General features: G+C 41.0%; 4 protein-coding genes, 1 long non-coding RNA gene and 1 other non-coding gene across 12 annotated transcripts; 2 read left to right on the top strand and 4 right to left on the bottom strand.

The window, feature by feature from the left end:
- Positions 1-2,900: 2,900 nt before the first annotated feature.
- Positions 2,901-28,310, bottom strand: LOC117820275 (ribosomal RNA processing protein 1 homolog B-like). Its single transcript, XM_034693998.1, is given in 19 exon segments — positions 2,901-3,375; positions 4,705-4,771; positions 8,978-9,148; positions 9,236-10,506; positions 10,977-11,111; positions 11,203-11,222; positions 12,229-12,326; positions 12,960-13,096; positions 15,301-15,503; positions 15,825-15,889; positions 18,315-18,444; positions 18,870-18,881; positions 18,883-18,929; positions 20,813-20,898; positions 21,004-21,061; positions 22,935-23,017; positions 23,477-23,543; positions 23,545-23,720; positions 28,172-28,310. Coding segments are annotated over 19 exon segments (3,252 nt in total). The 3' UTR covers positions 2,901-3,088.
- On the bottom strand, positions 12,775-12,904 carry LOC117820837. Its single transcript, XR_004632857.1, has one exon. It is a non-coding gene; the product is annotated as a small nucleolar RNA SNORA35 (small nucleolar RNA).
- Positions 25,126-92,012, top strand: LOC117820751. Its single transcript, XM_034694664.1, is given in 41 exon segments — positions 25,126-25,368; positions 28,178-28,440; positions 34,661-34,742; positions 35,318-35,441; positions 35,602-35,680; positions 36,066-36,201; positions 36,281-36,357; positions 36,509-36,675; positions 36,845-36,897; positions 37,025-37,099; positions 39,265-39,387; positions 41,017-41,107; positions 42,024-42,086; positions 42,261-42,346; positions 43,325-43,373; positions 46,196-46,269; positions 46,367-46,445; positions 47,556-47,653; positions 47,796-47,860; positions 51,451-51,557; positions 55,127-55,344; positions 66,183-66,253; positions 66,563-66,640; positions 68,942-68,985; positions 74,145-74,199; positions 79,085-79,155; positions 82,726-82,810; positions 84,035-84,081; positions 84,084-84,094; positions 85,980-86,028; positions 86,031-86,053; positions 87,097-87,183; positions 87,274-87,378; positions 88,599-88,681; positions 89,751-89,907; positions 90,244-90,357; positions 90,453-90,557; positions 90,676-90,804; positions 91,334-91,429; positions 91,523-91,583; positions 91,656-92,012. Coding segments are annotated over 39 exon segments (3,360 nt in total). The 5' UTR covers positions 25,126-25,368; positions 28,178-28,384; the 3' UTR covers positions 91,571-91,583; positions 91,656-92,012.
- Positions 67,748-77,737, bottom strand: LOC117820754. Its single transcript, XR_004632833.1, has 3 exons — positions 77,331-77,737; positions 71,213-71,305; positions 67,748-68,443 (listed from the first exon to the last, which is right to left on the bottom strand). It is a non-coding gene; the product is annotated as an uncharacterized LOC117820754 (long non-coding RNA).
- Positions 92,013-93,333: 1,321 nt separating the features above from the next.
- wdr4 (WD repeat domain 4) lies at positions 93,334-106,072 on the bottom strand. Its single transcript, XM_034694673.1, has 12 exons — positions 105,906-106,072; positions 105,581-105,812; positions 100,317-100,385; positions 99,982-100,128; positions 99,725-99,881; positions 99,512-99,624; positions 99,082-99,142; positions 98,495-98,599; positions 97,816-97,880; positions 96,125-96,311; positions 94,161-94,230; positions 93,334-93,917 (listed from the first exon to the last, which is right to left on the bottom strand). The coding sequence occupies exons 2-12, from the start codon at positions 105,742-105,744 to the stop codon at positions 93,745-93,747; spliced, it is 1,311 nt and encodes a 436-aa protein (XP_034550564.1). The 5' UTR covers positions 105,745-105,812; positions 105,906-106,072; the 3' UTR covers positions 93,334-93,744.
- Positions 106,073-106,129: 57 nt separating this feature from the next.
- Positions 106,130-115,963, top strand: si:ch211-140m22.7 (uncharacterized protein LOC570370 homolog). 7 transcript variants are annotated; one of them, XM_034694667.1, is made up of 8 exons: positions 106,130-106,265; positions 106,485-106,551; positions 109,609-109,711; positions 110,600-111,315; positions 111,346-111,721; positions 113,055-113,118; positions 115,180-115,304; positions 115,661-115,963. In XM_034694667.1, exons 2-8 carry the CDS (start codon positions 106,507-106,509, stop codon positions 115,690-115,692), a joined length of 1,461 nt encoding a protein of 486 aa, XP_034550558.1. In that variant the 5' UTR covers positions 106,130-106,265; positions 106,485-106,506; the 3' UTR covers positions 115,693-115,963. The 7 variants fall into 7 exon arrangements, with proteins under 7 accessions (XP_034550558.1, XP_034550560.1, XP_034550559.1 ...); XM_034694669.1 differs by having other exon boundaries at positions 111,376-111,721; XM_034694668.1 differs by having other exon boundaries at positions 110,600-111,285.
- The last annotated feature ends 5,363 nt before the right edge of the window (positions 115,964-121,326 follow it).

Genomic DNA, 121,326 nt, shown 5'->3' on the forward strand with positions numbered 1-121,326 from the left:
TACAGACTGTTTTTCCTGCAGACACCAGGCTCCAACTTTGCAGGTTCTACATTTTATGCAAATGAAAATAGAACTTTTGCTTTTATAGAAGGTGACAGTATAACCAAAATAAAAAGTCCTAGGTTTCTCAGCTTGGTGCATGAATTCCTCTGGTGGTATATTGTACTTGAAAGCTTCTCAGAGACTCTGCAAAAACCTATTAGGATCGGTTCCCTCCTCTTTCTTTTTGCTGACTTTTTTATTATAGGACTCTCTGAGCAGCTGAGAATGAAGAGAGCTGCATCTATTTGAAAGAATAATAAAGAGAAGAAGGTGATGGTCAGAGGAAGACGTTCAGAAAAGGAAAGAGACTCAACGGAAGAGATGACACTTCAGGTTTGAGGGTCTCATTCAGACAGAGACTGAAAATATTACAACAAAGGAGGCGAAAAATGATCCGTGCTGGGTTTAAAGTATGATTGGAGAGCATTGACTTGAGTATGCCGCTTTTGATCTGGTGTTTTAAGTATCATGTGTTTGTGTTCTTCAAATATGAGACAAAACAAACAAGGTCATTGGTACTTCAATCCTGCATGTGTTGCATTTTTCATTTCTGAAACCTGAAACATTCTCTATCCAAGGTTTTTGTGTAAAAACACACATCGACTGTACTATGCTTTATTCATGAGTCACACCACCAGCAGAGACTTTATTTCCTGTGAGATCCCAGTCTGAAGTGTTGATAATGATCTGCAGGGTTTCATTTTGCACCTTTCATTTGGATTTCCAGTTTCCTCTCCTCCCTTCCTCTACTCTTATTGTCCGTCCACAAACAGACCAACAGATATTCTGTGCTGAACAAGAGAACAAGAGCTTGGTATAAGAAGTGTCCTGGTGTATGCAGGAAAAACAGTCTGTATGGAGAGCAAAAGCAGGAGGAACATAATCCAGCGTTATGACAGCTCCCATGGTTGTTAATGTAAGGAGGATTTCTTTCTCTCTGTACAGATATCTGCATGAGGAGCAGCTAACAATCTGTTCTAGATCAAACATTTACACTGAGACACAAATCTGCTCGATGCTGTCTCACTAAAGACTATCAGCATTTCAATTTCCTGACTTCCTGGAACGCATCAGAACTGATCAATCCCACCTCCATTCAACAAACTAACATTGTAAAAGTAGTTTTTTTCTCCTCTTGAGGACAGACCTGGAAATGCTTGACGCTTGACTTTTGACTAATCTGCATCATGATGTTATTTCAGCAAACTTCAGACACATTAATTACAAGAACATCACAAGAACATCAGTTACTGTTTCAGGTTCATACCGCTGAAGGAAGCCAGAATGAAGCCTCTGTGGAACTGTTTACAGGGAAACTGAGACTGAACACAAACAGATGGACGGGCGCTCCTCTGGAAGGACTAAATAGCCTGGAAATAATGTTTATTTTGCAGAAATATCTTCACCAGATGCTATCTGTGCTCCGAGATGCTGACACTAACATGAAGAGGGCTTCAACAAGTTAAGCTGTAGGGTCCTTGAAGACTTGTGTTGGTGTGCAGAGCATCTCGTGTCCATGGTTACTTCTTGTTCACACTTGTTACGCACCTCAGATTGGAGACAGCTCATCACAGCTCTCAGAAGAAGTGTGACACTCAGTGCGTCAGTCCTTGAAGCAGATGCAGTCGGTCACGATACTATCAGTGCTTCAGATGGTGTTAACAGCGATCCTCAGCACGTTTGAGTTTGAGGTTTGAAAGAGGAAGGGAAACCTGAACAGTGGATAGTGTCTGCTTTCAAGGAGCTCAGAAAGGAGGAATAAAATCTGATATTTAAGAATTTAAACTTCAAATATTAAACTCTCCCTCTGCTTTAAAGGAGATTTGAACATATCGACACATTCACTGATTCAGAATAACACACATCCTCTTCTTCACTCTTAACCTTCTCTTGTAGTGTCACCGAAAGATGCTGGTGTTCTGCTAATATATGCTACCGATCAAGATGCAGTATTCCAGCGATTCCATATGTTGAGGTCCCTTCAGTGGGTTAGTTTTGAGAAGGTCTCTAGAGTGTAATCCAATAAAGAGACCAGCTTGATGCAAATTTAAAAGAGTGGTGTTTTTTTTCTTGTGCGACATCACAACAGCTCACTATAAGTACAACCAGGGCTTTTAGAGCTCCCCTGGTGGCAGGCTGCAGTATAGGTGATAAAGCCTGCCTCATAAATATGGTTCTCTATGCAGTCAGCTTGTGTACTCAGGTGCTGCTCAGTTGCAGAAACATACATATAGAAAATAATAAAACAACCAGTGCACATGGAAATGACTTTACAGACTTCTGACTTTCATGAGTGAACTACGCATTTCACCTGTAGCTTCGTAAGGTTCGCCTAGCATCCATGACGTTAGTGCGAGATGGAACTAAGAGAGATAAATAGTTTGAGCTCTAGCAGCACCTTCCTTGCCTTCATTAGTGGTGCTCTGAGAAGTGAATTCATTTTATTGCCTACTAAGTTTTTTCGTGAACGAATGATCTGCATAAAACACGTCTCTTTGCGCTTGCAAGTTCAGTGTGACAATCCTGATATTTATGCACTTTTATTTAGCGTGTTTGCAGTTCTTGATTTTAAATGTGATTTATAAATTAATTCTGATTTTAACGATTAAAAGTGCTATACAAATAAGAAGAGCTGTCCAATGTTTTGTTTTTTCTATCACAAATAATTACATTTTTTAATCCTGTTTAAAATTCCATCATTTTGGATTTCAAATCAGAAATTAATGTGTTCATTTTGACAGCCTGAAAATATATTTTTTTCCATTATTGTGCCAAAGAGTTTACTTTTTCCTTTTAAAATAATAAAAAAATAATCGAAACCTTGTTTTCTCTCAAAAAGACAGAAGTATGAAACGTGATAAAATTGGAAAACTGAAATGAGTAACTTTATTAAAACATGGAGTCACTCTGAACGGAAACACTTACATCAGATAAACACAAAAATACCTCTTTATAAATCAGTCCAAACAGGATGTGTGTAAATCAGTCCTCTAAAGAGTTCATACAGACAGTAAATTTTGAGTCTACGGACTGTCGGGGTCCAGCTCTAGAAGAAGTCTGCAGCAGAGGGGCGGCGTCTTGGTGTGCTCTTCGGAGCATCCGTGGTGTTGGGGGTCTTCTTGATGCCAGCAGGGGTTTTCTTGATGCTTGTGGGGGTCTTCTTTGTTTTGGCAGGGGTCTTCTTGATTTTAGTGGGGGTCTTCTTCACCTTGGAAGAGAGAGGGGTGGGGGGAGACTTTAGGACCCCGCACTTGGGTTTCTGCTCGGGGTCAAAGGGCACCCGTGACGAGCCGTCTGGACTCAACAGCAGGCTGCGGTCCGTCTTTCTGAACTCTGCAACGAGACAGAAAGTAAACATGAGAGTCACTAAATGTTCAATCCTGTTGTGGCTGGAAGTCCTCATTTATCAGGATCACTCATTACACCAGAACATGGGTGTAGTTTCAGCAAGTTTTGCATCAAACTTTATTTAACCAAGGGGTCGTTCTGGTGCAAACAGCAGGGGTGAGGATGAATCATACACACACATCCTCATTTCTTAGAGTGTGTTGAAAGCAGCAGCGCTCCCAGGCTGCATCGCTTATTTACATGTTTAAGCATCATTACGAACTGAAGTCGACATGTGAGTTTTAAACTTGTTACGCCCACTACACCTGATCTTTGTTGGAGAGACGGGGCAGAGGACCGAACCAGGTGAGGTAAAAGTAGAATGGGATGTTGTTTTGGTCTCTAGGAAGAATAAAACCCTGCTGTCCGTTGTTTTGTAACATCTTCCTCCCCAAACGAACGCCTAGAGGCTGATTTATACTTCTGCGTCTAATCGACGGTGTAGCCTATGCCAGAGGTCCGCGTAGCTCCCGTATCTACGCAGAGGCCTACGCATGTAGCTGCACCTCCTCCAAAAAGTAACTACATGAAGAATCGGCACAGGGCCTACGCCAGTCGATTGGTCCCATCAGCGGCATCGTATTTCCTGCATTTACAGCACTTCCGGGATCCCCGCTCATTGGCCGTGTATTTCATCTCCTCCTCTCTATTATGCCCTGTAATCATGTCTGTATGATAAACAGCTAAATGTATCAGCTGTAGATTAACATAACACGCTCTGAATTGCTGTGGAAAAGTAAACTGAGATCGTAGCGGGGCTGGAAGCAGGCGACCGGCTATCAGAGAGACCACACTGCCCTCAAGCGTTTCAGCGGAGAATTGCTGCGCGACACATCAACGCACAAGTATGTAGTGCTCATGTCCGCTCCTACTGCGTAGGGGTGACGCAGAAGTATAAATCAGCCTTAACCCTGTCTGTGCTCTGCAGATTTACATCCTGCACAGTGCTCCTCTCTCTCTCCTGGTGCACTGACTGACTGTGAGTTCCTCAGGACACCTGGATTCTCTCTCTGCAAACACATCTTCTCCCCACTGTTCCTGCAGATGCAAACAAAGAGTGCTCCCTCTCACGTGTTCCTCTTGTCATACTGAACGCTCTGCAGATTACTTTTCAAGGTCCTGAAAAAGACTTCAGTGGAAATAACGGACAATAGAGACAAGAGACTGAGGGATGGAGCTGCAGAGAGACTTTAAGAGGATGTCTTCGTTATCCTGAAGGGCTCACAATAAATGAAACACAAATACATGATCACATTATGAACATCCTTTTCTTACCGGCTGTCTTATTGTTCTTCAGACCGAAGGTCACCTTCTTTGACTCGGATTTGGGAGTTTGAGTCTTCTGTAAGAAAGAAAAAGAGGTCAGACAGAGAACGACAGAAATGCACAATGGAGATGTTTTCCTGGAGACGAAGTGAGAAAGAATCAAACGTTCCCCTTTCAGCCTGATGTGAAGCAGAAGCAGGGGAATTCTTTGCTGCTCTGTGGTGGACATTTATTTGTATGCAGATGATAAAATGATGCATCCTCACACGCTAAAGGGTTAAAACTAGTGATGCATGCATGGAGCAGACTTCCAAACTAGCTCAGACTTCACTGTTTCCTCCTGTAAGTCTCGAGTATTTGGCGAGCCTGATTCCACTTAAGTGTTTTTGCTCTTTGCTTTTTACATTTGTACGTTGTTTCTTGTTCTTTTGCGAGTGCACTGAGGCTCTTCTGTAAATAAAACGTGCTACAGTAAAGACTTGAACCTGCTTTTGCTCTGTTATCTCTCAATTTGTAGACTTTCATTCAGTCTCTGAAGTTAAAAAAAACACACATCAGCTACAAACATTTTCAAGTCTTGACCGAAGAGCATCCAATATATTTAAAATGTCTTTTGGTTATGGAGACCAGACATAAACATCATCTCACTCTGACGTAACACCGTGAAAAACCTTTAAAATGTAGACAAACAGAAACAGACGAGGCTGTGAAAGCAGGGAGCTCTCAGATCCAATGAAGGCTTCTCCTCGGAAGCCACTCGCTCTCAGTCCGACACACTAACTCATCTAATGTTCAAATCTGTCTGTTCCTCTGCCACGCTGATCAAATCCAACATGTCTGCCTAAATTCAGCTGTGATCAGGTTTAAACTTTTAACACTCGGCCACATGGGGGACACTAACGTCTGCCACCTCAGAGTTCAAATGTAATCATCAGTGCCGGATTGAACGCTGATATTTATTTGATGTTTGTGATTGAACTGAGTTTTCATCCTCTTCCCTAGAACAAAGACTAACAAAAGACCAGAGCGTATAACGACCACACTTTGCCAACAGGCTGGAGAATCTTATCACCTCATCCATCACAGGTAGCTCTGCCCCTAAAGCACACCTTTATTCGTCTTCTCTGTGACTCTAAATGGGACCATCATTTACTGAATGAGCATCATGCTGCCTTGAAGAAGACTTGAAACAAGAGATTGAGATCATAAACTTGTGAGGAAGACGTTTACTGAGGGAATAAATCAGCTGAGAAGTAGATTCATTCTCTACAATCAGTCTTTTGGAGTCGCCCCCTGCTGGCTACCAAAAGGAGTCCAGGTTGAAGGCAGTTCCACATTGTCTGCTTTCACCGTTTTTTATAAATTCTGGGACCAAAGCCCCAAAAAACATTAAAGTTTATTTAAATCTAGACATAATATGTCAGAAGGGGCTGCAAGCTGAGCTGCCATGAGCTTGTTGGAATGATACAGGGAGGTTTTGGGTAAGCGTTAATGGATCCACTTGTTTTTACAAGGAGGTGAATTACTTATAAAGATCTCCTCTTCTTTAGAAAACACAAATCTGTGCATTGAATGTGTAGAAAGAGTTAATATAATAGCTTTGTGTTGAGGATTAGCATTTCTTAAGCGCTCTTTGACAAACAGAATGTAAGGAGGGGCTGTGAGCTGAGCTGCCACAAATTGTACATCTCCTACTCTTAAAAACAGAAAAATCTGCTGATTAAATCCAGTAAAAATATTTAATAAAGTTCTTTGACTTCAAAAATCAACTTGTTCTAAGTGCTTTTTGGCACACAGAGGATATCAGAGCAAATGTATCCCTTGTTCTCAGTAACAGGTTAGAGATTGAGTTTAATCAAGCCTGATTATCATCATGGGTATTTTCCTCTTCAATAGAAACGAATCTGCTGATTCCAGCGCTCAGCTTTGGTACAGGGTATATCAGGGGCTCTGAGCTGAGCTGCCAGAAATTTGACATCTCCTACTTAAATAAAAACAAATCAAATCTGCTGATTAAAACCGGAACCTCAGAGAATAAGGATGGTTTATGTCAAAATTCAGTGTTTCTTCAGTGATCTTTGACACATAGGAGGACATCAGGGGGGCTGTGAGCTGAGCCACAAGTTATATGTCCCCTACAGAAAAATTAGCTGATTTAACCTAGAAAAAATACTAAACAAAGCTCTATATAACTCTAAAATCAGCACTTTTCCAGCGCCTTTTGGCAGACATCGGATGTGAAGAGGGGCTGTGAGCTGAGCTGCAACAAATTCTACATCTCCTACTCTTAAAAAAAAAACTAATCTGCTGATTAAATCCAGCAGAATTACTAAATCAAGCTCTTTGTCTGCCAAATAGCACAGGTTTTTAAAGTTAGAGGATGTCAGGAGGGGCTGTGAGCTGAGCTGCCACACAATATTAGATATTCTTATATTCTCATAGTCTGATGTCGTATTTTTCTTCACACTTGTTTTTTTTTTATCTTGCACATTGACTCATCCTTTAAGGTCTGAAAACTCTCAGTCCGTGATTAAATAAATTCAACTGTCCATTAAGAGTCAGAAATATTATCAAAGCACTTTCACGAGAGGATTGAACAATGTGGCAACACACAGCCGGCAATAAAACTCTGTAGGAACTACTTCAGAGAACTATTTTTCATTCAGCCTCTGCCAATCACTCGTTTCAAAGAGTTTCTGGTTGTTGTAAATTTATCTGCTGAAAATACTCTTCAGGCGTTTTCAAAATAACTGAAAGCTGAGGGGAGTCAAACCACTCAGAAAACACAACCTGGATCCTTTAATATTTAAGAACTACAGAGCAGCTCTAATCTCCTCTTTATTTACACCTGAGTGAGGAAGATGCACGGATTAAACCGGATTACTCTGATGCAAATGAGTACAAGAAGCTTCAGATAACATCACTGAGATAAAAAGAAAGTGTTTAATGAGAAGAGTAGCTGGACTGGACCAGGGATGAGGATTAGTTTGGTTTCAAGGGCGCTCATGTTTGGATGTTTTTATCTGACAAACCAGGTGAAGATGTTTGGTTTGCCCGCTTTCAGAAAGACGTGTATCCTCCTCTTTTGTTGCATCTTTCTTTTACTTGTCCCAGTTTTCTGTTGCAGGTGGTCTAGCTTTTATTGTTGTAACCTAGCAACAACCTCAGGTGTTAGATCCTTGAGTGTCTACTTGAGACCAGCTGCAAAAGCCAAATAATCTTCTTCTACTCCCAAAGTCAAAACGCCCATTCTGACTGCAGGAACAAAGACGTTTACAGCCTGGTTCAAAGACTAAAGGTGCATTTTGACCAAGAGTTTCGGGGTCTTTTAGCCCCCAGAACTACTTTTCCCGGAACTAAAAGTTGATACTGTTATCAATAAGCCTTCAGTGTTCAGACACGAGCAGTCAGGGGTGATTGTAGCTCGGGGCCGGTCACCGCATGACCACGGTCGGTCTATGACGGGTCTCGATGAGAAACACTGTGTCGTGCCTTTGTATCCAGCGGGAGAGCCTCCCACTCGGCGGCCCCTGGCTCAGGAACTTGTCGGAGACTTGTCGGAACAATTTGTGTGATAACCTGCCCCAAGCTACAAACACCCCTGACTGAACAATAGGCTAATTAACGTGTACGGCTAACGTGGTGTCACACTGTCCTCTTGGGGGCGAGATCACATCACACATGACAACAGACCAGCATGTCACAGACGCGAGACCATCAGGGAGAGCAGTTTGTTTTTTTTACATTTGACTATTTTATTTCTCTCCATTTAATCGATCTGTTGAGTCAGATTGCTGTTAATTGTGAAATATATATGATACGATTTCAAGCATTTCCAAGCACTAAGACACAAAATACAGGCATTTTTCAAACCTTGAAAACACAACATTAAAATACAAACGTTTTCAAGGATTTCAAGCACCCGTACAAACCCTGCATCTTATTCCACCATGAGCAGAGCTCTTTGCAGCATTTAGCAAGTTACAGTGGCAAGGACAAACTTCCTTTAACAGGCAGAAACCTCCAGCAGAACCAGACTCATGTTAGACACACATCTTCTGAGACCGTGTTGGAGAGAGGGATAGAGGGAGATGAAGAGAGGGAGAGATGATAGTGGTGAGATGGATAGTAGTAGTTGTAGAGATAACTACACTCTGGTAGTCTGAGTGGCAAAGAGAGATGAGTATTGATATTATTCTGTTTTATAAGTTAAAACTCCTCACAGGACCTCTAACGAATTTCGTGTTCATCCGAGCCCCCCCATATGAGTCCTGAGTCTTACCTTCTTCTTCTTGCTGGACAGCGGGGTGACGGCACCTGCCTTGGTTTTGCAGAAGAGCGGCGTTGGAACGGCAGCGTTGCTCTGAAACGTGATGAAATCAGACTCTGAGGAAATCTTCTTCATCCTCTGAGACTTCTTTGAAGTCAGCGGCGTCGACTGCTCCTCTGCGTCCTGAAATGAAGAATTGATTCACACATCGATAAGTGTTTTCAGATCGTTTAATCTCACCATAACCGTTTAACCTTTGTAAACACTCACACTGCCTCTGTTCTCCTCCTGCAGCCCAAGGCCATTGATCGATGCAGCCGCCTCCAGCTCGTCCGCCTCAAACTCGAACACAACAGGGATCTTCCTCTTTTTCTTCTTGGCTGCTTTCCCGGAGGAGGCGGATTCTGTCAGTGGGAGCTCCTCATCTCCGCTGTCAGCCACCTGAGATGGATCTTTGATGTCGTCTACAGGAGCTGCCGGCTGCTTTGCTGTCTTCTTTTTCTTCGTCAGTGTCTCACACGGTGGTTTCTCAGCATTCGCCACCTGAGCCGTTTCCGCTCCTTGCTCTTCCTCCACAGCCTCCGAGTCCTTCTGAACATTTTTCCGTTTCTTCTTCAGCGGGGTCACGCAGCTTTCATGTGCAGCCTCAGCTGCTGCTTCCTCCAGCTTGCTCCTCTTCTTTGTCTTCTTTTTCGCGGTTTCATCTTGTGAAAGGATTTCAGCGGGCTCTTCCTCTTTCTCAGCTATAACCTCGACCTTTTCTTCCTCCTCATCAGCAACCTTCTTCTTCTTCCCCCTCCTCTTTGCTGGGGTCGAGAGATCAATTGTTTCATTTCCTGCTGAATTTGAAGGTGCTGCTGAGAGAACAACTTCAGCGCTCGCTCCATTAACCTGTGATTCAGCGTCGGCCTCTTTGACGTCCTCCTCCGGCTTCAGATCGGTCTCTTTCTCCGTCTTTGAATCAGTCTCTGGAGTTTCTTTCTCGTCTCCGGCCTCGTCGCTCTGTGACTTCAGACCCTTCTTGTTCTTCTTGTTCTTGTTCTTGTTCTTCTTCTTCTTCTCCGACACTGCAGCGACGGCTTCAGAGGGAATCTCTTCCTCTGTGCTCTGAACTTGCTGCTCCTCTGCCTCCTTGGAGTTCTCGCTCTTTGTGGATTTCTCAGATTGGTCCTCGAGGTCCGGCTGGCTGGTTTCCTCTGAGACGAACACTGAAGGCTGTTTCTTCACCTCAGAGAGAAGAAGAGTTTCTGACTGACCGTCTGTCGTCTGTGTGACTTGAACAGAAGAGACAGAGCTCTGTGCATCCGACTCTTCTTCTTTCCCTCCTTCTTTGCTTGCCCTCACTCTAGTCTCTCCTTCCTCAGTCGTCTTGGCCTCATCGCCTGCACTCCCTTCCTGCAAAGCCTGCTTCTTCTTCTTCTTCTTCCTCTTCCTCTTCTTCTTTTTGTTGTCACCATTTGCCGTCACTTCGGCTGCTTCAGCGTCAACTTGTCCTGCGTCTTTGTTTTGCTGCTCCGCTTTGGGAGCCTCCTTTTTCTTCCCTAGAGTACAGATGAGATCACCGTTACACATCGAACACGTAAAGTCATGAAATAAAAGTTTTGCAGGGAGAAATCTGACAAAAACAGGAAGCACTTATTGTTGCTTTGACTTTTATGTGGTCTGTTTTTGATTTACAGGGTCGTATGAATTGTAAACGCTGACCTATCGCCCTCAAAAGTCAACCTGAGTTGATGTGTGACATGCGTTTGTTGTTAAATGACGATAAATTCACCTTAATGCTTCTAAAAATGCTCACTACTTTAACTTTTCTAAGTGCAGAATAAACTCGACGTAAGTTGAGTCAAAATATAAAACAAAGGAAGAAAATCTGGACGACATGAAATCAAAAGTTAAACAACTCTAAATCTTCTTCTATAAATTATTAAATGATCTAAAGTATTTATGAACACATTCAGTGTTTTTCCGACAACCTTGACTTTCTGTTTCAGCTCTCAAAACCAGGCGCTACCTTTCTTTTTCTTAGCAGCCGGAGCTTCATCCTCTCCCTCCACCTTCCGCCTCTTCATCCTCTTCCTGCTGCCGAAATCGTCGTCGTCCTCGTCCGTGGAAACCTCCTCCGGATACTCGTCCTGAGGGAACACGCCTGACAGAGAGCACAGAAGAGGGGTCAGAGGTCACGCAGATTGAGCCTGTTTTTGTAAATATGACAGGGAGTGAGGAAGAAGAGGTCGTACCTTCGCTGAGATCACGCAGCCTGAAGTTTAAGAAGAAGAGAGACACGTTAGAATCATGAGATGTCTTTTTGCTGACTCCTCACTCTGCTGCTCATTTCAATTTATTTTATTTGCATTAAAGATGCATTTCGACCAAGAGTTCTGGGTCTTTTAGCCCCCATAACTACTTTCCCCGTAACTAAAAGGTTCCTGTGCCCCCATTGTTGACTGCATTTCGGCTGGGGGCTGAAGTCCCGGGTAGATTATGCAAATCAGGCCAGTAACAAAAAGTAAATGCACTACACCACCAGACCAGTAGAGGGCAGTAAAACAAAGACGAATGCCAATCATCACAGATGACACCATAGAAGCAGACAGACAGGCAGCTATCATTATGAGCAACACAACAGTTAGCCTGTTAGCATGAAGAGACTCAGCTGGCGCTGTTTTAGATGGTGCTATATTTCATCACAGATGGATTCACTGAATCAACACGTGAGAGGAGATAAGTGCGAGTAGCAAAGATGTTTCAACACGGCTTTAAAATCCTTTTCAACTCAAAAAGCCGTGGCAGAGATCGGCCGGTGTTTTGGTTTAAATAGCGACCCTGTTAACTGCAGACTTTCAGCCGGATGCATCCCTCATAAACGTCTTTAGACGATCATTAAATATCTGATGAGGATATTTTAAAATCTTAATAATAATTAAACTAGTTTGCATTCCCAGGAACTCCCTCTGTGTTTCAACAGCTGTGTAAACTCCACAAACACTGACACTAAAGTTCATTTGGTAGAAAATTTCATTCTGACATCAACTATAATATTGAAAAAGGTCTCTTATTATAAATATTATAATTAATGCAACAATCAGAACAAGCTACAATAAACTCTGAAACGCTCATGATAAATTTAACACATTTTAGTTTTTCCTAACGAGCCCTGATAAAACACAGAGGCAGAACCTCAGAGAGTGCTGCTCGTTGTCAATACAGCTGGTTCTCTATCATTACCACACACAGACACAGACACACACTAAGCTTGTACTCACACTTTGATGATCTTGTAGAGTCTCTGTCTGTTTGGGCTTGGCGTGCTGCTCCGGCTGGCTAATTGAAACAGTTTGTCTGCCAGAGCCGTGTAGTCGAACTGCAAACACACACACACACACACACACACACACACACACACACACACACACACACACACACACACACACACACACACACACCACACACACACACACACACACACACACCACACACACACACACACACACACACACACACACACACACACACACACACACACACCTCATTAGAAACAAAACTCATTAACATGTCCTGAAACAACAGACTTGCAGATTGATCCATGCGAGCCTCAGAGCGAACACCAGGATCACATTCAGCTCATTTTACGCCCGTTAGTCTGAAAGCTGTGTTTATTCCACTCAGTGATCATAAAGTGAACTTCCTGTTAATACAAACGGTAAATTTGGTTTCATCTTGCAACACGACGCTCTATTTTTTTTTTTTCTTCTTTTACTGCCAGAGGAGATGCTGACAGTCAGAGCGATACAACAGCTTTAGAGTTTAATTAATGTTCTCAGCCTTCGAAAGGGGGGAGCCAGTGGTCTAGCTCAACCCTTCTGCAAACTGAGGTCAATCTGGCACTGGAATGAGATTGGAAAACCACATAACAGGAAGTCCAGTCACTTGGCAGTGCAAACGACGCTCTTTTCTAAAAAAGTCTAACGCCTGAAACAGAGTCAGCTGCCCTCACCTGCAGCACGGGTCCCATGTCTTCATCACCTGGCTCATCTGTATCCGATTCTTCTAGGTGAAGCAGCTCATCCTCCTCCTCCTCCTCCTCCTCCTCCTCGTCCTCATCTTCGTCCTCTATACCATTTGATTTCTTGCCTGAAGGCGGAGAAACAGCATTAGAATATTCCTGCCTCTGCGTTTTGAATGTTTCCCTTGATATTTTAATTTAGCGCGTTTCAACTCAATCAGACGTTTTTAAATTATTCTTCTGCAGTGAAAGCTGGAGAATGAGCTACTTCTATAAAAATAAAGACTCAGCTCAGAAGAGAAAAAGGACATGAACTTAAAGCTTTTGACACAATCTTTATCTGGAACAAGCTTCAAAAGGTGCTTTTTGACCGCAGGAACTTTCCCCAGGAACTAGGGACCTCTTGAGGAACTTTGCATGTTTCCACACACAGTTTAGTTCCTGGGTCGTTAATCTTCCCCTGAAAATTCCCTGCTAAGAGGTAGTACTTTCCAAAGCTCCAGAAACGTTTGGGGGCGGGGCCTGCAGTGATGAAAGTTTCTGATTGGTCGAAGACCAGCAGTGTTTTTATCTCATAACATCACACACATCTGTGATTGACTTGGTTTAATAACTCCTGAACATTGGTCTTCTCTGAGCCTGATAGTGTGAATGTGTCTGTCAGCTGCCGGTGTTACAGTCTGAAGAGTTACCCTGTAAACTAGAGACCTTCAGCTGAATGTGTCAGTGTTTGTTGAGTTTACAACATAGACTGTAAAAAATATGGACGTAGTATCCGTGACGTCACCCATCTGTTCCTGAGAGCTGTTTTGAAGCAAATCGACGGCAGCAGCCATATTGGTAATGTGGAACTCAACTAGGCAGAGTGTGACGTAGTGTGAGTCTCTTAGCCAATGGCTGTGTGTTCCCGACCGGGAGTCACGTCAGTCATGTCCTTATTTGGGCAAAACTCATAATCTTAATATCTTCTTAACCGTCATGTTAGAAAAAAATTCACCTCCCGTACAGTGTGTGCCATTAGAGAGATTAGCGTTGTAGGGCCAAGCCGTTTTTTGAACCAGGCTGTAAACATGTTTATTAATGCTGCAAAGATCGTCTTTTTCCCATTCATATCTATGTAGTTTCCGGTGTTTCTGCAGCCAGCCTCAAGCGGATTTTCGATGTATTGCAGTTTATATCACTTCCGCATTGGCTTCATCGTTTGAGACCGGAGTTTGCCGCTTGGTTTACAACAGCTGTTGAAACACAGAAAGAGTCCTCGGGAATGCACCCTAGTTTAGTTTTTATTCAAATGTCCAAATATCCTCATCAGATATTTAATGATCATCTAAAGATGTTTGTGATGGACGCATCTGGCTGAGAGTCTCCAGTTAACAGGGTCGCTCTTTAAACTGGAACACCTGCTTTTAAAATCTGTCTTCTTGATTTAAGTAAAGTGTTTCAGATGTTTTGAATCCTCTTTGTCTCGAGAGCTCGTCTCCTTCCAAGAGTTGATTCAGTGAATCCATCTGTAATAAAGCACGATCGGAAACAGCACAAGAGGAATCTCCTTCATGCTAACAGGCTAACTATAGTGTCGCTCATGTTGATGCAGGCCTTTCTGTCTCCTTTTATGGCGTCATCTTTATTGAATGCTCATCCTTTATCTTACTGCGCTCCACTGGTCTGATTTGTATCATCTTCATGGGACGTCAGAAACGTAGACAACAATGGGCCACAGGAACCATCCTTGAAGAGTACTACCAGGAACTACAAGTCACAAGTGTGTGGGATGTTATAAGAGATAAAAACACTGAGGGTACTCTACCAATCAGAAAGGTTTCACCATTCAAGGCCCCGCCCCTTTAAGTTCCTGGACCACTATGGAAAGTACTACCACCTGAGCACCTTTCAGGGGGAGATTAACTACCAAGGAACTAAATTTAGACCCTTGATCCTGCTGTTAAACAGCACATAGTTCCTGCTTACTAGGGAAAGTTCCTTCAGTCGAAAAGCACCAAAGAGGGCCACAGGAACCATCTAGTTCCTTGATGAAGTTCCCAGAACTAAAGGTTCCTTGTACTTCTGGTTGAAACGCACCTTTATAGACCTGTGTGATTTATATAATCAATTTTACTTTAATGACACGTTTCAATCCAATCAGAAATTTGTGCACGTTAGTTTTCTTACTCTCGACTTCTGGAACATCGTATTTCTGAACCTCAGAACAGAAAAAGAGCATTAATTTAGAGCTTGATGAAGAGAATCTTCATCTGTAACTACTTCTAGTTTATAAATAGGTACCAATCAACAACAAACTACTCTACAGTTAATAGTTTCTCTGGAGACATACCATTAATCTGCTTCTTCTTGCTGACAGGCTTCCCTTTGGTAATTTCTTCCTCTTCCTCCTCTTCCTCGTCAGATGCCTGTCCTGAGTCTGAGTCTGAGTCATGAGCCGCCTTCACCTCTTTCATCAAATCGTCAATGGCGAACGGAGCCTGATCTATGATGGTGCTGAAGATGCTGTTACAGATCGCGGCGAAGAGACTCCGGCTGGAAAAACAAACAAAGAGGAGTAATGGATGACTCGACGAGCAGACGGGCGAGTACAACAGCTGTTGATGCATCACTGACGGGTTTAATATTCTGCTACCTTTCCACTTTCTGTTGGAAAGGTGCACTGACACTTTGAAATGTAAATCTGTTCAAACAACCCACAGGTTTAAAAAAAACAAAGGAATGTTTTCAGCAAACAAAATAATCCACCGACTACAGCAAAACCACTTCAAAGATGACGTGCAGCACAAACATATATCTCTCATATAAGGGACATCTTTAACAGCAGACAGAGGAGCTGATGAGATGCAAACTTACTCCTTTGTTTTTGCAGATGTCTTGCAGAATGGCCCGATAAGAATCAAATTCTGATCTGCAGTGAGCTGTGAAGAGAAAGAACATCACGATGAGGAAAGAGTGCTTTCTCTTGAAGGACAGAAACCTGGGATGAGATTTGAAATAGGAACTGAAACATTGATGAGCAAATAGAGATCGAAAGGGTATTTCTGTAATCTTGGAACCCGTCAGCTGTTGTCTGATGACAATATAAGCCTCTGGGAACAGTTGATGAGTTTTCAGTAATCACACTCTCGGAGATAAACGACTCCCAGCCCAGACTTCCATTTCTGTGACTGTGTGTTCAGACCATCAAAATTCCCCTCTCCAGACATGTCTGCAAAATAATAATCTATTTACGTTGAGTCTCAGTTACACTAAACAGTATAGGCTTCACTCTGGCTTCCTTCAGCGGTATGAACCTGAAACAGAAACTGATGTTCTTGTGATGTTCTTGTAATTAACTGGTCTTAAGTTTACTGAAATAACAACATCATGATGCAGATTAGTCAAAAGTCAAGCTTTGTCAGGTCTGTCCTCAAGAGGAGAAGAGAACTACTTTTGCAATGTTTGTTTGTTGAATGAGGTCCATTTGTTCTCAGAATTCTGACATCAAAGACAGAATTCTGGAATTCTGTCTTTGATGAGCAACACCTGCTGTTGCTCTCCATACAGACTGTTTCTCCTGCTGACACCTGATTGGTGGGCACTACTCAGACTACAGACAGAGACCGGAACCCTTCTCAAACTAAAGTCCAGACCCTGAGATCCAGATTCAACATGTTTCTGAATCAGAATCTGTACTTACAGGTTAGTTGTAGCTGAAAGTAAAAAGCGTTGTCAGGTCTGTCCTCAAGAGGAGAAGAAAACTACTTTTAAAATGTTTGTTTGTTGAATGGAGGTGGGATCCATCATTTATGATGCTCTGTTCAGGAAGTCAGGAAATCTAAACGCTGATTGTCTTTAGTGACACAGCATCAAGCAGATTTGTGTCTCAGTGTAAATGTTTGATCTAGAACAGATTGTTAGCTGCTCTTTATGCAGTTATCTGTATTGGTTAACCTGATTGGTCAACAATACTACGACTGGATACATTCCTCCTCTTCCTTTGCTGAGCGTCATACAGTTTTGTCTGCCTGTTTCCATTTCTGGTTGTCATAGGGGAGAGCTTCACGTCTGACTGCTCTCCGTTTCCTCAGTGACTCCTTCTTTTCTGTTCATTGCCTCATTAAACTCCTCTATCAGTCTGCATGATTCCATTTGTGAGTCTCACATTTTAATTTCTTTCTTCTCTCTTCTGTATCATAAATCCACCCGAGACACACACTCAGGGAAAGAATAAGATGTGCATCCTTGGTCTTTATAGTTATGAAATCCCAGCACAGCACTGAGCATCTCTCCTGCCAGGCTGCTGACAGCTCAAAGCGGTTTCACCGACTTACTGACAGTCATAGACGGAGTAGACAGACCGGAGTCATGCCGCCCTCTGGTTCTATCCTCCATCTCCACTTCAATCATAGTCAGTTGTATGTTTTTGACAGGGCTGTCATGATACTTCCTTTTTTTTTTTTTTTTTTCCCCCTTTTTCCCTTTTTTTTTTCCCGGTCATGATACTTCCAACCACAACAGTTGAACTCAAGGACACCAAAGATTAATTTCTAAGATTAAATATTTGCCCTCGAATATCATTCACAGTCCAAAAGAAGTGTGGTGGTGGCTGTAGCTTTCCTTTTGGACTGTGCTATCTTTCCTCCTGCAACTCACACAAGCGTTACCTGTACCTCATAATGACTGAAAAGACTTTACTAAACACACAGCTGTGACAGAGGACAGAGCAGACACACACTTTGTCTCCAAACAAAAACAAGTAGATAAGCACATAAAACCTTTCCATACATGAGAGAAAACCATAAAGTTTGTTTTTCCAGGATGTACCTACTCAGTCTGAAAGTAAAGGAAGTATAAAACCCTGAATTATTAATCTGCCAGCGAGCAACTCTAGAGTTGAAAGTCAGGGATTACATTGAACGGATTTATTTAATTTACTCTGTCAGGAACCAGGGATAGAGGAGAAACTCAATTTCAGACTCTGCCAGCTGAAGATCGAGTTCTGCTGCAAGCTTTACAAGCTACATGAGCTGCATCACAACCACCTACATGACATCTGCTTTGTACTCGCTCTGTTCTTATTTAGCAACGAAATGTTCTGTATATGCAAAAACTCACTATGCAGACATATGGACGAACAGTTGGTGTCACATTTCCCTGTAAAAATCCCCCCGCCCTTGTTCCTTGAAGCTCCTTTGTGGAGGACCAAAACACAGCCAAGGTGCAGATACAGGAGAAAACACACTCTCCTTTATCCCGTCGGCAGAGACGGCTCAACGAGGAAACTCTACAACCTCACTATCCCTTTTTCTTAAAATGCATAATATCAAAAACAAGATGAAAACAATTTTTGTGTTTGTGTACCTCTGCTGAGCCCACTGCTGCCAACTCTGTCAGGTACAGGTCCAGGATGTGAACTGCAGCCCGTTGGTGCGCTCCGCTGCCGCTCTGCAGGATCTGAGTCTTCAGCAGCTCTAGGAACCTGGACACCACGCTGAGAAAGAGAGTGAGAGCACACGGTTATTCACTGCGTAAACACATCAAATATATGTCAACAGGTAGATCTGTGCAAGAAGAACACAACTCGATAAAAAAACTGCATCCAAACGTTTTTTTAAAGGCTGAAGAAGACTTCACGGGAGGAAATTTGAGAAAATACAATTTATTATTTTATTTTATTTATAATTTTGTTCAAATCTGGTTATTTAAGATGAATAAACATGGGTGAACTATGATCTGAATGAGAGATGAAACACATCAGCTCCTTATAAGGTAAATCAGAACCTTTAGAGCTCCCCCTGTTGACTGGCAGCAGTGTAGGTCATAAAGAACACCTCCATGTTCAAAGATGAGACATGGGTCAAACTTATCTATCCGTTCTTACCACAGGATCCAGATTAAATAAGTTTGATTTCTTACCTGCTTTCCCAATTTTCTTCTTCAGCATCTCAAAGTTTGCCTGAACATGAAGCGAACCAGCTGTAATAGAGAGAACATCATTATTTGTGTTTCTCAGAACACAGACGCTCGTTTTCTAAAACCTCATCCACACAATAACAGAGGTGTGCTTTCTTGCGTTCTTCCTGATATTCTTGCTGCGAGTTCACCAAATCCTGCAGCTTGTTTACCAGACAGAGTTTGGACGAGCTGTCAGTTGGATTCAGGTCGGAGATTTGATTGCAGACATTGAAATGAGTCAGAATCCAGACTGGCTAGTCTCCTGCAGGTATGAACACCAGAGCCATGTCCCTGTGTGCCTGAACAAAGCTGCAGGGACGATTTTATCTTGTTTTCTGAGTGTCCCGAGAAGAAGTCTCAGCTGCAAACAAGAGTGACTGACAAGAACAAACATGCCGTGTTTACGCCAGATTGGTCGTGACTACGGCTGTCATGATGACAGAATTTAAACTTGGGATAAGGCTCGTTTAAAAAAATGATGTTGACAGCACAGACACAAATAAAGAAGTCCTGGGAACAACAAAATTTCATCATTTTCAGTTATGTGGAGCCCTCAGCTGTCGCTCTACAGGTCACGAGTACAAGACAACATACAGCTAGATGACTTCTGGTCTCTCTCTGTGTGCAGCAGGCTCTAAAGAGTTGTGACAAAGCGTCAGTGTGTGCAGAACTGTGAATAAGAACAGTCTATTGTGTTGCAGTTCCTGGTGTGATAGAGGGCATAGCAGAGACACACACGCAGCACAGCTTCATCTGCATGCAAACTAAATCCAGCACAATCCGCAGGATGGGGCGGAGGTACAGTGGTGTTTATTTGATTTGCAACGATGCAGTCAAATCACAAAGCAGTACAGTTTACGATGTTGGTGTACGATACAATCTCTAAAAAATTTAAGGGCATAAAACGGATATTTGTGAAGCTTTTATGGCGCATTTTTTAACCTCTTACGCCAAGCTAACTCTATTTCCTGCTTGATTGCAAACCTGCTTTTATTGGGATTAAATAAAAACAGCTAAAAGAACAATCTCCATTAGAGAAATGTTGGATGCATTAGCTTTAAGTTGCCGTAATGTTGTCTGTTGCGTCTCTTCTTTATGAGGAGCACGACTTGTTACAACTACGCAAGGAGTAGAGAGATTATCTGCAAGTCTATCAAAAGCACACAGCAAATTAAAATATAAAACGTTAAATATATGGAGGTCAAATCTTCATTATTGGGCCTCTCTTCATGCCAGCATGTCTAAGTGTCATTATGACGTCCAACAAGGGAAGTCATGAGCAGGTGGCGCCCTCTGCTGTTTAAAAAAGGGTATGAATATTCATTTTCATCTCAGCAGTTTGAATCTCTTTCGTGCATCAGTTTTCGACTGTCCTGTGAGGTACGTTGGCACCACTATATAATGTTTCATGATTTCCTTTCAATAAAGCAAGAACGTAATGACTTAGGTACATGATATCTAGAAATTGAGCTTTTGATGACACCTCAATTGATTCATGTTTGATTTCTGACCTTTAAATCTGATCCAAAACTAATCTTATAAACAAGATCAGTCAAAAAGCTGCAGTTCTATTTATTTACTTCAAGGACAGGCCGATTAAAGCAGTGAGATATTTGATGTCAGTTATTTCCCTAGGCTGTTAATCAGGCATTTGATCATTGAAGGCAATAGTAATCAAGAATAAATACGTTTCATCCTTCAGTTTAAGCTTCAAAGGATCAGAGAGTGTTATTTGAGGCAATCATTAGAATCATTAGCTAAAAAAAAATATACAAAAAATGGGCTCCTTGGTCTCTCATAAAACTATTTTTTTTACCTTTTAAAAGGAAAGCCCTCAGTTTTTCCAGCGTGAAACTCCGGCTGCTCTAAAGATCAAACTCATTGAGCATCCTCCTCTCACTTACCTGGAAAAACTTGTCCATCCGCAGCCGGTCGATACCTGTCCACTCTCGTTTGAAGGTCTGCAGGAAACTCTCCAGGTATAAAAACTCTGCAGGAAACAGCATATCATCATCTCATCGTGAGCTGTGACCTGGTTTTACCTTTCCCTCACTAAAACAACCAGAGATGATGAAAGCACCGGAGGCTAACTTACGTCCATCGATGTGGTGGAAGCTATGGATCAGGCTGGAGATTTGGTTGGACAGCTCCCCCTGAAACACCATAAATAATAAAAGATAACATCAGAGAGGAGAGGCTGGCTGAGTACAAACACCGTCATATTTTAACCATCACAGAGAGAGACACACGCTTTTAATCATTTCAGTCAAACAAACACGATAATCTGAAGCTGACAGCAAATATATCACAGGACCTCACCTTTGATTTTTGACTGATACTGATATTTAATGTCATTAAATCCTTAAGGTCATTAATGTTCACTAATGTTAATGATTTTTTCTGCAATATATATTTGTTATGGCAGAATCACTGTGTCTTGATATCACTTCTAAACAGCACACCTTTACTTGCCTAAAAATGTGGGTCTAGGCCTAACTGTTAATATGTTATTGGTCTATTATTGGTAGATTTACTGATGACTGACTTACTTGATAAGATATAAGATAAAAACATCTACTTAGAGTTAAAATATGAAAATAATAATAATAATAATAATAATAATAGTAATAATAATAATAATAATACTTATCATTTTTTATTATTATTGCCATTATTATTATAATCATAGTAACAATAACAATACAAATTATAATGGCAATAATGAGTAATAATAATAATAATAATCATAATTTAAAAAATAGAATTACTATTATCATAATAATAGATGAGGTAATAATAGTGCTAATCATAATATGAATCATAATGACATTAATATTATTTAATACATTATTAATAATAACAATAAGTACATTATTAATAATAATAATAATAATAATAATAATAATAATATGTACATTATTATTATAAATAATAATAATATAAAAGAAATGTGAGGAAGACAATGACTAAATCTTTTAGAAAAAACTGCAGGGAGTAACAACAAAAAGAAGTGGACAGATATATAAAGGAAGATTAAAACGGCTATGACCTCCAACAAATACAAGGAAATAAAACAATATTGGAAGAATAAAAACAAAAAAAGATTAAAGATTGAAACAATCAAAAGATTAGAAATATAAATATAAAAATACAAAATAATAAAATCCTATCAATGATTCCGTCTAAAAAAAACAAAAAACATTTGAATGAAAACAGACTGAGGTGACATCTGAAATCTTCTGTAAAAGCAATCCGATATCCTCGTGGAGGATGTTTCAAAATATTTATAAAAAGGTAGAAATAAAATATGGCAAATAAACTATGTACAATTCTCTCTTATGTATGGATAAGTTACTGCACAGAGAAATTTGCACCAGGTTGCAATAAACATACAGAGTATGTACCGTAATGATGTAGTGAAGTGAACTTTGCATCAGTAAATATAATAGTTACAACGTCATTATTGAAATGTGTGGTATTAAGGGTATCTGCACAGCTACTGATAAAAAATAATATAAATATGCTGAGATTATGAATCATCAAGCATTGGTGTTAAAATGATTTAAATATAAAATTACAATATCTGTGTTAAATACTTGATTCTCATTGGTCAAAACCCTGTAACAACAGTTATTACTGTTGAATAGCAAGAGGGATCCCAGGAGCTATCAGATCACTCACGCTGTATTAAACCAATCCACAGAAAGGAGACTGGCACATCATTACATTTAGGGTTTCACCTCTGCCTGTTGACACTGTGGCAAAACAGTTTCCGGCATTAAGCAGCCAGAAACAGAAGAGTTACAGGAGGAGGAGTTACACATGTGCTTCTGTTATTTCATCTGCACGTTCTGATCTCGCAGTCAAACTAATGTTCAGAAATGTAGTGTTTTAGGAGTAGGACTTAAAACTTGCTTGCAACTTTGCACAACACTGTCGCCCCTGTTGCTGTGAAAATTCTGAATGAAAGCAAAAGTAGGATGACAAAGAAGAAGGAGGAGGAAGAGGAAGAGAAGAGGGTCATACCTGTAGCTGTGGTTTGTCCTGCATCCACAGGCAGTAGAAGAGACCCTTCCACAGCTTGAGCACATCATCACCTGAGAATCCACCTGCACACAATGTGAAGGCAAATGTCAAAGTTCAAGCTACACAGTATTTATTCATCCTTTTTTATACATTTTGAAGGTTAAACAGCTATTAATGTGTCATAACATGTGACTTAATCTGCAGTCACTCGCCTGGTGGGTATTTTATTCATATTAGTATACTACTATGATGCGTCAGGTACAATGTAAAGGTTATTGCTGCTATATCACAGGGGACTGCTGATCATAATAATTCCACCAAGCTAACTTCATCCACGTGTGTGTATCAGCGACCAGGTTTTTAAATTACATCGTTATTAAATCATCAGACTGGGATCAGACACATTAAAAGAGACTCTGTGTTTAAAAACAACCTGTTAATTTGACTAATAATCCCCTGTAACCTCTATTTTAGAGCTGAGTTACAGATTAGTTATCATTTAGGCTGCTGTTAGCATCTCTGACATCTCCATGCTAGCTCACCTTCTTCCCTCTGCGACCTGACGTTGATGTACTTCCTCAGCTTCTTTATCGCCTTGGTTCGGATGGGGTTTCTCGTTAGAGGCTAATCTCTGGGCAAACTGGACCTCCGCTCTTGTAACGACGCCATGTTCACACCAGTTCACACCATTCACTTGGGACCGTGGAGACGCCTCACCTCGCTGTTTGCTCCACTTGATCCCACGTTTCCCCCCGAGCGACGCAGACTGATGACGTACACAGAGTCAGCGTGCTGTGATTCTGCGCATGTCCGCGGGATGGCAGCGTCCGCCTGCTGCCACTGCGTGCGAAATATTAGCCTACTGTTATTTAAATAAAAGTCATAATCCTACAAAAAAATAGCCATAAATCCTCAAACAAAACATTTTAATCTCGTTTAAAACTACAAATATCCTCACACGTTATTTTTGAAATTATGGCATAAATGGGTCTTATTGATAAGCTTTCGTCTCACCCTAATTTATTTATTTTTCATTTAAAAGGACCATGCATATTAATTAACACTTAAGTAAATATGCTAGAATTAGCCAAAAGGCTAGTTTACATCCGTAGTCCCTTGCCAGATGTTAAAAAGGCTCCCTAAAAAGGTCAAGATTAGACAAAAACAGAAAAGTAAAATAAAGTAAAACAAAATCAAAATAAGAAGGGAGAGGAGAAACCAAAACACAAAAAAGAAGAAAAGAAAAAAAAAGAAAAGTACAAATAGCACCGTACGATTAAAATGACTAAAAGCTACATCAGGACATGATATGACAGTCATTGAGAATGTGGCCATGGGCATAAAATACATGGAGCAAAACAATCATGAAGCATCTGTAACTTATTATTTTGAGATACAGATGTATAATTTTCAATCACAGGGGATTTTCTGAGCATCTAATTTATTATTTTTACACAAAAATATCATTAAACACTGATCTTAGCATTGAGACTGGCCAAAAAAGGTTGGTAATTATGAGATAATTAGGGAATACTTTAAAGAAACTTAACAAGTAAATTGTTTACTCCATGGGCAGTTAGTGTTTTTTACTTTTAAAATTAATTTCTTGTATTTATCTTAATTTTTCTTTTTTCTCTAATTTTACTTATTTTATTTATCTTACTGTATTGATTTTATGTTATTTTTAAGTATTTTTGTATGATCACCATCTTACGGAAGAGGATTGGGGCCACTGAAAAATAATTGTTTAAATAAATATAAATCCAATATTTAAGAAACAGGGATATTATTGAATGACCTAACTAATTAATAATTTTGAGATATTATAATTTTTATTAGTTGGAATAGTACTTTTATGGTGGCCCTAAAGGTCAACTGCACAAACACTTCTTGACCACAAAAAAAAAAACATTTTACTAAACGCAAAAACATTTCACTAAATTTGAAATATTCTACATAATGTAAAAACATGTAATTAAATGCAAAAACATTTCTCAAAACACAAAAATGTTTTCCTCTTGTGAACCTTTTTATGTTGCATGACAGTAAATATTCTTGAGTTTCGTTTTTGGGATTTTTCTGAAGCCTTTTTTTTTCTTTTCATTAAAAATTATTTAGCATTTCTAATTTGTCTGTTTCCCGGACCCCCGAGAGGGACCGGCTGTGTTCTCTGGTCTCAGATCAAACATCAGGGAGGGAGCCAGGTGTGACGTCAGAGCAGGCGGAGCAGAGCGTGCTCTGCGCGCGGGCCGCCCAGCTGTGTGAGTGTGTGTGTAGACGTGTGTATATGTGTGTGTGGCATTGAGGTGACAGTCGCTCGACTTCACACTAAACAAGGAAGTGGAGGATATGGGTCCACACTGACGGCGGATAGAAACCCGTGGAGTCCTCGTTCTGATCAGTCTCTGGTCCTGATCAGTCTCTGGTCCTGAAGGTAAGAAGAGTCTTTGTGAGGAACCTGAGCACGAGACCGAGCGACGGGTAACGTCTGATCCAGCCGCGCGCCGTTTGGGTCTAGCTAGCTGTTGTTAACCGCGGCTCTGTGTCCAGCCTCTTTAAATCACAGTTTATCTTCTTTAATGTGGTTATTACTCGACATGTGATACATAGAAGGATATTAATGTGATTATCACCGAGCAGTAGCCTCTGATAGCACCAAAGTTTGAGATGCTGCTCTCAGCCTCAGCAAACAGTGAAGCCCTGCTGGATGTAAAGACGCGTTTAAGGTCTGTAGGAACATTTAGCTCTGTTTCTCTTTAATATACAGGATCAGGGTTATCTTTGTAATTACAGCTTTGACCCAGTAGATCTGCCTAACATGGTACAAGAACCACAGGTTTGGTGAGGTATCAGCTACACCTCCATAGATCTCTGGTTTAGGGTTACCACGGTATTAAAGGAAGAACCAGGAAGCTCCTGTGACACCTGAGATCTGCCGTATAGACTTATGTAACAGCAGCTGGTCCTGCCGTAAATATGAAACTGTAACCACTGATGGGTATAGATCTCCAGGCTGTTACTTCATCACTCTCCCTGATTTCCTTCAAGGTGGACAGAGGAGTTTCATGCAGGTCCTGGCCCATCAAGTCCCCCTGCACAGCATGTGGTCTCTGCAGACAGGGATACTGTGCTGGTTTTATGTGCAAAACTCAGTCCAGGTGTGTTTCAGTGGCTTCAGGCAAATTGGGGTAAAGGGGAACAGTGTGGAGGTGAAAGATGACCAATAACTGTTAACTACCCGCTCCTGATGGCTGATACAGAAAGGGCTACTAGTCATGTCTGGAAATATTTTCTGGCAGTGTGTGCAAGTGCAGCTTTAAAAAAAAGACAATCAAGATGCATGGGGTTGAACCATAGACTGTATAAAATATGGACGTAGTATCCGTGATGTTCTGAAGTGCTGTTTTCAGGCCAATCGTCTGTGGCAGCCATATTGCAGCTGTCAAGCGATTGTGATGTAAAGAGGCAGGCTTTGAGCCTCCTAGTCAACAGCTACAATGTTCCTGCCTGTCAATCAAGTCAGATGTGCCTCTCATTAGAAAACTTGTAATATCTTCTAAATTGACGTGTTATGAAAGATTTCACCCCCCGTACAGTGTGAGCCGATCGAGAAATGAGCTATCCAGACTGCACTCGTTTTTTGAACCAGGCTGTAAACATGTTTATATCTGCTGTAAAGATCGTCTTTTTTGAATTGGTGTGTATGTGGTTTCCGGTATTTCTGGAGCCAGCCTCAAGCGGATCCTCGATGAACTGCAGTTTTTAGCACTTCCGCATTGGACTCATATTTTTAGACCGGAGGTTGCTGCTTGGGTTGAACATAAAGAATACAAACATATAGTCTGAAACTTTTGGAAAATGCAACTGGTGGTATAAACCAAGTGGCAACCTTCAGTCTCCAAATATGAAGCCTATGTGGAAGTGCTAAAAACTGCAGTTCCTCAAGTGTCCACTTGAGGCAGGAAACCACATGCACACCCATTGAAAGAAGACGATCTTTACAGCAGAAATAAACATGTTTATAGCTCATTTCTTTATCGGCACACACTGATAGTTCAGAAGATATTAAGATTGTGAGTTTTGCCCAAATAAGGGCGTGGCTGACTTGATTGACAGGCAGGAACACTGTAGCTGTTAGCGTGGAGGCTAAAGGCCCACCTCTTTACCTCACACTAGCTCGACAGAAGTGAGGTTGATATCAGAATTTCCAATATGCACCTGCCGACAACCGGCTTCAAAGCAGCGCTTCAGGAACAGACAGGAGACATCCCGGAGACTACGCCCATTTATTATACAGTCTCTGGCATTGACAGGACCCTATTTTCAGGGAGCATGCATCCCAGTATTTTTTTTCGTCTTTTTCCACTTCGCTTACTTGCTGCACATGTTTTGCAAACTACTATCCTGTTATCCTCTTCTGAAACAGGGAAAAACATCTACACCGTCTGCGCTCTACTGTGGCTGTATGTGTGGGCTTGTTAGGACATAATGAAAGCAATGTTTATCTGTAGTTTAATTTTTTTGTATTTAAAAAAATCCCATTATCGCCCCCTAATTGATCAGATTGATGTTTATCATGCAGCCCTTTAAAATATTTCCACAAAATTAGGAACACAGGATTTACAAATGAATGTTTGAGATCATATAAGACAGAACTTATAAATAAGGACAAAGATCAAACTCTGCCTTGTTTGATGGTCAGATAAGAAGCTGCTCATCTTCACTAAAGGGTGTAATAAAAGTTCACATGACATGGATTAAAACAGGATAGGCACAAGCATCCTGGTTTAAATTACTGCTCTAGAAAAATAAAACACAAGTGCAGGTTTGGTCTGTGTTTATCAAAGCAGCTTGTCTACATGTGAAAACATTGCAAATATGCAACCAGGACACCCAGTGAACCGGACTAACTGGAATACCTGTCGGCTACATCAGACTAGTTTATGCTAAGAAGGGAAAACCAGCAAATCCAGAAAGCTGGGCACTGAAACAAAGGATTTTAAAATCGTTGATGAAAACCAAACCCTGTTACCAGATCAGCTTTATTAATAGATTCATCCTTTGTTTTGATTCCATACAGGTGACTAACTCTTCGTCCTCAGCTCCGAGATAACTTCTGTTCAGACTGTTAAAGTTTAAACCGTGACTCCGAGCAGCAGAAAGGAAAAGTAAAAATGAGCAGCAGAAGTGACCTCCCTAACACCTTCTTTGTTTTCACTGTTTCCCCCTCGTCATACTTTCAGACTCCTGGTTTTTCCATCTGGCTCCAGTGCTCTCTGCGTCGGCCATGTTTCCTCCAGCGTCCTGCCTCCCAGCAGCTTCCTGTGAGACAGAGATGAGCCGGGGCTGCACCACCACCACCACATCCACCACCATCCCATCAGCCTGCTCAGCGTGAGCTCACATCAGTTTCCCGTCTCTGTGACCATCAGTACTGAAGCGTCTAAATCATGGCGGCTATTCCTCCTGGGATCCGCCTGCTGGTGTCCTTCGACAGGGACCAGTGGTGAGTCTCTCTCTGAACATTTCTGCGTGTGTCATCTGTCCTCTGGTTTTACCTCCTTTTGCATCCTGAGTGTTTTATTTATATGAATTGAAAGACTCTAAATATGTTTGATGTAAATGTTTCTTTCACTCTGGCTCACTTGTATGATTTCACTGCCTGGTTTCTGATTTACATAAAGCCACTTTCCCGTCGTAAGCACCCCGGACTTTCAGGGCCAGAAGCTTTGTTTAAAGGGACCGAAAAGTTTCTTCAGCTCATTGTTGTCTGAGTTCCAGTCGGGCGTAGAGACTTGTGAGGATTAGGGAAGTAAGTCTGCCAACTTGTGTAAATCAACCCCAGATTAACCAGGTCGACAGAGGTTATGGCATTGCTCACCTTTGCACAAATACAGCACCACATCTGCCATGTGCTTTTTTATCAATTATTCATGTCCCTGATTACATCTTTTGATGCTATCTTTTGGGAGACAAGGTGACACTTCAGACCTTCAAAGAACTACGGCATCCTGTTGTCCCCAAATTGAAATGTCGTGACACAATTAGCGCTGCAAAGCCCACTTTTAGAGTCCCAGTTCTTGGAAGGTACTCCTCTTACCCCTTTTCGACCAACGCGAACATGGTTCTAGTTTAATTTAATTTGAGTTTATTTGATTAGGACAATGCACATTGATCAACATTTCAAAAGTGTGCCTCAATGTAAATATGCCGGAATTAGCACAATAGCTACATTTCATCTGTAGTCCTAAGGCAGGTACTTACACAAAACATAAAACAACAAGTTTTAAAAGTACGGGATGTCACACAAGACAATTAACAGGACGCAACACGAACTGACTTAAAAATAGATTTTACATACAAAACGTCTGTCTCCGTTTATCAGAACACATGGTTGCTGACTTGCGAGAGAAAAACATTCACAGCATTTTTTTTGTGTTAAGAAGTAAAGAAGAGTTTTGAAGACAGTGAGATACTGGTATCATAGCTTCAGATAATTTGGCGGCAGCATCATGCTTTGTGTTTGCACGTGAATCATCCGGGTATAACTGCATGTTAACATTTGTACAGGCATTTGGTAGTTCATTTATGGAAGGGCTTAATAGGACTGGTCCCAACACAGAGCCTTGTGGTACTCGTAAAGGACAGCTAAGGTACAATGATTGTGCATCTTCAATCACGACAGCTGGTTTCCGGGCTGGTGCTGGTTCAACTTGTGAACCTTTATTGATCATCTTTACGAGATCAAATTGTGTTATTGGGATAATAAGTAATATTGTATCATGCATCCTTTGTTGCAACTGATGCATGAGACACTTCCTCTTTCCATTTAAGCAGCCACAGTGGTGAGAGACATTTCCAGAAATCAATTAGGAATCACTTCAAACCCACTTCCTGATGTGGCCTGGATCTAATGGGCAGGATTCTCTTAGTCTCTTAGCGCTGCAAAGTCCTGCTAATGTAGATCAAAAGTGTAGTTTCATGGGTAATAGACCACTTTAGTTCATATTTCCCAAGTAAAGGTGAAGTGAAGGCACAGTTTAACATGCATGTGGTGCAGAAGTGAGTGATTTACGATGTGATTGAGCTGCTGCATGATAACACTCACTGTTGGTTTGGATGTTCAGAATATAGAATACCGATTGGCTCAGTTTTTGAAGTGTAAGATTTCCTCTCTTATGACATGTGTTTACTGAGGATGGTCCAAAGAGTCTTTCCAGGGCGTCCATGCACGGTTATTAAAGTTTAGCCAGCATCCTCGTTCCTTAAGGTTCCAGATTTGAAGTCAGGAGGTTAATATGTTACTGAAGTGAACTGGACGAGAATGTTAATAACTGAGGCAGCAAGGTGACCCTGTAACCGGTCTGGCATACTCACATGAAGGATTTACTGTTGAGTGCTGCTAAACACCTTTCTACTACGAGGATTGGTTTGCATGAGCCAGGAGTTTTCCTCAAACTTGTGTTGCCTCTTGCAAATGTTGATTCTTGTGTTATGCAAAATTAAATAAAGATTACATAGTGTCACAAATACCTGCTCCGGTGAAGTAAATTGCTCAGCCAGAGGTAACATTCCAGCTGTAAGGAGTGTGTTCAGAGCATGACAGAGCGCTCCTGTAAGTCCGCTCCCTGGAGCATATACAGTCTCCACTATAGCAATAAGCACCTGGAGCAGAGTGCTGAGCTTACAGGCTGAATGCTGCCTCTATGTGTGCAGGATGCTTCTGTGGATTAGTCTGCAGGCTTGGGCAACCATCCGTGCAGTGACACAAGTCCGGCCCGGGCTTGTGATCAGATCTTATTTCAGGTCTTGGAGTTTCTACAATCACGATGGTCCCCATGTTTCATTCAGAGCTTCTGTTCTTCCACTGTTGGTGTGAGTGTGTTTGGAAGTTAAAAGAACTTACACCCAAACCTTTCCTGAAGTTGTAGCTTTAGTTTTCTCACACAAAATCCTCGACTGATGTTTCACAATCACAAGTCGCCATCCAACTTACATTCAGTGGTGGTCTGATCAACGCTCAGCTGTTCTGCTGTAGTTGTCCGTCCCTGTGCTCTTGCAAGGAAGCATCATACATAGTTTCTAACCATCTTGCACAATCTCTCCTCAAAAGTTCCATCTGACGGAAAACGTACAAAAATCCTGATGTGATGAACGCAGGGTACGTGATGAACCCAGCATACGTGATGAACACAGGGTACGTAATGAACCCAGCGTACGTGATGAACCCAGGGTACGTAATGAACCCAGGGTACGTAATGAACCCAGGGTACGTAATGAACCCAGCGTACGTGCTGAACGCAGCGTACGCGATGAACCCAGCGTACGCGCTGAACCCAGCGTACGCGCTGAACGCAGCGTACGTGATGAACGCAGCGTACGAGCTGAACGCAGCGTACGTGCTGAACGCAGCGTACGTGCTGAACGCAGCGTACGTGCTGAACGCAGCGTACGTGCTGAACGCAGCGTACGTGATGAACCCAGCGTACGTGCAGAACCCAGCGTACGCGCTGAATGCAGCGAACGCGCTGAATGCAGCGAACGCGCTGAACGCAGCGAACGCGCTGAACGCAGCGTACGTGCTGAACCCAGCGTACGCGCTGAACCCAGCGTGCGTGATGAACGCAGCGTACTTGATGAACGCAGCGTACTTGATGAACGCAGCGTACTTGATGAACGCAGCGTACATGCTGAACGCTTCGTACATGCTGAACGCTTCGTACATGCTGAACGCAGCGTACTTGATGAACGCAGCGTACGCGATGAACCCAGCGTACGCGATGAACCCAGCGTACGCGATGAACCCAGCGTACGCGATGAACCCAGCGTACGCGCCGAACGCAGCGTACGCGCCGAACGCAGCGTACGCAACGAACGCAGCGTACGCAACGAACGCAGCGTACGCGCCGAACGCAGCGTACGCGCCGAACGCAGCGTACGCGCCGAACGCAGCGTACGCGCCGAACGCAGCGTTCGTGCTGAACGCAAAAACAAAGTTTAAATCATTACAATGAAAAACATAAATAGGGCTGGTGTGCCGTTGGCCTAGCAGTTTAAGCAAGGCCAACAGCCTCAGAGGCGGTGGTATTTGTTTGACACCTGGCCATGTGCTGCATGTCTTCCCCTTCTTCTCTGCTTCCTACATATCCTGTCTCTCTTCAGCTGTCCCATCATTATATGAAAGAATAAAGGGAAAATGCCAGCTTGCTGCCGTTAAACTGCAACTTAAACTTACCAACAACCCTGATCAGTGAACTCTGCCAAAAGGACAATATCTGACAACACGGAGAGTTAACCGATACTTAGCTGTGATATAGCTACAACAAACATGTCCATGAAGCTTGATCAGTCCTGCTGCTGCTGGTGTCTGGCTTCTGTTTACCCAAGGCTTGTTTCCATTTATTGGAAGGACACGTTTGTAAATGTGGCAGGAATGCAGGAGCAGGAGACGGGAAGTGTTGCGGCACGTTGCTGCTTATTAACCTGGTTTTATTACCTTCGGGAAATGAAGAGCTCTGTTCTCTGTCTCTGTGAAGCAACATATTTGTTTTGCAAAATGTGATGCAACTATTAATAACATTAAAATACATTAATGCTGCTGGATTTCTGTCATCCCATCTGTGCATTATCTGTCAGCGATTGGTTAAGAGACTGTCTCAGTTTTTTATCCAACTCATGCAAATTAAACAGAAAAATAATAGAATAGTAGACAAATAAATCATTGTTTAATAGGTTTTTAAAAAGCATTAGCATTTCTATCTGTAAAACGGACAATGAATTGGAAGGTAAGAAAGGCAAAATGTTTTGATATAGACAGCTGGCTTAAAGATTATTTGGAACTGATATCTATGGAGCAAGCAGCATCAGCACTTGTAGATCAAGGCAGTGGCCACAGAGGCTCTTTGAATTTTATTTTATCAGTGATGGATAAAAGGCCTTGATGGCTCCTATTGATACTTGACTTGAGTTTTAAACCCCATGAATTTTTGAATGAACATGAATGTATACATTTTATTTATTTATTTTTTCAATTTTCTATCTCTTTAACTATACACTGAACAATATTTACGCTCCACCCCTTGCTCCCATGTTTGTCCTGTTGTAGGTTATCACGTTTATTTGTTTGTATGTTTGTTTGTTTGTTTAGACCTTGTCCAGTCAGAGTTGTGTTGCTTTATTATAATTTTGTGTAATTAAAAAAAAGAAAAAAAAAGCATTAAAGGACGATAACGTTTTAAGAAGACAATGTCACATCAGAGAAAATGGAAAAAGATTGATAAAAACAATAAATAATAATGCAAATCAAATCTAATAAATTAGTTCAATAAAATAAAAATAAATTAATAAATAAAACAGAATTAATAAGTGATATAGTATAGAGATAAATAACATCAAATTAATAAGTTAAATATAATTTAAATCAATAAAATAGAATTAATAAGTGATATAGTATAGAGATAAATAACATCAAATTAATAAGTTAAATATAATTTAAATCAATAAAATAGAATTAATAAGTGATATAGTATAGAGATAAATAACATCAAATTAATTAGTTTAATGGAATAAAATACAACATATACAAACAGAATACAATTAATTTGTTAAACAGAATTAAAATACATTAACTGAAATAAAATAAATTAGTTAAATAGAATTAAAACTCTGGATCATCTGAGATCAAACTGATGTAATGATTTCAACACTGGTGAGGATTCATTAGAGCCACGTCTTGCCACAGCTGTCTGGGGACCAGCAGACACACACTGACACGCTCTGGAACAGGCTCCCAGCGTGCCGTCCAGCTGTTGCATAAGAATTTGTACAGTTGCTTCACATCTGACTCCAGTGTCCTCAGCAGAGCCTTAAAAGCCACTTTAACGCTTGAGCTACACGACGGATTTCTGCGTCAGACTGTTTGCTCTCCAGCTGGCTAATGATCTCCGTGCAGCTACACATTAGCACTGAACACACATATTAACACACAGGCAGCAGGTTGATGTCACTGCCTGACCCGTCATTTTCCGAAATCAGAGCACTCTTGGTAAATCTAAAAAACCACAGCTCAGAGATTAAGTGAGCAAACATGAGGAGGAGATAAAGCAGCGTGTGTGAGTGTGGATATCCGTGATCAGAGCGGCTGAAGGGTGTGATAAAAATATAATTAGCTTCATCACTTCTCTTTGAGAAGATGTCTGCAGGCACCTCTAAGCTTATAAAGCCAGCGTGACCGATCTGTAACGAGCTGCTTCTTCCTGTCTGCCTGGTCAGAGAAGGTTTCTGCGTGTTTCATTAAAGCACAGCCGCACCTTTAATATTTAATCTTTCATCTTTGCTTAAACATTTCTCATTATTTTCTCGTTTCATGTTGAGACATGCAGCCAAACGTGGGAGGTTGAATCAGCTGTCGAGTGCGTCACACCCGCGGTAGCTGGTGATAGCACATGCCGTATATATTTGCTTGTTACATAATGACACAGGAGAGTACACAAAGTAAACACAAGCACATTTAAGTATCTGTCAATGTTCCAATCATGCGCCTAAACATCATCGGCTGCTTTATTTGCCGCCTCTGAGATGTGGAGTGAAATCAGAAAGCTTTTAAAACGTCTCCTTAAACATTAAAGAGATAAAGAAGCAAGTAGAAGATTACAATATAAGCTTACTGTATGTACTGAATGTTGACTCAGCTCTCAGTGCTGCCCTCTTGTGTCCCCTCTCTGCAGGTACAGAGCCCTCACCTTCATCCTCACCTTCCTGCTCTACACCAGCTTCCACCTCTCCAGGAAACCAATCAGCATAGTCAAGGTAACATCAAAACAAACGTCATCCTCAGACTCTTTCCAAACAGAGCAGGTCTAGACCGTACTCTATGTTTTATTATTAACAAAGACCCAACATCAAGACAGGATAAGATCCAGTCCCATCTTACAGACAGGATTCAATCTGATCTCATCTTAATCCACCATGAGCAGAGTACTTTGCAGCATTTAGCAAGTTACAGTGGCAAGGACAAACTTCTTTTAACAGGCAGAAACCTCCAGCAGGACCAGACTCATGTTAGACACACATCTGCTGAGACTGTGTTGGAGAGAGGGATAGAGGGAGATGAAGAGAGAGAGAGATGATAGTGGTGAGACGGATAGTAGTAGTTGTAGCAGCTGGAGTCTGGCACGTCCACAGCAGCAGAGATCCAGAGGAACCTACGAGACAAGGGAGCTCAGGGACTCCAGAAAGATCTATGGTTAGTAACTTTAATGGGACAGGGAGAGTTAAAGTAGGTGACAGGCAGAGAGAGGAGAGAGAGGGAGAGACAGGATGCACATGATGCACATGATGTTTCCTGTCCAACTGAATGTTGCATTTGTCTCTTTCATTCACAGAGCGAGCTTCATAAAAACTGCTCATCTGTCAGTGAGCTGGCTACCGCTGCCGCCAGCAGCAGCAGCCAACAGCCTCCTCTGCCGTCCCTCCGAACAGACGTGGACTGCAGCTGGAAGCCTTTCGGTGAGTTTGCACACTAGTTTTGACTTTCTTGGAGTTTTGAAAGGCGACAGAGATCTGAAACACTGCTGTCTGTGCTTTAAAAACATCAGACTATTAAAATGTAAACTCTAGGTCCCACAGCTGAGGACCACTTTACCTGAACTATATTTCTTCTTCTTAGATAAAAGAAACTACAAACAGCTGCTAGGAGCCATGGACTACTCCTTCCTCTGTGCCTACGCAGTGGGAATGTACCTCAGGTAAGATCAGCCAAGAGGAGGAGGGCAGTTTTATTTATTATATACATTTATTTACAATTAATTACAACTATTTATAGCATGTGTAACATTTATATGCATCTTTTATTTTTTCTTATATATATATATATATATTTATATATATATATTATTAATATTAATATTACTATTATTATTATTATTAATAATAATATTACTATTATTATTATTATTAATATTATTATTATGTATATTTATATATGGTTTTTTTTTCACTTTATTGAATATCTTCTCCATAAAGTCTTACCTTATTTTATTCCAGAGGTGAAAATGAGGCTGAAACAAAGTTTGCATGAAGAAGCTTTAATGTTGAGAGTAATGTGATTAATATGACGTCATCTCTCTGCAGTGGCATCATCGGGGAGCGCTTGCCCATCCGTCTGTACCTGACCTTCGGCATGGTGAGCAGCGGCCTGTTCACCTGCCTGTTTGGACTTGGTTACATCTACAACATCCACAGCATGAGCTTCTATGTTTCTGTCCAGGTGAGACACGATACACAGCATTTTCACAGGTTTTAGTTTTAAATGTATCCGTCTAAAACTTCACTTCACTTCATTTCAGATAGCGAACGGTTTGGTTCAGACCACTGGCTGGCCCAGTGTGGTGACCTGCATCAGCAACTGGTTTGGAAAAGGAAGGTAAGATCTGTTCAGTTAGTTGACAAAAACAGCGGCTTCATCTCACTGCAGCATCTCAGTTCAAGGAGATGTGATACATGACTCTGATGCAAGAAAATGCAGAGTTCAGCACGTGTGTGAGAAATGCTGATATCCGCTCTCCCTCTCTCAGGCGTGGACTCATCATGGGACTGTGGAACTCTCACACCTCCATAGGAAACATCCTGGGCTCACTGATCGCTGGATACTGGGTGTCCAGCAACTGGGGCATGTCCTTCATCGTACCGGGAATCATCATCGCTCTCATGGGCATCGTGTGCTTCCTCTTCCTCATTGAGCGTGAGTCATATTTTGATTTATTTATCTTCTTCTTTGTGTGTTCATTTCTGCGTTTGAACATGTTTGAATTAGCCTCTTTAGTTTGCAAACACACACAGCTCTCTGAGAAGGTCTGCACAGCTGTAAATGGAGCTTAAACTAACCATAGAGCATCTTTTTCTCTCTGCAGATCCAAATGACCTGAAGAGCATGTATGCTCAAAATGTATCACCAACCACAAGTGTAAGTATTTCCACTTTCATTCATAAAGGATGCATGTTTGGACAACAAAAAAACTCCTGACTTGTCTGACGTAACTATACCTGATTTAAACTCAAGAGTGTGTGAATGATGTTTTCTTTTCAAGCAGGCTCCAACAAAGAGTTGGAACGGTGTGAACGGACACACTGAGGTGTATCTGCAGTACAAGGACGGCAAAACACAGGTGTGTGTCACTCTGGTTCTGCATGTTGAAGTATCGTTACAGTCTCCTTTTCAGCCTAACAGAGCTTTAAAACATTGGAAAACTTAGGAGATAAGAAAGGATGAGAACGACAAAAGTGCGATGACTCGACGAGCAAAACTGCAGCCACACCAGTCAGCCTTCTCTGAGGATTGTATCTATAATATCATTGTATCAGGAGATTTGGATCTTGTTTCATCCCTGATATTTCTACGTCATTAAAATGTGAACTCTGCAAGTCCAAGCCTGCCCATAAGGAGCTGCTGTTTTCCATCAGTGATGCTGCCCCCTGCTGGCAATTTGAAGAACTGCATGATCAGAGTTTTCTACTCGCAACAAAATAGGACTAACTTTTGTTAGCAGCTTTAAAAACAAATGTTTACAAAGTGCTTTGACAAACAAGGCATGGCAGGATTCAGGAGGATGACAGAATAAACATTTAGTAGACAGAGAGAAGTGTAGAAAGTTATAAAAATGCAAAAAACAAGTATAAATGCAAATATAACTAGAAAAATCAAGCATTAGCATTAAAGGATGATAACAAGGTTTTAAGAAGAAGACGACGTCACATCAGAGAAAACAGAAAAAGGTAGATAAAAGAACAAGAAAAAGGAAACAAAAAAAAAAATAAGCATGTAAATAAAATGAAGTTTTTAGTTTTATAGAATAAAAATATATAAAATATAACTAATAAGTTAAATAGAATAAAATAAACGTCAAATTAATTAGTTAAATAAAATTAAAATAAATAGAAATAAACAAAATCAAATTAATTAGTTAAATAGAATAAAATATATATATAAAATATAACTAATAAGTTAAATAGAATACAAATAAATAACATCAAATTAATTGGTTCAATAGAATTAAAAAGAATAAATAAATTCAATATAATTAATCAATTACATAGAATTTAAAAAGATAGCATCAAATTAATTATTTAAATAGAATTACAATAAATAAATACATACAAATAAATTGCCTCGGATTAATTAGTTAAATAGCATAAAATAAATAAATACAAATAGAATTAAATCAATTTGTTGAATGGAATAAAATAAAATAAATTGGTTAAATAGATTTAAAATGAATAAAGGAAAATAAATAAGGTCAGATTAATAAAGTAATTGAATTAAAATGAATTAAAAGCCGTTCAAAATAATTTCCTTTAAATCTTCTCTGCATTTTATGATGAGGATACATCTCAAGTTTGTATGTGTACTACACGTTTGTTTTGTTATAAGAGAAAAAAGTGTACAATTACCAAACAATGCATGTGTTTGGTTTGAGTATATTATATTCAACGGTCTGAGAGTATCAGATGATGGATTTCCTTCTTAACACTGAAGTAAGTTTCCCCTGAATGTGTCGTTGTGATCCTTCAGGACTGCTACTATCACACGGATAATATTCAGAACAGGAAGGTCAGTTGTTTTGGGTTTCCAGGTTTTTTAACGGTTGCTTCAGGTGCAGTTGATTTGTCAGATATTTGGGAAGCTGGATGATTATTTTAAAGGTACTTTCAGGCTGAATACAAATGTCCCCCTCCTAGACTTTGGCACATTATTATCAGTCCTGGTGGATGAAGAGATGTACTTTTTTGGTATTGCAAAACCCAAAAGTAGATAATTAAGTTCCAGGAAGAGGGACATTTAATTCAGCCTCTGGGTTTCTTTTTTGACGATAACCATTACTTTTTGTTCTTCTGGAGTGAGAGTTGGGTCGGGTTTCCATGCTGCACAGTGAACAGTTTCATCTTTGTCTCTACAGAAAACCCTTCCCTTTAATCGCACCAAAAACCTAACACATCATTAGGTATTTGACGCAGTTGTGCTGGTGTTAAATCCTCTTCTCCAAGAATCAAGAATTACAGAATCATTTAATTCCTCGTTAAATCACAGTTTGGCTAATTTATCTCTGTCCCTCTCTTTTATTTATTGTCAGAGGTCACCATTCAGTTTTCTTAATCAGGTAATGAAATCTTTAGAAATCATTTAGAGGGCTCGGCGTCTGGCTTTCATTCAGCAATCATTTGGCAGACTGGACAGAAGAAAGATCTCCCTTCAGACCCTGACTCTCTCTCTCTCTCTCTCTCTCTCTCTCTCTCTCTCTCTCTCTCTCTCTCTCTCTCTCTCTCTGTCCTGCAGAGCTATGACACAGAGCTGCTGTTACCCAGAGACAGCGTGTGTGTCCCTGTGCAGCCGGTTGTGGTGGTGAAGCGGGAATCGGAGCCGACTGCAATCAGCTTCATGGGAGCCCTTCGGATACCAGTCAGTTATTCTAACACACACACACACACACACACACACACACACACACACACACACACACACACACACACACACACACACATTTATCTGCTGTCTTTGTTTGAGTAGTTTGCGAAATAAACTGCATAATTCCTCATAACATTCCCCAAAGGAGTTGCAGATCATCCGTTCGTTGAGTCTCAGTTTCACTGTAAAAGTAGAGGTCACAAAGGAGTTTATCATGTTCATGTTTCTGCTCCATACACTGCAAATCTTTTGCAACTTATCAAAATAAAAGCTTGTTTTCTTTCCAATCACAACCCCAGTCCAAAGCTGAAACTTGCAGGGCCTCTAGCCGTTCTGTGATTTAGATTAAATGTGCAGACAACACAGAGAAACCTTTTCTTCAATCCTGCAAGAACTGATTCTTTGCAAGCATAGAAAACCTCCAAAAACAAAAAAATATACATTTTTTATTTTATTCATCCTTTATTTTGATTGCAAACATACCAACTTTTAAACTAAGTTAGCACACAGTTGCTTTGTCACTCTTCTTTTTATTATTTTTTTATCCATCCATCTTCCTCCGCTAATCCTAGTCTGGGTCGCAGGGGCAGCGGTCTCAGTAGGGAAGCCCAAACACTCCTCTACCCAGCCACTTCCACCAGCTCTTCTGGGAGGATACCGAGGCGTTCCCAGAAGAGCTGAGAGATATAATCTCGCCAGTGTGTCCTGGGCCTTCCCCGTGGCCTCCTCCCAGTCGGACATGCCCGAAACACCTCCCCAGGGAGACGTCCGGGAGGCATCCTGACCAGATGCCTGAACCACCTTATCTGGCTCCTCTCGATGCAGAGGAGCAGCGGTTCTACTTTGAGCCCTCTCCCGGATTTCTGAGCTCCTGACCCTATCTCTAAGGCTGAGCCCAGCCACCCTGCAGAGAAAGATCCTTTCGGCCGCTTATCTTCACAATCTTGTTCTTTCGGTCACTACCCTCAGCTCGTGACCATAGGTGAGGATTGGAATATAGATTGACCGGTAAATACAGCGTTCGCATCACTGCAGACGCTGCCCCAAGCCGTCTTTTAATCTCACGCTCCCTCTTCCCCTCACTCGTGAACAAAACCCTGAGATACTTAAACTCCCTCACTTGGGGCAACGACTCCCCTCTGACCATTTTTTATTATTATTTATTGTATTGCACATATTAAAGAACCAGAAAAACAAGACTGCTCAATTACAAGGGTGAAGATATAACAGGTAAATAACTAAATACTAACTTTGGTGACAATAAAGTTGCAGGAGGAGCCAAAAAAACAGTAATAAAAAAAAAAAATTTGAGAGACAAAAAAAACCTTTACATTTTTTTTTGAAAACCATGAGAGATATTAAAAAAATGTATTAAAAAAAACCCTAACAGATATAATAGAATTAATTAATAGGACATTTTTTTTAAAAACTTAAAAAATTACATTAAAAAAACCCTAATAGAGATTTAAAAAGAAATAAAACCCTTATAAACCCTTAACCTTAGGAGAGAGCGCATTAACAACTCTCATCCAAGAGTGAGTGAGCAGAAGAAGCATCTAACAAAAGAGTATTCTCTCCATCAGGACATTCTCGTGTTAATGTGTGTGCTGTTTGTCTCTGCAGGGAGTGATCGAGTTCTCTTTGAGTCTGCTGTTTGCTAAGCTGGTCAGCTACACCTTCCTCTTCTGGCTGCCACTCTACATCACCAAAGCAGGTAAAGAACTGACACAACTACAGACATTTATGTTTTCATTCAGTTCATTCATATCAGTTTCTAGGTGCCCCATGTATGAAGGTAAAATCCTCATGATATCAGAAACAGGCTCGACTCCACCCTCTGCGTTTTGATGGATGCCCCACTCTCTCAGTCCCACATTTTCTGTCCCGTCAATGAGGACAAAGATCAAAGAAATCTATGATGCTTCCTGCAAAGAGTTAAGTTCTGTCGTATCACCACTTACCTGACGTCTCTACCTCGTTCCCATCCATGTGCAGAGTGGAGAAAGTCTCTGTTTATCCTCAGTGCTTTTACGCCTCTGCTGATGGACACGTTACACCCACTCTGCCAACATCATAGCTGCGTGTGTGTTAATGATTGTCACTACATGCATGATCTTGTGCACAGAATCCGGTACAAGCTTCACCCTGGTCTTCAAAGTTAGGTTCAATAAAAATGCAGTTTTTACATTCATTCTTGTGTTTATTCGTACGTAAGACTCTTTCAGATATAATCCCCTTCACCTTTATTGAATAAGTTTGTTTTTCTTAAGTCTTTAGAGCTTAACAGACCTTTGTTTTACCGGGCTTTTGTTACATTATCTGCCATAAATCCTTGTCTGTCAGCTCCCTCTGTGTGACTGTCACATTGTTCTGTGTTACAGTGTGTAGGCACAGCAGCCCACTCCGGTTTATTACCACCACTCATGTGTAGGACAAAAAGCCTTGACAGAAAGAGAATTGAAATGATGGATAATTGTGTGTGTGTGTGTGTGTGTGTGTGTGTGTGTGTGTGTGTGTGTGTGTGTGTGTGTGTGTGTGTGTGTGTGTGTGTGTGTGTGTGTGTGTGTGTGTGTGTGTGTGTGTGTGTGTGTGTGTGTGTGTGTGTGTGTGTGTGTGTGTGTGTGTGTCAGCTCACCTAGATGCAAAGAAAGCTGGAGATCTCTCCACCCTGTTCGATGTGGGAGGCATCGTGGGTAGGTGCTTTTAGCGTTTTCCTCTTACCTTGATATGCACTCTGCATTAACCTTGTTTTGCTGAGTTATTATTAGTACAAGAGATTGTATTGTTCTCCTGACTCATTGTGTCTCTACGTTGTGTGTGTGTGTGTGTGTGTGTGTGTGTGTGTGTGTGTGTGTGTGTGTGTGCAGGAGGGATCCTAGCTGGAGTGATCTCTGATAAACTTGGGAAGAGAGCGACCACATGTGCAGTCATGTTGCTTCTGGCAGCTCCCACGGTGAGTTAGATCCTCTACATCAGTAACATGGAGTTTCCTCCACCTGAGCGAGGTCTACAATGGAGCGTCTTATAACAACTAGGGATGGGTACCTTTCACATTTGAACCGATACGGTACCGATACCCGGTACCTGGGAATCGGTACCGGTACTCAACGGTACCAATTTTCGGTACTTTTGTGTGTTTATGTGGTAATAAATGTTAATTAAAAAAAAAAAAAAACTCAAATTTGTCTAATTTAACATATTTATTTAATTTAACATGAAATGAACAGAAACAGGATTATATAGGTGGATAGATATATTAGCTGACACATACTCGTGGCGTCTAATTGCTCTTTCTGGAGTTTATCAATGAACACACGTGAATGCCTGCAGACGGGGAAAAGTCAGTTCTCCGTCTCTTTATAATAACAGGACACACAACTTACATGTTGGGTATTCACGCACACAGGAACGGTCATAAACAGGGCAGGTAGTCGGGGCGAGAGAGTCCGTCTCAACCATAGACTGTATAAAATAAACTTAATCCTTGCAGCTCTGCCTCACGGTGAGTGTGCGCGCCCGTCAGCTGTAGGCTCCGTTTGGTGTGCTCCCGCGCAGATGCAGAGAGCAGAGACGTCCACCCGGTCAGTCTCTGACTTTATTACAGGGCAAACGTATGGAAACTCGCCTCCTCTTCCACTCCCTCACAGTCACAGGGATGCGTTCAGGTACCGAAACATGGTACCGTTTGATTTTACATGAGTCGGTACTCGATAGTACCGACGGAATTCGGTCAGTACCTATTAAAGTACCGAATTCGGTACCCATCCCTAATAATAACATCAACTTTGAGCTGCATTAACCAGATTTATGTTGCCTTTAGCCCCCCCCTGCTGCTGGATAGTTGAAGTACAGTATGTTTTCAGCTCGCTACCTTTGTTCAGAGAGGTGAGAGTACTGAATGTGTGTGTCTTGTTTTGTCTTTGTCCTGCAGCTGTACGGTTTCTCCATGATCAGCAAATTCGGTTTGGGACCAACCATCGGTAAGAGTTTGTTGTGTTTTAAGAAACTTTTCTTGTTAATAGAGAGGAGTCACTTTACTTTCATAACTACAAACTAAGGATAACAATTTTAAGCATTTTCTTTCATCAGTTTTTGGAAATTTTAACCATCAATTATCAATTACTCCTTAAAAACAAAATATTTTTTTTCCTGATATCTGAATATATTACAAGGCCACACGCTGTTTGTCTCTAAATTATAGAAAATCAAGAAAAAAAGTTTCTTCTTAAGTTAACAATCAATTACTCAATACTTGATTAATTGATAAAGTCCTGTCTATAAACCTTAATCTAGTAAGATGACAGGTAAGTAAACAAGCTGATATTTCATCATGACGTAAGAGAATATGCCATTATAATGAAAAGAAAAAAATCTCTTACAAGTTAAAGGAGATCGCTTGAATAAGAAACTTTTAAAGCTTAAAAAAGAAACTTAAAAAAATGTTTTTTATGCAAGAGATAAAAGCCTGGATCCATATTTGATCTAGGAACATTGCTGAGGGACTCTCAGAGTGTTGGGCTGAAATCCAAGAAAGAGAAATATTTATCTACTAAAGCTGTCTTGATACCAGAATTTTAAACTTTGACATGATACCAGTAAAAATGAAACGATATCAAAACCTGTTTCAATACTACGGCAACAAAAAATGAACTCCTCTGCACCAAAGATGGTTAATTTAGTTATTTTAAATTTCAGTCAGCTAATTGTGCTTTTACAGACAGAGTAACTAAAGACAGACCAACAATTGAAAAACTGTTGCCAGTAATCTAAAGCTAAATTAATAAGATTTACCTAAAAAGAATAATGAAGTGAAGACCCAAAACAAAATATGTCCTCTAAGGCAGTGGTTCTCAAAGTGGGGTCCTGGGACCCCTGGGGGTCCATGAACCATAGCGTGGGGGTCCGTGAAATAATTAGAATACATTTCTAATAAATTAAAAAATTGTGCTGTGTCATTAAAAACGTTATATATACCATTATTAGGATACCATTTGGTGGCTTGAAGGGATATGTGAGTCTTGCTACTGTTAATTGTCTGAAAGCTTTTAAGATCAATTACTTGAAAAGTATAAATGCTGTCATGTTGAGTCCACAGGGAATGAATGACCCTCAGTTTTAAAGTATACCAGTGGTATTTACTTGATTCAAATTGAATTGTTTTCTGTGTATCACTATGGAACAAGTCTGAAGTATTTACATTGATACGTTTTACAATACAAATCGTTCCAAGGGCATCTATGAGTGCAAATGTTAGTAACCATGTGCTTAATCTATGTTACAATTATGAGGGGGTCCTTGGAATTTTCTCATCTGTAAGGGGTCCCTTGTTCCAAAAAGTTTGAGAATCCCCGCTCTAAGGTATCAAAAATAATCCAGAAGAAGAAGTTGGTGGTGTGTGCCAGAGAGTCTGTATTTTCTTATTTCCAGTGGTTTTGAGATCACAGCCAACAGTGATAATAATAATAATAATAATAATAATAATAATAATAATAATAATAATAATAATAATAATGAATAACAATAATAATGAGAATTGATCGGTTTCGTATAGCGCATTTCATGGTACTCAAAGTCACTTTACAGAAAAAATAAAGCAAATAAATAGTATGCAGGTCAAGACTTATAAACATTTATATGCATCCATAAGATAACTGTAACATGTGCATCTTTAAGGCCCATCCAAAAGCAGTTTGCGGTAAAGTGGCTGTGACGGATGGAGGAGCAGAGACACACAGCAGACAGGAAGAAGCCAGACCTCAGCAGCAAACAGACAAAATACAGCACCTTCCTGCACATTTGTGCAAAGTTCTAAGTTTTTTAGAGCTAAACTACTATGAAACAATTAAAATAAAACACATAGTCTTCATTGTCGCTCTCTCTCTCTTTACTTTATTGCTATTTGGATTGACTACCACTGCTCTCTCTTTCCTTTGCTTTGTGGCAGCTTTGGGTTGAAACTATGACTGTAAAATATTTTTATATTATAAACTTCAATGCTTTGGGATACTATCGAACATAAAAACAACATAGGCTGTATCGTATTGGATCAAAGCATCACACATTTGAGAAATCCTTTCAGATTTTGTCTTTGGTGACGTCCAACAGGCTTCTATGTGACCGAGTATTGATGCACACAACATCTGATTCATTTTTCGAATGACACAAATCTCGAACTGATGTGAAATTGACCACCTGCCTCAAAGTTTTATCAGCATTGCTGTGACGCACTCGTTCCTAAATGCTCCTGAACACTGTTGTAGAAACAAAATGTATATCCAAAACACCAGCACTCGAGCTGAATGTCGCTGAATGTCGCTCTGTGTGTCCAGCTGTGCGTCACGTCTGAGTGTGTCCAAACAAACGAGGTCACATGTCCCGGCTAAATTTATCAGAGTGGCTCATCAGCTGTGATTGGTTGATTAGCTCAGCGTTGATGATCTGGGGTTGCTCATTCAGCGCTGACACTTTGCCTCGACTGATCAGAATTAATTCATTCACACTGCGCTCCTGATGGTCACAGCTGCAGCTCATTATCTGCACAATATGCTAAGGGGAATCTGGAGATGTCATTACGGCAGACAGTGTGATACAGCAGGCGAGGAGGTGCAGCTGCTGAGCGACAACAGCAGCACTAATGTCATTATCATAACACGCATTGTCTTCGAGAGGCATGTCAGAGAGATGTTGTACGGCCAGGAGGGCTTTCAAAACTTCAGAAATGTGTCGTATATATAATCAGCGTGAGGGGGAACATGAGTCCCAGCGTGCAGACTCAGATATCTCACCTCTGTGTGTTCTCCAGGCATGCTGTTAGTGTGCGGAGGCTTAGTCAATGGACCGTACGCCCTCATCACCACTGCAGTCTCCGCTGATTTGGTAAGTGTCTTAAACTATACTTCACATAACTCATACAGGATTATTATGTCTCTTATCATGACCCTCTCTCTCTTTGCCCTTTCGCCTTTGACCCCAGGGGACGCACAAGAGCTTAAAAGGCAACGCCAGAGCTTTGTCGACCGTCAGTGCCATCATCGACGGCACAGGATCTGTAGGTCGGTGCCATTGATGAGCATCAGTCATGTTTCAGTAGCAAAATAAGCTGCACAGCGCAGAATCCAGCAAGGATTTTAAAGTAGGAAGTCACAGAAACACGGTAGAATCTGAGTTTCTGAAAACCAATCAAAGATTACAACAATAAACAAGAAGGTTGGCACTGTTCTGAAAGGTAGTTATGTATGATAAGTTCTGCAGTTTTAAGACTTACAAATATAAAGCCAATGTAAAGACTTGAATGGACTGAAATTTGTACAGATTTAAATTCAGGAGTGTGCTCAATAAGCGTTTTGCGTCCCTCATCCTTCACACGGACTTTACGCAAGATGATTTTAGACTTGAAAGTCTGTTTCTTATGTAGTCCTTTGTCACCCAGCTGTGTTAAATACTTAATTCTGACAGGTTAAATCCAAAACAGTGAGAGAGGTTAGAAGATGCTAAGAGCTGAATGAGAGAGATGTGAACTAAACTGAAGACATAACGCAAACACAAAACAGAACCCAGTTTGGGCTTAGGCAGAGAAAGAAGACAGAGAAGGTTCTAGACCGTACTCTATGTTCCATTATTAACAAAGACCCAACATCAAGACTGGATAAGATCCAGTCCCCTCTTACAGACAGGACTTAGTCTGATCTCATCTTAATCCACCATGAGCAGAGCACTTTGCAGCATTTAGCAAGTTACAGTGGCAAGGACAAACTTCCTTTAACAGGCAGAAACCTCCAGCAGGACCAGACTCATGTTAGACACACATCTGCTGAGACCGTGTTGGACATAACCCAGTCTTGCACAACTTGTCCCTTGACATATTGCATTTATTGTGGACTATTTTCAGCTGTGGACTAATTCACATTGAGTGCTCTAGTGAGTATTTCTGGCAGCAGTACAAAGTATTTAAGGTGGAGTTATATTAAACTGCAGGGTGGTAAAGAAGGTAGAGCTCTAAAGCACAAAGAAGAAGAAACACGTCAGATTATTTTTGAATGTAAAATATGAAAGAAATGTATTCTTTTTAGGTTTTACTACAAATTAAAATCCTTAAATAAGATTTTAAAAATGTATAGACAGTCCACACACACTCAGATTCATGTTTCTGTTTGTTCCTTCAGGAGCAGCATTGGGCCCCCTGCTGGCTGGGGTGTTGTCTTCAGGAGGCTGGAATCAGGTCTTCTACATGCTGATGGCAGCTGACTTCTTCGCTCTGCTGGTGAGTCCTTCACTGACCAAAAACAACAAATATATCCTGATCAATATGTGCTTTATTTTAACATTTATTTCATGATCAAGTTTCTGTAAGTTAAGTATCTAATATCTGATGGTAAACTGAATATTTGACTTTTTTTTTGCAGCTTTTGCTACGGCTCGTCACGAAGGAGCTGGCCTCTTCTAAAACCCGTCCCATCTCTGCTGTAGAGTGAGTCCTGGTTTTATTTTCACCCCCTTTGACTCCACATTTCTCACACATAAACTTCCAATTATTTGTTTATATACAGAGATTGAAGCCCCTTTCACACATGGACTCCTGACATTTTCTAGAGCTTGCCTTTCTTGTATGCACCTAACAGCTGGAGATTTTAACCTTAGTCACACATGCTATCACAACTTTACTGGCAGGAAAAAGTCTGGATAAAACTGTGGTTAAAATGTTGTCTGTTTGGGTTCGCACAAGATAAAGTTTGAGTGTGGTGCATGTGTGAAAGGGGTTTAAGGGCCTGTGTCCACTAACAGCTTCTTTGTGCACTGGCAGCATCCTCAGCGTCAAAACTCCCCAAGAGTCCCCGTCTGTTTTCCTTCACTGTACTTTCATCGCTCTTACTTTAGCCTAGTTCAATATTTGAAAGGTGCTTCTCAATCACTGGCCAATCCAAGTCAAGAAAGAGCGGGGCTTGTGAAATCCACTTCATCAACAACGATGGCAGAGAAGAAACTTGTTTTTTGAGAGAATAATATTTTAGGTCTAGAGCTGCCATTATTGCCCAGACACTATTTATTTCCTATGTTTTTATATAGTGTCACTTTGGATAAAAGTGTCTGCTAAATGACATTGTGTTGAGGAAATTTCTTTCCAGAAGCAGAAATCAAGCATACAGCAATTTGAAATAGACGTTTTGAATATTAATTTCGGGATTTTTATGCCTTTATTTAGAGATAAAACAGCGAATAGGGTTGAAAACTGCCTCTGAGGGAAGTAAGAGTGCTGCGAGACAACTTTTGTAACCCAGTGATAGTACACCCAGCTAGAAGGGCTCTGTAATCTAGGTCGTGGGTGCTGCCCGTGCAAATAGATATGAGTGGAAACAGGCCCTTAAAGAGACTTTCTTCAGTCTAACTCCAGTTATAGCATAAATATGTGGTGTCAGACTTGTTTTGTTCACCTGTAACGATAAAACATCACAGCATCTTATAAGCAACAAGTTCAGTCTTCATGCATCGTAAAACTTACTGACTCAAATCTTATCAATGTGGTGTTAATGTTTGTCTCTACTTCACAGGTTGAAGGAGCATTGAGCACTTTGATTACACTGCCATCATACAGACACACACACACACACACACACACACACACACGCACGCACGCACACACACACTCACATGCACTCTCACACACACACACACACACACACACACACACACACACACACACACAAAAAGACAGTGCATTGAAACCACTTCTCATTAAGCCTGGAACTGACTGTGTGCCTGACATTAACCAGACTGTTTGGACATGAGTCGTGGACTTACACGCACAAGCACGCACAAGCACGCACACACACACACACACACACACACACGTGTGAGCAGCTACAGTAGCTCGATGGACTTTAAAAGGACTTTACGTTCTCCAAGAGGAAGAACCAAAACGCCCTGCAGCAGTCTGGAGGATCCGCCTGCACACAGAAATGCACAGTGACTCTTCCTCTATTGTTCGTCTGATGGTGAACACATTACCTGCTCAGTCTCGGAGGACTGGCAGATATTTAAACTGGCCTTACTGACTTTATAGAACTTACAAGTGGCGGTTATTTATTCAGAAACTTTTGAAACAGCAACTTCCACAACCACCTTCTGACTCTTATAACAAACCCTCACATACTTGTAACACCCTTAACAGTCATATCAGGATCAAAATATGGTTTGAAACCTCAGTTTGACGTTTATGCTGCCACCATCTTGGCCTTTTGGACACAGGGATGACCACACTTGGGCAGGAGGTAGCTGGAGTGGAGTTAGAGGTTAAGAACCACTTAGTTATCACCAAGCAGCAAGGGTTTGTGACGAATGAAAAGAAGAGTGTCTACATGGGACCATAATTTAGAAAGTGAACATCTACTGCCTTGAAGAAGACTTGAAACTAGAGATTGAGACCATAAACTCATCACTGGGTTTATCAAACAACAGAGATATTGGCTCATCTTCTCACCATTCCTCCTCTACTCTGATAATCCGGTGCACGCAGCGCTGCAGGAGCCTCATTGGTCCACACAGCTGTCAATCATGACGTTGATGATGTAATAGAATTCTGCCTGTGACATCAAAGGCAGAGTTCTAGAATTCTGCCTCTGATGTCAAAATTATGAGAAAAAAGTCAAAATTCTGAAGAAAAGTTAAATCTAAAAAAGACATTTCATTAGCCCCTCCCCTTTTTCCTGCTTCATCCCTCTTTTTATATCATCAATAACTAATTCAAAGTAAACAGAAACATGAACACTGAGACATAAATAAGCTTGATAACAACTAACTATAATGACAGAAACCATGTTTGATTCCTCTCTCGGTTCCTCCTTTACTCTGCAGGAGCCTCATTGGCCAACAGAGCTGTCAATCATGACATCACGCCCCCTCTTTTTAGTACCAAATAATGAATTGAAACTACACTTTGACATAAATCGGCATGAGACATTTATTTGACATGATTTGGATTTTGTAGTACGACCTATGTCCCATCTATGAACAAAGAAGAGGCGGGCTTTATAATCTGTACTGCAGCCAGCCACCAGGGGGAGCTCTAAATGTTTGAGCTTCACCTCTGTAGACTCTTGCTCATTAAAAAAACCCTCAATACTTTACATTTAATTCTTAATAAGCCTTATATCTGGTTGTTTGGGTTATTTTTTTTCACTAAATCATAATAATAATTTTGTGCACTTTCCCTGAAAACATAATCCCCTACACCGCTCTCACACCTGATTCTCTACCCTAAACCTGTGGACCAAGTTTGTATGATAATCCTGAGTGAACACAAAGAGAACCACTACAGCCCCCCTGCTGTGTGGAAGTTGCTGTTTTTGAGCGTCACCCTTGCCTTACTAAACCAAAGAGATTTCGGGATCATGTTGTAATTTAACTTATTTTTTAAGTTATTCCTGTCGGCTCTGTGGTGATTATTTTCTGATCTGTGTGAAATGAAGGCACCAAAGTTGTATTTTTATATCTAATCTGTGATTACGTGTTGGGAGATATTCTGAATGTATGTTACGTCAAACCTCATATGGATATATATTTTTCAGTGCAATGCTGTTTAATATAGTGTTTAAATTAACTTTATATATATCAGTGACTTTAATTTGATCTCGTGGGCATAGAGACGTTGTAAAATTTTTAAATTAAGCTGATTATTGGTGATTATTTTACAGGTTTGTGTAATATTTAGAAATTTCTGTTAATTTATTGGCTGTAAATTATACAAGATCCAAACACCTGTTATGTTTATGTGTTAAACTCTGGGATTATATCTGTTTAAAGGTGGCAGCATTTTGATATTCAGCCTTTCTTAGTACAGATGACGTGTTGTGTGTATTTATGACGTGTCCGTGATAGGCATAGGACTTGAAACATTGTGTGCCTTGTGCGTCTTTCTTGTTGGGCTGTTGATTTTGTAAAGAGAAAAAATCCAAATGCTGCCTGGTGTCTTTGTGAATGAGCTCGTTTAAGAGATGGCTCGCTCGCACAGCATGCTGGGAATGAAAAAATAAAGCGTTTGTTCTCCTCACTTAACTCCTGCAGGGTTGTGTTTTTGATGGCGACTTACTACAGGAGAGCTAAATCGGTCTCACTCATGGCATGGAGGAGGCTTCAGGCTCAGCTGGAGGTGGCAGGTGTCAGCCAAAACGGTGAGCTCCTGTCAGTCAGAGACCCACTCAGTGACACAGGCAGGCTAAAAATCACTCACACACACACACACACACACACACACACACACACACACACACACACAAAGAAACAGGGAGGGCTCCTCTAAACAGAAAGCAGTCTTTTAGCTGAGATAAATGTTGAAGCTTTGGTCTAGCTGGCAGGTGAGCTGCACTTACTGTAAGCAAATCCACATCATCATAGAAGGATTTGATATTAAATTTGTGGCTTCTCCCAGTTATACTCCATAGGTAGGAGGCATTTTCACTAAATGAAACGCACATCATTTAACATTGCATAAACAAATATTGAGTAAAAATGTTGGATGTGGGTAGTAAACGTGGGCAAGGTTTCAAATTGTGAGGTTAACGTGTGTTGGAGCTTGTTCAAAAAAGCCACACCAGAATTTAATCAAGAACATCAACAGAAACATCCTGCTCTGTTCTTTGTCACTGGGGATTCTTTATTTTTCCCTTTTCAAACTTTGCGTCGCAGATTTGGGGTTCAAAACATACATTTATAGTGTTTTATGGAAAAAGAACACGACTTTGTAACATTGCAGCAGTGGAGGAGGCTTCTAAAGTGCTAGGTTCTAAAAAGCTAGTGAGTCTTACAAAGCTCATACAGAGGTATCAAAAGGACCATATAAAACCTGATACTGAGAAGAGACCTCTTTAAGTCGATTTGAATACATATAAGAATAACTTGGGGCATACTCCTCAGCTCTGTCCAGCAGAGGGTGCTTATGTTCCACAAAGATAATGAAACAGTTAAAAGAATCATCTGTTATTAATTTAACATTTGCACATGATTATAACTATTACCACAAGATTTCAACTTGTATCTGCAAAAAAGATACATTGATAAATCCTACAAGAGAATACTTTCTTGTGCACACAAGATAACTGACAGTATAAGAACGTAGCTTCTGCCAAGACATAATAAACCTGTGCTAGCAAGAAAAACAACTTAAGCCGACGTTCCCACAAGACAGGCATCTTGACCAGTCAAGATAATTACTTGCTTACACAAGATACAGTTTTACTGCAAGATAATAACTTGTGCACACCAGTTATTATTTTGAATGAACATGATAATTACCCTGTGCACACGAGCAAACTTATTGCAAAAGAACTTAACTACTGCAACAATAAAATAAACTTGTGTTCTCAAGATGGATAACTGAATCCCATAGGATGACAACCTGTTACCACAAGAAAGATATCCTGCATGCATAAGATCATATTTATGAGCAGAAGATAATATCTTGAGTGCATGAGATACATTTTATCTACCTTTGCAACCTTAGAAGAAAAAATAAAAAGATTTGCTGGTCCTATTTTCCCTCTTCCATCATGAAAATGTAGGAGTAGGATGGAGAACATTTAACAAAATACAAAAATATCTATTCATTATTTTGGCGATTTGTGACATTTTTTTGGTTTGATGGAAGGCTTGTTTTAGTCAAGTGACTTTTTTTTTTTGCATTTCATTAAATATTTTCGCGTTTTGTGACATTTTTTTGCAGTTGGCCTTCAGGGCCACCGTAGATCACCCTTCAATGCCTCCTAAAAGTCTGCAAAATCAAATTCAAGGCTGCCCTCTCGTTCCACCTCTCCATAGGTGATCCTTTATGTTCGTGTTGTTCTTTTAATCTTTTATCAAATCACAAGTTCCAAATCCAGAAAACATTTGAGTCTAAAATCATCAAAAGTGGAAATAAAATAAAGATTAAAATACTGTATCAAAGGTTTGTGACTGATGGGTTAGATAATCATTAACATATCTATGTAAGGCTGTTTGGACTGATATTTATTACCTCTATTTGGGTACTCATTGACACATCAGTTTATTATTTCTTATTATTTTAAATTTGTGGAACTCGGACATGCCTCATCAAGATGAAAAGTATTTTTTAGAGTGTGTCCTTGCTAAGACAGGCCTCACATTTAAAAGTTTCAAACAACTCTCACAAGTTACAAACACCTGAGTCACATCAGTCAAAACATCTACAACAGGGGTATCAAACTCTTTTCAGTTCAGGGGCCACATACGGCCCAATTTGATCTCAAGTGGGCCGGGTCAGCAAAATCATAACAATAATCTATAAATAACGACAACTCCAAATTTTTCCCTTTGTTTTAGTGCAAAAAAAGTACAAGTAGAGTCTGAAAATGTTCACATTTCATGAACTATCTTTCTACAAAAACAGCTGTTGTATTTTTCACCATGATGAGTCTCATAGTGGGGCCGGATATTATATTCTTTAAGCACTGAAACCTGCTGCGGACACACCAAACAACGAGTTAAGTTGACCATTATAGAGCCCCCAGCTCCAGCATGAACAGTTTGCTTGCCGGACATTGCTTTATGCAGAGATATAGAGCTAGTAGTGACATGGCGCACCTATGACGTACGCACGTGTGGTAAGCACACGCAGAATATGTGGCTCCTTTCGAAAAATGTGGATCCATAGCTCCTGCCGTGTCAAGTTTACATATACAAAAACTTAAGTGTTGATTGGATCATGAAGAGCTCTAAAAAGTCTGAAATTCCACTGAATTATGCAAACTGCAAATATTATTTTTCCTCACTTTGAGAAAAAAAGTCTCAGAGCTCTATTCAGTTGTGCTCCGTCAGCTCTAACATTGTATGTGACCCCCAGAGGACAGATTTGAAATAGCAGTTACTTTTATTGAAAAATTGCAGTTAATGTCTTTTATGTATATTTTTCACTTTGGGAAGTCGTCTGCGGGCTGGATTGGAACCTCTGGCTGGCTGGTTTTGGCCCGCGGGCCGTATGTTTGACGTCTACAACCTGATGCATCTTCTTTCAACACCTGTAATCTGCTCTTAGAAAGATTTAAAGACTCCATCCCCCTCAGACCCAAAACCTGCTGGAGCAGATTCAAAGCTGCAGGACAACCTGAAGCCACTTCTAGACATCCTGCGTGGTCAGAAAGCAAAATGAAGTCTCCTGAGTGAGTCACAGAGCGATGGCAGAGGCTTTAATGAAGAATTACATTGAATAAGTACAAGGAGCAAAGTTAAGAAGTGACTTTCAGGGTGTCAATATGGCTCAGCTGGTGGAGGAGGCGCACCATGTATAGAGGCTCCAGGTACTCGGAGTCATTAACAGACTCCTGTTTGAAATCAGTGACTCATTTCTGAGCGTGACATCACTCTGAACTTGTCTCTGATTGGACGAAACAGAGGGCTATTCTCACCTTACACTCTGACACATCTGTAAACATACAGTAGGATGTGAGCTATGCACCTGTATCGTTCAGTTCAAGTGTGTGTCGGTGTGTTTGTGTGTGTAGGTGAGCGCGCGCAGCCCCAGGAGGTGTGTAGTGAGAGAGGACGGGGGCGGGGGCGCGCGTGGACAGGCTTTATGAGATGCTGGTAGATAGCGCGAGGTGACAGAGAGCAGAGAGGAAGACTCTGAGGACACACACACATACTCACACACACACACGCACACAGAGAGAGAGAGAGGGAGAGGGAGAGGGAGAGAGAGAGAGTTTGTACCGGTGTGTGTCACTGACAGGTACACGAGCAGGCAGGTGGGATGTTGTCGGACCGCTGACTCCGCTCCTCGGTTGGTTGTTTCTCGGCGGAGGGAGAGGGACCGGAGCGGCGACACGGAGCCCGGAGCAGGAACCGCACAGCGACGCACCGACTCCGGGGAGAGGAGGGGGGACCATGGGCTCCGCTTCGTCCTCATACCGGGTAATTTACCTGGACGTGGACGGCAGGATTCAGAAGGTACAACACACACAGGACGATGAATGAGGGCCATGACACGGAACTGATGAAAAGTGTTGATTCAGGATTACAAATAACACTTTAAAACCGGTTTAAATATGCAAATTAACCCTTTTTATTCATTTATTTGTTATCTATTGATGCCTTTAAAATCTGTCACATAAAAACAAGCTTTAAATATATTTTATTATCATTTATGAGGTGCCTTTAATTACAGAGTGGCGGGCCCAAACCTTACCCTAAAACTGCAATCATTTAAAATTATTCTTAAATTCATTTTGACAACTTTACATTGTTAAAGGCTCTTTTTAGAATAATTATTTGAATGTACAAATACAAATATTTAATTCACAGTTTATATATATATAAATCATGAACTTTAATGCATTTTTTTCATCCATTCTCACGTCACTGCAGAAACAGTGTCGGTTTGTGCATGCAAAAGAGTTTAACTACACCCCTAAATTATGTTTCTGTCTCTTATGACTCCATGCTGAGCAGATTCATCCTCTCTGACTGAAAAAAACAGTATGCAACTTAAAGGAACATCATAATTGAACACGTTCATTCTGCTATTTAACAAACTTGTTTTTCATGTTTTTGATATATATATATATATAGCTGTGCAAACTAACAATGTGCTGATTGGTATATCTTAGCTGTAGGCTCCAAATTTTCGAAGATTATAATGAGTGAAATATGTCCTGAAGTTTGGGGTTGTGATATGATCGTTAAGGTTGGGAAAAAAGAGTTTGAGGCATTTATTTTGGGGGGGATAAATATTTTTTTAAATAATTCTGCAAATAAGAAAAACTCCATACCAGTTCAAAAATTTTAATCTGATTTTATTTTATAACAAAATGAAAGATAACAGTTATTAAAATATGCAGACTGCAATTTTACCAAAGGTTGTAGGGGAGACTTGGGATGGCTGTCACACTTTTTACTCTGGAGTGAATTATTCATGATTGATAAATTTTGCAGAGATCATCCCTACATTAGACTGTACCTTCCATCTTTCATTCTTTCTTTATTCTTCTTAACATAAAGTTATCAGTTATGCATTTCTCTGTTTGTTTGAATTATCCTCTTTAACCAAGAAAATAAAGGTATTTATTGCTGCAAAATGAAGGATTTATAACATGGTTTAACATTTATTTTGTAGGAGTGCGAGAAAGAGAGAGTGTGTTTTATCAGAAACATTTCAGACCATTTGGACCCACACAGAGATGTTTGCTTTGCCAACTGTATTTGTAAATTAAAGGATTAAAGAAAGATGCCAATCTTTTCTAACTACTCAGTAGCAGGTTGGTTGGTTTGATGGTTGTCAGGTAGTTTCCTGCAAATAGCAGAGCGTAAAAGTATCAAGTGTAAGAAAGAAAACCTGGGAAGAGGAAGATTTTTGTTGCATTTTCAGAATAATCATTTAAGTCCATCTTTGAGTTTTTTGTTTTTTTTAAGCCAGACACAAACCTAAAGAGGAAGGCGTATTAGAATAAATCTAAATGTCACGATTAGATAAAAAAAGATCTTCAGGTCCAAATGTCAAGAATAAAGTCATGAAGGTGAGAGTAATGTCAAACTGTGACTGATATTTAAAGAGCTGGAGTTAAAGATGTTTTTCTGCACGTTGAGGAAGTATGAATGAGAAATATGAAGGAAGTTGAAATGTCAGAATTAAAGTCGAGCTTTCAGCTTTGGTGTGAGGTTTAAGACGAGATGACTCAGAGAGGCTGCTGTTAGTTTACAGTTTGTACATGAAGCAGTTAAAACAGCAGAAAATCTTCATCCTCAGATTTATCACTTTATTATACCGTGCACCAAAAATTCAATAGAAAACTTTATTATTTTTTAAAGATTAATATTTGTGTTTTTAATACCTGGAGGTAATTATCCTCTTTACCAGAACTTTAAAAGGTTCAATAGTGGATATATAAAATTAAATATGAAAATGTTTGTTTTTTTATGCGTTGTTTGATGGGGGATTTTATAAACAAATAAAACCTTTAATTTTCACCTCAGTTTGAAGGTTTGCTATGGAAGTTTATGCATTTATAAAATGTGGCAGACATCTTTTTTTTTCAGGTTTAAAATGTGATAATTAATTAAACAAAGTAATGTGCATTTTAATGATCGGAGGATAAATATGCATGGGTTTGCACAGTAAAGTTTTTTAACTTTTCAACGAAGTTTGTGCAGAAAAAGTGCACCAATTTAGCAGACTAGAGGATCAAATGCAGACTTACATTTGATTTCGGTAGAATTTCCCCCCAAAGAAGTTTCAGTCTAAGTTCGGCGATGTAATTTGCAGTAAATTGAGACGATTTTGCAGAAACGTTTGGCCTTTGGTCAGCAACTCATCCGGTTTGTTTGTTTGTTTGTTTGTTTCTGTGTTTGTGTTTACACTGATCAGGACGTTCTGTCACCTTTCATGTGTTTGTGAGGAGATTATTATCGACCCTTTGGCTGTTACATCACTCGTTTCAACAGCACCAGACTCCATTCACAAAAACAGGAGGTTAGTTGACCACTGCCTCGAATATCCAGATCAACACAGTATGTTGGATTAAAACGAACAGTTTAAATCTTTAAAGTCAAGAACAAAACAAACTCCAAGAAGGGGTAGACCAACAACTCCCTCGTCTCGTGAGGTTAAATGACTCTCTCTGAAAAGAAGAATGTTTCTGGTTCCTCTTTAAAAGCTTCATCTCTGCCTGTGATGTTGGAATAACAACCTGCATGGGCAAAATAATCCCACAGGTCAGTGTGTTAGGAAGTTAATCTGGGTTGTTTCTGCTCCGCTGCTCTCTCTGGAGTCTTCGGGGTTGAAGAGTAACTTGGGATCCGACCTCTAAATACACTTCACAGTTTCTGAATAACACACTAACACACTAACACTAACACACACACGTTATATCTGGATAACACATATATCTGACAGGACGGACAGACTGCTTTTGTTTTCATGCATCAGTCTTCATCCTGGTTTTATTTGAGGTGTTGTAATAAATGTTGCAAATACTGAAGTCGTCTGCAAAGAAAGCAAATGTATGCAAACGATATCTGTGTCAGCGGCTCGTGACCTTTCTGTTACCTCCTGATGTTCAGTCGAGCTGCAGTGGAATAACTGATGAGCAGGCTGCACAGTTTGTCATCATGTTGATGACTTGAGGATTAAAAAAGTCAGACATTGAAATAAAAAAAGGGGAAAATGTGCTTTTATTTTTTGTTTGCAAGTTTTTCAACGTGGGCTTTTATTTTGTTAAATCCAATCCACTTTATTTATAAAGCACATTTTAAAAACTAAAAAAACTCACTTAAGTTCTGCATCACAAATTAAGATTGCAAGAGTCAAATACATCAAATATTAGAACATATAAAGACATAGTCACATCACTGCAAAAAAATAAAATAAAAAGGAATAAAGAGAAGTTATAAAACAGGATTAAAAAGCAACCTCCATTTCAAACTTTTAGGTTTATAAGATATTAAAAACCCGGAAAAATGTCACACATTTTTCCCCTAGAAGTTCAAGGTGAACTCTTAAAATATTTTGTTTTATGCAGAACAGAAGGACTGCATCCATTAGAATTTATCATGACGCACAAAAATTATGTTAAAATAAGCCAAAAAATTCAAACTAACTGAAGAGCTGCAGAGATTATTGACAGTAAATCCTAAAATAATAAGATCAACACCTCGAGCAGATTCAGATTCATTGTGATCAGGAGCTGCAGAATCAAAAGCACAAACGATTCCTTTAGTGCAAACATCCCTTCTTCTTCTCTTGGTAATAAAGAGCTCATTTCCTCAGTGTGTGTAGAGTTATTCCTCCACACTCAGTGAAGAGCTCTGCACACTGATCGTCTCAGTGGAGCAGCTCAAGCTCTGTTTACATTGAAGAACCAATAATGGAGGAGGAATGGCAGCTCATAAAACCGGCCATATAAAGAGCTTTATGCCTCACGGCAACTTTGCATTTACTGCGCTGTGTCGTCTTTATGGAGTTCACACACTGCGTGCACCAAATCTATGTTGTTTCCTTGTCCTGCAGTAGAGCGAGAGGACGAGTGTAAAACTCTGTCTGTGGATCTGCAGAGGCAGTAGACCTTCAACGGCCCGAAGCGTTTAGAGAAGGAGAAACAAGCTGCATGTTCAGAAGCAATGAAGACACATGCTGAGGTCCAAACATCGTGACAGAAACAGTTGTGTTCATCAGCTCTTCTTGTAAATGTTGGTAAACCCAGGAGACCAGTTTCTGGACTTTAAAGTGACATGTTGTGACATTCTTGCCTGATAAGATGATTTCACCTGCTCAACAGTTCAGGGTCTTCTTTTGCGTATTTAATGTTTTCAATGGGGGATGAGTCATGACTGCCGGCAGGCCAGTTCAGCACGTGGACTCTTCTACTACAGAGCCATGCTGTTGTAAGACCTGCAGAATGTGGTTTTGCTGAAATATGTAAAGGCTGGTACACACTACAGGATAATCAGGCTGATTTTTGTCCCGATCGCCCCCTTAAGATCAAAGCCAGCAAAGGCCCGATTGTCTGATGTTTGCAAATGACATCGTGTGTGATTTTCCTGTGGTGTGGGGTGTGTTAAGAGTGATTTTGTCCGGTCGGAGACACGCGGAAGGCCTCAGAGGGAGAGATCGTAAATAATGAACATATTTAATATTTGCGACTAGAAATCCTGTAGCGTGTGGGATGCTCCGAGAGGAGCCAAGCCATGTGTACCAGAGCAAAAGCCAATGAAGACGCAAGCTGACTCAGCTGACTGACGGAAGAGGAAGTAAAAACAAACAATAACATGACGCAGGTGAAAACAAAAGTCTCTTGAACCTTTTAACATAATTGTTTTTCTTTTTTGTGTGTGTTTTTGGAAAGTAAGAGGCCGAAAACAATCTTCCTGTTCGTCCGCCATGTTTGTTTACACTGAAGTCGTGTTTTACTACGCGAGATTTGGAATATTGAGCGTGAAGAACCAGATACTTTGGATGGCAGCATATGTTGCTCCTAAACCTGTATATATTGTTAAGCAGTTAAGCTACCCATGCCATGGACTCTTATGATCCCCGTACTGTAGAGTGGAGGATGCAGCATCCATGATTTCCTAGAAGAATGTCAGTATTTCTTCTTTCCAGTGTTTGTCTTTATGTTTGCAATGTTTACTTCTCTGGAGCGTGTTTGTCGTCGATGCATCCGAGTTTTGTTTTTATTTATGAATTTGCAGCACGTTCCTCTCTCAGTGAAAATCATTACAGTCGTGCAGGTCGATCGTCTTTGTTGGCTGCTGTATGTATCTCTCTCTCTCTCTCTCTCTCTCTCTCTCTCTCTCTCTCCCTCTCTCTCTCTCTCTCTCTCTCTCTCTCTCTCTCTCTCTCTCTCTCCCTCTCTCTCTCTCTCTCTCTCTCTCTCTCTCTCTCTCTGTGCAGATTCTTCCTGTAGCAGATCTTCTGTGTTGACTGTCAATAATATCGAGCTGTGGGTGGGCTGTCACTTGTTGCTCGGCTGGAATTGCTTGCGGAGGCTATGTAACAGATACAAGCGCTCAAATCAGGTTTTAGGATTAAAGATTAGATCAGTAGGAATCATAGGGGACGTGAATTGATTATGATGTAAATTGATGGATTGGCAGGAGTGTACACAAGCTCCTGTTTTCTCTTTGTTTAATGCTGCACACAGCTTGGTGTTATTACTTCCTTCACCCTTCATTCAGCGTGTGTTTGTCCCTTTTGTTGTCCAAGAATAATCAGACTCTGGTAAGCGTGTCCAGGTCTCTTTCTTATTAGCATCACAGTGGATGAAGCTGCTGCATTGTGCAGGATCATCATCCTAAACGCCGTGTGCAGCAGCATGAGGAGCAGCAGCAGGAGCAGCAGGGGAGCGATTATGATGAAGTGGGGTTTGTTATTGAAATCAGCTGCAGCATCTCAAAATGAGAGTGTGCGTTTGTTTTCTCTGAGAGGGAAATAAAAATACATCCTCTGCTTTGAAACAAACGACAGACTCAGTGTCCAGAGTCTGAACAAAGAGAGCAATGAAGGAGCATTAGAGTCTCTGTCATCACAGAACACAGGACACAGGACACACTGCTGACTCTTCTCATCATGTCTGCCCCTCCTGAAGTTCCTTTCAGGATCCCTGATTTCTTTTTAATATTTCAGTGATCTCTTTCTTTCTCTTTCTCTTTCTCTCTCTCTTTTCTTATCAGTAAAGTTAAGAATCATGGTCACATGTTTGTCTCGGTTATTGACCTTAAAAGTAAACACATTTGTACTCAGGAGGGCAGCACAGGGCAGATTAAACAAAAACCAAGAGCAGAATTAAAACACAGTTTAGTGACAGTATGGTCGAATGCATTTCAATGTACATACTGATGTTTCATCTTTATCTCTGGGATCCAAACCCGGCTCAATAAAATATTTTAAAGGGGGATTTTAGTCCTTTTTGCAGCTTTGGACCTCTTTGTACAGACTTATCGTGTGGTTTGGGTTGTTCATATATGATCTTTTGGATTCCTCGGTTTTCTAGTTAATCGTGTTATTTTACCAATCACTGATCAAATTCATTGATTGAAAAGAGCACTACTTTAACTCGACTGCTGGTGTGTTTTTCTCTCTGGGTCTGTTCGCTCAGCTTAAGTCCCGCCCACAATACGATCTGATTGGCTGGACGTCACATGACTGTGTGATGTCACTGTAACTGGTTAACTCCTGTATGATGTTAAAGGGTCTCAGTTTTGACTGAATATGCTGAAGCCTTTTAAACTACGTCTTGTGTTGGAGCTTTTTTTTTTAATTTTACATTTGACAGAAAATGTTAAGTTTCTTCCGTAAATGTAGATCTGTCTGAATATCTGTTTTTGTTATCAGCCCTGAAAAACCCTCATGAGTGGACTCCTGGTTGTTTGGTTTATTTCTGATGCTTGGACTTTAATGATAAAAAGTTGAAAAATGTCAGCACTCACAATACAGTTCAAAACTTTAAATTCTAGAAATTGACAGCAGTTTTAAGAAACAAACGCGTTTCATCAGCGTCTCACCAACTAGGTGAGTGTGTCCCATTTATAAGGAGAAAGAAAACTCCTGATGTAAGCCTTGAGGAGACTCTGTGTGCAGGAAATGGATCCAATGAGCCGCTCTCTGAAGGAGTTTCTTGTCTCTGTCACCCCCCTCGACGTTGGACTCAATCCTCAAGTATGTACTTTGTGATGTTAATGATGGCTGGATTATAAGAAGGTCCTGGATTTATCTTGTTGTTTGGGTTCCTGTGCATTTGGGTTCTCATAAGGTTTGGTTTGTTGTGTTGGTTGGTTGGTCCGCTGTTGGGTACTTGTGATATAAGGTTAGTAACATTATTTGGGTTCTTCCTCTGTTTGGATCTTTTGATGCTGGGATTAATTTTGTTTCTTTGGTTGCTCTGATGTTGAGTTCTGATGAGGTTTGGATTTATTGCGTTGGCTGGACTTTTGTGTAGTTTGGATTCTTTCTGCAGCTGTGTATTTACGTTGTTTGAGTTAAAATAACACATAAATTCATATGTTGTTTGGATATAGAGTATTGTTTGGTTTCTTCTGTTGGTTTTAATGTTGTTTTGTATTAATAGTCTAGTTTGGGTTCATCTGCTGCTGCTGTCGGTCGTTAGTTTTGGTTCTTCCTTTGTTTTTTTTATACTATTTTGCCTGTAGGTCAGAGCACTTTCCAAACCCTTATTTTAAAGGTGCTATGAAAATATCTTTTTTATTATAGTCATTATTCCATGTATACATTTTGGCAGTGTTTCTCAAACTCTGGGTCTAAAATACTTGCAGGTATGAAAAAGTTTTCAACCTGCAGCTGCAAACCAGGCTGTAACGTCTGCAGTGTGATCGTCAGAGTCCGTCCACGTAAAGGTCGAACACATTTTTTATCTTTCACAGAAAAAAAAGATTTGTACGCAATTAAATGACCTGACCACCTCCCCTCCTTCACTATGATTTACCTACAGAGCCTATCCTCCATATCATCCCAGATTGTTATTTTAAGGGTCTGACAACATAACAGAAAAGATCCCTTCAAAGAAAGAGTTAATTCTATAAACAGTAAAATGACGTTTGGTCCAGAAACAGCTGATAGACCACTCTCTTCAAAGCCACCAGACTCCATGGTGAAAACCAGTTATTTAGCCTAGTTAAACAAGCCCCCCAGCAATGTTTCCAATCATCCTGATCCTTGATAACCGCCTATAAAGCTCCTTGATGGTTGATGTTTAGAGGCACACACATAATGCATACAGGGACTTCTGCAGGAGGGTTTTGGGTCCGAGGACAGACTCCATGGTCCACGCAGAGAAAGAGCCGAGCTACACCTCTCTTAGAGCCTCCTGCTTTGACGATCGTTGCAGCGTTGTTTGTGTTGCAGCCAAACTGACCATTTAAAACCCTTAAAGTAAAAAGAATAAACTAAAAGCTTAATCATTAAGGCGGTGGTGGAGAAAAGAGCAATGGAATGGCAATTTCATGTCCACAAAAGCATCTTCTGCTGTTATAATAAGTCTTTCTCTTCAGAGATCCTCTCTGGGATGTTATCAGACACTTAAAATAACAACCTGAGCCTATCAGAGACAAAAAATTACACTTTTAGAGAACACATTTTGATAAAAATCAGGAACAGTACAAAACTGTTTGAAGACTGGGCTGATCAGATCGACTGGAGCAATTTTACAAAAAATTTCAGAGACAGAAATATTATAAAATGTGTATTTTCAGGTGTTTTTAAGGATAATGACAGCAGGTAATGAATGCTTTTATAATCTGCATGGTTGAAGGACAGAATTGTGGCTTTTGTGACGATAAAATTGATGTAGGAGGAAATAATAGCCCAGCGCTGAATCATGCATAATTGCACAGCATAAAATTCAACAAATCAAACACTCAGATATAAAAACATGACTCTGTTCAGGGACTGAGAGCAGGAATAAAAAATCGTGTGTCTGCGTGACGTTTGTGAAGTGACCTCCACCAGCCGCTGTCTTCTCCACCTGTGACAGGCTGCCACGGCCAGACTGCTGAAGTGCTCTTTGACCTCCCTCCTCCTCCACAATCATCTCTTCATTCGCCCTCCTGACAGCCCTCGTTAAACCCTCCCCCGCCTCCCTCACGCTGCCCGTCCTCCCCCGGTCACCTCTCACTCCCACTCGGCTGTTTGCCGCTCTGAGATGCCATCACATGTAAATGCCTGCATTATCTATGTGGGTCATCCCTCGCTCTGTATGACACAAATCATCGGCGGTGCACGGTGACAGTGTTCGACCTTGTTTATGAAGCAGGAGGAGGAGAGGGGATGAGAAATGTTTACTGTCACTGAGCTGCAGCGTGCTCGGCTTTAATCAGAGGAAGAGCCTGGAGCGTGGGAAGCCCTCACGTTTAGACTCAGAGTTCGTCCCCAGTGGTTGATTGCTCCACTTTCACATGATGACTGCAGTCGGAGGAAGGAGAGCTGTTTTATTCTGCTGCAGGGGGCTGCTGGGGTTTAATAAGTGAGTGTGGCACGGCAATATCTTTGCACGTTTAAAACCCGAGCAGAGACTGCCGGGAAGATTATAGGGAGAAGTAAACACCCATCCCTCCACTCCATATATGAGCAGTCAGCACTCAGAGTGTTTTCTGACCCGTCTCCACTGTGGCTATCTGTTACCTTCTGTGGGACGATGCAGACTTCTCCAGTGTCACCTGAACCTTTTTAAACACTCCTCTGTGTCTGCCTCTGTCAAAACTGTCATGTGTCTTGAGTCTGCAGGGGTTAAGCAGTATTTAAGTGTGGATTGTTTATATTCGTATATTTGACTAATTCTATTTTTCAAGCAGTTAAACGTGCAACACAGGTTCAAGATAAATATCCCCTCAAACACAACCAAGTGCATCGTATCTTATCGTATCTTATTCTATACTAAGTTGGTGTACCATATAGACTATGTTGTCTTATGTCATGTCTTATCATATCGTTTCATGTCGTATCGTATTATATTATATCTTTTGGACTGTTGTATTTAGCTGTGTCTGTATTTACATGACATCTTACGAATTGTAACATAATGTTTGTATCGTAATATTTTGTGTCGTATCATTTCATATCGTATTGTGGCTTATTGTATTGTATCGTGTTGTATTGTATCGCACTGTTGCATATCTTGTTGATAATGTCATAGTGTCATATCGTATTGTATTGTATCACATCGTATAGTTTCATGTCGTATCGTATACTGTCATGTTGCTACATACTTAATGTTTCGTATTGCATCGTTTCATGTGGTATCATATCGTATATTGCCGTATCGTATAGTATCACATCAGATCACATCGTTACATATCATATTGTATATTGTCATATTATTACATATTGTAATTTTTCGTGCCGTTTCACATCTTATTGCAGCTTATCGTAGCGTGTTGTATCATAATATTTCGTACCGCATCGTTACATGTGGTATCCTTTTGTATCATATCGTATCATATTTTGGTGTATCATATTGTATTGTATCACACCCTTTGTATTGTTTTATTGCAATAAGTATAGGAACATGTAAACAAATGCATGAGCAGGAAACATACAGTTGTTGAAATAAGTTATAAGTTAATAAAAACACATGAATACATCAAATCCCACAAAAACTCAAACCCGCTCTATTGATCCATTCAAGAAGACATTTTTTTTTACTTTATCTGCATTTCAAATTTTGCCATCAGAAGCAGGTTCATATTCAGAATCAGTGTTTATATGACGCTGCGTGCTCTTCAGCTGTTAGACTGATTATAGGTCACGTCCTTATCATTGATTGTTTGTTTCTCTGCCTCAGGTGGTGTTCAGTCGATTCTGCAGCCCGTGTGACATTAAGGAGCTGTTCTGTACAGCACTGGGTGTGCCAAGGTAACACACACACACACACACACACACACACACACACACACACACACACACACACACACGTTTATACCTCCATCCGTCGGGTTAATTATCGTTGGCAGTCTGTAAACAGCTCAGTGATGATTAACTCCTGTGAATTAAATGTCCTAGTTTAACATCAGGAGATCCTGATTATGTGATGAATACAGTCTTACAGTGAGATTATCCAATTCAACATGGCTCTGTTGTTATGTTTAGATGTATTTATGTTTAACACATAAATATAAACAACATGAGAAAATAATGAAACTGTGTGTTTTTGTCCACATGCAGGAACACGAACCTGACCCTGCTGGACTCCTCTGGAGCCATGGTGTCCATTGACCCCACCATGCCACACAACACAGAGAGGTATTAAAAAGCTGCATCAGCACTCATGTCTTTATTGATAAATTGATTGTTTGACAGAACGATCGTTCAGTCCAGCAGCTGGCTGTTAGAGTGAAGGACGCATTTGCTTGATTGACTGTAAATCCCCGTGTCTCCCCGCTCTCCTTGGCTGTTATATTGCCACAATGAGCGGCCACGAAACGCAGGTTTGCATAGAAACCACGTTACTGTAGCTGAGGTCATTAGAAGCTTCAGGGCAAGCTGCATTCGTGAACACAACTGGACACATTTTAAGGATGATTTTATCCAGACTTTTTATCGCTGGCCCTCCAGTCAAATTTCTGCAAGTCTGGTTGAGCTGGTGTGAGAACACAGCATGTAAAAGTCACCGTGAACGGTTAGATTTCTATCAAGAGACCAGGGTAGGACTAGTGTGATCTTTGTGCACACATAAAGCTGCTTAATTCGCTTTTCTTCTCTCATTTCTCTTTTGTTGCTACTGCTAATACGACCTATAACACCTAACATTGATAAACAATCACAGTGACTTCCCCTTTTCCTCCTGTTTTACAGCAAAAACTTTAATTAGATGGACTTGTGTGAACATCAACTTTGGAAAAATTCAGGGGCAGGCTGTCCTGACATTTTTTTGAACATTTCCGGAGTTCATTTGTAAAAAACGGACACATTAAGAAATGCTCTGACCTGAATATCATGTTGCTTTAGTAGAAGGCTGTGAGCACTATTTCTATAGTTTACCTGTAGATATTGTGCACAAATGTTTCTTCATTTATTTTATTTTATTTTCCATTTAAAAGGACCATGCATATTAATTAATTTTTTTGTAAATATGCCAGAATTAGCCAAAAGGCTAGTTTACATCCGTAGTCCCTTGCCAGATGTTAAAAAGACTCTCTAAAAAGATGGAGATGAAACAAAAAAATAAAGTAAAGTAGAATAAAATGAAAATAAAAAGGGAGGGGAGATGGGATGACAGTCTTTGAGAAAGTGGCTATGGATATAAAATACATGGAGTAAGGCAATCAGAAGGCAGCAATAATGAAATGTAAAGGAAGACACAAACAGACAACAGTTTCTTCATGATAAGTTTATGTAAATGATGTGAGAAGGACAGTTTGTGCTACTCATGCAAAAGTTGCAGCGCTAAACAAACTTTAATTTACATGTGGCCCCATCCAACGCCTCCAGCAGAGGCGATTCTTAGAAATACATCAGGTCGTTTCTGATTTCGCGTTACTGTTTAACATTGACTTTATTTTAATATTCAAAGATATTCAAAATGTGTAACACCACTGAAACCAGAGTCGCAAAAAACAAAGGGGACAGAAATCCAGGAAAAAAGGACCTGAAACATTTGTTATCGTACAACCCTTACTCCATAAGAGTGCCTTTACTTTCATACCATAGACTGTATAAAACACGAAACATGACGTCATACTTTAAAGAAAATTAATTTAGTTTCACGACGTGTTTCCTCTCGGATCACCGTCTGATTTTGCCTCTTAGTTGTCGTCAAACTTTAGAATCTGAGTGGCGCCCTCTAGTGGATGTATGTATTCAAACACAAATGGAAGTATGAGGGCTTTGATGATTAAGTTTAAAACGTACGGATATATTTTCGTACGTAAAGCGAGCACAGATGAGTCTTTTGTCATTTCAACCCTGAGATCTGTAAAATCTGAGCCCAGGTTTCTGAAAGGTTTGCACCTTCATTTCCTGAAAGCAGTCCTTTCCAAAGATGACACATCCTGTTTCATTATCTGTCAAGTGGAAATTCACAAAGCAGCTGCCCTTCACCGTGACCTTCAGAGAAAAAAAAAAGTGCAGTGTCATCCAAAACTTTCCGCTTTGACCAGAACAGGAAGAACAAAACATCTGAACAGACACAAACTCAACCAGGTTAACTCAAAACCAGAAATCTGAGACCTGACGTCGGTTGGTTTGAGCTGGATGGACTTAAAGGTGTGTGTGTGTGTGTGTGTGTGTGTGTGTGTGTGTGTGTGTGTGTGTGTGTGTGTGTGTGTGTGTTTACTATCTTATCTCAGGGTAAAATCTGAAACCTTCTATTTGTCAAACACCATTTGAGTGTCAGTAATCTTCCTTGTAAACAGTGTGTGTGTGTGTGTGTATGTGTATGTGAATGTGTAGGTGTGTGTGGGCATATGTGTGTAGGCATTTGTGAGTTTGTGTTTTTGTAAGTTGGAGGAAAAGTACAGCGTGTCTGCTCTTCTCACTGGCTCGGCTCTCAAAGCTAACCTGAGTGTGTGTGTGTTTGTGTGTGTGTGTCCTGTTGTGTTGAAGGTCACCGTACAGAGTGGTGCCAATGACTGGAGGAGGGCTTGCAGGTGAGTTCCAGGGACTGCACACGCAAACAAACACACATACCATAATACGATGCTAAAAGCTGGAGTGTTTTACAGGCATCTGAAGTGTGTTCTTGACATTATTCTAAGTTACACATACACACACATATAACAGAAAAGACACATGGGATATGTTGTGTGAAGCAGGCTGTAAACATGTTTTTTCTTACTGTGTAAATGAACATGTAAACATGGATGTTAATGGTGTTTCCTGGGCTTTAGGAGCCGGCCTCTAGTGGACACTTGAGGAACTGCAGATTTTATGAGGAAAGTAGCTATTGGCTGTTCTAAAAGTTGCTAGAAGTCGCTAAATTACTTCATTATTTAATTTGCATAATTTATTTTAATTTAATGGACAAAAAAAAGGTTAAAAAACACTAAATATGTGTATAACTACACTTAGGAGCCTACAACAAATCAATGTAAAACATTACATTTTTCAACCATAACATTTTCAAGATGTTTATTGCATCCAATCTACATTAACTATCTAAATGGACCAAAAAGAGACAGTAGGCGGGATCAGCCAGCAGTGTCTTCATACATGCGTGATACATCAACAATGGAGTCTGTGGAGGGATGAACGCCTCCTGGTCTGAATGCAGCTAGGAGGGACCAGGGGTGCATCTCGCTCAGTTGGAAGTGAAGCTGCCAGCAAAGCGTCTGCCCCCTGGTGGCTGGCTGCAGTATAGGTCAAAAACTCTGTCCTGGAGCGGGGTTTTTTGAGACCTGAGGTTGCCACTTGGCTGTTACACACTAATTTAAACTTTCACCACTTCTCGTATGGATATCTAACACTGTAACATTATAGGTTTGTCTAAATATAGATATAAAACAACAAAATACCCTGAAGCTACGTCCAAGGCGTGCTTTAAACTGTGTGGTGAATTAAAGACTATTCAGTGTGATATATTTATTTATTTAAAGCAGAAAACCTCTGGTCTTGAGAAATCTAGCTGATGCAGAAAAGCTTAAAACCGCAGTTCCTCAAATGTCCACCAGAGGCTGACTCCAAAAGCACTTGAACCACATACACTCCCATTAGAAAAAAAAGATCTTTACAGCAGAAATAAACATGTTTACAGCCTGGTTCAAAAAATTAGCTTAAGTCTGGATAGCTAATTTCTCTATCAGCACAAACTGTACAGGGTGTTACAGGGTGAATTTCATAACACGGCAGTTTGGAAGATATTAAGATTACAAGTTTTGCGTAATTAGAGGCACAGCTGACAGGCGTGAACACTGTAGCTCTTAACGAGGATGCTAAAGGCCCGCCTCTTTACCTCACAGTAGCTTTACGGAAGTTAAGTTGTGTTCAGCATTTCCAACATGGCACCCACCGATGTTTGGCTACAAAACAGAGCTTCAGAAACAGATGGGTGACGTCACTGATACTATGTCAATTATTTATACAGTCTATAAGTTAAACCTAACTGCACCAAGCAGACGTAAACAAACCAGTAGCCCGCCATGCGCAATACATCTAAACAACAATTACCATGCACAGGTATGTCAGCGTTTCCCAAAACCTTCATTATTGCCGTCCACACGAAAACCACAAACCAGAGTTTACAAAAATCTCCACCTTGGAAGGTGTTTTTGAAAACCTCAGTTTCAGTGACCTAAAACTCTGTTTCCGTTTTCAGAAAGATCCACGTACTTGTGGACAAGGCCTAAGACGTTTCTCATTTAGCATCTGTTGAGCACCTGCAGGGCTCCACAGTTGGGTCAGTAACATAAAAACTTTCAGTTAGAAATAAAGAGAACAAGCAAGCAGAAACTAAGGAGCGTTTGAATAAAAGTCACACTGAAGTAGCTAATCGTCCGTAAAAGAAGTGAGAGAATCAGTGAAAATAACCATGAAACTGTTTTTGGACTTTGAAACTGGGACAAGTTAGCTGAAACATCCTCATTTTTGCCACAGTGTCAACAGGCAGAGGTGAAATGTGCCAAACTGCCTCTGTGAATTGATTTGATTTGAAAGTCTGTGATCAACATTTTACACTCGAGGAATAAACTCACTTGCTACAAGGTATTGACCAATCAGAACCAAGTATTTAACGAAGCAAGGTAATAAAAGAAGAAGAATACTATTCCAGTAAATCTTTGTAAATTAAACACACACTCGTTTTTATTATTATGAAAATAGCACATGCTCGCTCACATAAACTCACACATTTCCAAACACCTATAAAAAGTACTGATTTACCTCTCTCAGTTCTTCAGAGCCATAAAACTCATTTTATGGAAACTTAACGGGACATCAGTGACGGCGACGAACTCCAGCGCTGACCTCCTCAGCCTGTTCACAACAAGCATATAACATCTTATCAGCTTCGACAGACACTGACTACCAGATAATGTTTGTTTCCTCACATTAAAAGATTTAAATGATGGAGCATCAACATGACACTGATCCACAGTCAGAACTAACATTAAAAACTGAATATGTGAGATTTCACGGTGGTGTGTTTGGGGCAGGTTTGGCTCTTTTGTTGTTTTATGCTAATCCTTGTTGCCGCAGGTAACACAGCTAAAGTAAATATGCTAGTTTACGTTCAATTTTCCATGTACTCCATCGTTTTTTAAGAAATTTTAAAATGAAACTACAAAAATCTGATGTTATTCACTCTGCAGGCTCAGCGTTTTAGCAGGAAGCAGTGTCACTACAGGGGAACCACCATGCTCGTCTCACTCTGCTTACTTAAAAGTAGTTTTATGCTCCTCTCATATTTATATAGGGCTTGTTTTGTAGAACAATTTAGCACAGCAGTTTGGTTTCCTTTTCTTTATAGCAGCATTAAACAGGCTCATGGTTGGTCATGAGGTTAATGTTTGGCCTTTTATTATTTGAGAGGCAGCGCACAAATCCAGTCTCCTCATTCTGACGGTGAGTTATTTTAAAAACACAGATCCTCCTGCCCTCTCTTCAACCCCAAAATCAACAATGTTTGGCCTTACCATAAGTTACACTCATTGGACCATAGTCGTCAGACTTTAGTGAATGAAAAGATCATTTTTATGTAGGTCGTCAGAAAGTGCTGACATGTTTTCTCTGAGCTAATAAACATGTTTGACCCTGAACACTCTGAACATGTTAAAGACCCTCGGTCATGGAGTTACACTCCCTGAACTCTACAGCATTAACAACAAATGAAAACTTAACTTCTCAGTAAAATAAACACTTTGAAATCCGCACAAGTACTAATTATATGTTTAACCATGTCCCATCTGTTTAGATGGGTGAGGGGGGCTTTTTGTGCTATACCACAGCCAGTCAGCAGAGGGAGCTCTGATCTGTATTTAAGAAATTATGTAATACCATTTATACTAACATGGTGCCAAATTTTTGAAAATATGAACTATTCGATTCTTTATGAAAAGAGAGGGTCGAGACATCACAAAAAACTTCCTTTAAACAGGAAGACACTTCAAACGGAACCACACTTATGGTCTAACATCAGCCTTGGAAAGCGGGACACGTGCTTTAAGCCTTGGATTTGACATTCTGGTCATTGCTGTCTTGCCTTTCTGAAGCAAGTAGACACCCGATTTGATTGAAGGGACCAAAGAGTGAGCTTACAGGATAGTTTGGTTAGCAGGTTGTATCAGCCAGCTATTAAAGTGTCCTTAAAGGAGATCTTTTGTACTAAAAAAAACTCCTTATTTATCTTATACTGGTGTCCTTAAACCCTAATTTTGGCACACCAGAAAACACGTCCACGGATTACGCAAACATCCAGGAATCTCGTGTTATGTTACTTTTCCAAGGTTTAGTATGGAGGTCCAACATTGAAGCATTATATGAAGCATTAAAGGACTTCTTGCTTCTTTCTACTTCAGGTTAGTGCCTTTCTTAGGAAGTTATTTAGGAGCCCTAAAATCTTGGAGCTCGCCTGCTGCCTCTGGGGGTCACCGCCAACATTTTAGGGCTCCCAGTTAAGCTAGCAGTTGGCGATAAAGGACTTCCGGGCACAGCTTCCTGTTCTCTACGTTGCATTTTGTCCCAGCCTAGCCATCTATAAGTTCCAGGCTTATGATGGAGTTGTGCTTTTTTAGTCAACACTGATCATTTTTCAGCCAATGCCTGCCGGAGTGCCTGAGGGAGACAGTGCTTGGACTAAAAATAGAAGCATAGAGCACATTCTGCTTTTCAGTCTCTGTGACTCTAAATGAGACATTATTTACTAAATGAACATCATGCTGTGTTGAAGAAGACTTCAAATTACAGATCAAGACCATAAATCATTAGGAAAATATTTACTGAGAAAATAAATCGAGAGTCGCCCCCTGCTGGCCATTAGGAGGAACACAGTTTAAAGGCACCTGTGCAGTGTCTTTACTTTCAGAGGCCAGAGACTTTTTTTTAGAAATAAAAGCGTCATCTTTTTGGAGCAAAGCTTGAGTAAGGAAATCCTTTAGATGTTTTATGTGTCACCTGAGAGCTGCATGCCTGTGGCGATCCAGTCATCTTAGTCACTCTGGCTGCTGCAGCTTAATTAATCACAGAGAGGAATTTTTTTAACAACATTGTTTTTAGTCTGCCGTGACCTCTGACCCCGGCATGAAAGATGGAATGTGAGTGACACAATGTACAGACCGTGACTGCCAGAACATAACCCTTTCTTCCTTTTTTACAATTTCTCATAGCCGTGAAATTATTGGCACACCGTGTTGGACTTTGCCCACAACAGTGGAGCTCTCAGCCAATGACGGGGCTTTGTTTGTGTGCTCTTGCTGTGTGGGAACAGAAATCAGAAGTGGCTTGTTAACACATCAAGCTGTCAGCCGGTTCCCTCTAGCCTGTTCCGAGTGCTGATGGTGAGAGCGGAGCGAAGGAGGCACATTTTATTTATCGTTTGTCTTCTCACTTCTCTGCCTCTGCCATCTGTTGCTCTGGCGGTCTGCCGTGCTGTTATTGGCTGAAACAAACTCTGCTTTTTTTCATGACGGTATGTTTGTGAGGGAGAAACTGGGTGAGGAGCTCTGATGCTCTGTGCCTTTTACTTTATTGTGTTTATAGTGATAAATCTGCAGCAGTGGATCCAACCTGTTTACACCTGAGTGTGTGGTCCGGCAGTGTGTGTGTACATGTGTGTGGGTGTGTTTATATGTAACAGCTCCATGCTTTCTCTCCGCAGATAAAGAGGAACTCTTTCAGAATGTACTGACGCAAGTGGCCGAGCAGTTTTCAAGGTAAGCAGCTGACTGATTGTGTTCGCACTTTGTCTGTTAACTCTTTCTGCTGCTCGTCGCCCTCACAGCGTCTCTCATTCTTGTTTTTATTCCTTTAAATTAAAGTTTGAAGCTTCTCGTCCACTTTATTTCTGCACGTAATTTAGAGCCTTTCTTTGGGACAAATCCACAAAAACAACCTCACTTGAAAGCTTGTTTATATGCACCTTTAGGTTTATGCAATAGGTTTTTAAAGAACACTGATAGTGCATCACAATTACGGAGATCAGCCGCTCATATGGATGAAAAAGCGTGCGTCAGAATCCTGCATGATTGCTGTTTGAATCATTGGTTAAGCGCCCCTGTAGCCTTGTTTTTCTTAGGTTTTTATGCCTAACACCACATAAAAAAGATGAAAACAGATTATTTAACCCTACTGCCATGATACTTTGCTGTGCAGTAACCCGTCTGGACTCTTGCAGAAGCATTAAAAGTGGATTTTTGGGAGCTACCAGGAGCATTAAACTGTGACGGAGCTCTAAGTGGAGCAAACAAGTGCCAGTTCTCTCTGTAGTCACTTGTTGGCATGTGTATTGTGCAGACAGTGTCAGTAAATTATTAGAAATCAGAAGATAATGCTGATTTTTACAACAAGGGTCTATTGAAAAACTGCTCTGTTGGACTGTAGTATTAAAAAATAATCTCTGCTTCAGTTTGTGTCCTCTCAGTGCCCTTCTGGAGTCGGGCCAATGTCGCTGTCAACACTTTTGAGTCCACTTTAGTTTGACATTACTCAGACAAGTGAGCGTCAGTAGTGCACCATGGGTAATGTATTGTAGGGTCCCATTATTCATCTCTAAAAAAAAACTGTAATATGGAGAAGACAGGAAAGGGTGCTGGCAGCAGAGAAGAAGTCCTCGTAAGCTGAAAAAGTCCCAGGATGTCAAGGGGTTAAATTTAGAAGTGGTGCCGCCATGTATCGGAGCGTAGCTGGTAAAGAAAGCACCTTAAAAAGTTAAATTACTAAAGGGAGAAATCTAGTCTTGCTTATTGTAGCAACTCAAAAACAGTAGTGTCTTAGTGTCTCCTCTTAGTAATTTTATGCAATAACCAAATAAAAACACACAAACCTGAATCACAGAATCAATGTACACGTAGAAAACGAGTATCTCTGAGCATGATAATGAAAAACAGAAGCTTAGTAGCTAAAAAACAGAGAGCCAAAGAAATGACACAGCAAGGAAAGGCAGATTAATTTATAAACGCACATTTCAATAACAAGGACATTCACAGTGCTGCAGATAAGACAGCAAACACTCCATGACATTTATCGTACCCTATTGTATCGTATCGTGTCCTATCGTTTCATATTGTTTTGCTCAGTTTGGTTTCGTACAGTTAGCTTTGGTTTAGTTTCAGACGTATCGCATTGTTTCCGTTCCATTCTGTTTCGCTTCGTACAGTTTGGTCTGGTGTGGTATGGTTGCCGTGTCACTACGTGTCATTTTGTTTCGTATTGCATGCCATGGTATGGTATTATTTTGTTCCGTTTTCTTTCGTTTATTTAGGTTTGGTTTAGTTTGGTATCATACCGTATTGTACATAACAAGACTTATCGCATTGTTTCCGTTTCATTCTGTTTCACTTCGTAAAGTTTGGTTTGATGTGGTATCGTTTTCGTGTTGTTTTCTTCCGTTTAGTTAGGTTTGGTTTAGTTTGGTATCATATAGGGGTCAGTATTGGCAAGAACCTCCCGATATGATACGCATCACGATACTTGGGTCACGATACGCTAGTATCACGATATGTCAAGATATCACAATACTGTGATATATTGCGTTATTTTACACAGTAAACTAAGAAAAAAATAGGGATGGTTTAAATGTAAATCACAATATTACTCAAAATTGAAAGGACAAATTGAGTCAAAACTATTTAATTGTGTTTTTTTTTTTGAAATACTGAAGTTGTATTTTAGTTCCAACTCGGCTATAATGTGAATTTTTATTATTACAAAAATATTGATATTAAGAGTTGAAATATCGATATCATATTGGAGGTCAAAGTATTGCGTTATACTGCTGTATTGATATTTTTTCACACCTTTAGTATAGTATTGTATCTAACGAGATGTATCGCATTGTTTCGTATTGTAATGTATGGTTTTGTTCCATTCCGTTTCACTTCGTACAGTTTGGTTTGGTGTGTTATTGTTACGTGTCGTTTTGTTCCGTATGAAATTGTATGGTTTCGCTCCATTCCCTTTCGCTTTGTACAGGTTGGTTTGGTTTGGTATCATTTCCGTGTCATCATTGTGAGGTTTCGTATGGTATTGTATGGTTCCGTACAATTCTGTTTTTACTTCGTACAGTTTGGTTTAAATTTTCATGTGGTTTCGCATAGTATGGTTTTGATCAATTCTGATTTGCTTCATACAGTTTAGTTTGGTGTGATATAGTTTCATGTTGTGTCACATCATATGTTTCGTGTTGTATGGTATGCTATGGTATGTTATTATTCTGTTCTGTTTCGTTTAGTTCTGTTTGGTATAGCATCGAATCAAAATCCTGTTGTGTTATATAGTATAGTATTGTATCATATCCTGTGTTACCATATTGCACCACATCATAATCTGTCATATTTCGTATTGTGCTGTCGTGTCGTTTCACCTCATATCATATCATATCTTATCGTACTCTATTATCATGTCATATTGTATAATGTAATATAAGATGGTATGGTATCATAATGTATCATGTCATAGGGTAGTGTGACATATAAAATGGTATGGTGGTGTGACGTATCGGATGGTGTTGTTTCGAGAGTTTCAGCTAATCTGCATTTTTCTGGGTTTTGTACCACACATGTGGAGCATAAAATGAAAGCTTTAAAGTTGTGTTAAACCTCCTGCTTCATCGTGTAGTTTTCTTAAAACATGGAGAGAGAGTTCCTGCTCTTTTTGACAGAGACAGAATTTAAATGCGCAAAGGGAAAGCTTCTGTGGTGGTCAGGAGTAGAGATAATGCTTCGTAATGAACATTTAAAGCTCCTGTAAGAAGGTCTGTAGTGCAAGAGCTGCAGAAATATGTATAACAGAGATTGTTCTCTGCACGAGGAAAAGAAAAAGTAGCAGTGAGTGATTATCTGCTTACCCTAATCAGTATTAGTAGAGTGACGTCATCACCACAGGAGGTTTCCACTTTGTTTCATAATCTCAGGAATCCGAAGGACGGCCATGACTCATACAGGAGCAATTAATCCTTCAAAATAAGAGTTACAAGCTTTTCCCTGCAGTGCTGCTACATTTCCCCGCTGACTCCAGATATTATTTAACACACCCTGTTCGTGGAGGATAATTTGGTGTCCCTGGGTTTTTCCGTTTGAAATACACTGATGATTACCAGACAAGACAGAGCACAGGAAACTACGCTGCGTGAGATTAGGAGATGATAGGAGACAAAGAAGATACTGCTGCTGCTAATTGTGTCACATAAAGATCTGAAGGCAGTGTTGGAGCATAATTAGGCAGTTATATATAACTATAATCTATAAGATGGGCTTAAATAAGCCTGTGTCTTTGGTCATTAATTTGTGAGTTTATTGTAAAAAAAAACCTGTAAACTTTGTGTAAGTCTTCTTAAATCAATGACCACAATAATTAATATTCCCTTATGATACATAAACTGCAAGGCTGCAAGAATTATATCCTGAATTGGCAAAGATCTGTTGATAGGATTGATTCGATAAGGAGCGATAAGATACATTACGGTATGATATGATGCGATACGACAAAATATCATGATTCGGGTGTTAGGATTTAATATTTTGCAATAATCAGAAACAGAATCGGGTTTATTTATGTCAGTTTTACACATATGAAGAATTTGTCTTGGTGTTTTGTTACAATAACAACACAGAAATAAGATAAAACAGAAATATGTATACAATATAAAGCATGTTTCATTGTAGGGATAGATTTAAACAAAGACCAGACAAAATTATATTTTCACTGTATTTTGATATGATGCTATATAATGAGATTTTCACCATTTCATAGTTTGCTCAGGATGACGCTAATATCCTGATATTTCCAGGTTTGACCCGTTATTGATCAGCTAATTTTTTTCTGGATAAAATCCTTGTCACTTTATGTTTTTTAACTTCGTGTTACATCTACGTTTTTATTTGATTGTTACGTAAAGCAAATAGACTTACGGAAGGTTCAATAAAAACATCCTTGCATTGCCATGTGCTATTACAACGCTACCTGTAAAAGTTGCCTTTGTAAAGTAAAGTACTATTAAATCTGAATTAGAAACATCATTTCTTGTCTTTTTGTTTTAACAAACCAATGAAAACTTGGCACAATTTAAGGGACAGAGAACCTTTAACACGGCTGGAACAAAACAAAGAAATACTTAGCCACCATAAACAATTCCAATAGAGGCAAATACTTGTGTTTATTTTGTTTACACTAGGAATGTACATTTTCTGTTTTAGTTTTTGGTTTTACTTTGAAGTGAAAGTGGGTCAAGTAGCTGAGAATAGATTACAACACTGCCAACTAGTGGTTGGGGATTGAAGCACAACACAAAAAAAAACAGCTAAGAATCTTTGCAAGAACATTTCTTTATAAAAGATCAACACAGTAACACTTGGGGTTGCTTGTTATGAATTATTAAATAAATATTGATGTAGTCAAGAGGTTTGCATGTTTGCAGGCATGGTCTGTGTACACATCGGAACAGAACACAAACAGTAGAGCAGAGATGTTTTTAAAAGACTCCTCCTGAAGCAGGAAGGCGTAAAGATTCACAACAACACACTTTATTGCTGTCACAGATCAAAGTCTCACACTCTGATCATGTCTCCCTGAACTCATCTCTCTCTCTCTTTCCATCTCCAGGGCGTTCAAAATCAACGAGCTGAAGACCGAGGTCACAAACCGTCTCGCCATGTTGGAAAAGAGAGTTGAGCGTAAGTTTGTCCCGTCTTAAACACACTGTCATGTTTTCACACATCTGAGATCAGCTTCAACACATTCACCAGGAAAAAGAGGAACACTTTATTTACACTAGATGCTTTGAAAAGTTCATATTTCAGGACTATTCTTTGAATATCAAATGAATGGATGGATGCACTGAGCAGCAGAGTAGAGATGCTAACAGCTCATCTTCACAATCAGACACAAACTAGAGCAAGCTGCACAAAGCTGCAGAGCTTTATGAGTGTGTTTGTGCTGACCCTGAGACGAAGCAGGTAGCGTGGACGAATGACTTCAATCCATTCTTACTGAGCTTATCCCTCAGTTTGAATAAAAGTGATGCTTTCGTTCGGTCAGTTTAAAACAAACCAAAAGACGAGAATCCGACACAAAATTTGTTAAGTTTCAAAGATGGATACTGCTTCGTTTTTTTGCATCCTGGCGGTTGATACACCATGCTAACATTCCAAAGAGTCACAGTCTTAGCTCAGGTTCTATTTAGTGCTAAACAAACAGTTCTGTAGTGAAAGGTCATCGCAGGTCGTTTCAAAGACGTAACATTTTTTAACTAACTTGAAAAACTTTGGTCTGTTCCTGATCATTAAAGCTCCGTACAGCGGTGTTTAACGCGATGATTGTGCGTTAGCGTACAGTAGTTCCTCCTGCATGCCTTCAGAGCATGCAGCCTGAACTTGTGTTCATGCACAGTTTATTATTCTGTGATTAGATAAGTCATCGCTCGCTCTGCAGGTTATGTGGTCTGCCAACTCTCCTCCAGAGGTTTTTGACCTCGTGTTGTTATTAGATACTCTGAACATGACCAAACGTTAACCTGTTTAAAGTGAATTTATTACTGTCTCAGCGCAGCGGGTCTGGCTCCCTCAGCTGACCATTATCACTTTCTCTACTTTTGTTGTTTTATGAACTGTGAGGAGGAAGTTTGCTCCTCTGAGGCTGCCGACCTGTTAACTCTGCAGCTGCAGGCGCAGTTTGTCCCTGATGGCATTTTGGCACTCTGTACCGACTCTGAAGATAAAGCCAGTTATAAAAAAAAATCAATAAAGGTGTGATGATAGGCTCTCTGCAGTGATCGCTCACCATGTTTTTTCATCATTAAATAGGTCTCAGTGTTCTCAAACGGCCAGCTGATGTAGTAATCCACCACAGGAACATTTAATCAGTGATCCTTCTATCGTTGCATCCTCCTTTGTACGACTGGATTAAAGGTAAAGGTCAAGTTTAGTCTGCTGGTTGAACATCAAGTCTGCGCAACAACAAATGTTTTTCCGGCTTGCGACGAAAATCACAGTTTTTATACAAACCTGCAGCAATTTCCTGCTCAGCATATATACATTTTACCTGTTTGATGTTGGCCTGGGTGTGATTTTGCACCTATTTGATGCAGTCTGATGAAGCTAAGCTCGCAATCATTCCCCTTCAGATCAATCGGTGCCAGTTTTAAAACAGCTTCTCTGAGCTCAGAGGATCGTCCTCATCAGGCTGTCGGGGTTTAAAGTGACGTAACGTAACTCTGCAGGTGTTTCCTTCAGCTACACACACGACCGCGTAGGAGTTTCTACGTTTGAGTGGGCAGAGTGTGACGCCTCATCATGCAGTCACACACACCAGACTTGTCATTACACACACCTTGAGACCCTGGCCGTCATCTGTGTCTCCGAACACGTGTGTGTGTTTTAACACGTGAAGCTGCACTTCCGTAATAACTCCTCTCTGTCGCCAAGACAACATCCCCTGACTTGACTGTCGGCAGCTTCCTGTTGGATCAGAGTGTGAACTCAGCGACAGGTGTGAGCTCACTGATTTATTCGTGCACGTGAGCTGAATGAATGTAGGGAGAGCGACACAGAGGTTAAATTAATGTTTATTTATGATCACTTTGAATTGTTCTTTCATAATTACATGAATTAAAATAAGTGCAGAGGCAGAAAGACGCTTTAATGTGTTTGAACAAACTAAATGAAAGGATTTGACTCTTTCGTACGAATGTTCGTACGCAAAGGCAGCTCGTGAAACTGTGCTCAGTGACGGGAGCAGTGGACTAAATGTAGGTTCATGAAATTGTGCAGGAGCTTCTGGAAGTTAAACCTCATTCTTTCCACAATTATTCAAGCAGTGATTCACTTTTTGCATTTTAAATATAACTTTAAATCGTCACAGTTTAGGTATATTTCTACAATAAAATAAAAAAAATCCAACTTTCTTCAGTTCTATTAAATGTGACATCTGAAAAAAACACCAAAAATAAAAATGTTCCTATTTGTTTAAACTTTTTTGGTGGGGGAATCAAGACCTGAAATATGTCTCTTCTTTATATTGAATATTTTTGTATTATTATTTATTTAAAATCTATTTAACCCGGATAAAGTAGTTGAGTTTTTTTCTTTTTTACTTTGTTTATTAGCATTTTTTTGGACAGAATTGTGTTAAACACTTGCAATTGACAATGTCATATAACAATAAAAATAAAAAATGTGATTCTTAAATAATAACAAGACAATAAAAAATAAATTAGTAAATCAAAAATAATAATAATAGATAATGAATACAAACAAACAGAAACGTAATGATAAGAACAATAATTATCACTATTGTTACAATAACAACCTTAGTTATAACTACATTTGCCACAATAATTAGCACCTCTTTATCTCTGAATATGAACACAGCTGTTAGAATAAGGTGCAGGAATTCAACTGACTGAATGTAAGGTGAGTTTTAGAGAGCAGCCTCTTTCATGATAATAATAAAGACAGGGAGAGCTTTCTGCAGCAAAGAAAGAGTGAGATGTTAACAACAGTCTCTATAAATTAAAGCTCAGTGATTTTAAAGTATGAGGTGTTGTATTTGGATCCTCTCTCTGGTGTCACATTAAATCCTCTGACCCGTAGAAAGCGGAGAGGAGAAGCTGAAGCCGTGCGATCGGAGAACAAAACTCATAAATTAAATCAGCGCCCACTCTAGCTGACAGCCTGCACTGTAGTTGTAGTTTCACATCTGACGCACAGCCACTTCACATGAGCATGCCAATTGCCTCGATACCTGGTTGCCAGAGTAACAGTGGGGCACCCACACAGATCCTCCATCCTCTCATCACTTTGGTCGCCATGGTCACCAATCCTAACGGGAGCTGGAGTGTTGTCGGAGGCGACCTTTTCTGTTTAAGTGGGAGGAGGAGGAGGAGGACGGATGAAAGAGAGCGAGGAGGCAGACAGAGGAGGACACGGAGAGTCCAATCAGCCGACTCTCAGACGTCCTCCAGCCCCTCCGCTGCTCCTCTTGGGCGCCACGTTTACACCAAAGTGAACTTTAAGAGCCACTCAGAGCGATCAGCAGAAAGTTTTCATCTTATTCTGCTGCTGAGACATGCAGCCCGACAAACTCACAGAGCTGCAGATCACAGGCTGCATGAAAGGATGGACGATGTGACGGTTGGGGGTGAGGGCGAGCGCCACCCTGAGACGCTCAGAACTCCTTCACACGTATCAGATGTTTGTGTTTAAGTGATGATGAGGAGTCTGATGAATGTCTCTGTGTCTCTGCAGTGGAGGGGATGAAGGTGGTGGAGATCGAGAAATGTCGCAACGACATCAGGAACCTGCGGGAGGAGATGGCGTCCAGGAACAACAGGTAGAGACTATACAGAAGCTTCTCTGCGCGGTGACGACGAACTCTCTGCGGCGTGTTTAACAGAGAGACGTAATGAGCACAGAGGAGAACCTGCAGCTCCTCGTCTCATTAACACAGAGAGGAAACATCACGTGACAGATGATCGCAGAACAACACCAGCTGTCTGGGATCAGATCTGTGTCCGTTACAAGGATCTGAACCTCAGAGTGCACGAAACTCACGCAGCAGCTGGTGTTGTATTCGTTTCAGAATAACTGCGGCATGGAGAGAATTTATTTGTTGATGCATTAGTGAAAAAACATAAACAACAACAAAAAAGCAGCAAACTATGGAGCCCTTAAATATTTAGAAACATTAAAAATGAAAGATTAGGTTAGGATAAATCAGTCCAAATCTTCAAATAATAGTCAGCTACATGTGTCATACTGGAAGAAATCATTGACTGCTTTTTATTTTCTCGTTCATTTGTTTTATTTCCTAGACGCTTTCTATAAAGACTTTAGAGTCCTTTAGGGTCAAAAACAACTAGCATGTGCATCTCCTTCAGCCCTGCAAAGTCATAATTTTAATCTTTCATGCAGAAGTTATTAATATGTGGATACAAGACATTCACAAGTTATTAATTCATGCACCAAAGTTATCTTGTGGGAACACTGCACAAATATTATTTTGTGTTTGTCTTGTGAATTATTCTCATGTGCAAAGGAAATGATCTTGTGGGGAGAAGTTATTAATTTGTGAATGCAAGGCAATTATCCTGTGCTCATAAGTTATTTTGCACAAGTTTCTCCCTCATGGAAGAAATTATTATCTTTTAAAAACAAATGATTATCTTGTGCCTGTGAGGAAACTATCTTGTGTGCATGGATACTTCTTTATGCACAAATGTTTTTGTTGTAAGAACAAGTGAGTTTCTTTTCATCTCATGGGCACTAGGGATGTAAGGATATATCACAAGACGGTAAAAAAGTCAGTACAAATAAGGGGTGCACAAGTTTTTATCTTAAGCTCCACAAGTCTCCAACAGTGTCCAAAAGGTGATCATTTTTATCTTTTCTGGTTGTACATTTTAGATAATCTCTGGGTGCACAAGATAAAAAACGTCATCTTTATGGGACTTTAGGGACTCTGCAGTTATTGTTACACAAAGACATTTTTAAAAACATCCTCATTATGTTTCGTCTCTTTCCTTCACATCCTGAAGCTTTTGTTTTTGTTTCTCAGTAACTTCCTGGAGGACAACAAGAAGCTGACTCCTCGCAGAGACGTCCCTCCTACCCAAAGGTGAGTCTGCACACACAACCACACACACACCACACACCACACACAAACACACACACACACACACACACACACACACACACACATTGTTCACTTTTGTGTGATTGTATTAGACAGAGGTGAGTCTGCTGATGTCAGGTAGAGGTAGATGTTACTGTACCTCAACATACACAATGAATCCTCTTACACATGCTTCCTTGTTAAACCTTTAAAATGTTATGAATGATATATTTATGTATTTTCAAAAACACAGGGAAGGTAAAAATGAAATGTGAAATGTATTAGTCCAGCTTTAAAGATCGATTCAGATCAGTGAATGATTTCACAGACTGGATATAAGACGTGGTCGAAGCCTTTAGGTGTTATTCCTGCAGTACCTCCATCAACCAGCAGGTGGCGACTTCAGTGGTTGCAAAAATGTTTATTATTTAAATTATGCTACTATTTAGAGTCAAAAAGTCCAGAAACGAGCGGCAATCTGCTCTTTCAGTAAGTTTAAATTTGTTTCAGTCAAAATTAGATTCCAATCATTCCTGGGACCCTCAAAAAATACCTACTCGATGTGAAAGTACAAGGACTTTTGCGGCACTCAACATCTCTGATTGGTTGAACACTAACTGCCAAGTTTTTTAGACCCCAGTGGAAAGAACAACAACAGTTTGAAGGAACATTTAACCCCTTAAAACTAGTTCCTGTGTAGTTTTGGTAAAATTGCAGCTTGTGTCATCAGTTTCACTCAACTTAATTTGGCTGCAGAATTCATCCTCGCCGAGATATTCACCCCAATCATCATCAAAGTCTGTAAAGGTGATGGATTTATCTTGCAAGCTTAACCACAGCTGGTAAAAATTCTTACTTTGTGCACAAGAGCTTAAATATTAGGGTTAAATATGACAGGTTAGGCAGTTAAGGTCAGTTTTCCCACGTGCATGACACTCCTTTAAACTTTGTGAAATTATCTGAGTTGGTTTGCATATGTGAAACGCAATTGGATGAGTTTTTACAGGAACTTTACCGGGACTGTTTTGAGCCAGCCACCTGGTAAAAAGGGGTGATACCATCTGTGTAACGCAACTGGTGCAATCTTCGTGCAAGTAACAACCACCTGCAGATTTTTTTGATCTTTCATTGATTAAATACATCAAATCACATGTTGCATTGCTTCGTGCACCATCTTGGACATCTTGTAACATTGCATCGTGACCTCTGCAGCCTCCTTTTTGTGCATAAAGTCCGACCATCCTGAGACCTGTCCTGGAACTCATGCGTGAGGAGGAGCTCAAGTCTGCAGCTCAGTGGACTGTGAAGAGTCCTCCAAACGCTGCAAGCACTCGACCAATCAAAAATATGTCGTGCTCGTGGAAAAAACAGGACTCAGAAACCCACAAAAATCCATGATGGCTTCTTCCACTTCTTATAGAGAGTCTGATCAGTGCAGGAGGTCACTGTGAGTTAATCAGAACCTCATCCATCTTCTAACCATGCTGAGGAACAATCAGACCACATGTTTGCTCTTCCTCCATCTCTGCTGCATGATTGTGCACGAACAAAGAGAGCTGTAATAACCGGAGGTGATGACGTTAGTGCGTCTTCTCCAGCGGGTGTGTTGTAGTCTGTAGCGGTGTGTTCCCCCGGGTCAGACCGGTCAGACAGGATTAACTGCGAGCTCGGTTGCCTGCAGTACATGCTGTCTGAGCAGACCGTAGACCGCTCTCAAAAAACCCGCCTTCGACGTAGGGCTGTGGGAGTCCAACGGGTAAGACTGACCTCCTGCTCAACCTGTCTCACCCACACTCCCCCTCTCTTCTCCCCCCCTGTCCTCCTGTCTCCCCCACCACCCTGCCCCCCCCCCCCCCTCTGTGTGTGGTGTGTGTGTTCATGTGTGTAGTACCACCTCTCTAAGGAGACTATTGAAGCTCTTAGGTTGCCTACATTCGATGCTGGCGATGGGAGCCAAACGAGGTGAGATTCACATCCTGATTCATCCTCTCGTACGTTCTTATTCAAGGTCGTGACTGAGATTTATCTCTGATGATAACGCTGTAATAATCAGTCTGTGCTATTTATACCTCTGAGGTGTTCAGAGTTATGTCACAGGTCGTAAAGACTTTATTTAACCCGACTGAGGACGAGCAGCTGTTTGATTACAGAACTTCACTGAGTTATAACGCTTAAATAGATTTATATGTAGAGCTGGACATATAACAAAAAATACTATCACGCTAATATTTTTCACATCAGTCGATATGATAATTATCACGATATAAATCAAATCATTATTTCATTTAAATGTAAAGGCATATTTTTGCTCTGGAGGGAAAGTTAAAGAAACCAGACGGTTTGTTGGTTTTCATCTGGATTTAGTTTTCTGATCAGCTTCTTGAATCCCTCGTTTTTGATGGTGCTAACAGGAAGCAGGTCTTTAATGTGAGATGAGATTTTTGTGAAGTTTTAGTTTCTAGATTCTTATTTTTCTCAGGTTGAGATAATTTGAATAATCAGATTTAATTACCCACATCCTGAAAGTGTATTTAATGAAGTGTATTAAGTTAATAGTTAATGCGGAGTCGACACAGTGTCAGACTAACGACTCTGCTTTGAGCTGGTAGGCTTTGAGTTTTCTTACGTACCGCTTGTTTCAGCTGTTTACTTTCCCTGCGACATGATTGGCTGTTCAATGTCATCTTCTTCTGTTTAATATTGAGTGGCAACTAGCATTTAACATACATTAGCGCCCCCTCCCTTTCCAGTCGTTTAGTGGTTTGTAATTACAGGTTTAAATATATCACATTTTTATTGAACATTTGTTATATTTATATTGAGAAAAATTATATCATGATCATTATCGTTATCGAATTATCGCCCAGCACTATTTACATGAGACTCTTTAAGGGTGATGTTTAATGAAAACAAGGAACGGGAAGTTAGAGTTTTTTTCTGTCCCAGCTCTGATCAGTCGACCTGTCTCAGTATACGGTTGGATGATTTGTCCCTCACTCTCTCAGATGCTAAGCTGTCTGGAGCACATGTACCACGACCTCGGCCTGGTCAAAGACTTCAACATCAACCCCATCACGCTCAAGAGATGGCTGGTGAGATCTTCTGCTGATTCAACGCTCTTTCTTTCTTCATTTATTCATCACAAACCCTCGCTGACACCTCTTCTTTTTCTCCTCCTGCAGCTCTGCATTCACGATAACTACAAGAACAACCCCTTCCACAACTTCCGCCATTGTTTCTGCGTCACTCAGATGATGTACAGCATGATCTGCCTCTGCAGCCTGCAGGTAATAACCCGGACGCTGATGCTGAAAGGATAAACTCATAAAAGGCGTTCTTCAACCGCAGGAACTTTACCCCTGAACTACATGCATTTGACCACAGGCGCAGGAATCAGGGTCTAAATTTAGTTCAGGGGTAGATAACTCTCCCCTAAAAAGCCCCTGCTAGAGGGGGTAGTACTTTTCAAAGGTCCCGGGACTTTTGGGGGGCAGAGCCTGCAAGGCTGAACGTGTCTGATTGGTAGATTACCTGCAGTGTTTTTATTCTACCCGCCGTCCACAATAACATCACACACATCTGTGATTCACTTGATTTCTCTTTCTTTCATTAGTTTTTATTTGTTATATCTTTTTTTATGTGTGTGTACTTTTCAAAAGAAGAAGAAGCTGTGATTCACTTGATTTAGCAGCTTGTAACAGTAGTCTTCTCTCAGCCCACCGCGAATGCGTCTCTCCCGGTGTTACGGATTTAAAAGTGACCCTGTAAACTGTAGATCTTCAGCTGAACGTCTCAGTGTTTGTGGAGTTTACATAGCTGTCAAAACGCAGACAACAATGGGGCACAGGAACCTTTTAGTTCAGGGTAAGTAGGTCCTGGTGCTAAAGACCCCAGAACTACTGGTCAAAATGCACCTAAAGAATCTAACTGAAGACATGAGACGGTCATATTAGAGAAAGGTAAAGAATTAGAGTAACAGGTCATTTTTTAAATTTGTCTCAGTGAAGTCATAACTGCATTGAAAGGGAGGGATGATTCTTTAATGCCTGTCTTAGTTTTAAAGAAATGCTCCAAAATGTTACTTATTCACACGTGTCTCTCTCAGCAAGACTTCTTCCCTGCTGAAACTGAACAAACAGAGACATACAGAGGACTGTGAAAGCTCAGGAGAGAAAGAAAGAGAGGATGAGGTGATTAAAGAGGAGGAGAGAGAAAGAGAGAGAGGAGAGATCCTTCCTGTCAGAGAGCAACAATTCACTGGAGGTTTAATTATCCCAGCGTAATGACTGATTATAGAGGATCTGCACCCGTGTGTGCTAGCGAGGTCTCACACACACACACACACACACACACACACACACACACACACACACACACACACACACACACACACACACACACACACTCGTTATCAGTCTCTGTGGCGGGTAAAGGAGGAGGACAGGATCACACATTAATGAGACTTAATTGACGCTTTAATGAACATAAACGTGTGTTTGTGTTTCAGGAGAAGATCACTCAGGTCGACGTTTTGATTCTGATGACGGCCGCCGTGTGTCACGACCTCGATCACCCCGGATACAACAACACGTAAGACACACACACACACACACACACACACACACACACACAAACACACCTCTTCATCTGTTGTCTTTCTCCTCATCTTCTTTCTGCATCTGTATCCCTCCGTAGTCTGTCCTGGTTTCCTTTCTCTCTCTCTTTTGATTTTATTACTTTACTTCCTCCAACATGTCTCATAGTTTGCTCCTGTGCTAAATGTCTGAAGTTACTAAGAGAAGTCTGACAGGACGACCAAAGACAACCAAAGCTAGAAGACTTAAAAACACTTGATTTCCTGCAGTCAGGGATGAATAAGTGGGACATTACAGCTTGAAATCTGAGGCTGAAGTGAAGACAAGAAGCACTTTGAGGTCGGTTTCCCTGAAGCGCACACAAGTTCTCAGGTGTGAGAATAAATTGCAGCTACTGATAGCGCCAAGATTCAAGCATCCTTTTCTCCTTTATCTTCTCCGTCCCAAAGTCTGATTCAAAAGTACACTGCCTTCATGATACTCAGGTTTTAACACGTACATAAAGTTTTGCAGTTTGCTCGTTTTGTGTCTGATTGTGGAGATGAGCTGTTGGCATCTCCATGCACTGCTGCACGGAGCTGCAGTCGTACTTTCACAGAGCTGCAGATACAATGAGCTGAATGAGGAGAGCTGGTTTTGAGCTTCGAGCAGCTTCAGCTATGTATAAGAATAGCAGAGAAGTCAGAGTATTGTGAACAGACTTTCTGTGCAGGTATTTTATTTCAAGGTCATCCAGAGGTGGAGTGTTTGTCATGATGGTGGAAAGTTAGAGCAGGACATCACCTGTAAGTCTTCATTTGCATAGAGAGGCTTCAGTTTCCACCCTGAATGAATGCAAAATGGATCAACACTGTTTTCTCTGCAGCATTTAACCCTTTAGGTGTGCTTCCCTCTGGACCATTGCACAGGTGCAGCGAGTGCAGAAGCTGTGTGATCCCCTCTGTGAATCTGAAAGAGAGCAGGACACACACAAAGCGCACATCCAGAAGATCAACAATAACAGCAGCTCTCTCACTTCCTCTTTCCTCTCTCTCTCTCTCTCTCTCTCTCTGTTGTTTTTAAAGGTACCAGATAAATGCCAGGACAGAGCTGGCGGTTCGTTACAACGACATCTCTCCTCTGGAGAATCATCACTGTGCCATCGCCTTCCAGATCTTCTCTCAGCCCGACTGCAACATCTTCTCCAACTTCGACCCCGAGGTCTTCAAACAGATTCGACAGGTATTACTCATTCATTTTGTCGTCTTTTTCCTGTGATGCAGAGGATGTTCAGCATGTTTGGAAAGTGTTTACATCAGTCAGTATCAAAATGAGTCCCTCCCCAGGTTACAGTTTTTTAAAGTTCCTTCCATTCAGTGTTTGGTTAATGAAAACTGAACTCAAGCCTTCATTGTTGGGCTGAAAAGAGTTTCATAACTCAAAAATCATCAGAGGAAAGTATAAACTGATTAAAACTTCCACCTCACTCAGCAATGTGCAGTTTCTATGCAGACATGAAGCTGTGTATCCCTCGTCTCTGTCTGTGGATGTGTGGTCTCACCTCCTGCTCACTCTCAGGGAACCATCACTCTGATCCTGGCCACAGACATGGCTCGACACGGAGAGATCCTGGACTCCTTCAAACAGAAAGTGGACAGCTTTGACTACACAGACGAGGAGCACGTCACCTGTGTAAGAGCACGTTTCTGACTCTATGTTCAAATCAAGCATTTCATCTACTAACTGTACCTTTGACCTTTGACCCTGCTCTCTCTCTCTCTCTGCAGCTGAAGATGGTGCTCATTAAGTGCTGCGACATCTCCAACGAGGTTCGGCCCATGGAGGTGGCAGAGCCCTGGGTGGACTGTCTGCTGGAGGAGTACTTCATGCAGGTGAGAACAAGGATTTCTGTGTGTGTCGTAAACTGACCTGTTTAAGTTAATCTCATCCTGACTGTTGGGTACTTCTCAGTAAGTCTCTCCTCCCTGTGTGAATCTGTGTTCCTCTCAGAGCGACAGAGAGAAGGCCGAGGGGCTTCCTGTGGCTCCCTTCATGGACAGAGAAAAGGTCACCAAGCCGACTGCGCAGATCGGCTTCATCAAGTTCGTCCTGATCCCCATGTTTGAGACCGTGATGAAGGTGAGAGTGCGGGGTAAAATAGCTTTAGCATCAATGAAGCAGCTGTGAGTGACTTTAAGCTTGTGTGGACTTTGGTGCCCCCCTGTGGACAAAGTGAGTAGAGCTTTGGTGTCTGCAGAAAAAACAGTCTGTATCGAGAGCAACGGCAGGTGTTCCAGAATTCTGACATCAAAGACAGAATTGTGCATTGCCTTCACACTGCTTGGCAGTACCTGCATCCAATGGACTTGAAGCACTTTGTTACTCGTACTGATCTTGTTTCCTCTTGTCTAGATCTTTGCTTGTGTTGTTCTTGTTCTCGTATGTACGCTGCTTTGGATAAAAGCGTCTGCTAAATGACATTGTAACATTGTAACAGAATTCTGGAATTCTGAGATCTAAAGCAGAGTTCCAGAATTCCATCTTTGAGGAACTGCAGTTTCTGACCTCTCAGCAGTGCGATCGTTCTCCTGTTTCTGAGTTTTTTGCTTTAATGGGATTATTTAAACACATAGTAATAAGTGTGTGTGTGTTTGTGTGTGTGTTCCAGTTGTTCCCACAGATCGAGGAGGCGATGGTGCAGCCGCTCAGAGAGTCTAGAGACCGATACGAGGAGCTGAAACAGATCGATGACGCCATGAACGAGGTGAGAGGATCTCTGTGCTGAGCTCAGGTGGAGGTGTGTGATCCGTTCAGACTGATGATGATGTTGATGATGATGAAACGTTCCTCTCCTCAGGTGCAGAAGAACAAGAGTGAGAGCCTGACCATAAAGAAAAAGAAGTAATGGTTTTGAGAAGGTGAGAAGGTTTTCTTCAGGTTTAATCTCTCAGATTATAATCTGTGGATCTAACGATCGTGTGTTTCTGCAGCGGTGAGCGTAGAGCACGCGTGCAGCAGTGTGGTGTGAAGTGAAGATGTCGGACACGTGGGTCGTGGTCGGGCTGTCCTCTGAGAACGAGCAGAGGAGCAGCAGGAGTCTGATCTGTGTTTGAAGCAGCAGATCCGAGACAGCGTTACAAACCACTGACGGGCCGGAGGAGCGGACGGACCACCCAAAGCTTTTTCAGGAAGTGTCAACATTTGTACAGCACAGAAAGTTCAGTGAACAATATTTAGATACAGAACCTGCATTGTTTTTTATTTGACATGTGTTGTTTTTTACAGATTGTACAGATTTTTAGTGACTTTTGTTCTTTCCTACAAAAAAAATTAAAGAATTACTTGAATTATAAAATCCAGTCTCAGTTTGTTCAAAACCTTTTCTTTACTTTTACGAGCATGCAACGTGTTTCTACCTGCACATCCTGCCTTGTTACGGCCAATCACACGTGAATCTAATGCTTTAGAGAATCAGCAAAGGATGGCCTCGTCAACAAAATTAGAAAACAGCTGCTCAAGTGATTGAAAGTTCTACTTATTATTTAAATCACATGATTTGTATCTGATAATGTTGTTGATTTGTCGTACAGTAATGCAGGATGCAAGAATTTAAACTTTGCACAGAATTATGGAGAATTTTTGATAAGACGCAAACTCAATCTGTTGAAAAAACATCGTTATACATTGAAAAGCTGCAGAAGAGACGCAGATTCACTTGTTTCATTTTGTGCATTTGAATCAAACATTTCCACCTGACTGCTGAATCCAGAACAAAGATAATCTAGTAAACCAAATTAGAAATTAAAGCCATAAAGGAGTGATTGTTGATAAGTTTTCGGGTCGGAAGCTGAAAAGAAAATATTTAAAAGCTCGGCTCAGCTTTTCAGAGTTAATTTAGCAGATTTAAACCATCAGGTTAGATCAAATCGTAAAATCTGAGTGTTCAAAAGAAGTAAACAGATGACGGATTGTATCAGGTAATCTAGCAATCTGTAATATGTCATCCTGATAAAACTTCTGATTTGTTGAGATTGAAAGCTTTTGGTACCATTGGGATTGGGAAAAATAATTTTAAAAAACATCAAAACAACATCTGTGACAGATATTACAAAACAAGTTTGGTTGTTAGCATATAATCTTCTTTAGCATTAGCTTTAGCTCTAAAGATGTTCTGATGTCCCCTTCAAACAGCTGACTGCTTCAGCTAAACACTCATTTTGAGCCTCCTGATGACTTAAGTACACGTCATTAAACATCTTTATCTCGACTGTGAAGTGGGACATTTTAACATAGGTGTTAATGGGATTTCATTCAATGTTGGAGCCAGCCTCAAGTGGACATTCGAGGAGCTGCCGTTTTTAACACTTTCGCTTCATTGGAGGTTGCCGATTAAAGTCAACCCTGATTTGTCAGAATAACCTAAAACAAATATCGTTCTTCAAAATGAGATGATTTCCAGTAACTAAAGAGGACTTGAGGCCAAAATTATAATTTGGAAATTAGAAATTGTGAAATTAGATTTTCTTTTCTTAGTAAAAATAACACTTAATACTATATTACTTAAATACGACGTATTACTCTGAGCACATGCTGCTGTTTCCTGTGCTGCTGTCGTAATCTGGCGTAGTCACCTCAGAGGTCAAAGAAAAACAGAAAACAGATCAAACATTTATTATTTGCATGGTTTTATTTTAAATGTAGCAACTATCTTCATTTATATTTTATTTAACACCCCTCTGATTATTTTTGTTCCATGGAGCAGCTTGAATCCATCAGCACACACAAGAAGAACATGTTTGTTAAGTTTGCAAACAGACCGGCTGATTTTATACTCTGCACAGGATCAGAATATGTTCAAACGTGTGGGTCTTTGTGCAGGAAGTGGAAGCATCCTGCTGTCACATGGAGCAGAATCACAGAGCTGAGTGTGGAGACGGACGAGCAGCTGATTGTTTATTTGTAAAAAAGATCCAAACATAAAAAATCATGAACACAGAGTCAGATCTCTGCAGGGTTCAAACTCAGATCCATCAAACGTTAAAGAAACTAAACCTCTCTCTCTCTCTCTGAAGCGTCCTCTCAGGAGGAAGACTGAGCCTTCTTCTTCTTCCCTTTGCCGTTGGAGCTCTGGGCCGTCTTCCTCTTTAGATCCTGCTCATCCATCCTCTGCTGCTTCCTCTGCAGGTACGCCCCCACGTTGTCGTGGATCACCTTGTACAGGGGCTCGTAGCGGCTGCTGGACTTCATGGAGGCTGAGAGAGAGAGTGAGAGAGAAGAAGAGGAAGCATCAGATCGTCGTCGTGGAAAACAAACAGATGTTGGATTTGGATGTTTCTCCATGTTTCGGGGAGGCGGGGCCAGCTTTTGTGACACCGCAGGTTATTTCTGTCTCGTGGGGGCGAGTGAGACAAGGACGTGAGAGGGAGGACAGCGAGGATGCACCGACGAGAGGTCAAAGTTCACGTGGAAGTGTGCACGAGTGACGCATGACTCACCCTGAAGTGTCTCCCTGTGAGGCTGCAGAGCTTCAGTCACTCGGAGCAGGTCGGGGATCTCTGCTGAACGCTGCGAGGAAGAGGAGGAGATGAAGAATTAGACACAAACTCACGGCTGAGGATTCAGGAGACAAAGTTCAAACACTTTAACACTGAACTTACTGATTCTTCTGAAGTATCTGAACACTCTCTAAGAGTGTTCTTCACTCAAAGTTTGATCAGCAGGATTTTATTTATTGATCTGAAAACACGTCTGAATGAGAAACTGAGGAGAAACAGAGAGGTTAAAGAGTGAGGGAGGAGGGGATGAAACAAAACTTAAAGAAAAAGAAACAGAAGGAGAAAACAATGATGGGGAAGGAGAGAGAAGGAAAAGAAGAAAACCAAAAAAAGAAAGAAGGAGAGGCATGAAGAGACAAAGAGAAGTAAAGGAAAAGGAACGAGAGAGAAAAGGAGATAAGGTCCGACAAAGATGAAGACAAAGAAAATTATAAGACGGAGCAGGGGATGAAAAAGAAGGAGAAGAAGAAGAGGCAGGGAAGATGGCGGAGAAGATACAACTAAAACCAGAAGACTGAGAAAGACAGAAACAAGATGACAAAAAGGAAGGAGAGAGACGAGAAGAAGTCAAAGAAAATGAAAAGAAAGGAGAAGAAGGAGATGAAAAATAATTTATAGGTAAAGAAAAAGAAGACGATGAGAAGAAATGAGGATGAAGAGGAAGAAGACGAGGGATGAGAAGATGAAGACAGTAAAGAAAAGGAGGAAAGGGAAAGGGAGGAGATAGAGATGAAAAATAAGACAAACAGGAGGACAAGAAGAAGAACCAAAAAAAAACAAAGAAAAAGAAAAGAGAAAGAAGACGATAAGAAGGAGACGAGGATAAGCGGAAGAAGACGAAGGAAAATGAAAGAAAAGGAGAAAAGGACAAAGATAAAGAGAAGTTAAGGATGGAGGCATGGAGAGGACGAAGAAGAAGAAATCAAAGAGAGACAAAGGACAAGATGAATGGGAAAAGAAGACAAAGAAGAAGACGAGGGATGAGAAGATGAAGATCGTAAAGAAAAGGAGGAACAGGGGAAGGAGATAGAGATGAAAAATAAGACAAGAAAAAGAACCCAGAAAAAGAAGAGAAAGAAGGTGATAAGAAGGTTACGAGGATGAGAGGAAGAAGACAAAGGAAAAGGAAAGAGAAGAAGACGAGGAAGGAGATTAATACTGAAGGTGAGCGAGTCAAAGAGGACAAAGAGGAAGACAACTAAAACAAAACAGATTAAACAAGAGACACAGAAGAAGACAAGGAGGGCAAATGAGAGGATGGAGAAAAGAAAAAGGGAAACAAAGAAAGAGAAGATAAGGATGGAGGCACGGAGAGAACAAAGAAGAAATCAAAGACAAAGGACAAGAATAAAAAGACGAGGTGATGAATGGGAAAAGAAGACAGAAAGGAGAAGAAGAGGAAGAGTGGGAAGAAAAAGATGGTAGATGAAAAGAAGATAAGGGGCAACAAGTGTTTTTAAATTTGCTGTGATGAAGACGAGTTTGGGAGCGTCAGGAGACATCAGGAACCTCTGAATCTGTCTCTGAGTCCATCGTCCTCTGAGGAATATTTCATCATGATGCGTCTTTAATTTATCAAACTGAGCGTGGACACGAGGACGAGGTTTAAAACCCGGACGTCTCTGTCGACGGGCAGAACATCAGCGAGTGGTTTCCTCTCTCTCCTCGTCTCCGCCCACAGAACAGACGTAAAGAAAGGAGTGTGAAAGTGAGAGGCGGACAACCTGAGAAAAGATAATGACTTCATAAACCTGAGGGGGGTTCACTTCTGACCCCTACAGAGACGTGCTAACAGGGAGGGGAGAGGCGGAGGAGCTTTAAAGGAGGCTCAGGTGTTTTTAATGTTCCGTGGTTTAAAGCTGCAGAAAGTTTAAGGATGTAAAGTCTTTGTTCCTTCACCGTACCTCCCAGGAGTCTCGTCTGTGAGAGTAGATCTGGACCGGTGAGTCTGTGGAGTCCATCAGCACCCACAGCCGGCCCTCAGGGTCAAAGGTCACGTCTACGGGGCAGTGTGGCAGAGAGAGCCGGCTGCGTGGGACCATCTTCTCCTCGCTGTCCCGTCTCAGAGCGAAGAACTGTATTGTGGACTCTCTGAGGATAGACAGGAGACATCATCAGACCATCATTGATACAGGACTCACAGCTTCACCTCTGACCCACATCCACAGCATACGGAGAGGGAGCCTCCCGGTGACAATGTGCGTCTAAAAATAGCCCTCAGCACAGGAAGTAAAAATAAGTTCAAACAGCTGACATGCCACGGACATAACAGAGTTAGTCCTGCACTCACACAGGCACCGTCATGGCTTTAATGGATCTGGACCTGAGAGCCCGGCACTCAGGAGCTATCATGCTAAATATAAATATGATGCTAATGCTAATCAGACTTAATATGGCCGCTCTGTAGCAGCTTCACAAGATCTACACATCAAAAACTCTCAACCTATCTCTCATTAGTGTCTAATTTCAGCGACTGTCTCTTTAAGGCCCCTCCAGCACTCTGGAACCCCACATTCTGGAACCCTCCTCTACTGTTGCCATGCTACAAAGTTGACGTCACTGAGTTAACCGGTGTCTCTCTCTTTAAAATGACGAATGACTAATGACTACGTTTGGGTCCTGAATCTGACCTGGAAAGTTTCAAAGTGACAAAAAAATCGCTTTAAGCCCTTTTAAGGAGATTCACCAATCTGTGATGTCACAAATTGGTCATGTTTTTAAGGAAGCTGTTCAGCTCTTCATCCCGGGATTACTCAGACACAGTTTTACCTCACAGGTTGAAACTTTGCACATGTTTAGTGTTGACATTAGGGATGTATATTTCAAGTATTTTCTGTCATCGATCTTTGGAAATGTTAACGTTCAATTATCGATTAATCATAAAAAATAAAAATAGAACGGAAATCCATGTCAAAAACAATGCCAAATGTGTTTTTTCCCCTGAATCAAACTTTCCTTGACGACACAGTGTATATAACTGACAGTATCAAATAGCTACAGATTGTATTGAGGCGTACAAAATGTTAAACGCTGAATATCAACGGGTGGAGCAGGCTCATGATCTCTGCGGACATACAGTCATAAAAGTGAAGGCTCAGACTTCAACAAGGGAACTAAACAGAAGCATATTTCAGACTCACAGTGTCCAGTTTTCTGTCTACTTCTTATTGAGAAAAATAAGCATGTGAGCGCGGTCAGGTGTCAGCCTGGAAGATTAATCGATACTTTCGTGACTTTCAGAAAGCAGCTCTGAGTTGGGTTCAAACTCAGTATGTTATGACGTTCAGTCTAAAGTGCATAAACATCAGATTATATCAGGTTAATGCAGGTAAATACGACCGAGTTAGGAATCTCCTACAAGCCCTGAAGGCATCATTTAGATTCAAACCTCTATTTGGAACAATGGACTTCTCTCTGCTGTTAGACATTTTGGAAAACACTGGAGAGGAAGGAACTCTTCTTCAGATCTGAAGAGATGTTTTTACCACATTTAGACTGTGATTTGAAGACGTTTAAGAAAAGAGAAGTGAGAAAACCGGCAGGACTTATAGCCTGACCTGTGGCTGTGAAGTAGCATGTACCTAGCGACACTCACCTGTCACACAGCACGGCAACATGTTGAGCATCAGGTGAGCTGCTGATGCGGCACACTGTGGGCTTCTGGGAAATAAAAGGAAAGCAGACGTAGAGGATGAGTCGACATTCGAAACCAAAGATCGCTGCGTTCAGCTGCAGGATCCAGAGAGGATATACAGAAAGCTCAACTCAGAATAATTCAGCTTTAAATATCTTCTTTAACATTTTTAACATCTTATTATATTTTTAAAAAATGACCCTAAATGTCAGAGGAACACTCCTGTTTGCTGATGTTTCTTTGAATGAACAATAAACCCTGATATAAAGAAATGATCAGCCTAAAAAGTGACAATTCTTCAGAGTCTGAGTCTGTGCGGACGTAACTCCACAGACAGAGAAGCTTTGAGTGTCTGACCTACTTCTCCGTCTCTCTGCACAGCTCAGCAGAGAAACACAAAGAGGAGGTTCATACCGACGTGCTGAAGCAACGCCAGCTGCACAGCGGGGCTTTGTGCGAAATGATAACACATCACAGCTCAGCATGCTAGTGGGCGCAAGTAACGCGGTGATGGAGTGCAGAGGTGACGTCATAAGGAAGCGCCAGACTACGTGATTGATGGGAATAGCCGGGTCACATGGGGCAGAATTATTCCTCCACTTAGTGAGCAGTAGCAAAGATTTTAAACACACGTTCTCACCGTCTGTTTGTTGGCATCAGAGGAAGGCATCTCCTCCAGATCGCTGAGGTCACAGCTTTGCAGGTTACGGCCAGACTCGAACTCCCACAGCTTCAACGTTCCGTCCTCAAGAATAAAATTAATTCACCTTCATAAAACACTTTCAAGTAAACACTGACTTTAACTGTCCAAGGAAGAAACTTTGATGCTATGCTGTCGACAGTAAAACTTTCACATGAACTTCTTTTCTTCTTATTCTGATGTGGAGAATAATGTGTAAAGATTTCATCACCGCTCTGCAGAGCTAAGACTCTGTCAAGACTTCCCAAACACAGAGGGATGCAGCTGTGCTTCCAAATGTTTGAGCACATGTGCCAAGATAAGAAACTTTTTCATGCATAAGTAAGTCTCTGTAAAAATAAAAAACAGAGACACAAGGGAAACCAGGATCCTGCTCCTGTGCAGCTGTTAGACTTCAATACCTCTCTGCTGCAGAAACACGACTTTAACAGGTGAAATCAAAACATAAGCATCTTCATCATCACACGCATGTTTGAATGTGCATTGTTGTGTTCATGCATCTCTGGTAAACATACACACACACATACCCCTGATCCAGACAGCAGCCAGTGAGGATGGGCTGCAGGGATCAGCAGAGCGCTTACAAACCTGAGAGGAAAAACAAGAAGATTAAATCAGCAACACCTGAGATTACTTAAGGATCTAAATCTTTCCCTCCTGCTCTTTATAAATATAAATCAGCTTCTGTTATTGTTTTCATAACTCTGTAACACGTGTTGATGTGTGTCCTCTCCTCTAACTAAACTTTATTTTCACTTTAGGGTTGAACATTTTCAAAACAAAGCTGCCAACATTTCCCTCATTTTCCTTCATCCTCTCTAAGCAGTTTGCAGTATCCACCTTTGAGCAATCCCCAGTTTGTGCAAAGTCAGTGGCAGAACAAACTTGCTTAACAGCTTGTAGCAAACAAAAATGTGATGATCATGAGGCCCACATATCAGACATGTTCATACTCACTGTTCATGTCCAAGGCAGAAGGACTGGATGTTGTACGGTGACCTGAGGTCACTCACTCTGATCTTCTCGTCACGGTCGGCTGTGATGAGGAACTTGTTGTCCGGAGAGACAGCCTGAGAGAATAAGGAAAGATAAATCAGTAATTATAGATGCATTCATGGTTTAACATCAGAGTGTGTGTCTTCAGCGTTAAAACGTCTCAGTGTTCCTCACCACAGCCAGCAGCATGGACAGGTGACCCATCTTCAGCTCTCCCTCCTTCTGCGTCTCCGTCACAGAGAACGAGTAAACATCGCCTGATTTGTCGGCTGCCAGCAGCTCCTCTTCGGTCTGACTGAAGAGCAGGGCGGAGCACCTCCTCACCACCCACCTGTACACACACACACAAACACACACACACACACACCTTACATCAGTGAGGATACAGTGCACGGAGCATCTGTAACTGGAGCACAGAGTCTAAGTCGTACCTGACGCTGACACACTTCCATGAAGGCTGAGACTGGAACAGAACCAGACGCTTGTTGTCGTCTGTCAGCGCCACCATCTTTCCAGACGGAGACACGGCGAAGGCGAGGACTTTGTCACTTCCAGTTTCTTCTGAGGTGCCGCCATCGCTGATACCGGAGGAGAAAAATAAGAAATTAAATCCTGGTATATGTAGTATCAGTGATGCATTTCTTTGGGACATCCATTCTACAGAAATACATTTTATTATGACCTCATGAAGTGCGTCGCCTTACTTACTGATTCTCGACAGAACACACAGACTCAACCTATTTAGGGTCACCTCAGTGTTGTTTACCTGTTGTTATCTTCCGTTGTATTCTTCGGTCTCTTCTCTGCAGTGCTGCAGTCAAACACAAACGTCTCTCTGCAAGAACGTATCAAAAGGGCATTTCAAATGATTAAAATAACCTGGTCTTTTTATTGGTCTATATAAATTGACAACAAAGAAGTTAGGTCCTTCAGTTTTTTTGGGGTGAAGTCTATTTGTTTGTGAATTTGTTTGCGTAATTATGACTGAAATATAAGCAATCTTGCAAAGTATCACTTATTCAATCCTCCTTTACACATTTATGGCCATCCACAAACTCGCCCCCCTGCATCTGTCTGATCTCCCTCTTCAAATCAAGACTCAAAACCCATCGGTTCCAATCTGCATTCTCTGTTTAATTTCCACTGCTTCATTTTAACTTGGTGTTACTCTGCTTGTTATTAGGGCCCGAGCACCGACAATGTCGGCGAGGCCCTCTTGTAACCCGAGTGATTATTATTATTATTATTTTTTTTTCTTTCTTCTTCTTTCTTTCTCCCGACTTTTGAATCCCCAATGTGCTTGCCTTAACGCGGTGCAAAAGTCCCCAACCGCTGCACATGCACCAGGCCTGGTGAAAATTTCGACATTTTGGTGGTCCCGAAAAAAAATTCCCCAAAATGGCTAAACAGCGCCCCCTTGAAGTTGAAAATTTGAAAAGGCTAGCCCCATAATACGGTTCAACATACATGCTTGAAATTTTTTTTGGATAGGTATCATGCCAAGACCTACAAAAAATCCTCTTAACGTCGTGGTGAAATCCCAACAGGAAGTCGGCCATTTTGATTTTTCTGTTTTTGACCCCATTATTTTGTGTATGTATTTATGTAAGCTCCTCCTACAATTTTGCTCCGATCAACTCCCAACCACGCACATTTTGGAGTGGACATATTGACAATCAAACGATATCAGACAGAATTTCTCTAACCCAATTTTTGTGGGCGTGGCACCGCGCTAAACTTGGAGTACATTTTTTCAACCTCTAAAGTATGTATTTATGTAAATAGCTCCTACAATTTTGCTCCGATCAACTCCCAACCACGCACATTTTGAAGCAGACACATTGACGATCAAAAGTCATCAGACAGAATTTCTCTAAGTCAATCGGTGTGGGCGTGGCCACGCCTCAAACTCTGATGTCTCGCCATGAAACAGGAAATACTGATAGCTCCTTCATACAGTGTTCAATCTGTTTGATCTTACATACACATGATCAGGGTCCATCCCTCAACACACCTATGGACTCATTTATCTACTACAGCCATAGCGCCACCCTCAGGAAATATATGGTACTGACATTTACATACAATCTCCGATCTCTTCCAAATTTGACATGTTTCATCATGGGCCCAGCCTGAACTCATCTATATACACATGTTTGTCATATGAATAGCGCCACCTAATGGACACAATGAGTATTTACTCTCAGAACATGTTTTTAACATGCTTGTGATCACAACTCTTTCTATAATGATCTGTGATGAACAATCCTTCATAATTAAAGACACAGCAGCACCTACTGGTGACAGGTGGTACTGCAATGTACACTATGCTGATAACTGCACGAGTATGCTGACAGTTTCAGCCTAGGCAGCACAGCAAAACCTGCAGCACATCAGGTGGTGCCTTAAATCAGGCGGTAGTGCACATCTGGGACTCGCGCACATCAGGCGGTGCTTGAACGAGGGCCCGCACATCGCCGCTTGCGGCTTTAATTTTTATTTATTTTGTCGTGTTCTTTTATTTATTGTGTTTTAATTCCTCAGTAAAGTAGCCTTGAGTGTTGAGAAAGGCGCTTTAAAATAAAATTTATTATTATTATTATTAGGGCCCGAGCACCGACAATGTCGGCGAGGCCCTCTTGTAACCCGAGTGATTATTATTATTAGGGCCCGAGCACCGACAATGTCGGCGAGGCCCTATTGAAACCCGAGTGATTATTATTATTATTATTCTTTCTTTCTTCCGCCGTTTCAAACCCCAATGTGCTTGCCATAACGCGGTGCAAAAGTCCCCAACCGCTGCACATGCACCAGGCCTGGCGAAAATTTCGACATTTTGGTGGTCCCGAAAAAAAAATCCCCAAAATGGCTAAACGGCGCCCCCTTGAATTTGAAAATTTCAGAGGGCCAGCCCCTCACGACGGTTCAACATGCATGCATGAAATTTTTTTTGGTAAGGTGTCATGCCAAGATCTACAAAAAAGCCTCTTAACGTCGTGGTGAAATCCTAACAGGAAGTCGGCCATTTTGATTTTTCTGTTTTTTACCCCATTATTTTGGGTATGTATTTGTTTGAACTCCTCCTACAGTTTTGGTCCCACCAACTCCCAACCACACACATTTTGGAGTGGACAGATTAACGATCAAACGATATCAGACAGAATTTCTCTAACTCAATTTTTGTGGGCGTGGCACTTCGCTAAACTTGGAGTACATTTTTTCAACCGCTAAAGTATGTATTTATGTAAATAGCTCCTACAATTTTGCTCCGATCAACTCCCAACCACGCACATTTTGAAGCAGACACATTGACGATCAAAAGTCATCAGACAGAATTTCTCTAAGTCAATCGGTGTGGGCGTGGCCACGCCTCAAACTCTGATGTCTCGCCATGAAACAGGAAATACTTACAGCTCCTTCATACAGTGTTCAATTTGTTTGAACTTACATACACATGATCAGGGTCCATCCCTCAACACACCTATGGACTCATTTATCTACTACAGCCATAGCGCCACCCTCAGGAAATACATGGTACTGACATTTACATACAATCTCCGATCTCTTCCAAATTTGACATGTTTCATCATGGGCCCAGCCTGAACTCATATACATACACGTGTTTGTCATATGAATAGCGCCACCTAATGGACACAAGCAGTATTTACTCTCAGAACATGTTTTTAACATGCTTGTGATCCCAACTCTTTCTATAATGATCTGTGATGAACAATCCTTCAGAACATAATAATGATCTGTGATGAACAATCCTTCAGAACATAATTAAAGACACAGCAGCACCTACTGGTGAAAGGCGGTACTGCAATGTACACTATGCTGATAACTGCACAGGTAAGCTCACAGTTTCAGCCTAGGCAGCACAGCAACACCTGCAGCACATCAGGCGGTGGCTTACATCAGGCGGTGGCTTACATCAGGCGGTCGTGCACATCAGGGAGTCGCGCACATCAGGCGGTGCTTGAACGAGGGCCCGCACATCGCCGCTTGCGGCTTTAATTATTCTTTCTTTCTTTCTTTCTTTCTTTCTTCCGCCGTTTCAATGCCCAATGTGCTTGCCTTAACGCGGTGCAAAAGTCCCCAACCGTTGCACATGCACCAGGCCTGGTGAAAATTTCGACATTTTGGTGGTCCCGAAAAAAAAATCCCCAAAATGGCTAAACGGCGCCCCCTTGAATTTGAAAATTTCGGAGGGCCAGCCCCTCACGACGGTTCAACATGCATGCATCAAATTTTTTTTGGATAGGTGTCATGCCAAGATCTACAAAAAAGCCTCTTAACGTCGTGGTGAAATCCCAACAGGAAGTCGGCCATTTTGATTTTTCTGTTTTTGACCCCATTATTTTGGGTATGTATTTGTGTAAACTCCTCCTTGAGTTTTGGTCCCATCAACTCCCAACCACAAACATTTTGGAGTGGACAGATTAACGATCAAAAGTTATCAGACAGAATTTCTCTAACTCAATTTTTGTGGGCGTGGCACCGCGCTAAACTTGGAGTACATTTTTTCAACCTCTAAAGTATGTATTTATGTAAATAGCTCCTACAATTTTGCTCCGATCAACTCCCAACCACGCACATTTTGAAGCAGACACATTGACGATCAAAAGTCATCAGACAGAATTTCTCTAAGTCAATCGGTGTGGGCGTGGCCACGCCTCAAACTCTGATGTCTCGCCATGAAACAGGAAGTACTGATAGCTCCTTCATACAGTGTTCAATTTGTTTGAACTTACATACGCATTATCAGGGTCCATCCCTCAACACACCTATGGACTCATTTATCTACTACAGCCATAGCGCCACCCACAGGAAATACATGGTACTGACATTTACATACAATCTCCGATCTCTTCCAAATTTCACATGTTTCATCATGGGCCCAGCCTGAACTCATGTATACATACACATGTTTGTCATATGAATAGCGCCACCTAATGGACACAAGCAGTATTTACTCTCAGAACTTGTTTTTAACATGCTTGTGATCCCAACTCTTTCTATAATGATCTGTGATGAACAATCCTTCAGAACATAATTAAAGACACAGCAGCACCTACTGGTGACAGGTGGTACTGCAATGTACACTATGCTGATAACTGCACAGGTAAGCTCACAGTTTCAGCCTAGGCAGCACAGCAACACCTGCAGCACATCAGGCGGTGGCTTACATCAGGCGGTCGTGCACATCAGGTGGTCGTGCACATCAGGGAGTCGCGCACATCAGGCGGTGCTTGAACGAGGGCCCGCACATCGCCGCTTGCGGCTTTAATTATTATTATTATTGAAAAAATAAATGATTAAAACAAGGTATTTATTTAAATATACATATTATTATTATTATTATTATTACTACTACTACTACTACTACTACTACTACTACTAATAATAATAATAATAATAATAATAATAATAATAATAACCAAACAAGAAAATATAAATAAAATACAATAATATAAAAAGAACATTTTAACTAATTTAAACATTTTCTAAAACCACACATGAACTCAGTTAATAAACCAACATGAAGAACTAGCTTCATGCTGGTTCAAACGACAAAACATAACAAAAATAAACACAAAATAAAAATAAAAAAAATTACATACTAACAACTACATGAGCTTGACTCCCAAGTTTGATTTACTGTCTACTAAAAATCCTGAAAATTATCTGTGACATCTCAGATTTATGAAAGAGGGTTAGCCACAGAAAAAAAAAACAATTTTCTATCTAATAATTTATTTTTATCTGAGGAAAAAAAAAAGAAAAAAACAGAATTCGGAGATTAATTCATAATTTTAGAAAATCAATTATTATCTTAGTGTCCCTAATCGTCTTTCATAAAGCATGCATTGTAAACCTCTACAGTCCTGTTTGAATGGTCATAAACTCTCGTCACTGTAATGACTGCAGCAGAGATAGCTAACACTGCTAGCTTAGCAGCGAATAAAACCTGATTAAACAGACTACTCATTAAAAAATAACGACATATATATATAACGTCAAACGAACCTGTCCTGTTTGGTGTTCGCAGCTACAAGTTTAGTGTCACAGCTGAAAATGAACCAGTCTCCACAGAATCCCACAGCAGACATGTTGTTGTGGTTTGTATCATGCGACGGGAGCGCACGAGGAAAGGAAGTCAGCGTCATTGCGTCGCGGGAGTTTGACGTCATCGCCGCACAGAACACACCCCCTTTCGAAAAAGTACAGAATGTACACAAGAGCTCCTGATGAATCAGAGCTGCAGGAGAAATGAGGTTTATCACCAAATAACGCAGAAATAAATCTTGAAAATCACATATCATTAAAATATCAAAGTAAAGCATCGACTTACATTTAAATCACGACGATTTAACGACTATTATTGATTCAATTTGGTCGAAAACTGAGTCATATGTGAGGAGAATTACTAATTTGTATGCATGTGCAGTTATAAGCCATCATGTTGCTACTGAACACAGACACAATGATGATTAAAGCTCTTTTTTGAAGTAAGGAACAATGAAGATACAGCCTGAAACTGACATTCATGAGGGGGAGCACACATGTTGGTGAGGAAGGGGGCGTGACTGTCACTTCCAAGGGTTACATAAAAGGTGATAACTAGGACCGGGCTATGTCCATGCTGCTGTGAGAGAGCTGCCTGTGGAGCCTGACCAACAGAGAAGCATTAAAAAGCCTAATTTAACATCAGGTAACGAATATGATGCACGTTTATTTATAACAGTAAGCGGTGCATGCCCTGCAGGCTGCTGCTGCTCTCTCTGAGGCTTTACTGCATATCTTAACGCTCTTCATCCTGCTGCACGATGTTATATAAAGTAGAGATACATATTGGTGTGTTTGAAGCGTTTTTGTTGTTATTTATGTGGAGGAATGTGGATGTGTAACGTTATTAATTGATGCCCAGCAGCACAGGCAGACTGCAAAGAAAGATGGCGGCTTCCCTGTTGAGGATAGGACGACTGGGTTGTGTCAAGGTAATGCAAATTCCAGCGTCAACAACACACTTTACAGCACTTCATTTCAATACTTTTATTGGAAATACTCTGCCTATTACATCCTGGCACTTTGGGCTTGGCTACCTGTTGTTTTCTGTGCCCTCCTCACTTTTAAACCAGCCTCCTCATGGTGTGACTATTGTTACCCTGCAGCCACATGCTGCTCCTTTTTAATGGATGTTTTTAAATCAAACCCTGCTCTGGGATTCCTTATAGACCATTTGGGTGTTAAATCTATTATAAATGCACTCTTCTTTAAAGTATGAGGCTGTAAGCAGGACACAGGCCTAGCAGCTGAAGCTCCTTGACTTTCTGAGAGTGCAGAGTGCTGACCGACATGGGAGGAGGGCTGAATCTTTACATGAAGCCATAGGTTGTGTGAGCATGTTTGTGCAAGGTTAGAGGGCCCCCACCAGTATGGGCTGAGTGGTTGGACTGGAAACTGTCCATGCATACAAATGCTAATGGTGCACTTTACTGAGAAGAGTCCTGCAGGTTGCTGCTGGATTCAAAATTGTAAAGCTCCAGTGAGGAATTTTTGACAGGTTTTGAAACTGACTGAAAATAATATAGATGCCTGTATATGACCTTCAAACTGTTTTAAGAAGTGACAAAATCAGCAAAGGCTGATGTGTCAACAGGGGGTGGCAAAAGTTAGTTTAACTTAATGCACTGATACCAGGAGGATAGAAAACATAAAGATATCTACACCTAGAATGGTGCAGCTAATATTTGATTGAATTAAAGGTCCAGTGTGTAACATTTAAGATGAGCCGTTTGCATAGAGCGACGTGTTTTTATGAATGTGATTTATTGAATGTATAAACCATAGACTGTATAAATAATGGACGTAGTATCTGTGATGTCACCCATCTGTTTCTGAAGCGCTGTTTGAAGCTGATCGGCGGCAGCAGCCGTATTGGAAATGTTGAATTCAACCTAACTGCTGTCGAGTGTGACGTAAAGAGGCGAGCTTTGAGCCTCCTCGCCAACCACTACAGTGTTCCCACCTCTCAATCAAGTCAGCTGTAGAAAACTCGTAATCTTAAAATCTTCGAAATTGCTGCGTTATGAAAAAATTCACCACCAGTACAGTGTGTGCCGATCAAGTAATGAGCTATTCAGACTACTCATTTTTCGTACCAGGCTGTAAACATGTTTATTTCTGCTGTAAAAATCGGCTTTTTTGAATTGGTGTGTATGTGGTTTCCAGTACTTCCAGAGCCAGCCTCAAGTGGACACTCAATGAACTGCAGTTTGTAACACTTCCACATTGGCTTCAATTCTCGCGGAGGTTGCTGCTTGGTATAAACACTAACAAAAGGGTTAATTGTACTAACATAGACTATAAATGAGCTCTCTCTATCTGCAGAGGGTTAATCTCTGCTGCAGAGTCTGTTATCTTTGTACAGTGTCCCAGAGTGGACAAACCAAACACACCCTCCAGAGGGAGACTGTTATTATAGTTGGCTGCATACAGCTACAGTATCTTCTCCTAAACCCTTACTTAACTTCCTGATTGATCTGTTTTTCAACCGAGCACAGAGTGTCTTAGTAGATTAAAATGTCAGCTGGGGTCAGGTAACCTGTGGCTGATGTCACAAAGCTTTTAAAGAGTGTATCCCAATAAAAGCAATCTTCATACCGACTTTATTATAACGTCTTTCTTTGTATCATCAGTCTTACTTCTGCAAACGTTCTGCCACAAAACATGTTCCTAAATTAATTTGACAAAACCCCAAAAATGGCTGACATCACAGACTCTGATTACTGTCACAGCAGTTCATGTTAAGGCAAATAAATCTGGTAATCAAACTTCTACTTTAATTTATTTAAAATATCCATCACAATTGTTGCATGCATGACAATTTAAAACAAACATTTAAACATTTAAGTTATAATGTGCAGCAAACTTGGCACCCCCTGGTAGGAATGCTAGGTCCCTTCTTTTTTTAAAACACTAACCCAAGAGCAAGTGTGGGAGGAAGGGTGAGGAGAGCTGGCTGCAATCTGCAACCTAAACACTGGATGTCACTAAATCCTAAACACTGCTCCTTTCAAGTTAATGAAAAGGCAAAAACTAAATGTTGTGGTCCATTTTACCTCTCCAATAGAGCTTTGATCTTGTAGAAGAACCCTGACATCTTGCTAGAAATAAAACTGACACCTCTTCTTTGCAGAATTTGAATATGTATAAGGCTTAAAGCTGGTACATTTGAATTAGGAAGTCCATAAATGTAAAATTTTTGTGAGGCAAGGCAACTTTATTTGTATAGTGCATTTCATTCACGAGGGCAACTCAATGTGCTTTCCATTAAAACATTAAAAGCATTGGAAACATTCAGACAAGCATAAAAGAACACAATTAAAATGATAAATATAATATAACAGAAAGTAAAAGGATAACTAGAAATGTATTAAAAGTAAGTTTAAAATGAGCTAAGATAGGAAGGCAGTGGCAAATATAAAGGTCTTGTCTTTGATTTAAAAGAGGTGAGAGTTGGAGCGGACCTACAGCTTTCAGGGAGTGTGTTCCAGATATGTGGTGCATAATGACTAAATGCTGCTTCACCATGTTTCGTTCTGACTCTCGGGACTGAAAGCAGACCAGTACCTGATGACCTCAGAGGTCGAGATGGTTCTGGTTCATAAAATAGCAGCAATATATTTTGGGCCTAAACCATTCAGTGCTTTATAAACCATCAGCCGGATTTTAAAGTCTATTCTCTGACAGACAGGAAGCCAGTGTAGAGATCTAAGAACTGGAGTGATGTGGTCTACTTTCTTGGTCCTTGTTAGGACTCGAGCAGCAGCATTCTGTATGAGCTGCAGTCGTCTGATGGACTTTTTAGAGAGTCCTGTAAAGACACCGTTACAGTAGTCTAATCTGCTAAAGATAAATGCATGGACGAGTAGCTGTAGATATGTATGCTCAGATTACAGTCGTGTAAAAGTCCTGATCAGTCTTTGAGTCTTTAATCTGTCTGTTGAAAATGCTCTGTTAAGTAATGGTCCCTCTTGTTTGTTTGTCTTCAGTGTTTGCAGGCTGAGAGCTGGAGCACTCTGAGCAGAGCGCCTGCTGCAGCTGCGGCTTTTAGCACAAAATCCGGCGGATCCAAGAAGCAAAAGAAGGGTTCAGGTAGGATTTTAGAGAATCAATGTTAATGTCATGACCTGTGGCTGAACTTAAATCAGCTTTTGCACTGAGCTCCTTCTCGTTAATATCATAACACACGGATAACTGACAAAGCTCCTGTATCATCCAAGACAAGATAATAGAATGACTTCAAGTCTGTCTGAGTGGATAATGAGACTTTCTGCTTTCATCCACATACAAACTTTAACCCTGACATGAATATAATGCAGACCCCACTGTGTCAGATAACTACATAATGTCCTGTAAAAGTGGGTTCATCTTCCGCGTTTGACATTGTGTAGTCTGGTCTCTGCTGGAGGAAATACAACAGAGAGGCAAAGGTCAGGAGGAGTGAGATTCCTAGGGAAAGGCCTGCAATGTCATGGTAGAAACAACTGTTTTGTCACAGCTGAAAGGTCAGGATTGAGTTCTGTAAATAAGAAGCTATTTTAACCCGACTGGAAGCAGCTGCTGGAGTTGTTCAGACACGTAAAGGGATAATAGCAAAAGTGATGTTTGCTAAGGTTAACAGGTGGATGACACTTGCACCAAAGTTCATCTGCTTACTTTCTTTCCTCCAACAGGTTGAAGGTCATAAATAAATAGTCCATGAGCTGTTATTGTGCTTAAGATTTAACTCTATACGAAGCTTCTTAATGTGTCTGAGTTTTTTTGTCTTTACTGTTTCATAGCTAACTCATAGACCTTTGATGTTTATTTTGTATATTCCTGTTATTTTCCTGTAAACCAGTTAATGCACCAGCACTCTCTCTATTTCCTGTGTAAACTGTTGGGGATTTTTATGTTTATAATGGAAAGTTTATGAACCAGTATACATGTGTTCAAAGGAAATAATTGATCTTGTCTGCTTGCACTCCTCCTTCGTCCTAGACAAGGACCAGGGTAAAACATACTTCGATATAGAGAAACTTGTACAGCACAAGTCAGTTGATGTTACCAAGAAGGATGTTTCTCCAGCAGTCGCCGCTGCTGCAGCCGCAGAAGCTGCAGCAAAACCGATCGCAGAGGCTGTGGCAGCCGCTGTTGAAGCAACACCTGTAGTCGAGGCCTTCGCAGAAGCTGCACCAGTGGTCGAGGCTGTTGCAGAAGTTGCACCTGTTGTTGAGGGTGTAGCAGAAGCTGCACCAGTGGTCGAGGCTGTTGCGGAAGCTGCACCTGTTGTTGAGGCTGTTGCCGAAGCTGCACCAGTGGTTGAGGCCGTCGCAGAAACTGTACCAGTGGTTGAGGCCGTTGCTGAAGCTGCACCAGTTGTTGAGGCCGTTGCTGAAGCTGCACCAGTTGTTGAGGCTGTTGCCGAAGCTGTACCAGTGGTTGAGGCTGTTGCCGAAGCTGCACCAGTGGTTGAGGCTGTTGTCGAAGCTGCACCAGTGGTTGAGGCCGTTGCCGAAGCTGCACCAGTGGTTGAGGCCGTTGCCGAAGCTGCACCAGTGGTTGAGGCAGTTGCCGAAGCTGCACCAGTGGTTGAGGCCGTTGCCGAAGCTGCACCAGTGATTGAGGCAGTTGCCGAAGCTGCACCAGTGGTTGAGGCAGTTGCCGAAGCTGCACCAGTGGTTGAGGCAGTTGCCGAAGCTGCACCAGTGGTTGAGGCAGTTGCCGAAGCTGCACCAGTGGTTGAGGCTGTTGCCGAAGCTGCACCAGTGGTTGAGGCCGTTGCCGAAGCTGTGGCAGAAGTTGTTGCTGAAGCCATACCAGTGGTTGCTGAAGTAGTTGCAGAAGCTGCACCTGTGGTTGAAGTTATTGCTGAAGCCGCGGCAGTCATAGCTGAAGCTGCTGCTGAAGCCGCTACACCAGTCGATGAAGCCCCTGTTGAAGCAGCTGTAGAAGCAGCACCAGCAGAACCTGCGGCTGAAGCTGCTCCTGAGGCCCCAGCTGCTGAGGCTGCACCTGCTGCTGAAGTTCCTGTTGAAGCTGCTCCTGAAGCCCCTGCTGCTGAAGCACCTGTGGAAGAGGCTGCTGCTGAGGTCCTAGCTGAACCAGTTGAACCGTTTCAGGGTACACACTACAACCTCCTCCTCCCCCACAATCCTTCTCTTTTCCTCTGTGGACCCTGCAGTCTACCGGCAGTCATTTTCATCACCACTTAAAGAGTATTCAGTAGCCGTTTGTGATGACGTTAACGATAAACTGTAAAGATACCGGACATCACAAACACACTTCTTTGGTTCTGGTCTTGCACAACTTGTACCTCCCATAGCTTTTTGGTGTTTAACTTCCACAACCAAAAGATACCTTCCCTTTTCCTTCCCTGTCCACCGTGCCATGAACACCACTGAACCGTGTCATTGGGTCACCTTTCCTGTAGATGTAGTTCAACTCATCATCTAACTTGTTTGTGCCATTTCAGTCATCCTGTGTATGATGCATGTACTAACTGGAACGCATTTAGTCTTTAGTTTTATTCATGCATGTTCTCTGTTTTTGAACACCTTTTTTCTGCTTTTTATTTCACTCTCTAATATCTGTTTGCTAAAAGCACTCGTTTCTTGGAATTTCTTTGCACCTTCCTGTTCGTTTGGGATCTAATTTGCACTTCCCATCTTGTTTCTAATGTTCCCCTGCTTTCAGTTTCTTCCCCGTTCTCTTTTTTTTCCCCCCCAAAGTAGTTCCAACATGATACTACTGCCCTTCATTTACTTTTGTATTGTGGTTTTATTGACCAGGTCGTTTTGATTTTGCATCTGTAATTTGTTATTAATACCGTGTCTATTGATAAAGGATAATGTTAATGTGTAAAGTTGAAGGCATTACCTGCCATATATATTTTTTTGTTCTTAACCTCAAACTTCTCTCCTCCTTTCTGCCTCCCTCTCCTCACATTTATTTTTGTATGGCATGGTAAAAGTAATGTATACTGACTCCATACATGGTTGACGGGATTGTTTGGTGTATTGGTTAATGGGTAATGTCTAAATGTGAACACTTTTCTGTTTGTTTTTTTCATGGTAAACCTTGTGGGTTTTTTAACCTGGTTGCTGTGTGGGGTTTTAAAGACTTCGAATGTTTCGTGGACTTCAACCTTTTTTGAATGTTTTATTCCACATTTGGCAGCCTATACTGTACAGCAGCTCTGTCAATGTGTAGTCTGACCTATCACAGCAACCTTTTAACCTTTAACTGACCTGACCTTTCACTTGTTCTTTCTTTTGCCTTTAGCCAGCTACTCTTTATGGCATCCCAGAGTCCTTTTTGCATGAGGGTTACTCCTAAAACTGGATTGATGGTTATTTGTTCTACCCAAATGCACAGATGTTATCCAAATGTTTTATCCTGGTGTATTAATGTACCTTTTATAAAGCATTATTAATTTATTTTCTCCCTCTCTCAGCTCAAATGGACCCAATTCAAAAGCTCTTCTTGGACTCCATACGTGAATACTCTTCAAAAAGCCAGTAAGTGTCACTACCTTCTAAAGTTCAGTTAATCCAGGCACAGTAAAGACTTGAACGGTAGCTGCAATGGTCCTTCTTCCAAATAGACACCCTAACCTAAATGACTGTGCTTGGGTTTATCAAGCCCAGCTAGTGCCAAGGTGGTACCTCTAATCCATTCCCACCTTGGAGCCATTTTGCCTTCCTTTGTGACACACGAGATGTCCCTTCACATGTTGCCCTGTGGTGTTGTAGGCCCCACTTGCTTGCAAAGTTTTGACATCCCACCCCGATTGGGCATGGACATAAAACTGCCTTTTTAGCATCACTCTACAGTATTCTTGCAAGGGTGAGATTGGTAGGCAGGTTGGGGCCAGATCAGCTATTATGCAGGCATTGTACCAGAGTCTGAATGCAAGACGTTCGAGTTACGAGTCGATCCACCCTCCTATAGTCTTGAGAACGACAGAGCAACCATGCAGATGCAAATGGCTGAGTTTCCTCCAATGGATGGTTTGGCTAAGTCCTCAGAGAAAGCGTATGAAGCTTGGAATATCTAGCATCTGATTTGGGTGCCTCCCCTATGAAGTCCTCCCTGCATGTCTAGCTAGTGCTGACCAAGCGCTTGCCAGAGGGGATATGTGTCTCATCTGGTCTGAGTCCCCCTGGTGGAGCTGGAGAGAGGATTGTCTGGGTTGACTTTCTTGGCCTACTGGTACCACAGCCTGACCCAGGAAAGGTGGAGGAAAATGATGGACAAATGGATCTACAATATTCTGTGCACTCTTCATCTCATTTTCCTCCCTCAGGGTAATAACTTCTTGAAGGATGGCTTACCTCAAGGATGCCATAGTCCTCAATGCCTTGTCCTTAGTGGCTTTCCTATGTCATGCTTCAGTTCCAAGCCCTATGCCCTTTGGAGAAAGCCAGTAAAGGGGTCCATCTGGCTGGCATCTACTAAATGTATGCCTGGAACTCCTCCTTCTAAATCAGTGAGGCTTTCCAGTATTCCACACAAGTATTTTGTGCTGTCCTCCAATGCTGTTACTACAATGTCGATAGCTGTTCCTCCTTCAGAATTTGGACCGGTTCTGCAAATCCTTTCAACTTGCCCTTTTGACCACCAGTGGATCACCTTCCACCTAGGCTTTTTGTAGTTAGTTTCCATATTTGCTGCAAATAGACTGATCACAGCCTCAATGTAGTCACGACTTTGTTCTCTTGATGTGTCCCTAAATGTGTTTCTGAAGTGATGATCACACCTGTTGAACCTTGCACTGTAGCAGCTGTTTTCTGAGCCGAAATGGGTGAGCTTGCTGTGCAACATGATTCCTTGCCATCACCCACCAAGGCCACCCAGTCCACCTCAAGTCATGGGCTCCTTGCAGAGTATACTTTGCAGCTATGAAAGGGCTTCTCTCTTTGCCTTGAATCAGTGCTTCAAGCTCATCAGCTCCTGCCTGGATTTTCCTTACCAAGGCCTTCTTTGCGTAACTGGCGGTGATGCATCTCCGAGCCTCATCTTTGGCATTTGCTTTCGCGATTGGCTCCAATTGAAGACGTTGATCCTCTTGTTCTCCTTTCTGTCTTGGGGCCACTTTACCCAACAGTTTCCCTTTGTTCTGCTCATTCAAACATGGAAGTTTGGGGAAATGGGGTGAATACAGGCTCCTGGTATATCGCATTTAGGATTAGCTCCCAAGTGCTGTGACAATTGCAATGTTGGTGCTTTGCTTGGTGGATTTTTAAGGCCTTGGGGATTCCTGCAAACTTTGCTGTGGATTGTGTTCATGTTATTGGTTTCCTAAATGAAAATTACAATTTGACAGACATTCATTATATTGCAGGGTCTCTTACAACACTAATGTGAATCGTGGCATGCAACCTCAAGGTCATTGGTCTTCAAATGACTGTGGTTTTCTGTAACTCTTGCACTTAAGCCACTTTAGATTTTTGCATGTATTACTGGAAAAAGATGCCCTTGTTTTTTGCCTTGTGTACCACCGTTTAGTATCCCCATTTTGTACCATTCAAATGTAAAGGGACTGTCCTCATAACATACCTTTTGTCCTTTTCCTGTAGGACCACTGGGGGTCTAGTCGATGCAGGTGCAGAGTATGAGAAGGCTCTAGGAGAGGAGGTAGCAAAGCTTCAGAGACTCTATGGTGGTGGAGACCTCACAGCTTTCCCAGAGTTCAAATTCACAGGTGAGTCAAACAGGAAGTCAATATTATTTAAAGTATTTCTGTGAGCTAATCTATCTTTTATTTATCTATTTTTATTTTCACTTTTATTTTACTTATTGAAACTTCTTCTTCATTGTACTTATGTCTGGGTTGCTGTAACAACTGAATTTCCCCCCGGGGGATCAATAAAGTAATATCCCCCATTTAAGATAAGATAACACTTAATTGGACAATATATGCAAGCTCTAAATAGAATTAAATACATGTTTGACTCCTGTGATGTGATGCAGTGTTTTACCCTCATTGCACGTCTTTGTTTTGTTCTTTGCTCTGTTAATCTCTCTCCTTTGTTGTTGTTTTTTTTTTTTTTTTTTCAGAGCCCAAGTTCGATGAAGTTTCCCAGAAGTGAACACCAGCACTTTACAAATAAACTTTTCTACTGTCGCCTTTCTGCCTGTACATCTGTGCTCCATGGTGGACCATTAACAGTCTGCTTAATGTCAGAGTTACAACGAACCCCTGCCTCCAGCGTTGTTGTGAGAGTAGAGCTAGGTATTTTATGGTAATGTACTCTAAAGTGAGGGATGTACATTTTTGCTAGACAAGGGAATTCTGAGCTGTGAAATAAGCTTTGTGTGTTCAGCTGAATGTTTAAGGGAAAAATAAATAATTCCAGTTCAGATTTTGTCATGTGCACGCTTTTTTTTACAACCGTCAGTGAAACCAGGACAAAGTTAGGTTTTACATTTCACTGTCACACTGATCCATGTTGCAGATACAGTTTCAACTACCTGTTTACACTGACCATAACATTAGGACCACCTCTCATCAGATCAGGGCCAAAACAGTCCTCTAGACAAGGCTACAAGAGAGATTCATGACCACTGACTGAATACTATAGGGTTGAAGTTTGTTACATATTCTTGCACACTATTTATTATGCCTTTGAATATGCATGACAAATGTAGTGTGCCAGAAATACTACTAATACCAGGAAGTATTGCCACATACAGAACAAATTTAAAGAACACAAACCAGCATGCTTTTTGTCTATCTGGACCCATGACTCTGCAGTAGAAGACACTTCACTTCAACTTTGGCATAAAGAAAGCACACTCATGTAGTCTTTTATCCATTGGCATACATATCTGCAGTATATCTTAATGTATACACAGTGGCCTGAATTATATAGCAAAAGGTTTTAGGACCGTAAAAACATTCAAAGATTTGGGATCTGAAGATCTGAATGAAGCCAATTTGAATTTCACAATAATCTATTTGTTATTGCCAGTATTTAAGGTTATGCAAAATTGAATTGTGCATACCATTTAAGGGCAGCTGCCTTTTAACATACGTGAAAAATGAAGGGAAATGCACACTTGAAATAGAAAAAATCGACAAATCCTCCAATAAAGAACTTGGAAAAATTCTGCAGCTTTCAATCATTATGCTCTGCCTCTTTTTTAGAGCATAAAAAAAAATTGATACTTGTTTAGTGCCATTTGGAGAGGTGTAGGACTGTTGATATTTTTGTGCATTGCTCATTGAGTCAGGCTTATAAAGCAACAGATGAAAGAGCTCCACAATAAAACTGTAATGTTTTTACTTTATACATTTTATAAAACATATTTCCATTAAGAGAAATAATGGTTAATGTGTGTATTATTTGACGTTTTCTAGTTGATGCCTCTTCTTGCTGGATGTATGACCAGTACCGCAGTCAGCCACCAGGGGGCGGTCGCGGCCCTGCAGCCCTTCATGTGGGCAGCAGCCGTCGCCCCCTTTATTTATAATAAGGCAGTGTGAGTTAGAGCTGAAATAAATGTCCTTTAAATGTTTAAAAGATAAAGGAATGTTTTTGTTGTAGTAAAATTAGATTGTATGTGTTTAATATTAAACTTCCGCATCAAGTCGACATTAAGAATCCGCTCCTGGTTTCAGTTTAAACTCTGTTAGAGTCTCTAAACTGACCAAAGGGATCCCACAGAGAGACTGAGACCAGGTGTGAAGGGTCAAAGAGGACAAAAGTAGAGGACAGCGCCCGTGGTTCGAACCCCTGGCCCGCGGACCGTTGGAGTGAGTGTTACCGTGAAAGGTGAGTCATGATGTAACCACTGGGCTAAACCTCCACCGAGGACTCTGGACTCGCGGGGACGTTAAAAACCTGATCATCATGAGGAAGTGTGTTATTGTGCAACACTCTGAGAGCACTCAGCAGTTGTTTCACTGTTATTTACACTTATTAATGACAACAGGTAGATAATAAACTTTAAGCAGGGTTCCCAAGCGTCCTGGAAAACCTGGAAAACAGTTGACCAGTTTTCCAGTACTGGAAAACACCTGGAAAATGGGAGTAAAAGTAAAATGTTCAGGAAAATCACATATAGTCCTGGAAAATTATTCCAACATGGCTGCGTGCGACCTGACCCGATTAACAAAACACATCCCCATTCATTGAAAGTTGAGAGCATGCTGTGCTGGAAACGACAGCGACACTGCACAACTTTTTTCACATCTTTTCTCCTTCACTTCATAATCATGCATTCACAGAAAACGGGGGTATATATTTATGGTACATTAACCTTTTGGAGTGCTCTTTTGATTCAAAGAGTCTTATATTTAAGTTATAGTGTGACCAGTGGAGTCGGGCAGAGAGCTTGGGGGTCTGTGCCTCACAACTTTCTCTGCAGGCTGAGAGCTCAATTACCGTACTCTAGCTCAGTTGTTCTCAAAGTGAGGTCCTTGGACCCCTGGGGGTAAGCGAACCATAGCGTGGGGGTCTGTGAAATATGTGAATACATTTCTAATAAATTATAAAATTGTGCTGTGTCATTACAAAACAGCATATACACCACTGTTATGATACCAATTGGTGTCTGAAGGGATATGTGAGTCTTGCTACTGTTAATTTTCTGAAAGCGTTTAAGATCAATGACTTGAAAAGTATAAATGTCCACAAGGAATGAAATGACCCTCTGTTTTAAAGTATACAAGTGGTATTTACTTGATTCAAATTGAAGGGTTATCTGTTTATCACTATGGTACAGGTCTGAAGTATTTACATTGATACGTTTTACAATACAAATAGTTCCAAGGGCAACTAAGAGTGCAAATGGTAGTAAGCATGTTCTTTAGTGATGGGAAGTTCGGCTCTTTTAAGAGAGCCGGCTCTTTTAACTCAGCTCCCAAAGAGGAGAAGGCTCTTTTGACTCCCGAACCGCTCTTAATTTAGGCTCTTGTGTAGCCGTATATTTTACCTTAACTTTGCAAAAAATAATGGTTTGTGTTGAAAACCCTTTTACATACATTCCTTTATGATAAGCGTTATAATTGGCCAATTTTGTGCATTTATTCTTTTACAAAACCACTCTCACCCTGATCCTAGGGTTAGGGTTAGGGTTATGATTAGGGTTAAGGTTAGGGTTGGGGTTAGGATTAGGGTTAGGGTTAGGGTTAGGGTTAGGATTAGGGTTAGGGTTATGATTAGGGTTAGGATTGGGGTTAGGATTGGGGTTAGGGTTATGATTAGGGTTAGGGTTAGGATTAGGGTTAGGGTTAGAACCAGAACTAAATTTAAGCAAACAGAACCAGAACGAAACTCAAGCAAACCGAACCAGAACCAGAACCGAACCAGAACCGAACCCGAACCGAACCCGAACCGAACCAGAACCGGACCAGAACCGAACAAGAGCTGAACCAAAACGGAGCCAGAACCGAACCAGAACCGAACAAGAGCCGAACCAAAACGGAGCCAGAACCGAACCAGAACCGAACCAGAACCGGATCAGAACCGAACCAGAACCGAACTCAAGCAAACAGATCCAGAACCAAACATAGGCAAACAGAACCAGAATAAAAACTAAAGGAAACAGAACCAGAACCAACTCACGCAAACAGAACCAGAACCAAAGTCAAGCAAAGAGAACCAGAACCAAACTCAAACAAACAGAACCAGAACCAACTGATGCAAACAGAACCAGAACCAAATTCAAGCTAACAGAACCAGAACCAAACTCAAGCAAACCGAACCAGAACCGAACCAGACTCAAACCAGAACCGAACAAGAACTAAACTCAAGCAAACAGATCCAGAACCATACTCAGGCAAACAGAACCAGAACCAGAACCTAACTCAAGCAAACAGAACCAGAAACAAAGTCAAGCAAACAGAACCAGAAACAAAGTCAAGCAAACAGAACAAGAACCACACTTGAGCAAACAGAACCAGAACCAAACTTGAGCAAACAGAACCAGAACCAGAACCAACCCAATTTTGTGCATTTATTCTGTTACAAAACCATTCTTCATAGGATAAGGGTTAGGGTTATGATAAGGATTATGGAAAAGGTCAAGGGTTAGAACTAGGGTTAGGGTTAGGACTAGGGTTAGGTTTAGGGTTAGGGTTAGGATTATGATTAGGGTTATGATTAGGGTTGTGATTAGGGTTATGATTAGGGTTGTGATTACGGTCAGGGATGTGATTAGGGTTAGGGTTGTGGTTAGGGTTAGGATGAGGGTTAGGATTAGGGTTAGGGTTATGATTAGGGTTAGGATTGGGGTTAGGGTTATGATTAGGGTTATGGTTAGGGTTAGGGTTATGATTAGGGTTAGGTTTAGGATTAGGGTTATGATTAGGGTTATGATTAGGGTTAGGGTTGTGATTAGGGTTAGGATTAGGGTTGGGGTTATGATTAGGGTTAGGTTTAGGATTAGGGTTATGATTAGGGTTATGATTAGGGTTATGATTAGGGTTATGATTAGGGTTGGGGTTATGATTAGGGTTAGGATTGGGGTTAGGGTTAGGGTTAGGGTTATGATTAGGGTTAGGATTAGGATTAGGGTTAGGGTTATGATTAGGGTTAGGATTAGGGTTATGATTTGGGTTATGATTAGGGTTAGGGTTATAATTAGGGTGAGGATTAGGTCGAGGGTTTGGATTAGGGTTGGGGTTATGATCAGGGTTAGGATTGGGGAAAGGGTTATGATAAGGGTTAGGATGGGGTTAGGGTTAGGATTAGGGTTATGATTAGGATTAGGGTTAGGATTAGGGTTATGATTAGGATTAGGCTTGGGGCTTTGATTAGGGTTGGATTGGGGTTAGGGTTATGATTAGGGTTAGGGTTGGGGTAATGATTAGGGTTAGGATTAGGGTTAGGGTTGTGATTAGGTTTGGGGTTAGGGTTAGGGTTATGATTAGGGTTATGATTAGGGTTATGATTAGGGTTAGGTTTGGGGCTATGATTAGGGTTAGGATTGGGGTTAGGGTTATGATTATGGTTATGATTATGATTAGGGTTAGGGTTATGATTAGGGTTAGGTTTGGGGCTATGATTAGGGTTAGGATTGGGGTTAGGGTTATGATTAGGGTTAGGGTTGGGGTTATGATTAGGGTTAGGATTAGGGTTAGGGTAGTGATTAGGGTTAGGGTTGGGGTTAGGATTAGGGTTAGGATTAGGGTTAGGGTTATGATTAGGGTTAGGTTTGGGGCTATGATTTGGGTTAGGATTAGGGTTAGGGTTATGATTAGGGTTATGATTAGGGTTAGGTTTGGGGCTATGATTTGGGTTAGGGTTAGGGTTAGGGTTGGGGTTAGGATTAGGGTTAGGATTAGGGTTAGGATTAGGGTTAGGATTAGGGTTATGATTAGGGTTGTGATTAGGATTAGGGTTAGGATTAGGGTTAGGATTAGGGTTAGGGTTGGGGTTATGATTAGGGGTAGGATTAGGATTATGATTAGGGTTATGATTAGGGTTATGATTAGGATTAAGGTTAGGGTTAGGGTTAGGATTAGGGTTATGATTAGGGTTAGGGTTAGGGTTAGAATTAGGATTAGGTTTATGATTAGGGTTAGGGTAAGGGTTAGGATTAGGGTTAGAACCAGAACTAAATTTAAGCAAACAGAACCAGAACAAAACTCAAGCAAACAGAACCAGAACGAAACTCAAGCAAACCCAACCAGAACCAAACTCAAGCAAACCCAACCAGAACCGAACCAGAATCGAACCAGAACTGAACTAGAACCGAACTAGAACCCGAACCAGAAC

The sequence above is a fragment of the Notolabrus celidotus genome, chromosome 10 (genome assembly GCF_009762535.1).
Source record: "Notolabrus celidotus isolate fNotCel1 chromosome 10, fNotCel1.pri, whole genome shotgun sequence".
Lineage (NCBI taxonomy): Eukaryota > Metazoa > Chordata > Actinopteri > Labriformes > Labridae > Notolabrus > Notolabrus celidotus.

Excerpts from the sequence above, each read along its gene's own strand:
- wdr4 (XM_034694673.1), bottom strand. The coding sequence starts at position 105,744 with ATGACGTCAAACTCCCGCGACGCAATGACGCTGACTTCCTTTCCTCGT. Across the intron at positions 100,129-100,316 it reads ACAACGGAAGATAACAACAG|CGATGGCGGCACCTCAGAAG; the intron begins GTAAACAACACT and ends CTCCGGTATCAG. Across the intron at positions 99,882-99,981 it reads TGGAAGTGTGTCAGCGTCAG|GTGGGTGGTGAGGAGGTGCT; the intron begins GTACGACTTAGA and ends GTGTGTGTACAG.
- si:ch211-140m22.7 (XM_034694665.1), top strand. The coding sequence starts at position 106,507 with ATGGCGGCTTCCCTGTTGAGGATAGGACGACTGGGTTGTGTCAAG. Across the intron at positions 109,712-110,599 it reads GAAGCAAAAGAAGGGTTCAG|ACAAGGACCAGGGTAAAACA; the intron begins GTAGGATTTTAG and ends CCTTCGTCCTAG. Across the intron at positions 113,119-115,179 it reads GAATACTCTTCAAAAAGCCA|GACCACTGGGGGTCTAGTCG; the intron begins GTAAGTGTCACT and ends CTTTTCCTGTAG.